Source organism: Lithobates pipiens, unplaced genomic scaffold (genome assembly GCF_037356315.1).
Source record: "Lithobates pipiens isolate NorthernLeopardFrog02 unplaced genomic scaffold, aLitPip1_a1.2 Scaffold_13, whole genome shotgun sequence".
Lineage (NCBI taxonomy): Eukaryota > Metazoa > Chordata > Amphibia > Anura > Ranidae > Lithobates > Lithobates pipiens.
The window spans coordinates 330,005,544-330,149,722 of NW_027507718.1; the positions used below are offsets into that span (position 1 = coordinate 330,005,544).

The following is a 144,179-nucleotide window of genomic DNA, read 5'->3' on the forward strand; positions in this document are numbered from 1 at the left end:
CTGTAGGTCATGTGACATCCAGGAAGCTTTAAATCCCAGAATGCACTGCCTTCCTGAATCACAGAAAGGGGCGTGATAGGGTGTGTTCACCACTCTGGACCACACCTCCCTCATTACTATACTACCTTCCACCCATTTTCTGTACAATCTGTTTGTACAATCTCCTTTAGATCCATATTAGTTATGTAGTACAATCGTTTGTCTGATTTGATACAAATTGAATTGATTGTTCATGTTCAGGTGTGTCCTATTTCATTATTCTGGTAAATCGAAAGGAAATTGTACAGAGCTTGTACAATCAGATTGCATAGTGTATGGCCAGCTTTATACAAGTACAGTGTCAGCTGTCAGGCCCTGTTCACATCCCCATGCAGTGAGAACTTACATTCCTGCATGCATTTTTTTATTTTTTTTCACATGAATGGACTGCCCTACAGGCAACAATCACTCCAAAGAAACTTTTTTTTTAGAGTGGAGTGTGGTGCGCATTTTACTTTGCTTTTTGGTGCATTTGCAGCGCATTTCTGGAACGCAAGGCAAAGCACACATTTTCTGTGCAGTTTGCCATGTGTTTGGAAACATAAAGAGATGAATGAAGCCTCATTGTTTATGTGTAAACAAATCAATTTCACTTTGGCCCCTTTTACACCTAGCATACTGAAAGCGCACATTTTTTTGCTAATTTTTCCTGTGACATGCATAGGGCAGCCAGTTGATTTCAATGAGCTTCCCTACACATGGCAAAGTAGCTCATGAGACATTTTGCATGTGATGCGGATTGCATGTTTTTTTGCTGAGTGCTTTGCTTTGTTTGTCACTCTTTTTTTTACATGGCAAAATGTGGTTTTGCTTACGTGTTTAATGTGCCGCTAACAATTAACAATAAACTACTTCACTTTAAATGTATAAAGGTGGCTATACATTATACAATCTAATTGTACAATCTCCTTTGGATTTACCAAAACAATATAATAGGAAGACACACCAACTATCCAATCAGTCTGTATCAAATCAGGCAGGCCCTTGCACATATATATATATATATATATATATATATATATATACTATTTTTCATTATGTATATCAGGTGTTTATCTATTTGGTAGATCTAAAGGAGATTGTAAAATCAGATTGTATAGTGTATAGTAAGCTTTACAGAGCCCAGGACGCACTTCTCCTGTCTTCAATAATACAGCCATCCACATTGGATTTTATGTAATAGTTCAGCTCCTTTACACTGCCAAATGAAAAATCTATGCAAGATGTGTTTAGTGAGCGGTGAGCACTGATTGATTGAATTGGAAAAATGTGCACTTGAGGAGGTGAATGGCAGTGATCTTCTGGAAGGGGAAGGCAGCTGCAGGGTGCAAACAGGCAAATGCAGAAACACAAGGCGCAGGCAGCCATCTGCCTTAAAAAAAACGAGATACATTCTTCTGGTGTAGAAAATTTGGCCTGTGGTAACACAGTTTGACTGAGAGCAGCTCCAACTTTCTTTAGCAGTGGCACAGATGGCCAATAATAAATCCCTGGGTGCTGACTGCCTGCCCACGGAAATATACAGGAAATACGAGGATACTCTTCTGCCCGTCCTGCTAAAAACCCTGAATGATGCCCTTCAGGATGGTGGCTTGCCCACCTTTCTGAATGAGGCTATCATAGTAATTATCCCAAAGACTGGCAAGGACCCACTACAGACTGGCAAGGACCCCCCTGTGTGAATTGGTAATAGGGTACAAATGTACCCCTACCTTTTCACAAAAAAAGTGTCAAAAATTTAAAAAAAGACAATAGCCGGTTTTTGATAATTCCTTTATTAATGTCTTCTTCTTTCCCCGATTCTTCCTCTATCTTCTTCTGCTTCTTCCTCCGGTCGTCCAGCATCTTCTTCCGGCATCTTCCCTGCTTCGTCCTCCGGACGATCCGCCTCAATGGGAGTCTCCTGCTGTGTGACGCTTCTGTTCTTGTGACAGCTCTTTTGACACGTAAATGGGTGACCCTGCCTCCCTCTGACAAAATGGGGAAAGTCATAGGGAGGTCCCCGTGCATCAGAGGGGGTGGGGTCACCGGGTGGAGCTGTCACAAGAACAGAAGCATCACACAGCGGGAGACTCCCATTGAGGCGGATCGTCCGGAAGACGAAGCGGGGAAGAAGAAGCCGGAGGAAGATGCCGGACGAGAAGACCAGAGGAAGAAGCAGAGGAAGATAAAGGAAGAAGCGGGGGAAGAACAAGATGGAGGAAAACGAATAACACTGAAGGAAGACCAGAAGAAGATGGAAGAAGAAGCAGGGAAAGAAGAAGACATTAATAAAGGAATTGTCAAAAACCGGCTTTTGTCTTTTTTAAAATTTTTGATACTTTTTTTGGGGAAATGGTAGGGGTACATTTGTACCCATTACTAATTCATACAGGGGTGGGATCTGGGGGTCCCCTTGTTAAAAGGGGCTTCCAGATTCCGATAAGCCTCCTGCTCGCAGACCTCCACAACCACCGGGCAAGGGTTGTGGGGATGAGGCCCTTCTCCCCATCAACATGGGGACAAGATGCTTTGGGGGGCTACCACAAAGCACCCTCCCAATGTTGAGGGCATGTGGCCTGGTACGGTTCAGGAGGGGGGGCGCTCTCTCATCCCCCCTCTTTTCCTGCAGCCTGCCAGGTTGAGTGCTCAAATAAGGGTCTGGTATGGATTTTTGGGAGGACCCCCACGCCATTTTTAAAAAAAATTTGGGCACTTTGTTTACATTTTGCCACAGGGTTCCCCTTAATATCCATACAAGACCTGAAGGGCCTGGTATTGAATTTGGGATGACCCCCACACATTTTTAAAAAAAAATTTGGTTTGAGTTTCCCCTGTGGGGGAATCCCATGCTGTTTTTTTTCAATTACTTTTATGTGTATTGCCGGGACCGATAATTCATTATAGCCGCGAGTAATTTTAAATGACTTTTTTTCTTTTAGAAATTTAATTTTGCTCTCAGACTGTTCTAAACACGGGAAACATGAACCACTTTACAGGCATACTATAGGAACACCCCAGCTACGAAAATTTAAAGGAATATTACACTTTTATTGTTTCACTTTAAGCATTATTAAAATCACTGCTCCCGAAAAAACGTTTTTAAAACTTTTTTTTGCATTGATACATGTCCCCTGGGGCAGGACCCGGGTCCCCAAACACTTTTTATGACAATAACTTGCATATTAACCTTTAAAATTAGCACTTTTGATTTCTCCCATAGACTTTTAAAGGGTGTTCCGCAGCTTTTGAATTTGCCGCGAACACCCACAATTGTTTGCTATTCGGAGAATGGGCGAACACCCAATGTTCAAGTCGAACTCATGTTCGACCTGAACATAAAGCCCATCACTATTGCTGAGTAGCAAGAGAAACAGGGATCATTAGGATTGTGGTCCCTCCACACATCTCGCAGGCCTATTTCTGCAAGGAATCAAGCAAATGTGGTGGGGCCCCCCAGCTGGAGATTGCCCCTAGCTCTGGGTGAAAATGTATCCATCTGCTTATTCATAACATTGTTAAAATCACTCAACACCCAAATAGGGATGTTGCAATTAGAGGCTATAAATTGTGGTAGACATTTCAGGCTGTCAAAGGAGAAGGGTGGAGGGATGTAGATATTTGCAACAATACATGTCAACCCTGCTAGTTTGCATAGTAAAAAAATGTGCCGTCCCTGATCATCAATCAGAGAGTGCAGTAACTGAAAGGAGACAGCATGCAATATGAGTATGCTAACACCCCTTGAGTAAGCTGTGTGGGTGGAGCAGAACTGGGTTGGATAGCTGTGGCTTTTAAGTGTGGATATAGAATTAGCTTGTAAGTGTGTTTCCTGTAAGCACACCACAGCAGGTTTGTGGGCTTTCACCGTATAGAAAAATGCCACCCGTTTCACTCTATCACCCAGCCCCCTCACGTTCCATGAAATCAAAGTACACACATTAGACATATAACAACAAACTGGTGAGCAACTTGTAGGGACATTTTCAGGTGCAGAAAGTTGTTAGGGGACTCCCCACATCTCCACTTAGTAGCTGCAAGTAAAAGGGTTGATGCTTACATTAAACAAATTAGTACAGGCAAGTTCAATATATTGTCACTCAAGATGATTGGGTCTGAAACAGAACTGAGTACTATTAAAGAAAAGCAGGACTGTTGTGTATTAAGAAATCACAATGAATGCCGGTGGACCAAGGCCGGTGCTACCACTAGGCAAACTAGGCTAGGGCACACTTCTGCCTAGGGCGCCCAGCCACTGGTGTTCCTACTCTCTTCTCTCTGCAGCAAGCAACTAAGTCCTGGCATCAGCAGGCAGCCGTCACTCTGTTCACACAAAGTGTCAGAGGCGCAGCGACAGCGGAGGACTGTGTCTGTGTTCCAACTCCCGAATGAATGGAAGCAAGCAAACATTCATTGATGAGGGCTGGAAGGCTGCCTTAATCGGCACTGGTAGGCTACATTTGATGGGTGCTGGTGAGGCTTAATTGTATGGGTATTGGAAGGCTGCATTGATGCGCGCTGGTAAGGCTGCTTTTGATGGGCGCTGGTGAGGCTGCATTTGATGGGCGCTGCTGAGGCTGTATTTGATGGGCGCTGGTGAGGTTGCATTTGTTGGGCGCTGGTGGGCTGCATTTGATGGCCGCTTCAATAAAAAGGAGGGGTATATATGGGCAGGACAAAGCGGGTGGAGTCAGGGGTAAAGCCAGTGGGGGGCAAAATTAGGTTTTTGCCTAGGGTGTCAAAAATTCTTGCACCAGCCCTGAGGCCACACAAACTGCAATTACTGCAAAATACTGAATATAGTACTGCATATAGAGCACTGAGTACTATACTAAACACAAGGTAGTAATATTACATTACACTTTATCACACTACACTACTCTAACCAACTCTCTTTCCCTAAAAGCAATGTCTGCTGTTTCTTGCTAAACTCCCAACACACTCACAAAGGGCTGCTGTGTGGGCTGTGGCTTAGGTCAAAACCATCACTAGCCAAAGTTTTTGGCCAATGATGGCTTTGCCAATGCGCATGGGAGGATCAGCTAAGCAATTCCCACTGAATGTCCCGATTTAGGCCAAATTGCTAGCTTTACAATTTCTACCTTTCCAGCTGATGGTTCTGTCTGCTTTTGGGAATTCGTGACCTGTGCTGTATTGCAGTGGCAAGTCATCCCTGCTCTTCACTCAGAAGTGAAAGGCAGTGTTTTGCTGGAACACAGTCAGCAGCAAGGTCCACTTGACCGCAGACGTGGTTCCGAAAGTATGGGCAGAGATAGGGATCATTCACGTCCCAATGGGTAACTCTGCTGGCTGAGTCAAGGCACACTGCTTGAGCTTGTTAAGCTGCCCCTGCATCCTTACAGCTGGCGATGACAGTGTCAGAGCGGTCCCCTCCACCGCTGCCTCCTCATTTAATTCTTCTGGGAGTTCCTGCTCTGTGAGGACAAGCCTAGAGGTGATTAATCCAGTGGAAACTTGTGCCAAGGCTCCGCCATTCAACAATGGCAGCAACCTGCTGTCTGTACTCCAGCAGGAAAAGATGACATCCCTTGCTTGCCACATGTCCGCAGTTTGGTGGTGAAGTGGTTCCTGGATAGATGCCATTGGTTACAAGATCTTTCTAGGCAGGCCTGAAGATTTGGTAAGTATTTTAGGTGGCCGTACTCAGCATGCCTGCCTGATATGTGCTATGTCCACTTATGCCGCGTACACATGATCAGACTATCTGGCGGACTTAGTCTGGCGGACAAACCGCTGGAAAGTCCGCCGGACTTTCCGAACGAGCGGACCTGCCCACACACACCCAGACTTTGCCGCCGGACTTTTGGCGGGAGTCCGCCGTACTTTTGAAATGAACGGACTTGTCCACACACGGAGGAAAGTCCATTTATTTTGAACGCGGCTCCAGGTAGATGGGACTAGCGAAGGAGTTCAATGTCGCTGCCTTCGGCGGCGAGATTGACACGTTGCTGGCCCGTCACCTGGTATGGACTTAACGGGAAGCCCTACGCCGAAAAAACGCCGCGGGGGTTTGGGGCCCCCTTATTACAGGTAATAAGGGGGCGGCCCCAGATACCGGCCCCCCACCCTATGTGAATGAGTATTGGGTACAATGTACCCCTACCCATTCACCTGGTGAAAAAATTTTTAAATAAAACACAACACAAGGTTTCAAAATAATTTATTGCACAGCTTCGTGGGCCTTCTTTCGTCTTGGGGAGTCTTCCCACGGGACTCCTCCGCTATCTTCTGCTAGCTCTTTTACTAGCGGAGGAGCCCGCCTTTCTTTTTTGTCGCCGCCCAGGGGTCTTCTTCCGACTTCGGGGGTCTTGTCCCCCTCTTCGGTTCTTCTTGCCGGGCCTCCGCTTTCTTCCTTTAGCTCTTTTACTAGCGGTGGCCCGGTCTTCTGTCGTCGTCGTTGCCGCCACAGTCGCCGTCGCAACGGTGACAACGAGGACGACAGAAGACCGGGCCACTGCTAGTAAAAGAGCTGGAAGAAGGAGCGGAGGCCCGGCAAGAAGAACCGAAGAGGGGGACAAGACCCCCAAAGTCGGAAGAAGAGGGTCCTTTTCCTGCGGCCTGCCAGGTTGTGTGCTCAGATAAAGGGTCTGATATGGATTTTTAGGGGGAACTCCACATGATTTTTTTTTTTTATTTGGCGTGGAGTTTCTCTTAAAATCCATACCAGACCCTTAGTCTGGTATGGATATTTGGGGGAACCCCGCGTAATTTTTTTTTAATTTGATGTGGGGTTCCCCTTAATATCCATACCAGACCTGAAGGGCCTGGTAATTGAATTTGGGGGAACCCCACGCATTTTTTAAAATTTTTTATAAATGACTTTCAATGACTGTTCTCTGTATTACTGGGAGCCTACAATTCATTATAATGAGAAATAAAAATCTATATAAAAAACCGCGCTAATCAGCACCAGGAGAGGCTTAAGCCAAATCAAAATAAAAAGCTCTGTATGAATCTAAAGTACCTGCATGTAAAAACACTACATAGGCTGCTGCCCCCCGGACGAAAGGAAACCCCTTAGAAGGGTTCCTTTTAAAAGTGAAATTATAAGAATATTATCGGGTTAATTGGCGCTACCTAGAAAACAGGTCTCCATTACAAAAAGGGTCTTATGGAGAATCAATGAATGGGGAGCCAGGGTACGGTCTTTGCAAAAAGCACAGTATTCCCTCTCACCCTACTTATAATGACACTGTATACTGCCAACCCCAGAATCACATAAAGAGCTAAGGACACCAAGAAAAGCCCCAGCTCCGCCCAAAGAAAGATTTGAATCAAACACTAAATGTAATAAATCTGTGGGCCATCATAGAAAAAAGGGGTCCCAAAACATTAATTACTAATGACGGGAATTACCAATCAGACTCATTAAAATAATACTACAAAACAGTAGAAAATCAGGAACTAATGATGTTAGAACAGGCTAGGATCCTTCCCTAAAGAATATCTATTCAAACACACATTTTCAAGTATGTTAAAAATACAGGCCAAAAGATCATATGTGCCAAACTACATATGCAACCTGATGAAATTAAAAGTCAAATCGCCTGAGATGCGACAAATTACATTCAGTGGCAGGCCTATTAGCAACAATGAAGAACCCTTTATCAGTATAAGTGAAAAAAGATATATATGTATATTTAAAGTACCGTGCGCTAATGAGCAAACTGGGGCCACATAAGTGTACCCACCAGTGTGTAGTGCCGAAAGGTGACAGGCCTATTAGCAAACAGTAATGAAAAACCCTTTAACAGTATAAAGTGAAAAAGATATATATATATATATTTAAAATGCCGTGCACTAATGAACAAACTGGGGCCACATAGGTGTACCCACCAGTGTGTAATGCCGAAAAGAATATATATATGTGTATATAACCTCAAACAGTATTAATATTAAATCTGTGTATAGTGAAAACCAAAAGGAAATTGAATGTGTAAACAAATAACTGAAAATGTGAGCTTTTCACACCCCAGAACCCAAAAGGTTAAAAAATATATATGTGTGTGTATGTGTTAGTGCATACAAAAAATGAAAATGCAATAATGCAAAATTTTTTGGCGATAAAGGCTAAAAAACACATGTGCGAAGTGCAATATCACCTAAAATGGAAATAGTGAAATAGATGAAAAAAATGAAAAAATAAAAATAAAAATAAAAATAAAAATAAAAAATAAAATCTGAGGATGAGTAACAAAAACTATATATAAAACATAAGCAAAATGGCAAATATATATATGTGAAAAATAAGTCCCAAAAAAATGAAAGTTCAATGGTATTAGTCCAAGGGATCCTAGAAAAATCCTTATAGTGACTTTTGTGCTTCCTATTCAGTCTTCACTGTGACTTCTGTGCTCCCCCACCAGGAATCCTACTCACCAGAAGTAGATACCCCTACAGGGGTTAAGAGCCTTAAGAATCAATCTCCAGATATCCCGTTCTTGGTTTAGTGATAGATGCCCGAGCCTGTGTCAGCTTGGATTCCTCAAGTCCTCATGGGGAAAAAAATGGAAGCCTCCATAGTGTAATCCGTAAAAAAGGTTTATTGGCACAATAAAAAATATGTATATAAGAGGCAAAAACAGCAAAAAATCAAAAATAAACAACCAAAAAAATATAAAAAGTATACAAAATACCCACAATTCTCATAAAGTGGGCTATTGTATAGAACCACAGTTGATCAGGGGATTAAAATGAGAAACTCCCCCAAAAAATTCCAGATTAACCCCAGAAACTACCATGGGCCATATGTAATAGCATTAAGAACACAAGCGGAAAATGGAAACACTAGTTCATATACCAGGACAAACCTCCCTATAGAGGTGGTAGATCACGGCTGTGTTCCCCCTAGGATAGGGCCCTTTCCGTAGTGTTCAAAAGCGCAAACAAATCCTTCCTTCGGGGGCCGTGTGATAGATACGCGGTTTGCGTTCCACCTGCGTACCAGAACAACAACGGCAACCCGGAAGTGACGTAACGGCGTGGTTCCGTCGGACGCGTTTCGTCATAGACGTCTTCACCGCCGCTGAAGACGTCTATGACGAAACGCGTCCGACGGAACCACGCCGTTACGTCACTTCCGGGTTGCCGTTGTTGTTCTGGTACGCAGGTGGAACGCAAACCGCGTATCTATCACACGGCCCCCGAAGGAAGGATTTGTTTGCGCTTTTGAACACTACGGAAAGGGCCCTATCCTAGGGGGAACACAGCCGTGATCTACCACCTCTATAGGGAGGTTTGTCCTGGTATATGAACTAGTGTTTCCATTTTCCGCTTGTGTTCTTAATGCTATTACATATGGCCCATGGTAGTTTCTGGGGTTAATCTGGAATTTTTTGGGGGAGTTTCTCATTTTAATCCCCTGATCAACTGTGGTTCTATACAATAGCCCACTTTATGAGAATTGTGGGTATTTTGTATACTTTTTATATTTTTTTGGTTGTTTATTTTTGATTTTTTGCTGTTTTTGCCTCTTATATACATATTTTTTATTGTGCCAATAAACCTTTTTTACGGATTACACTATGGAGGCTTCCATTTTTTTCCCCATGAGGACTTGAGGAATCCAAGCTGACACAGGCTCGGGCATCTATCACTAAACCAAGAACGGGATATCTGGAGATTGATTCTTAAGGCTCTTAACCCCTGTAGGGGTATCTACTTCTGGTGAGTAGGATTCCTGGTGGGGGAGCACAGAAGTCACAGTGAAGACTGAATAGGAAGCACAAAAGTCACTATAAGGATTTTTCTAGGATCCCTTGGACTAATACCATTGAACTTTCATTTTTTTGGGACTTATTTTTCACATATATATATTTGCCATTTTGCTTATGTTTTATATATAGTTTTTGTTACTCATCCTCAGATTTTATTTTTTATTTTTATTTTTATTTTTATTTTTATTTTTTCATTTTTTTCATCTATTTCACTATTTCCATTTTAGGTGATATTGCACTTCGCACATGTGTTTTTTAGCCTTTATCGCCAAAAAATTTTGCATTATTGCATTTTCATTTTTTGTATGCACTAACACATACACACACATATATATTTTTTAACCTTTTGGGTTCTGGGGTGTGAAAAGCTCACATTTTCAGTTATTTGTTTACACATTCAATTTCCTTTTGGTTTTCACTATACACAGATTTAATATTAATACTGTTTGAGGTTATATACACATATATATATTCTTTTTGGCATTACACACTGGTGGGTACACCTATGTGGCCCCAGTTTGTTCATTAGTGCACGGCATTTTAAATATATATATATATATCTTTTTCACTTTATACTGTTAAAGGGTTTTTCATTACTGTTTGCTAATAGGCCTGTCACCTTTCGGCACTACACACTGGTGGGTACACTTATGTGGCCCCAGTTTGCTCATTAGCGCACGGTACTTTAAATATACATATATATCTTTTTTCACTTATACTGATAAAGGGTTCTTCATTGTTGCTAATAGGCCTGCCACTGAATGTAATTTGTCGCATCTCAGGCGATTTGACTTTTAATTTCATCAGGTTGCATATGTAGTTTGGCACATATGATCTTTTGGCCTGTATTTTTAACATACTTGAAAATGTGTGTTTGAATAGATATTCTTTAGGGAAGGATCCTAGCCTGTTCTAACATCATTAGTTCCTGATTTTCTACTGTTTTGTAGTATTATTTTAATGAGTCTGATTGGTAATTCCCGTCATTAGTAATTAATGTTTTGGGACCCCTTTTTTCTATGATGGCCCACAGATTTATTACATTTAGTGTTTGATTCAAATCTTTCTTTGGGCGGAGCTGGGGCTTTTCTTGGTGTCCTTAGCTCTTTATGTGATTCTGGGGTTGGCAGTATACAGTGTCATTATAAGTAGGGTGAGAGGGAATACTGTGCTTTTTGCAAAGACCGTACCCTGGCTCCCCATTCATTGATTCTCCATAAGACCCTTTTTGTAATGGAGACCTGTTTTCTAGGTAGCGCCAATTAACCCGATAATATTCTTATAATTTCTACAATTCATTATAGCTGTGAGTGATTTTAAATTACTTTTTTTCCTGCAGAAATGGCACTTTGTGCAGGGACAGTTCTAAGCACGGGAAACATGGTGCCAATTGTGTCGCCGGAGGGGGGGAGGGTTCCAATGAGCGGAAGGTCCACTTTAGGGTGGACCTCCGCTTTAAGCATTATTAAAATCAATGCTCCTGAAAAAAACACTTTTTATGACAAAAACTTAAAATTAGCACTTTAGATTTCTCCCATAGACTTTATATAGGGTGTTCCGCGGCTTTTCAAATTTGCCGCGAACACCCCAAATTGTTCGCTGTTCAGTGAACAGGCGAACAGGCAATGTTTGAGTCGAACATGAGTTTGACTCGAACGTGAAGCTCATCTCTACTCAGGACTATGTCATCCTCAGCCAAAGGGTTCCTCTGCTTCTAGCAATTGGGCTCCCTCATGCTTCAGAACCTGCAAAAGAACTCTAGTATTTTTGGCAGCAATGTTAGGGCTCATTACTGGTCGGCAACCCTCCTTGATCCACACTATAAGGTAAAACTACTGTACCTAAAAATCTCCATCGGCAACACTTTAAACACCTACAGATTACCAATTTAGAGTTACATAGGAGGTCTGGAGCTAAAATTATTGTAATCACTCCGACGTGCATGATGATACCTCACAAGTGTATGGCAATTACCGTTTACATATACATGCTGGCATTACACATGAGTTTGCATTTGTATGAGGGAAGGGGGGTGCTTTACATTTAAAAAAAATATATTTTTATTATTCATTGTATTTAAAACTTTTTTTTTTAAGCTGTCTCTGTATTTTTCTTTTTTTCTCTTTCAATAGATTTTTATTGACTTTTTAACCACTTTCAGACCGGACCATTTTGCTGGTAAATGACCAGAGGTCTTTTTACACTTTGGCACTGCGCTGCTTTAACTGGTAATTGCGCGGTCATGCAATGTTGTACCCAAACAAAATTTGCGTCCTTTTCTTCCCACAAATAGAGCTTTCTTTTGATGGTATTTGATTGCCTCTGCGATTTTTATTTTTTGCGATATAAACGTAAAAAGACCGCAAATTTTGAAAAAAAATGATATTTTCTACTTTTTGTTATTAGAAAAATCCAATAAACTCAATTTTAGTCATACATTTAGGACAAAATGTATTCAGCCACATGTCTTTGGTAAAAAAAAAGTCAATAATTGTATATTTATTGGTTTGCGCAAAAGTTGTCACATCTACAAACTAAGGTACGTTTTCTGGAATTTACGCAGCTTTTAGTTTACGACTGCCTATCTCATTTCTTGAGGTGCTAAAATGACAGGGCAGTACAAAACCCCCCCAAATGACCCCATTTTGGAAAGTAGACCCCCTAAGGAAATTGATAAGAGGCATGTTGAGCCCATTGAATATTTTATTTTTTTGCCTCAAGCGATTGAATAATGACAAAAAAAAAATTTTTTTTTTTTTTTACACAAAGTTGTCACTAAATGATATATTGCTCACACATGCTATGGGCGTATGTGAAATGACACCCCAAAATAAATTCTGCTGCTTCTCCTGAGTACGGGGATACCACATATGTGGGACTTTTTGGGAGCCTAGCCGCGTACAGGGCCCCGAAAACCAAGCACCGCCTTCAGGCTTTCTAAGGGCGTAAATTTTTGATTTCACGCCTCACTACCTATTACAGTTTTGAAGGCCATAAAATGCCAAGATGGCACAAAACCCCCACAAATGACCCCATTTTAGAAAGTAGACACCCCAAGCTATTTGCTGAGAGGCATGTTGAGTCCATGGAATATTTTATATTTTGCCACAAGTTGCGGGAAAATTACAAACTTTTTTTTTTTTTTTTTTTTTTTCACAAAGTTGTCACTAAATGATATATTGCTCATGCATGCCATGGGCATATGTGAAATGACACCCCAAAATAAATTCTGCTGCTTCTCCTGAGTACGGGGATACCACATATGTGGGACTTTTTGGGAGCCTAGCCGCGTACGGGGCCCCGAAAACCAAGCACCGCCTTCAGGCTTTCTAAGGGCGTAATTTTTTGAGTTCACTTCTCACTACCTATTACAGTTTTGAAGGCCATAAAATGCCAAGATGGCACAAAACGCCCACAAATGACCCCATTTTAGAAAGTAGACACCCCAAGCTATTTGCTGAGAGGCATGTTGAGTCCATGGAATATTTTATATTTTGCCACAAGTTGCGGGAAAATTACAAACTTTTTTTTTTTTTCACAAAGTTGTCACTAAATGATATATTGCTCACGCATGCCATGGGCATATGTGAAATGACACCCCAAAATAAATTCTGCTGCTTCTCCTGAGTACGGGGATACCACATATGTGGGACTTTTTGGGAGCCTAGCCGCGTACGGGGCCCCAAAAACCAAGCACCGCCTTCAGGCTTTCTAAGGGCGTTACAGTTTTGAAGGCCATAAAATGCCAAGATGGCACAAACCCCCCCCCCCAAATGACCCCATTTTAGAAAGTAGACACCCCTAAATTTAGGGGTACACTAGTGAGACTAGGTAATAAATGGCGGGTGCCCTGAAACTATAAAAAAATAACTAACCAACCAGCGTCACCTGTAACAGTTATATGGTGATCACTGGTGAAAGGGTTAACTAGGGGGCAATCAGGGGGCTTTATGCGGTAGTATATGGGGGTCCCTGGCGCTATAAAAAGCTGCGGCGAACCTAAATACCTACCTGCCTAACTAGCGTCACCTGTGACACTAATACAGCGATCAGAAAAACGATCGCTTATTAGGCTGGGTTCACACTGGAGCGATGCGGGAACGCCACGAATGCGCGGCGGGTTCCCGCATCGCATGCCTCCCGGCGGCAGTTCACACTGCCCTATGCGAACTGCTGGGAGTGTCAGTGAAATGTTAATGACACCCCCAGATCAGTTCGCATATCGCAGTGCGATCTGCAAACTTGGATCGCATGGTGTGAACACCCATGCGATCCGATTCTGCTGCGGACCAAAAAAAGGGTCCCGTGCGAGTTTGCGGCGGGTGCGGCGGGTGCGACACGAATTCAGCCATACTATCTGTATAGCTGAACTCGAATCGCACAGAGATCGGATGTGATTTGCACTGCAGTGCGGTGCGAATCACATCCGTTCTCATAAACCGCTGCAATGTGAACCCAGCCTTAGTGACACTGGCGACGGGGGGTGATCACGGGGTTAAACCTTTATTGGGGGGGTTAGGGGGGTACCTTAGAACTAAAGGGGGCTAACCCTAACTGCCCTAACAGTTATTAGTCACAAATGACACCTGCCGGGTGATCAGGGGGTTAAACCTTTATTAGGTAATAAATGGCGGGTGCCCTGAAACTATAAAAAAATAACTAACCAACCAGCGTCACCTGTAACAGTTATATGGTGATCACTGGTGAAAGGGTTAACTAGGGGGCAATCAGGGGGCTTTATGCGGTAGTATATGGGGGTCCCTAGCGCTATAAAAAGCTGCGGCGAACCTAAATACCTACCTGCCTAACTAGCGTCACCTGTGACACTAATACGGCGATCAGAAAAATGATCGCTTATTAGGCTGGGTTCACACTGGAGCGATGCGGAAACGCCGCGAATCCGCGGCGGGTTCCCGCATCGCATGCCTCCCGGCGGCAGTTCACACTGCCCTATGCGAACTGCTGGGAGTGTCAGTGAAATGTTACTGACACCCCCAGATCAGTTCGCATATCGCAGTGCGATCTGCAAACTCGGATCGCATGGTGTGAACACCCATGCGATCCGATTCTGCTGCGGGCCAAAAAAAGGGTCCCGTGCGAATTTGCGGCGGGTGCGGCGGGTGTGGCGGGTGCGGCGGGTGCGGCGAATGGCTGAACTCGAATCGCACAGAGATCGGATGTGATTTGCACTGCAGTGCGGTGCGAATCACATTCGTTCTCATAAACCGCTGCAATGTGAACCCAGCCTTAGTGACACTGGCGACGGGGGGTGATCACGGGGTTAAACCTTTATTGGGGGGGTTAGGGGGGTACATTAGAACTAAAGGGGGCTAACCCTAACTGCCCTAACAGTTATTACAGTCACAAATGACACCAATGCAAAAAAAAAAAAAAAAAAAAAAAAAATGACATTGGTGTCACTGTGACTGGGGGGCAGGGGTAATTGGGGGGGTGATCGGGGGGTAAAGGGGGGGTGTGAGTGTGCCTGGCATGTTCTACTGTGTGTGGGATGTGTTGGTGCAACTCACTGATCCGCTCTCCTCCGTGTCGGAACGAAAAATACCGACACGGAGGAGAGAATACATCACTTCCTCTCCTGTGTTTACATTACAGGAGAGGAAGTGATGTCACCGGGGATTTCCATTCGTCGGGAGCGATCGCGAGGGGGTGGCCATGAATGAATGGCCGTCCCCTCGTCCGGGATCGCTCCCGAACGAAAACCGACCGCCGCAGGCACCGGGCGGGGGCCCGATCGGGCCCCCGACCCGCGGGAGGCAAAACACGTACATCTACGTGCTTATGCCTGCCCGTGCCATTCTGATGACGTAGATCGGCGTTAGGCGGTCGGCAAGTGGTTAAGGAATGAATGAACAATCCAGTATAATAACATACGTAGCAAATGTAGCGCACTACTCCCCTGGGAGCTGCTAAATAGTTCATTACAGTATGGCTGGTTTAACCCCCGCTTCTTCCACCCCTGCTGTATTAATCACAGACACAGCTCAACAGTTGAAACAATAACTTTTATTCTTGATGATGCAGTCCATGTTGTGTGTGTGTGATCAGCAAGTGATGTGGGACAGTATAAGTTGCCTCTCTTGTTAAGCTGCACGAGTAGAAAGAACCCTTTCCCTTAACCCCCCTGACGGTATTCCCGAGTCTGGCTCAGGGTGGAAATTTTATACCAAGAGCGGTAACCCAGAGCCAGACTCGGGATTGCATCGCTGGATCCAGGAGGAGGTTTACTTACCTTCTCCCTTGGATCCAGCGTTGTCTCCCCGCTGTACGAGCAAGCCGTGTCTCGCTCGATCTATCACGGAGCCGATCTCCGTTCCCTGCGAGCGTTGCGACGCACGGGGACGGAGATCGGCGCCAAATTCAAAAAGTGAAACACACAGTATACATACAGTATAATGTAATCTTACAGATTACATTGCTGTATGTAAATATTTCACATCCCCTTTGTCCCTAGTGGTCTGTCCAGTGCTCTGCATGCAGTTTTATAATATAAAAACTGTTCTTTATGCCTGGAAACTGGAGATTGTCTACAGCAACCAAACTGTCACTTTACATCAAAAATGGTTTTAGACCAGCTAGAAAACAGCGATAATAAATTGTAATCACTCGCAGAATTGAGCGATAGCGATTTGTGGGGAGATCCGTCATCAAATACTGAAAAGTAATGACAGTGACAATTCTGCAACTGAGCAAATTTCAGTGTTTTTGATTTGATTACATTATTGAATAATTTTTATTATTGTTATATTATTATTTGGTACAATTATTTATAGTTATTTATTATATTATAATTTATGATTTCATTTTTCAAACTTTATCATACCCGGGATGTCTGCTAGACTCTGGTTTGGACAGATTTAAGAGAGTTATTCCTAAGAATTACAGGACTACAATATAAAACGCCAAATTTTCATGCAAAATAATTGTACCGCTTTTAGCACCTAAAATCCAAAATAATCGTACCGCCAGGGAGGTTAATGAACTGGCTCATGTCCCTCTGAATGACATGTGGTACTGGTGAAATTCTGGAGTCCCAGGCCTCGCCTGCCTTCTCACCTACTGCCATTTCTTCCCAGGCCAGCTCAGGAAAGTCCAGGCGACCTCGGTCTACTCAGTCCTGTTAGTAGATACTTCTTGCTTCTTGAATGGTGAACCTTCCAGCTCTGGAGTCTCTGAACCTCCAGGCTTTCCGGCAAAGTTCTGTGACTTTCCAGCGCTGGGGACTGTGCACCCCCAGGCCTTCCAGCCCTGCACATGTGGGTCACATTTTGCAGCCTTTCTGGATTAAATCTCGTCCCATCTCCTCCAGGGCACATGTAACCCCAGTGTATATGTATGAACCCGCCCCTGCCCAAACAAATTAACGATTGGACTAAGGCCATACACACTGCCTATCCCTCAATCCCTGCACCCGCCTCCTTTCCTGAACATTCCTCTGGAGAGGCAAGGGGGGGTTTTCCAGGGTGATGAAAAGGTGGTCACACCCCCCTCTAACCTACAACTCCACCCTAACCCAAACCAAACCTCCAGGCCTGTACAGAAAGAACAGTGAGGCACTGGTAATTTAACCTGCCTTTACCTACTAGCACCCACCTAGAGTTGGTGGGCACTACACAAATATGAAACATCGTATGGTTTCAAGTGACATATAATGGAAAACAGAAGAGGCAGGTACAGTATTCAAAGGTATCATTAACATATCCATCCCTGAGAGTACACAGGCGGCAGGGGTGTGGTACAAAAATACATAAAAAATGCTCATAAATTATAATCAATTATTTACGTATATTTCGTACCAATTGGACCATGTATTCCATGACCATCAAACAAAGGAATTGATTATAAATTTTAGGAGGAGCAAGCCTGAACCAGCACCGCTTTTTATTAAAGGAATGACATAGTATAACATATGCTACATTATTACCCTTTCTCTGGCAGACCCATACCCAGCTCTACTTTTACCTTACCCTTACCTATGAATGGAAACCACACCAAGCTGGAGTAAATGCCAGCCGTAGCAGCCAATTTTTATTAACAACTCAGTAAAATTTACATAACTTTCTAAAACACATTCTTTTAAAACCACCACCCATCAGACATATTATGAATGGATCTTTGAAGGAAAAAAAAAACAATCTTGCCCCATGATCCAAATCGACACTGCGGTACATTTAAAGCGGAGGTCCACCCTAAAGTGGACCTTCCGCTCATCGGAACCCTCCCCCCCTCCGGTGCCACAATCGGCACCTTTCAGGGGGGAGGGGGGTGCAGTTACCTGGATAATCCAGGTAACTGCACCCACTTCTGGGATAGCTCTCTGCGGAAAGGGGCGTAACGTACGCCCCTTTCCGCAAGTGCCCGCCCCTTCCCGCAAGTGCCCCGCTGCCTGCTGGGAAACACACAGATCCCAGAGGCAGCGGGGAGCGTCCTTATTGCGCATTGCGCAGTAGGGAACCGGGAAATGAAGCCGAAAGGCTCCATTTCCTGATTCCCATACCCAAGGTGGCGGCGGCAGGACCCGACAGGCGACCTAGAGATCGGCTTCGGGTGCCGACATCGCGGGCGCGCTGGGCGGGTAAGTGTCACTATTTTAAAAGTCAGCAGCTGCAGTCTTTGTAGCTGCTGGCTTTAAAAAAAAAAAAACGCGGAGTCCCGGTGGACTCCCGCTTTAACTTAAAATTAGGCCTCCAGCTGACATGCTAGCTTGGAGACAACCAAAACACCTGACTGTAGTGGGCCCATTAACCAAAATCCAGCTAAACCAACGTTAGCTGGAATACCACCAACAGGACCCATACCACTGATGAGTCTCGAACACTTCCGTATCTGAGGTTTCTTCCTTCACCCGCAAATACCAACAACCCGCCACTGCCACGACAGCCTTCGTCCTTAATCTGTGGGAAAAACTTCAGATGTTTTAACATTAAAACATTGAACAATACAAACCTTTTAGGCAGAGAGGGTGGGAAGCTCGCTCCTCACAGCTAACACTAAGCTGGGGAGGGACACATGTGCTGCTTATGCAGCTAACTCCTCACCCACTGTATAACAATCCAATCCACTGATCTCTAACAAACAGCTCACTTCTCCATGTTCTCTGCTTAACTCCAATCCACTAATTTCTACCAAACAGTACACCTCCCAATGTGCTCTGCTTAACCCTGTCATGCCCACCCTTTCTTTTATGTAATTTTATTTATCTTAATCTGGGCTTCTCTTGACATAGTATAACATATGCTACATTATTACCCTTTCTCTGGCAGACCCATACCCAGCTCTACTTTTACCTTACCCATGAATGGAGACCACACCAAGATGGAGAAAAATATTGGCCGTAGCAGCCATTTTTTATTAACAACTCAGTAAAATTTACATAACTTTCAAAAACACATTCTTTTGAAACCACCACCCATCAAACATATTGTGCACAAAAAATGCAGCACCTTTGTCCATTATTTTTTATGCAATTGTATCGTTGTTGGTGCTGGCTGCTATATATTTTCTTACAAAAAATTTTTTTGGTAGCGCAATTATCATTTTATTTGGTAAACATATTATGCGTTGGTCTTTGCAGGAAACCCCCCCCCCCCCCTGCCAAGTAGTCCGGGCCATGATATCGGACCAAACTATGATCATCTCCGGGAAAGCCATCCGGAGCCGCAAGAAGCCAAACTTAAAATCTCGCACGATATCCAACATGGACCTCAGCCCCAAGTCATTACCACCCACATGCAGTACTAAAATGTCCAGGGGTCTATCCAGATGTGCAAATCTGTGCACCTCTGGAATGGTCTTGTTCCATAAAATACCGGGTACCCCCAACCACCTAATACAAGCCTCCCTTCTAGAAATACCCAGTTGTCTACCATTGGGCCAAACATCCGCCTTCCTTGCCCCCCAAAATACAAATGAATGGCCCAGGATCCAGACCAGTCTTTGAGTTTCACTTGAAGGAGAAGAAAAAACAACCCACATAACAACAATTGCTCGCCCGAGCAGGTATGTAAAAAAGACCACACAACCTATGACCTCCTTCCCCCAGCTAAACTGTCAACAAGTGGGGCCTCACATACGACTTTAAACGCCGTGACTCCCATCTCCCAATGCGTTTTACAACCCCTATCTAACCGCCTCCGTAGCAGCTCCAATGCGAAACGAGTGGGATGAAAGTTTTAACCCCTCCAACCCCAGTGCTGCTAAACATTTTTTTAAAACAGCAATGAACTGAAATCGAGGTGCCATCCCTGTGTATTAAGAAAGAGCCCGCCACATCCGGACGTACCTCGAGGAAACCTTTTACCAATCCCACTGGGCACAAGGGTGAACCCGGTATTGCAAGCACCTGCACTGTTCTACCCTTGCCCCGCTGATCTGTTTTGGATTTGCACACCAAAATGGATAAACGATCGTCACCACACATGACCTCTGCTGCCCCCAAACCACTTTTTAACTTCTTGGAAGGGCTGACCAGCTCACTGATCTGGAAAGCCCCAAAAAATGCCAAAGAGAATGCCGCTTTAAACAACCCCACCTCGTATGGGAAAGAACATGTGTGTCCTAACTGCCCCAATAACCTACCCAATAGCTCAAAAGAAATGGGGCGCCTTGCATCTCCCCTTAACATGGACCGCTGATATCCCTTCATTGCCTGCCTCACCCAAAAATCTTTCGTAAAGTCTGGGTAACCCTGAAATTTAAACCAAAAAGCCAGCCCCGCCAACTTCTTATCAAGCCCTGATGCTGACACCCCCGCTTCTAAGTTACGTGAAGCAAAGTACAGCACCATTAATCTCAAGTGCTCTTCTTCCCGACCTTTAGAGACTTGCTGCAGCAGTGGCAACCATTTGCGCCATACCCTAGTATACTGACCATGTCGCTGAGCCCACTGACTGTCTTATCCATCCAGATACTCTACCATTGCAACCTTCCATAGCCATTCGGGACAAGGAACCCCCCTTTGCTCCGCCTTTGGTGCCAACTCCTGGAACTTGTCCCACTGAAAGCGAGACAAATTGTCAGCTATGACATTTTACACTCCTGGGAATAAAAACATACAGCTGTAGGCAACCCAAAACTAAGTGTCTGAGTAGCCAGATGACCGGTAGAGATGCAGCCGAAACTTTGTTGATGACCTGTACCACCCCCAGGTTATCCCCATGAAAACACACTTTCAAGTTCCTGAATGATTCCCCCCATAACTCAACAGCCAATACTACTGGAAACATGTTCTTCAACAAACCTTCCTCTTTCCACGAATACGGCCAGGTCCCTGCATTACACTTACCTTGAAAGAAGGCCGCATAACCCACCGATCCAGCTGCATCTGTGTACAGTTCCAGATCAAAATTACTAACCGGCCCAGGCATCCACCGTGGCCTTCCCTTGAAATCATCCAGAAAGACGTGCCAATTACTTAGATCTTCCCTATGCTCCTGTCTCAGGCATACATAATGAGTGGCGCCATAATGCCCGCCGTGCTAGCTGACAGCCTTCTGCAAAACACTCTTCCCATTGGGAGAATGGGACACGCAAAGTTTAACTTACCCAACGGTGACTGCAGAATCCGAAGTTGCACCTTGCGTAATCCCATTATCCCCCGAATTTCAGCCTGAAGCGCCACCAGCTTATCCTCTGGCACTGCACTCCATGACTTCCGAGTCCAACACAATGCCCAAGAAACTCAGCACCGTCGTCGGCCCTTCCGTCTTCTTCTTTAGAGCCAAGGGGATGCTGAAACGAATGGCAACGTGTTCCTGCATAGCTAACAGGACTGCACCCTACAAGGCCAGACCCACACACAGAAAATCATCTAGGTAGTGTATGATAGAATTCATTCCCGCGACGTCTCGGACCACTCACTCCACAAACTAACTGAACTCTTCAAACAGAGCGCAAGAAATAGAGCAGCACATGGGCAAGCAGCGGTCTACATAGAATTCTTCTTTCCAATGACAATCCAGCAACCAAAAATTATCCGGGTGCACAGGAAGCAGTCTGAAAGCCAATTCTATACCGGCTTTGGCCATGTGGGAGCCCTGCCCGTATTTACAAACTCAAAACACAGCTTCATCAAACAAAGTGTATGATACAGCACACATTTCCGGGATAATCGTTAACCGATCCCCCCTTTGGGAAGGAAAGATGGTGAATCAGCTTAAATTTATTCGGCTCCTTTTTTGGCACTACCCTCAGCGGTGAAACCACCAAATCAGGTAATGGCAAACTAGTGAATGGACCACCCATGTGACCCAATACTACCTCCTTCCGTAGTTTCTCCGAAACCACATCTGCATGTTGCAAGGCTGAGCGCAGGTTGCGGGCCACCGGAAGTGTCTCCACCAGAGTAACCGGAATCCTAAGCCCTTCTAAAAACCCCAGGCTCAACAACCGCACAGCCCCCCTATCAGAATACCTATTGAGAAACGGCTGTATCCTTTCCACTTTCACCGGCTTCATCCCTCTTACCAACAGAATCCCCAGCACGACCCTTTCCTTGTTTAAAGCACAGGGGCAACGGATGAGCTCCACCACATCCTGAGCATTAGTGCTTGTACTTGCAAGACCCCCCCAAATTTGCAGGAGCCCTCTTTATATTGCCAGTACAACCCTTTCTTTTTGTGCCCGATTGTCCGGGGTTGGATGAGCCACCTGCCCCTCCAGGAAAAAACTGATTCATTGTCCTCACCAACATCATCAGTTGAACCCACAGGCTGATATCCTTATGATCCCACCGTAATGTTGGGCGTATCGCCCTCCCCTGCCGGAACTGTTCATCATACCGCAGCCACGCCGTTCCTCCGTAGACTCTATGTGCCTCCCCCATGTCATCTAAATAACAGAACAGAGCAGAACATTGTTCCGGGTTCTTTTCTCCAATTACGCTAGCCATTATGGTGAAAGCCTGAAGCCATTTCTGGAAAGTCAGCGGAATAAGCCTGAATCTCCTCTTCTCCTCATCCTCCTTCTTGTGATCCTCCAGGCTTCACCCTGTCTAAATTGAATTTCTCCAGTGGCAGTAATGCGAATATCTCCATGTACTCACATTTCCAGATCTTGTCACGCACCTCTGGTTTCTAGTGTGCGCCCAAAGGCCCCCCAAAACACACTTAAACCTCACACTTGGCAACATCCGCCAGCCTGACCAAATCTTGTTTTTTAGATGCCTCCCCGTCCGTGCCCTCCGCTTCTGTCTTGGGAGCCTCCTCATGCCCTACCTCCTCTGTTACCCCCGCTGCAGGTGATGCCGCTGTTGCAGTAGGTGTGGGTGCAACCCCAGTAACGGTATTCCCCAGTCCCGCCTCCCTCCCACCCCTGGGAGCCACGATGCTGATGCCGGCAACGCTAACCCACTCTGCCCCAGCTCAAACCTTTTTACCAAATCCTGTAATCCCGCCATAAAACCCTGCAAACCCAGGTCTGCCGCGGCGTGGTCGTGGACTGAGGCGACCAGAAGGGGGGAACAACGGAACTGCCCACTGAGGGGTAAACTGACTACCAGAACCGTTACCGCTACCTGCCCCTAACCCCCCCACCCCCCCAATGGACAATGAAGAAAAAACTGACGTACCAGGCTGCCTAGGAAGGGTCCCACCATCAAACATTCCTGTCTCCGTTGGCACCTCCTCATCTGACAATGACAGCTCACCCTCGGATCGATCGACCACCATATCTTCCACTCCAGCTGACAGCCCTATGGGGGATTCGTCCCCAGTTGCCAAGGATCCACGCTGTTCTTTGCCCTGCCTCAGTGTGCTGGATCTGCCCCTCACTTTCCTGGTCACTTTACCCGAGCCTCTGCCACCTCCACCGCTCTGTTGGCCTGGGTCCTGGCTCTCTTCTGGCTCCTTCCTCTGTCCCTCTCCATTATTGAAGCCACCTTCTGCTGGTGGAAAAGGCCCGGGGCCACAGCTGAACGCATGCCTTGCTGAAGCCCCACCCCTGCTGCATGGTCACCAGGGGAGGAGTCTGCCTGTCCCGACTCCCTCCGCATGTCTGGCCTAGTGGGGGCTCCCCGCCTGCCAGAGTCCCCACTAGCCAAGCTCCGGCCATGGTGGGGATTCCTCCCAGGACCCCCAGCCATTCGCACAGGGGAGCGCTTCACCGGGGCCCTGAAGGGGCCCTTGGGGGACTCCCTAAATGCTGCTGAACTCTGGGGGGAGTGGGGGAGTCTGGGGAGAGGTGCTTCGGCAGGGCCGTGACCGCCAAGCTCCCGCGGACTCCCTCCCCGTTGTGCCGATCCCCAGGGATCCCTCTCCTAACACCACAGCCAGCTTCTCGTGAAAGCCATCCTTCCCCCTTGTTTCTGCTTTGGCTCTTAGACTTTCTAACAGGGCCTCTACCTGCGCCATGCTGTGGATCTGGTCTTGCAAGCTCACTGCTCACAGTTAACACTGAGCTGGGAGGGACACACGTGCTGCTTATGCAGCTAACTCCTCCCCCACTGTATAACACCCAATCCACTGATTTCTAACAAACAGCTCACTTCTCCATGTGCTCTGCTTAACCCCAATCCACTAATCTCTACCAAACAGTACACCTCCTAATGTACTCTGCTTAACCCTGCCATGCCCGCCCTTCATTTTATGTAATTTTATTTATTTTACTCCGGGCTTCTTTTGTGTGTGGCGTGTCAAATGTCAAAGCCATTATTAAAAAATTACAGGAACGTTTATATTTCCTGAGACTCCTTAGGAAGAGTGGTTTGGAAAAGAAGGTACTAGAGACCTTCTACCATTCCACCATTGAGAGTATACTAACCTATTGTATTTTAGTTTGGTATCCTAGTTGTACACAGGTAGATAAAAATGCTTTAAAGAGAGTGGTTTACAGCACAGGAAATTGTAGAGTGTGAACTTGTTTCTCTTGATGAAATCTATAAGATTCGCTGTCTTTGTAGAGCAGAAAAAAATAATGAAAGATCAGACCCATCCTGGCTGTCATTTATTTTATTTTTGAGTTATTGCCATCCAAGAGACGTTTTAGGGTGATAAAAGCCAGGACAATTCGATTTAAGCAGAGTTTTTTCCTAGGGCTATTAAAACTTTTAGGGCCGGTTCACACTGCAGGCGCGGCGAGGCGTCTCCGACTTGCCTCGCCGCGACCTGCGGCGACCTCAGCGGCGACTTGCAGAGGACTTCTGTATAGAAGTCAATGCAAGTCGCCCCCGAAGTCGCCCAGAAGTAGTACAGGAACCTTTTTTCTGAGTCGGAGCGACTCGAGTCGCTCCTCTCAGAACGGTTCCATTGTACAGAACGGGGGCGACTTGCGGGAGCGAGGCGAGGCGAGTCGTGTCGCCTCGCATCGCCCGCTGTGTGAACCGGCCCTTAAAGGAGGAATGAAATGAATGTGGCCATTCAGATTTATGTTACCATTTGTTGTTATGCTTTTAAATGGGAATTTTAATAGTGGTAAATTAACTGTATATTACAAATGTGTAGTTGATTGTAGTGTATGAATAATGTGTGGAGTAGAAATATAATTTTATTGTGAATCAGTTTTTTACAATGACAATAAACCTTATCTACATCTATCGACTTGTTCACTGAGATATTGGGCTTTATTAGTAGTAACCAGAGGCTCATACGTGTGGTGGGTTTGTGTAGCTGCAATATCATCTATCAATGTTGGAGTGTTAGCTTTCCAGAATCTAGTCAGTGAGAGTCTGACTGCAAGTAAAATGTAAGTAATGACCTTGCAGTTAATAGGTTAAGTCAGGATCTAGTGGAATATGAATCCCTGAGATAGTAGTTAACAATGAAAAAACGTCTGTCCAAAATTTGTTTATGTAGGGACAGTCCCAAAGTATATGTTTCAGCGTTCCCACAAGGTCACGCCCCCTCCAGCATTTTGGAGAGGTGTTGCCTTTGTATTTTGCTAGTACTGAAGGTGTAAGGTACCACACTTGCAATATTTTTTGAGTAATTTCCCAAAGGTTTGCCCTTAACCCCTTCCCGCCGAGCGTACGCAGATTTGCGTAATCGGCTTCGGGGGGTTATAACGGGATGATGCCCGCACCTGCAGGCTTCATCCCAGTACCGTTTTTTTACAGTGGGCGATTGGCTATCCAGCCATAACAACCGAAGCGGCTAAAAGCCGCTCGGCTGTTATGCTGGAGGAGCGGGAGGGGACATGCCCCCCTCCCGCCGCCTCCCGCCGCCTCCCACCGCTGTTACCGGTGCTCCCACTCAATCGGGAGCACCGATTCAAGCTCCGATGCCTCCGGCTGCTGGGGAGGAACTGGAGCAAAGCCGTAATCGGCTTTGTTCCAGTATCCTAATAGTAAACACGGAAGCGACGTCATGACATCACTTCCCGTTTACTCGGTTGCCAATGGCCAATTTAAAAAATATATACAGTATTCAAAAAAATCAATTTATTCATTTTAAAATAAATAAAATAAATTAAAAAAAATAAAACATTTTAACGCGCCCGCTGTCCCCGTGAGCTCGCGAAGCAAAGAAAACGCATACGGAAGTCGCGCCCGCATATGTAAACGGTGTTCAAATCACACATGTGAGGTATCGCCGCGATCGTCACAGTGAGAGCAATAATTCTAGCACTAGACCTCCTCTTTAACGCTAACCTGGTAACCGTAAAAAAAAAATTTAAGCGTCGCCTATTGAGATTTTTAGGTACCGTACTTTGTCGTCAATCCATGAGTGCGTGCAATTATAAAGTGTTGCATGTTTGGTATCTATTTACTTGGCGTAACATTATCTTTCACATTATGCAAAAAAATTGGGCTAATTTTACTGTTTCATTTTTTTTAATTCATGAAAGTGTCCCTTTTCCCAAAAAGTTGCGTTTAAAACACCGCTGCGCAAATATTGTGTGACATAAAATATTGCAACAATCGACGTTTTATTCTCTAGAGTCTCTGCTAAAAAATATATATATATATATAATGTTTGGGGGTTCCAATTGATTTTCTAGCAAAAAATATGGATTTTAACTTGTAAACACTCATGACCATTGTGTTGGTGAGTAGTTAGATCTTATATCCTGTTCTCATTTGGTTAACGGAGGGGATGTGTATTTTTCTTTTTTTTATCAGCTTTATTGCCTTCACAAGGGATGAACAACATCCCTTGTGACAACATGGGCGGTGACAGGCCCTCTTTATGGAGAGATCTGGGGTCTATTAGTCTCCAAATCTTTCCTCTGGCCTCCAAGGCAGCTGATCATACACAGATCAGTCTGATTGGCTGCTTTGGCTAACGGCCAGGTAGTCAAAGAGCCAAAAACAGTAGTGTTGCTAACATTTTGGCACCACAAACACCCAAGAGCCAATTTCTTTTTGCAGCTGTGTGACAGTTGCAGATATGGGCAATGTTTGTTAAAGCAGGATCCATTCTGTGCAGAAATTTTTCTATTGGGCTTCCGTGTTTGGGCACCACCAACTCCCAAAACCGATTTTTCTGATGCTTTGTGGTGGTAGCACAAAATATACTGTAATTACTTTACTCTATGTAATAATATTTATGTTGGGTTAGGGTGCTTTGTCCCTATTAATACTCGAAACCTAATTTGCAAAGCTTCTTTTATGGACATAAAAGTTCCATCTTTAAGCTGGGTGAATACTGCCTTCATTTTTTGGTTGAATTGCTGTTCATCATCATTAAAAATGGACAACAAATTATGTTTTTAATGCTGCTCCTCGGATGTGAAATTTGAAATGCACAGTCTTCAATATATTGTGGCCTAACAGTGATTTTTTACATAAAAACTATCTGGTCTTACTCTTTATCTCTGAAATTCTGGCCTATAAAATGTGCTTTAAAATATGTGCAGAGAATTCCTTAAAACATTTGTCACATGGAACATAAAATGTAATTTTTGGATTTCTACAGCCTGCATTCAGTTTCCCTATCATTATTGATTCAGCTGAGAATTATTTACTGACTGAACTATAACATCTACCTGTGTCCTAAATTACCTTCTTGTAAAAAAGAAGCATTGAAATCAATCTGTGAAATAATTATATAAGGTTCCCTCCCTTCTAGATTGTAAGCTCTAACGAGCAGGGCCCTCTGATCCCTCCTGTATTGATTTGTATTGTAAGTGTACTGTCTGCCCTCATATTGTAAAGCGCAAACTGTTGGCGCTATATAAATCCTGAATAATAATAATAATAATGTGTCCTAAAAAATACATGAATTATTTGCTGGCTAAAATAAGTTGACTCTCTGCCTAGGCTCAAAAAGGATTAGATTATATTCTAAAAATGTGTACAATTTCCTTTATCAGTGTGTATCTAAGTACAATTTCCTTCACAATTTCAAGCTAAAATGAGCTGACTCTCTGGGGGTCATTTATTATAGCACAAATATGCAATCGCACGGTACATGATAATAGAGCAATAATAAGCCAATTAAGACTTCAACTAGGTGGACATGCAAATGGAAAATCGTGCTATTGCCAGCAAACATGCCTGTCAAATCAGCATATGAGGGAATAGTTGATGGGGCTCGAACTTGCACAATCAAAAGTCCTCATTGAAGGCTTGTATGCAAGTTATTTGCTATAAAAAGTGTATAGGGAACTGGGTCTGCCCTGGGGGATATGTATCAATGCAAAAAAAAAGTTTTTAAAACAATAGTTTTTAAAGGAGCAGTGATTTTAAAGTTAATTTAAACTTGCTGGCGGCTGTAATATATTGAGTATGGGATATCGTACCCCTACCCATTCGCCAAAAAAGTAGTGTAATGTGACAGAAGTCCTATATTAAAATGTCTTATTATTCCCCCCTCTTCTTCCTCCGGAAGAAGGAGAAGACCAGAGGAATAAGCAGGGAAGGAGAAGCCAGAGGAAGACCAGAGAAATAAGGAGGAAGAAGCATGGTAGGAAGAAGAAATTTTTCATAAAAGACTTGGCTATTGTCTTTTGTCACATTACACTTCTTTTACACTACACTATGATGTGCCCCCATACTCATTCACATAGGAGGGGGTGGGATATTGGGATTCCAGATTCTGATAAGCCCCCTCACCTGCCAAAGTTGTCGGGAAGAGGCCCTTGTCTCCATCAACATTGGGGTGAGGGGGACCGCAGGTCGTTTTGTGTCTTGATTTTTGAATTCCACACCATAATATTATTGAATACTTATATATCATTGCATGCATTTGAAGAGTTACAATTGTGGAATCTGGGTAAAAAAAAAGTGCAGCTCTAATGTGCTGTCTTTACGATGAACTAAGACAGAGTATTTAAACACAGTGCATATTATAAATTAACACCTTGAAAGAATGTAGCGTATACAAAAATAAATGTACACTATATCAAAAATTGAATGAAACATTGAAAAAAATGAGAAAACCTGATAATCAATATAGGTATTGAGTAAACGTGACTCGAAAGTGTAAAAAACAGTAAGACATAAGTAAAGCAAAAGTCCAAAAAGTAAAATAATTCAAAGCCCATGAGTGAATGAACACAGTAACATGGTGACTTGAAATATAAATTTGTGTAGACAAGATTTGTCAGTAGATGATCCACCACCAATAAGTATGAGGCTTTCCAGAGGGATTGAACTCAAACAGGCCTACGGCTAATAAGTCAATCAAGCTTGTGGTGTAATACACCAAGGGGGAATCGGCTAACACATACGTGACCTCCGGTTGAGGATATATGCTCCTGTGGTTCTTCACAGCAATGCTTGCAATGAATAACCCTCAGAAAGGTGATGCCGTGGGCCGGATAATGATAATGATCTTTCCCGTGTAGTGTTATTTAAAGGAAGAAAAGGAGAGAGGCCACATAGTGTAATTCCATCTCAGTAAAAAGGTATTTATTATATAAAAAAAGGAACACTCACATTTGTGAAGATAAAAAAGCGTTTGTTATAACATATGGATTGTGACGCAGTGGCATCAGCAGAGCCTGTCCTGGTGCGTTTCGTCTAATAACACAGCATCTGTTTTAATTTTAAAATTGTGGAATCAATCAAACTGATGTGCATTGGCTAATTATGCTACTGAGTACAATACAAAGTTTCACTAGGTGATACCATCGGTGGGATTCAAACCCATGGCTTGAACCTTTGAAGGTAACACTACAGAGCTGAGCACACTCATACATAGAAAATAAAATTACTAATGTTTGATTCTTTTCATTCTATACAATAATGTTTTGCATTTGAGGCATTAATAGTATGTTAACAACCATGCTTATGTGGCATTGGCTATTAGGCATTTGCCTATTGTCACGCCAATGTCCCTCGCCAATTTTTAAAAAAATTTGGCATTGAGTTCCCCTAAAATCCATACCAGAGCCAAAGGGCCTGGTATGGATTTTGAGTGGAACCCAATGCCTTTTTTTTATAAACAATAGTTTTTGGGGTATTTATTTCTTAATTTGGTGCTTAGAGAGAATTCACATTTAGTTGACATATTTCATTGCTTACCTAGTCCACAAAATAATTAGTAGAGCCCTGAATTTAAGCTTTGGCGCAGGGTTTTTTTTTTGGGGGGGGGGGGGTTTCTTACCCCTTCCCCATTATACTTTCTACTCAAGTACTTGCACAAAGAAAAACTTTTGTATGCAGCTAGATTTAATATAGATTTGAAGGGGTATGAATTGTTTGCATTTCGAGTCTGCAAAAATCAAACTTAAAGCAAAAAAAAATCAACTTTTTTTTCAACATTAGTATAAACATTTGGTACATTAGTGTACTTGGCCAAAAAAAAAAAAAAAAAACGGCATGGAAATGATGCTCCAGTATTTGACAATGTAGTTAGAAGGGCCATGTTTAAAAGAGCTTACAATCTGCAGGGGTAAGACACTAAAAATTAGACACCTTAAACAAATCACATTAGAAAAGCAGGGATACAAATCAAGCTAATAACAAGCATGACTAACCTTTTTTGTGATCAGAAGCCCTCCCCCCAAACCTTAAAAAAGTTACATGGCAGAATTATCATATGCAAACAGACAAAATGATTTCAAAAGCCAAGGCAGCTCATAAACTACATTGACACACACAGCAGGAATGAGATAGCAGGAACTTTCCTTTTCATCTCAAGCATTACATAGCAGTTGTAAGTCTAACATGTGAGCTTTAGAAGCAATCATCAAACAACAGCCTTAGGGGGGTGTGGGTCAGGAATTATGCACATCCCCAAACCCTCCCCTTAAACCCACAAAAAAATATCTATTTGTAACCAAATATACACACTGCAAAGAAATATTCAGGCCTGTTCTTAGGCCAAGCACACACCCCAAAAGCTGGCCTTTACATAATCTAACTAAGCTTAATAGCACAACCACCTAGACTCGAGCTGAACACCCCCCGGTTCGGTTTGCACCAGAACTTTCGAACGGACCGAAAATTCATGCAAACTTTAGAACCCCAATTGAAGTCTATGGGACTTGAACGTTCAAAATAAAAAGTGCTAATTTTAATGGCTAATATACAAGATATTGTCCTAAAAAGGGTTTGGGCACCTGGCTCCTGCCCCAGGGGACATGGGTCAATGCCTAAAATGTTTTTAAAAACTGCAGTTTTTTCGGGAGCACTGATTTTAATGACGTTAAAGTGAAAAAAAAAGTGAAATATTCCTTTAAATATCGTGCCTGGGGGGTGTCTATAATATGCCTTTGAAGTGGCACATGTTTCTTGTGTTTAGAACAGTCCCTGCACAAAATGACATTTAACGGAAAAAAAGTAATTTAAAACTGCTTGCAGTTTTAATGTAATATCTGGTTCCGGCAATACGGATGAAAATCATTGAGAAAAATGGCATAGTAGCCCCCCCCCCCCCCCCCGCCCATTACCAGCCCCTTTGGGTCTTGTTCGGATATTAAGGGGAACCCGCTACCCATATTAAAAAAAGGAAAGGCGTGGGGCCCCCAGGCCCTATATACGCAGAACAGGAGTATACAGGCGGTGCAAACAAGACAGGGACTGTGTAGGTTTGTTATGTTAAGTAGACTCTGCTTGTAATTTTGAACTGGTACATTTTTAAAGTGTAGCTCCAGTCAAAAAATCTATTTTTAAGCTTTTAGGAAAACATAGGGAAGGGTTATAAGCCCTGTATAATTTGTTTTGCCGTCCGTCTTTTTTCCTCTCACTTCCTGTTGTCTCCTTCCGTTTGCAAGTAGGAGACTTTTGTAAGTTGGATGTTTGAAAGTAGGGGCCTGCCCTATATGCTCTACAGAAATGGGGGCCTAAGGTGTTGGTGTTGCCACAACAATGTAAGCCCTCAAAGTGACTCTTGCTGGAGCGCCCTGCTGTGAACGATTATATCAAGAATTGTAATTACATGCCATTGTTGAACAGTGGTAGAAAAATTGGGCCTTTGGTGGTTGTGGTGCTGGTGCCACAACACTAAGGCCTTCCAGACATGGTAATGACCTGCAGGGAGATGGGAAAACCAGAAATTTGGTAGTGTATATTGTGCTGGAGGCACAAAACACCCAGTAACTCCTGAAGATGCCTTTATTATAGAACACCAGCAAAAAAGGGTAGATACAGGTGTATATTGTGCTGTGCTGGAGGCACACAACACCCACTAACTCCTGCAGATGCCTTTATTATATAACACCAGCAATAAAGGGTAGATACAGGTGTATATTGTTCTGTGCTGGGGGCACACAACATGCACTAACTACTACAGATGCCTGTATGAGAGAACACCAGCAATAAAGGGTAGATACCGGTGTATACTGTGCTGTGCTGGAGGCACACAACACCCACTAACTCCTGCAGATGGCTTTATTAGAGAACACCAGCAATAAAGGGTAGATACAGGTGTATACTGTGCTGTGCTGGAGGCACACAACACCCACTAACTCCTGCAGATGCCTTTATTATAGAAAACCAGCAATAAAGGGTAGATTTAGGTGTATACTGTGCTGTGCTGGGGGCACACAACACCCACTAACTCCTGCAGATGCCTTTATTATAGAACACCAGCAATAAAGGGTAGATACCGGTGTATACTGTGCTGTGCTGGAGGCACACAACACCAACTAACTCCTGCAGATGGCTCAATTAGAGAACAGCAATATAGGTAGCTACAGGTGTATACTGTGCTGGAGGCACACAACGCCCACTAACTCCTGCAGATGGCTCAATTAGAGAACAGCAATATAGGTAGCTACAGGTGTATACTGCGCTGGTGGCACACAACACCAACTAACTCCTGCAGATGGCTCAATTAGAAAAGAGCAATATAGGTAGCCACAGGTGTATACTGCGCTGGAGGCACACAACACCAACTAACTCCTGCAGATGGCTCAATTAGAGAACAGCAATAAAGGGTAGATACAGGTGTATTCTGCGGTGAAGGCACACAGACAATATCCAGTCACCCACTAACTCCTACAGATGGCAGATGGCTCAATTAGAGAACAGCAATAAAGGGTAGATACAGGTGTATTCTGCGGTGAAGGCACACAGACAACACCCAGTCACCCACTAACTCCTGCAGATGGCAGATGGCTCAATTAGAGAACAGCAATAAAGGGTAGATACAGGTGTATTCTGCGGTGAAGGCACACAGACAACACCCAGTCACCCACTAACTCCTGCAGATGGCAGATGGCTCAATTAGAGAACAGCAATAAAGGGTAGATACAGGTGTATTCTGCGGTGAAGGCACATAAACAACACCCACTAACTCCTGCAGACGCCGGAACACTACACAAGGCCGCCACACTGGTGGCCTTATATAATGTGGGGTGTTTACTACACAGCCTGAGCTATAATTGGCCACAGGCGTCCTGGCTGTGTCCAATCATGGCTCTCCTCGCTGCCGGCGCGGTGATTGGCCAAGCATGCGGGGTCACAGTGCATGCTTGGCCAATCATGAGCCAGCAATGCACTGCGATGGCACAGTGCATTGTGGGTCGTGAGCGCTACGCGAATTTGGCACAAACTGCCCACAGAGTTCTGGCTTCACTGAACGGGCGAACAGCTGGGGGTTCGAGTCGAACATGCGTTCAACTCGAACACCAAGCTCATCCCTACACCCAGTAAAGAACTCACCCATCAGTGTAATTGATTCAGTCTCATGTATGCCTCAAGTGCTCACACCAGTTCATTAGGAATACTCACTCTTTACAAATGAAAAAATGCCTCAGCATTGATATCTGTGCGGGGTAAAGCTCTAAATAACACATGTCCAAGGCTCTGCCCATGATCAGTGTATCCAAAAATCTCCAAATCAAACTTGTACATTGTTGGGTATGTGGAGGGTCCAAACAAGGAAATGAAAACTTTGTAAGGGGTGCTTCACACAAATTGGTGACAAATCGTTTTCGTCATTCATCATAAGCATACAGCATTAAAATATGCGTGCAGCATCACACCAGACTTAGACATCCATATCTGGGCCAAAATACCCTAGTTCTAGATTTTGTGCAAACCCACACTTGCTTGATTTATAATGTGTATTATAAGCAGCAATTATAAGCAGCATTTATTGGGGTTTCATTATGTGAAACCCATCACAAATGTTAGCACTGTTGAAAAAGAAATTCTAACACCTCAACATACAAACCTCTAGCCAGGTAGCAGGATTGGGATTCTAACTCAGTGCTGCTAGCAGTGTTAGCCTGTGAGACACTGTGCTGCCACATATTTTTAGGCTGCATCTCTGTGGTGTAAAACAGTCCTAAGTCCCAGGGGTGCAGGAAGTTAATCAATGCAGATGTACTGTGTAAGGCCAGAGAGCCAGTGAACAACCTGTTTTTGGCATATGCCATCTGTTTTGAAGGCTGGTTATGGCTGATTACTGTCAGCAAGCTAAATAGCTGTCATTTTGTGGGTTTTGACTTGGTAAGAGGCTGCAATTAGTGGTGGTGGGGAAATGTTAGGGCTGATTTGAATCCTTGTCCATGAAAAACATATGACATGATTTGCAGTGGTGGTGGAACCCTCCTAGACATAAATACTATATTTAGACCTAATTTATGTAAGGCGCTGAGTCAGGTTTAACAACATAGGAGAACAGACAACTTCACTACATGAAGTGGCATGTTTGGGATTCAAATCCAGACCCTTAGTGCTGCTAGGCAGAAGTGCTGACCTATGAACCACTGTGCTACCACATGTGGAGCCCTCCTCTGCATAAATACACATATACTACATTTCTTTGGACATATAGGTGGTGGAATTACATTAGTCAGAAGTTATTCCTATTATTTATTCTATGATATTTGCTGGTTCTTGGTGTGTGAGTGTAGAATAGTGATGTTACCCTCTGATTTTTGAGAATTTTTTTTATGTTGGTACACATATACATTTTTTGGGCTTAAATTAGGATCATTTGGAAATAATAAAAAAACACAAAACATTGTGACTCATTTTAAATTTGCATCATCGAATGGTATTATTTGTGCTTTGTAAAGACACTTGTGTGGGTTTGGGTAAAGATTTTTGTGAGATGGACAGCAACAAGTGAAAATGACAGAGAAAATTATATATTTTACCAAAACATCAAAACATTCCACATTCTAGCATTCTTATGCCGCATACACATGCCCAGACTTTCTGGCAGAAAAGGACAGATGGAATCATTTCATCGGATATTCCAATCGTGTGTGGGCTTCATCTGACTTTTTTTTCAAAAATTCTGACGGACCTAGAAATAAAACATGTTTTAAATCTTTCCGATGGAATCAAAAACCGTTCCTCTGTATGCTATTCCGACAGACCAAATACGACGCAAGGGCAGCTATTGGCTACTGGCTATTGAACTTCCTTTTTCTAGTCCCATCGTATGTGTTGTATATCACCGTGTTCTAAACGAACGGACTTTGGTGTGATCGTGTGTAGGCAAATCCGTTGGAAAAACTAGTCGTGTGTACATGGCACGAGAAACAAAATAGATGTTGATGAAGCAACATTGTTGCAAGGATAATTTCTTTGAGAGAAAGATACATAAATCTGAACATGAAAGTATTTATTTAGTGACATTACAATCATACCATTAGAATCAATGGCTGAAACTTGCTTTTGGCTACATAACTCTAATTTTCACTCCAAAAAAAGCTTTTTAACCCAGCGCTAATTTTGGTATTTATTATAGCTACCTGTAAAAAGGGTATGGGAGTTAAAATAAGAGTAGTTTGCATGTCTGAGCATGCTCAGTTGTGCTGGCACCTAGTTGTAAAGAGATGGGGAATTTATCTCTTCTCAGACTTTTTAAGATAGTTCAGTGTAGAAATCACTTTTTCATACGCTTTAAAAGCAGAATATCTTTAAACAATATACCACATATTTTAGTACCATTTAGGCGATAATATCATGCTCTAAACATTATTTCCATGTGCAGTTCTCCAGGTTTGGGCGCTATCTGTTGTCTGGGAGCTACGGTAAATTTGGATTTGGGAGTATTTGTTCGCCAGGGCTATTGTGGACTTATATGCCTGTTTTTCACTTCTATCTTAACCCTTCCTTGCCAGTAAAGTGTTTTATTATTGCACTTAGAAGCATCTTCTTCCCTGCTTTGCTTTTCCTATAGAATGTGATTCCCTCTTCTGAAGTGCTGCTGTGGTGCATTATTCACATTTCAAGAGTCAGTCATGTATTGTTTGTTAAAGTCTCCTTGCTATCCAGATCACCCTATTGTCCACACACCTTAGGAAATAAAAAGCACATTCTGCCAGGCTGCATGCTCGGACAAGGGCCTGGCATGAAATTTGGGTGGGACCCCTTGCCATTTAAAAAAAACATGTTGGCTTGAGGGTTCCCCTCAAAATCAATACCAGACCCAAAGGGCCTGGTATGGATTGGGGGACACCACTCTATTTTTCTAAGATTTTTTTAACCTACATACCGAATTACAATCTGGTTCTGTGTTATACCCCCAAAGGAGCTGCTTGGTAATTTGGGTTCTCAGTTCTGCACCCAGACTCCAATAACAACCCGGTGGCACACCTAGTTGAATGAAAGTTACTGCAAGCACTTAGAAGAACACAAGCATAAATACCTTTAACTTGGCAGTGAATTAGTACCAGGAAATAGACATTTAGTGGTAAATTAACTAAATGTATTAGTATGGGCTAGAGTGAATGGTGGTTTGTTCAGACACAGTCTACTAGAGGGTATAATCACTATTCCAATGTAAATTAGAATAGAGCTCTGTACCACTAGACTGGAATGAACACACAAATCAGTAATAAACAGTGAATGTAAGCATTAACTGCAATGTTAATAATAATACCATAACTAGTCTAGAGTTTACTCTGGGAGAATGTCTAGGATATAGTGCAATGCCTCCTGAGAGGTACCTCTTAGCTTGAAGTGGTATTAAAGCTTTGTTTTTTTTTGTTTTTAATACCAAACATATCATACTTACCGTTACCTGCTCTGTGCAGTGGTTTTGCAAAGAACAGCTCCAATTCTCTTCGTTACTGGTCCCCTACTGGCGCTCCTGGCCCCTCTCCTTTGAGCAGTGCCTCCAGAGAAAGACGCTTTCACTGGGGGCACTGCTATGCACTTGCTCCCAAGCCACTGCTCTGTGTCCATATAGAGACACATAGAGCCATGTCTAGGCCCTGCCCAACCGCTGTCTTCTTTATTATCTCACTGGCTGTGATTGCCAGCAGTCGGAGCCAATGCTGCTATCTCAGCCAATGAGGAGGGAGAGTCTATCATAAACATCTCAGGATCGGAGGGGGCTCAGATAAGGATTGGGGGACTGGAGGCACTGCACACAAAAGTTTTTTTACCTTCAGCCTTTAGAACCACTTTAAGCAAGTTTACGGTGTAGCAGCTGTAAAGGGGCAGTCCTAAGTCCTAACCCTTCAGTCAGCAGCATTGGGGCCCAATAGTACCGATGATGCCCATGAGAATGGTTCCAGTTAAGCCTGCAGGCAGCAATATGGTTGTATGGTAAGTTATGGCAGCAGATAGTAAATTACCACTGCAGCTATTCACCAGTTCTATTGATATTACAGCTCACCATCCGGCAACACACAGCAATTAGTCCACTTTCTGCTCTGAACCAAGATGACTCTGGCTGTCAGCACCCCCAAACTTAGCACTCTGGATACCGCTCAGGCCACCAATATGCAGCAATGATGGCACACATTAGACAGTGGTGTGCCCTCTCTGGTCTCCCTCATGGCAAGAGGAAGCTGTGTAATGTACAATTTGAAAAAAATGCAGTTCTTTGCTGCCTCCTGGCAATCACCCTCTGGGAAATGCAGTTCAAAAGCTCCCTCCTTTGCATTACAGTTCCCATGGTGCAGTGCTACCTAACTCAGCCTATTGAATTCATCCTGCTCAGCAGTAGAGATGGCCTTGCTGTTTGCCCGGCAGTCGGTTTGCGGCGAACTTTGCTTGTTCGCGATTCGCTAAACCAGCAGACTTCTGGCACAGTTCACGGCAGACATATTCGTTGTGAAGGACTTTGACCCATGACACATCCATCATGGGGTACAGGACAGCCAATTGAGACATTTCAGCACATGGACATACCCCCTACCTTTTAAATAGACCTAATCTGGCGGCCATTTTACATTCTGTCTTTTGTCAGTGTAGGGAAAGGACGCTGTGTGGAGCAGGGACAGTCAGTCTGTTACTATTAGGTCCACAAAAGTCCTTTTAAGGACTGGTATAGGTGTACAGTATTCTTTTCTCAGTGTAGGGACAGTTTGGTGTTTGGAGCAGGGACAGTCTGCAATTCACTAGCTACTAGCTAGCTACTATTAGGTCCACAAAGGTCCTTTTAAGGACTGGTATAGGTGTACTGTATATAGGGTTGTAATACATGTATAAAATACTTTCTTTCAAATATAGAAAGCATATTATAGGGCACTGCAGTGCTGCTGACCGATTCTGCAGCTGTCGTTTCTCAGTGTAGGGACAGTTTGGTGTTTGGAGCAGGGACAGTCTGCAATTCACTAGCTACTATTAGGTCCACAAAGGTCCTTTTAAGGACTTGTATAGGTGTACAGTATATAGGGTTGTAATCCATGTATAAAATACTTTCTTTCAAACATAGAAAGCATATTAAAGTGCACTGCAGTGCTGATGACCGATTCTGCAGCTGTCATTTCTCAGTGTGGGGACAGTTTGGTGTTTGGAGCAGGGACAGTCTGCAATTCGCTAGCTACTAGCTAGCTACTATTAGGTCCACAAAGGTCCTTTTAAGGACTGGTATATGTGTACAGTATATAGGGTTGTAATACACATAAAATATACTTTCTTTCAAATATAGAAAGCATATTAAAGTGCACTGCAGTGCTGCTGACCGATTCTGCAGCTGTCGTTTCTCAGTGTAGGGACAGTTTGGTGTTTGGAGCAGGGACAGCCTGCAATTCATTAGCTACTAGCTAGCTACTATTAGGTCCACAAAGGTCCTTTTAAGGACTGGTATAGGTGTACTATTTGGTGTGCAGTATATAGGGGTGTAATACATGTATAAAATACTTTCAAATATAGAAAGCATAGTATAGTGCATTTCCACTGTGCAGCATTGTGAATGCTGAGCTGTTCTGCAGCGATACTACAAAGAGTGACAAACGCAATTAGAAAAAAGTATTATAACTGGTGTGATAGACCAGTGGCCCCCCAAAATGACAGATTGAAGCGGGGTGTTATATACCTTCTTCCACATATACTGCACTTCTCTAGAGACTTTTGTCACAGGGTCATTTAAAAAATGTCAGGCAGAGGAAGAGGCAGGCCCTTCCGCAGGGGTGGTAGGGGTAGGGAAGGAGCAACAGGCTTGAGCGAAAGTGGGAAATTGCAGAAGTGCTCTCTATCTCGGTGCTGGTGTCAGTGCTCTCTATCACGGTGCTGGTGTCAGTGCTCTCTATCACGGTGCTGGTGTGGTGTCAGTGCTCTCTATCTCAGTGCTGGTGTTAGTGCTCTCTATCACGGTGCTGGTGTCAGTGCTCTATATCTCGGTGCTGGTGTGGTGTCAGTGCTCTATCACGGTGCTGGTGTCAGTGATCTCTATCTCGGTGCTGGTGTGGTGTCAGTGCTCTCTATCACAGTGCTGGTGTCAGTGCTCTCTATCATGGTGCTGGTGTCAGTGCTCTCTATCTCGGTGCTGGTGTCAGTGCTCAGTCTCTATCGTGGTGCTGGTGTCAGTGTTCTATCTCAGTGCTGGTGTCAGTGAGGGAGATAGCAGCGGAAGAAGCCAATCAGCAGGCAGTGCCAGCACCATGGCTGAGGATCACCTCTGGACCACTGCAGTGGAGCCCTGCATAGGTGGGGGTAAGGGCCGGGCAGAGGGAGGGGTCAGGGGCTCAAGCACAGGTTGGCACACTGGGACACTGGCACAGGACTGCGCTGCCCTGACTGTGGCATTGATCATCTCCTGCACCCCCTTCATAGCCTGGCCTGACCTTGCCTCTCCTCCATGGCCTACATGCGCTCCTGAATTGACAAAATTTCACAGATAAAAAAAAGAATTCTTGTCGTTGTCGATCTCAGATTCACTTAATACTTCTGGTATGCCAGTGTCCATGTTGTGGGACATGGACACTATGTGCACAGCTAGTAAGTATTTTGTGTCCGAAAATATGACCTGGAGGTTTTTAAGGTTCGCCTGCCATTAAAGTGAATGGGGTCCGCCACAAACCTTGCGGTTCGCGAACATTTGGGCACCTTCGCGGATCATGTTCGCGAAACGTCCCGTCAGAAGTTCGTCCATCACTATTCAGCAGCATCCTCTAGCTGAAATAGTTATTAACCAGTTCAGCACCATAAGGCAGCAGCTACAGAGAGCAGCTGCAGCCAGTGTTTCTTTCACTCTTTTCTTAGCCAAACACATGGTTCCACTAGTAACCATGTATGCCTTAGCCTAAAGCTTGCTTTACAGATCTGGTCCTGCCCAATTATAAAGGGTTACTGGAATTAGATCAAAATCAGCATTCCTTCTGTCATCTCTGCCCATAGATACACAAGATGTGTATCATGCTATATAAAACTATATCACAGGATAAAATTTACACCCCCTCCACTAAGCATTTGGCTTTCTGAGAATAATGTTCCCTCCTCTCCACCCCCCCCCCCCCAACACTGTGCAAATACTGCTTTTTTCCCTTTTTTATATAAAAAAAGTTACAGTCCCCCCATGCATGTCACTCACCTAGGCAAATGACATGCACTATACTACACAGGGCCGGCCCTACAATGGGTCCCAGTGGATCCATGGGACCCAGGTGGCACTTTAAGAGGGGCGGCAATAAGGGCACACTGCCTGGGGACCAGAGGCTCCCTCCCTCTAGTATACATCTCCGCACTAGCAAGGAACCAGAGGCTCCCTCCCGCTGTGGAGCAGGCGTGGCTGGGAGGCGGAGCAGGGCAAGAGGTGGAGGAACTCTTCCAGTCCCCGAACAGTACAGGCTTCAGTAGAAGGAGTACCCGCCGCCACTGCAGTGCTGCATGTTGCATCACTGAGCCTGGATTGGAGCGTAGTTGGTTGATGGCGGTAAAGAGGAAGGGGGGTGCTTTCGTGGTGCTGCACAATTAATATACCTGTGAGCTGAGCTGATGTTTTTGGGCATGCCACTTTGCTGGAGGAGGCATCTCTTTTTGCTGGAGGAGGCATCCCTCTTTGCTTGAGGGGGGATGTCTTTTTTTTTTTTTTTTTAGGTTTTAGACAAACCAACAAACAGAGAAACACAAACAACAAAATACAAAAAAAAACAGCAATAGTGTCAGATGGTCTGGTCGTACAGAGAATATATAACTTTAGGCAGTATACTCAAACATAGGAAATTACACAGACATCAGTGCAAAAGATTCAACATAGACATAATGGTATAAAGTGCAAATATGCCACCAAGTCAGGGCAAAAGCGTGTAACCAATTATTAGAAATCTTTGGGGCACAGCACATCAATGGACAACTGAGGGTGGTATAATCAGCACTGGGATAGGGTTAGCGGGCTAGCCAACCATCTACCCCAAATTTTGTGAAAGGTTTTGTTCCCTTTTCGGAGTTGAAAAGTCAATTTATAAATTGGGATAGAGTCATTAATACGTTTTATCCAGAAGGATTTCAGAGGGGTCCTTGCAATCTTCCAGGACATTAGAATCGTTTTTTTGGCATAAAAATGGAGTATGTGGAGCAGTCTCTTGGCATGGGACGATATGGGTAAATCACCAAAGACGCCTAAAAGGCAATTCTTGGGGTGGAGTACAGTTGGGAGACCCAACGCAAGTGAGGTGAAAGCACCCACTTCTTTGCAGAAATCCGGGACCATTGGGCACGCCCAAAAGCAATGTATAAAGTCAGCCTCCTGGCCACAGCCATGAAAAAACAGGCAGCTGAGGGCAAGAGACCCATTTTGTGCAGCCTGACCGGGGGTGCAGTGGGTCTGATGGAAGATCTTAATCTGAATGATGTGGTCCCTGGAGGCAATAACAGAGATTTTATATGTATCACTGAATTCTGACCAGTCTTCGTCCATCAAAGACATGTCCAGAGATGTCCTTTTCGCTTGTGCCTTAAGAAACCTGGGGTTGAAGTCAGACATTAAGGCTGCATAGTAGGTGGAAACGAATTTAGTGGGGTCTGGGTGTCTGTGTAGCTTTTCCAATGGGGGCAAGTCAGTGGGGTCAGCCAGGGAGCCAAACTGTGCGTGGATCGCATGCCTGAGCTGGTAGCAGTAGAAGAGGTACGATCTTGGTAAGTCAAAGCCTAAGGCCGCGTACACACGGGCGGACTGTTCGCCCAACCTTGTCCGCTGAACAGTGTTTGGGCGGACAGTCCGCTCGTGTGTGGGCTTTCAGCGGACAGTTTCAGCGGACAGTTGGACGGACAAAGTCTTTCGGAAATTCCGAAAAACTGTCCGCTGAAACTGTGTTTGAGCGAACAGTCCGCCCGTGTGTGGGCTTGTCCGCTGTACTTTCGAAATGAGCGGACTGTTCCCGCTCGGAAAGTCTGCCCATTTCGAGTGCGTGTACAGGTAGGCGGGGCCCGCGAAGGAGACGCCGCGGGCTCCGCCGCCTGGAATGGGCTTAAAGGGGAACCCCAACGCCGAAAAAAATCGGCGTGGGGGTTCCCCCAAGTCCACACCAGACCCTTGTCCGAGCACGCTACCCGGCCGGCCAGGAAAGGGGGGCGAGCGAGCGCGCCCCCCCTCCTGAGCCGTACCAGGCCGCGTGCCCTCAACATGGGGGGTGCCTTGGGGAAGGGGGGGCCGCGCGGCCCCCCCACCCCAAAGCACCTTGTCCCCATGTTGATGAGGACAAGGGCCTCTTCCCGACAACCCTGGCCGTTGGTTGTCGGGGTCTGCGGGCGGGGGGCTTATCGGAATCCGGGAGCCCCCTTTAAGAAGGGGGCCCCCGGATACCGGCCCCCCACCCTATGTGAATGAGTATGGGGTACAATGTACCCCTACCCATTCACCTGTGAACTAAAGTACAATAAAAAACACAACACAGAGAAAAAATATTTTATTGCACAGCTCCGGGGGTCTTCTCGCCGGACTCCTCCGCTATGTGTGTGTAGCTCTTTTGCTAGCGGAGGAGTCCGGCTTTCTTCCTCCCCGCCGCCGGCCTCTTCTCCCGACTTCGGGGGTCTTGTCCCCCTCTTCGGTTCTTCTGCCGGGCCACCGCGCCTGGTCCGGTGGCCCGGTCTTCTGTCGCCGTCTTCCGTTCTTCTGTCGCCGCCTTCGGTTCTTCTGCCGGGCCACCGCGCCTTCTTGTAGCTCTTTTACAGGCGGTGGCCCGGTCTTCTGTCGCCGCTGTCGTCGCCGCCGCCGCCGCCGCCGCCTTCCGTTCTTGTTCTTCTTCTTGTTGTTCTTCTTCTTCTCCTGGAGATGTTGACTCGACGATCTCTCCGGCCGGAATGCCAGGGACACGCTCCGCTGCCACTTATATAGTGACAATGGGGCGGTGTCACATGGTATATGTCACATGGGTTGGTCACATGGGTTGATGTCACATGGGGACTATGACATCGTAAGGGGGCGGGGTCACCATGTGACCAACCCATGTGACATATACCATGTGACACCGCCCCATTGTCACTATATAAGTGACCGCACAGCGCGGCTCTGGCATTCCGGCCGGAGAGATCGTCGAGTCAACATCTCCAGGAGAAGAAGAAGAAGAAGAACAAGAAGAAGAACAAGAACGGAAGGCGGCGGCGGCGGCGACGACAGCGGCGACAGAAGACCGGGCCACCGCCTGTAAAAGAGCTACAAGAAGGCGCGGTGGCCCGGCAGAAGAACCGAAGGCGGCGACAGAAGAACGGAAGACGGCGACAGAAGACCGGGCCACCGGACCAGGCGCGGTGGCCCGGCAGAAGAACCGAAGAGGGGGACAAGACCCCCGAAGTCGGGAGAAGAGGCCGGCGGCGGGGAGGAAGAAAGCCGGACTCCTCCGCTAGCAAAAGAGCTACACACACATAGCGGAGGAGTCCGGCGAGAAGACCCCCGAAGACCCCCGGAGCTGTGCAATAAAATATTTTTTCTCTGTGTTGTGTTTTTTTATTGTACTTTAGTTCACAGGTGAATGGGTAGAGGTACATTGTACCCCATACTCATTCACATAGGGTGGGGGGCCGGTATCCGGGGGCCCCCTTCTTAAAGGGGGCTCCCGGATTCCGATAAGCCCCCCGCCCGCAGACCCCGACAACCAACGGCCAGGGTTGTCGGGAAGAGGCCCTTGTCCTCATCAACATGGGGACAAGGTGCTTTGGGGTGGGGGGGCCGCGCGGCCCCCCCTTCCCCAAGGCACCCCCCATGTTGAGGGCACGCGGCCTGGTACGGCTCAGGAGGGGGGGCGCGCTCGCTCGCCCCCCTTTCCTGGCCGGCCGGGTAGCGTGCTCGGACAAGGGTCTGGTGTGGACTTGGGGGGAACCCCCACGCCGATTTTTTTCGGCGTTGGGGTTCCCCTTTAAGCCCATTCCAGGCGGCGGAGCCCGCGACGTCTCCTTCGCGGGCCCCGCCTACCTGTACACGCGCTCGAAATGGGCGGATTTGCCTCCGCCTTACGTGGGCGAGTCCGTTCATTTCAAAAGTTGAGCGAACTGTTTGCCCAACCTTGTTCGTCAAACAGTCCGCTCGTGTGTGGGCAAGTCCGCTCATGCAAATTTTGAGCGGACTGTTTGATGAAACTGTTTGCCGAACAAGGTTGGGCGAACAGTCCGCCCGTGTGTACGCGGCCTAAGCGTAGCTGGTAGAAGGTTTTAAAACCCTGAGCATTGTACAAGTGGCATAGATATTTAACCCCCTTGGAGTACCATCGAATGGGGTCCGGGAGGGAAAACAATTCCTAAAGATTAAGGTTGAACCACAGGGGGTTGTTTGGAGACTTTAGCCAAGTATTTTTGGTTATCTTTGTGATAATATAGCGGAATAATGAAAGAGAGGTGTTAAGCATAGAGGTACTGGGGCGGTAAGGGACTTGGCCTCTATAAATGATATTATGCAAAGGTTTCCAGGGAAGATGCGATGGCCCCTTCTGTGGAGGTGCAGGCATTGCATAGGGCTGGGCACAACCAATCGTGAATGTGCACCAGCTGAGAAGCCGGATAATACAGGAAAAGATTTGGAAACACCAGGCCTGCCAGGTGTGCTGGCAGCCGCAGTGTCTCAAGTGCCACTTTGGGGAACCACCCTTCCACAGGAAAGTTGTGCATATTGTGTCTATTCGTTTAAAAGTGGATTTCGGTATTCAGCATGGAGAGTTAGCAAGGATGTATAGAAGTCTCGGTAAGTATATCATTTTGAGTACATTGGCCCTTTCCATAAGGTCTAGTGGCAGTCCATCCACTGCCTGGTCTGTTTCTGAAGGCGGGCCAGGAGGGGATCCAAGTTATTAGTGGTATATAGGGATAGGGGGAGGGGGAATGTTTCTTTGCTGGACTGGGCATTTCTCTTTGCAGGATTGGGCTGTCTCTTTACAATAGGGGGATGTCTCTGCTTTATAGAAATGTCTCTTTGCTGAATTTATGGAAATGTCTTTTTGCTGAATATATGGGGATGTCTCTTGCTAAATATATTGGGATGTCTCTGCTGGATTGGGCTGTCTGTTTACTATTTGGGGATGTCTCTTCGCTTTATGAAAATGTCTCTTTGCTGGATGGGCACATTTTTTTGTGATGCTACACCATATACTATACCCTGCTGTGCCTCCTGGGATATGCATGTCACATATCCCAGGAGGCATAGTCCTTCATTGACAAAAAAGGAGTGGGGCAGGCCTATTCGCATTACATCAGAGGCCTGATGAACCCGGAAAGAACCATCAGCCCCCAATGCCGTCACCCACAAATATGGCAGCACGTGACCCGGGTGGAGGCTGCTGAGATCCACTGGGTGGGTGAGTATCTTAATTGTGGCATATCCCACAATAAAATAAGCAGGGATTTTAAAAAAAGGGTGGGGAAGTGAAGATTCACTTTAATGAAATTAGATCTAAGGAGGAACTTCTGCTCATGGCAACTACATATGTGCAAGAACAGTTCTCGAAACGTGGTTTTATTGGTTAGATTTTACTTTCTCTGCAGAATATCACTTATTTTTAAATGATTCATAGCTGTTCAGATTGTCATTCTGAGTTCAATATCCACTATCAGGTTATTTGTCCTGAGTACAATTTTCAAGGGTCTACTTGGTAGTAGTTTGCAAATTTGCATTTGATAAGTATGTTATTATCATCTCCATTATATTATGATGAAAAATAAAAGCAGGGTTATATATGTGTGTAAAACAAAAATATCATACTGAAATATCATGCGATAAAAAATTTTTTTTTCCAAATGAGTCACATCTCTTGTGTAAAAAATAGATGGCATGATGCATGGCAGGATGTGCCACATACGAACAGAAAATGGTTACAATTTCAGAGAAGTGGCTAATCACCACAATGCTAGATTTTTTCATTATTCATATTAAAGAGGTATTTGTGTGTGTGCTTGAGGATATACTGTGAGGCCATACAATGTAGATACTGAGATTTTTGCCCAATGCATCTGTTTCGCAAGATATATCAAGAATAAAGGATATAAAAATTATCAGAAACAACCCAGTCATCAGATTTAAAGAGTACAATACATTACAAAAAAGGTACATACTGTATACAAGTCTCAGCAGCAGCTCCTAATTACCATGTTCATGATTAAGGAAATTATGTTCAAGGGAAATGCATGAAAGTATCTAGGTGTAGCACTAACCCCTGAAGAAGCTGCTGGTTAGATTTGGGCTTACCGTTACCTTCTGTTCTCATCGTTGTACGTCTAGGGGTGTCCCATGTTAATGGCCCGGTAACTTGAGAGACCGACAACAGATCCTCTTGAATGGATTTTATTTGTAAAACGTAGACAATGAACAGTCTCTTAAATTGGGATGAGAGGGTTGGGTGGATCTTTGGCTATAGCCTTCCTGGGGACTGGTCAGGAGGACCAGGACCATGAAGTCAGTACATCATTCTGGACTGGAACCCCGAACCATGTGACGTCCGCATCTTAAGTACCCTCTCCCAGAAAGCACAGTGAGTGCGCCAGGCTCCGAGAGAAAGTAACTTAAACAACTAACCAGATCATAGTTTCAATGCCTGCCAGAAGAGACAGTGCCCCCTGTGGCCAGGCTGAACGTCTCACAGTCCAGTCAGACTGATGCTGAAGTCTAATTTAGATAATTGCACTCAAACGAAACTGCAGTTTAGGTCATTTTAACTTTTGAAAAAAATGCATAGCACGTGCTCTGCAGGAGCCACCGCTGCATAGGCATGACTGAGTAGTTTATTAAGCAAACCATGTTCTGCCTTTGAGGCCCAAAGTTGAAAAAATGGGGTTAAGATGTGTCAGAATAGTAAATGACTAGGTTTGATGTGACAATGGCTGATCTATAATTCCTAGCATCCTCCCTGAATGCATTGGTGGTCCCTAGAATCCTTTAGTTAGCAATAAGTATTTCAGACTTGATTGACTACTAATCACAGGGCTAGTACAATAGTTCACATCACAAGGCTCTAACATGTATTTTTTTTCTAATTTGACTATGTGTGATAATCTTGCCTTCCAGATGATTACTTCTGCACACTTTAATTATGCCAGCCATTTTAGGATATTTCATGCTTGTACACTGGTACTCAGACTGACTAAAGGTAATCACCAGACAGGTGGCATCAGTGCCAGAAGGCAAGACAGAAAAGAAATTGAGAAGAATAGACAAAAGGTCAATGCCAGCTGTAACCAGAGTCCAATGTCAAAGCCAGAACAAGCTACACACACATAGTCAACAATCCCAGCTAAGGTCAGGACAGCAACTGACTTCAATCCAAAATGCAAACCACCACACCCACAAGCTATCAAACTTGATAATGTATAACAAATTGGCCTTAAATAGACAGATGGGCTATTTAATACGCATGATGGTGCTTGCAGGCGCATAGGCTTTCTTTGCCATGCTCATGCAGGTTGACAGAAGGCTATGTCAATAAATAAAATCTTATATCAGACTTGTAGACTCTAAAAGGAAGTCTTCAATGCAGGAAGACACAGCTGGTATTTAAACAGCTACAGTATAAAATAAGTGCATTTGGGAATTCTGGGAGGAGGGAGCTAAACTGAATAAATACAGGGGGAAACACTGTTTGTGTTAAAGAGTTACAAACTATGCTTTAGCTGCAATACTCCTTCAAAATGACGTCCTAATTGACTGCACTGAATTTGACAGCTCTTTTGGGAAACCACCTTTACGTTTTCTTATGATACAACTGACACATCTGGTTGGCTCACAGAAGGTTTTATACGAGATAAGAGAAACGTTTTTCTAGTTTCTGCTAGGAACATCAGTAAGAAAGATATTGTCTGAAATGTTTCCACAGTTGGAAAGCCCCACCCATAGTATTTTACTTTTATGACATTTGCTTTTTTGTTTTTAACCCCAAAAAAATTGTAATTGTGTTTTTTTTAAAAGATGCCTCTAAATACCCTTTTCCAGTGATCTTCAGACTGGTTACGTGACTTCCAGCCACTCTGCTACTATGATCAAGGACTACAGCAATCTCCCACTGACGTCGGGCAGGAGTCACGTGACAGCTGTGACACCTCCCACTGTAGCCTTGGTTTGTAGTAGCAGAGCCTGAAGATCACTGGAAAAGGGCATTTTAAAGCATCTTTGTAAAAGAAAGCTTGAAGAGTCAGTTATTGCCAGATAAAGGAGTGGGGCTGCCAGGATATTTTTAAAGCTTTTTTATTACGAATAACGGTAGGAGAGGACGGAGACAGAGACACAGACACAGGAGCTGACAGACAGAAAGGGAGGGGGTGAGGAGGACAGAAGAGAGCTGCGGATGATGGAGGGGCATAAGCTGACCACGGTGCTAAGGGCTCAGCAGCCATGATTATAATGGTCAGCTTATAGAGGGGGACGCAAGAAGTGGTAGGATCAGCCATGTTTTTTACAGTTTAGAGAGGAGCAGATTAGACAGTACAAGCACGGTTCTTTTTAATCTGCTATAAGGGAACAGTTTCTCTCTTTTTTTTTTTTTTACAGTTACAAACATTTTAAACCATATTGAAAATCTGTGGAATGACTTGAAGACTTCAGTCCACAAACAGTCACCATCAAATTTAAATGAACTTAAGCAGTGCTGCAAAGAAGAGTGGGCAAATATTGCAAAGTCTAGATGTGCAAAGCTAGTAGAGACATATCTCAACAGACTAAAGGCTGTAATTAAAGGAAAAGGTGGTTCAACAAAGTACTGCCATAATGGGAGTGATCCTTTTTCCAACTCAATGAAGCTATTTTTTTTTGTTTTGTTTTCTGACACTTTGGAGTTATATCTTTCACTTTGATGTTATAAGTTGAGTAAATACAGCAGGATAAAACAAAAACTGTGTCTTTATTTCTGGCTGCAAACCAACAAAATGTGATTATTTTAGGTGGGGGGTGATTCTTTTCTATATCCACTCTTAATCCACTTAAATTTTCTGTAAATGCAAGTGGGCAACACTATGCTTTTGCAGATAGCTGAAATTTGGGTAGAAGTCACGTTATGACTTGTTTTGCTTTGTGTAAGAAAAATAAATAAAAATATAGTATTTGCCCAGTTTGTTATACAGGCAAGGTCTCATTTGTTTAAATGATATATCTTTGAGTTGCATTTGACATACTTTTAAATTCCAGTAGTTTATATATTTAAACTCACACTGTCTATGTCTGCTATTTTCTTTTTGTTTATTTTATGCTTTTTTGGTTCTCATGTTCAGACTCTGCCATTATGACATTTCAGTAAATAAATCATCGTCTGCATCTTTCTTATGATACTGGCTTCTACTCTGCACACCCAGTTCTGTGGTTGCTCACATAGCTCCTTACAATTGGCTAGCAGCTCTCAGCACTATGTATGTAAAAATGAGCTTTAGGTTTGAAAAACACTCAGTATTTTCCTGTCATCAGTTGGTAAAGGAAGTGGCTTTACTCTTTTTATTTTTTTTGAACATACAAAGATGATTCTCCAGTACAGGGTGTGTCAGACTAAACATGTTCTACTTTTTATCTCAGGTAAGCACTCATATTTTTTGTAATTTAAAAAATGTATACTGACAGTTGGCAGTCCCAAGATAGTATAGTAATGTTTATTCCTGGACCAATATTATTATCATCACAACCATCACCACCACTATTGTTGTGACTACTTACTTAGTAGGGTTACTATTTGTTTTTGATAGCTGATAATCAGGCTGATTTACTAAAGCTGCTGAAAATCTAGAGCCAATAAACTGTGTGCATATTTTCTTAAAATGATTGATGAGGATTCAAATTATTCAATCATGTAAAATGCTAATTTTATGTTTGCTTTCTCCAGCTGACCATGATTGGGTATTCAAAATGTGCAGGAACTTTTTATATGAATGGATAACTGACGTAAATAGTCACACACTTTATTGAGTGAAGATTCTCAACTCATTTAGTAAATCAGCTTTTTTGTCTTTGATATGTGAAAGCTTTGTATTGAACTGGATACAAATACACTTTGGGGGTTACTTATGAATGGAAAATCCACTTTGCACTGAAAGTGCACTTGGCAGTGCAGTCGCTGTAGATCCGAGGGGGAAATGCAAGGAAAATAAAAAACAGCATTTTAGCTTGTACATGATTGGATGAAAAAATCATCAGAGCTTCCCCTCATTTCAGATCTACCCCTTAGATTTAGAGCGACTGCACTTTCAAGTGCACTTCCAGTGCAAAGTGGATTTGCCTTTTTGTAAATAACCCCCATAGTTTGTTTTTATGATCTTACTTTAACATGCAGTTAAAGTAACGATAACGCCTCAATATTACAATATAAATTAAAGATGCATGCCACACTTTTGCAGGTATTTATTTGTAAAAAAAATTGAAAACCATCTGTTATTTTCCTTTTACTTCACAATTATGTACAACTTTGTGTTGGTCTATCACATAAAATCCCAATAAAATACATTTACAGTTTTGGTTGTAACATCACAAAATGTGGAAATTTTCAAGGGGTGTGAATACTTTTTCAGGGCACTGTAGGTGTATTTACATGGGACAGCTAAGTGACATTGATGACGGCTTCAACTAGAATGTGCTCCCTCCATTTCTGGCTCTTCTCTTGTGACACAAGGCCCCACACAAGAAGATGGTCAATGGTCATAGTTAAGCCATCCGAATCTCAGTAAATCCCTGATAAATTGTCCAAAGTTCAACCCTATTGGCACTGCCCAACTCAACAAATTTCAGTTGAAAAATTAAAGGAACCGGGTGGAAAACTGTCAGCCGAACAGTGACTGTATCCAATCAGATGTACAGTAGTAATTGTTTGTGTTTTCAGACTGCCATTGGAGCTTTGGCTGTTTGATTACAACAGTTGGCAGTAGAAAATGAAATGTGTATGGCTTGCCATAATCTGGATGATGTTAGGGATGAATACAGTTAGTAACTGGCACTCCAAAAAAACATCTTCTCTTTTCTAAGGTGTATTGGTGTCAACTACCTGCCATGCAGCAAATTTTGAACTTAAAGTAGTTGTAAACCCAACAACCACTTTATCCTACAGGTAAAATTGCATTAAGGCTTACCTGTAGATGCAATAAATATCTCCCAAACCTAAAAGGTTTAGGAGATATTTGCAGAAATAGTCTACAGTGAATGCGCCGTAAACATCGGGCGCACTGGGCGTGCCGTTTCTAACGGCACCAGCATGCATGCGCGGGAGTGACGTCATTCCGGGATAAATGGTGGCTTCGGAGGAGGCGAGCGAGGGCCGATGCGGGGGCTACGATCTCAGGTAAGTAATTCATAAAGAGCTACCCTGTTTCCCCGAAAATAAGACCTAGAGTGATTTCGGTGATGGCTGCAATATAAGCCCTACCCCCAAATAAGCGCTAGTTAAAGTCCTTGTAGGTCTTATTTTCGGGGTAGGGCTTATTTTTTGGGAAACAGGGTAGGGCTTATTTGGGGGGTAGGGCTTATATTGTAGGGCTTATATTGCAGCCATCACTGACAATCATGCTAGGTCTTATTTTTGGGGAAACAGGGTAGTATGCTATGCATACTAGCTCATTATGCCTTTGTCTTTTAGGGTGTATTTTTTTTAAGAGGCTTTACTTCCACTTAAAGATTTTTTTTTGTTTAACAATTAAAAAAAAATGTTCTAATGTCTGTCCCTAAAATTCCCCTATCTTGCTATGTTAGTAATATAGTTGCTCACAGGTGATTCACTGGATATAAAAAGTCTACACACCCCTGTTAAAATGGCAGGTTTCTGTGACAAAAAAAGAGACAAATATAAGTCATTTCAGAACATTTTCCAACTTTAATGTGATCTATGAACTGTATAACTCAATTGAAAAACAAACTGAAATCTTTTACGGGGGGAAGTAAAACTAAACAACAAAAATAAAGTTGCATAAGTGTGTACACTCTCTTATAACTGGGGATGTAACTATGTTCAGAATGAAGCAATCAACTAAAAGACCACTAATGTTCATTTAGCAAGATAAATATTCATGTTGGAATAGATAGATAATAACTTAATAAATAAGATAACTATATGTATCTTTTGAATGCCCAGCCAGGATTTTTTGCTTGTATATGATTGGATAATTAAAGTGAAGACAGTGTTTCCTTATTTGCTATGCTAAGTGAACATTCACTTCTTCTCAATGTGAAAATAACTTTGCAAAGTGAACAGTCGTTATTCCTTTAGTAAAAAAAATCCTGATATATTAATGGTTTTAAAATATGCTATTGATATGTGTGCACAAAGAAATACACTCACCGGCCACTTTATTAAGTACACCCGTTCAATTGTTTGGTAAGACAATTTGCTAATCAGCCAATCACATGGCAGCAACTCAATGCATATAGGCATCTAAACGTGGTGAAGATGACTTGCTGAAGTTCAAACCGAGCATCACAATGGGGAAGAAAAGGGATTTTATTGACTTTGAAGGTGACATGATTGTTTGTGCCAGATGGGCCGGTCTGAGTATTTCAAGAACTGCTGATCTACTGGAATTTAATGCACAACCATCTCTAGGGTGAAAATATTCAGTGAGCGGAAATTGTTGTACAAAAATACCTTGTTGATGTAAGAAGTCAGAGGAGACTAGGCAGACTGGTATGAGATCATAGAAAGGCAACAGTAACTCTAATAACCACTCGTTATAACTAAGGTATGCAGATTGCCATCTATGAAGGTACAACACATCAAACCTTGAAGCAGATGAACCAGAGCAGAAGAAGAGCACACTGGGTGCCACTCCTGTCAGATAAGAACAGGAAACTGAGGCTACAATTTGCAGGGGCTCACCAAAATTGGACAATAGAAGACTAGAAAAATGATGAGTCTCGATTTCAGCTGTGACATTTAGATGGTAGAGTCATCATTTGGTGTAAACATCATAAAAGCATGGATCCATCCTGCCTTGTAGAAATGGTTCAGGCTGGTGGTAGTGGTGTAATGGCGTGGGGGATATTTTCTTGGCGCACCTTGGGCCCCTTAGTACCAATTGAGCATTGTTTAACCACTTGCTTACTGGGCACTTAAACCCCCCTCCTGCCCAGACCAATTTTCAGCTTTCAGCGCTGATGCAGTTTGAGTGACAATTGCACGGCCATGCTACACTGTACCCAAATGAAATTTTTATCATTTTTTTCCCCACAAATAGAGCTTTCTTTTGGTGGTATTTAATTACAGCTCGGAGTTTTGTTTTTTGCTAAACAAACAAAAAAAGATGCAAAAAAAAAAAAAAAAATCATGTTTAACCACTTCAATACAGGGCACTTCCCCTTCCTTCCCAGCCCAATTTTCAGCTTTCATCGCTCTAGCGCTTTCAGTGACAATTGCGCGGTCATGCTACACTGTACCCAAATGACATTTTTATCATTTTGTTCGCACAAATAGAGCTTTATTTTGGTGGTATTTATTCACGACTCCGTTTTTTTTTTTTTGCGATATAAGCGCAAAAAAAGCGGAAATTTGGAAAAAAAACAATATTTTCTTTTTTCTATTTTAAAAGAAATCCAATAAAAATCTAATTTTGTCATAAATTTAAGCCAAAATTTATTCTGCTACATGTTTTTGGTAAAAAAAATTCTGTTAAGTGTATAATAATTGGTTTGTGTGATCACGGACATATGTACGCAAATGATCATGTACATATGTGTGCAGGTGATCACGGACATATGTGTGCAGATAATCATTGGGACATGTGATTTTAGTGGGACATATGTGGGGGACATGTTTTTATTATTAGGGACATGTGTTTTTATTATTTGGGGACATGTATGTTTTGGGGACATGTGTGTTTTGGGGACATATGTGGGGACTGTGTTTATACTGTGTGGTGTGTTGTGTGTTTACACTAGACTGGTGCCTAGCAACCAGCTGTTTGTTTACATCACATGACGGCCGTGATTGGACATGGCCGTCATGGGATCAGGAGGGCCAATCACAGAGCCCTCCTGCCGATCTGAGATGCGCCGTGTCCGGGTGACACGAGCACATTGGGATCGCGCTGCTGCGCGGGCACGCGCGATCCCGCTCCTTCTGAAGGACGTTCCTGAACGTCCTATCAGAAGTAAACGGCTCCCACCTGGCCGTATATGTTCATTGTCCGGGTGGGAAGTGGTTAAAGGCTTGTTATAAAATTTTGCAAACAGGTCCTTTTTCTCCTTCATTGAAATGTGCTGATGAGGCGGCACTGGTGGGCACTGATAGGCTGTACTGGTGGGCACTGATAGGCACAGTTAAGGTGGCACCGATAGGCACAGATAAGGCGGCACTGATGGGCACAGATAAGATGGCACGGATGGGTGGCACAGATGGGTGGCACGGATGGGCACGGATAGGTACCACTGATAGATGGGACTGGTGGGCACTGATAGGTGGCACTGATGGGGGGCACTGATGGGCACTGGTAGATGACACTGATGGGCACGGATATGTGGCATATGAGGTGCAGCACTGTTGTTGAGGCAGATTGTGGGCACTGATAGGTGGCACTGTGGGCACTGATAGGTGGCACTGTGGCCACTGATGGGTGGCACTATGGGCACTGATGGGTGGCACTATGGGCACTGATGGGTGGCACTATGGGCACTAAGGGGTGGTACTGATGGGTGGCACTTTTACTATATGTATGTTGCACTGGCAGGGGGCAGGTGCACACTGATGACTTGGCTGTGATCGGGACTGAAGTCCCTCTCATGGCCGCCGGTGATCAGATTTTTTTTTCTCCTCAGCACGAGGAAGAAAATAGTTGATTACCGGCTCTGTTGTGATCACGTGATCAGCTGTCATTGGCTGACAGCTGATCACGTGGTAAGGGGTCGGGATCGACCCCTTGCTTCGATCCGTGATCAGGCGAGTCTCATAGACTCGTTGATTACAGAGCGTGCCGCGCGCGCCCCTCAGGGGGCACGCAGGCCGCTCTTGCACGGGACGACGTCAATAGACGTTGTTCCAGCAAAGCAGGTCCACGCTGTAGCCGTCATTTGGCTATAGCGCGGATCTTAAGCGGTAAAACACCACGGCCTACCTGAATATTGTTGCTGATGATGTCTATCCCTTTATGACAACTACTCATCTTCTGATGGCTACTTCCAGCAGGATAATACACCATGTCACAAAGCTCATATCGTCTCAAACTGGTTTCTTGAACATGACAATGAGTTCACTACTCCAATGGCCTCCGCAGTCACCAGATCTCATCCAATAGAGCACCTTTGGGATGTGGTGGAACAAGAGATTTGCATCATGGATGTGTAACCGACAAATCTACAGCAACTGTGGATGCTATCATGTCAATATGGACCAAAATCTCTGAGGAATGTTTCCAAAACTTTGTTGAATCTATGCCATGAAAAATGAAGGCAGTTCTGAAATAAAATTGGGGTCTAACCTGGTGCTAGCAAGGTGTACCTAATAAAATGGCCGATGAATGCATATATTAAGACTTAGCACCAACAAAATATTTCACATACATATAGGTATGACCAGACTGTTCATTTAGCATGCTTATGAAAAGTAGTAATATAAGTGTAAGAAATCAACAGACCTCGTCTAGTGTCAGAATGAGTGCTGGCATGTTGAGTAACAGCCCATATTTGTTTATATGAGTAAACTTGTTATAAATTCATGGAACTAGCATCATTGTACTGTGCTGTAGCTGAATGTGGTCGGTGAGCACTGGGGTTGAGCCCAGAGATTGATAACAGGCTTTTTCTGAGTCACACATTCACATATGGTTGTTCTCAGAAACACTCAGACACACACAGTGCAGATTTTGACATGCTAAATCAATAATAGGGAAAAGATCAGCTGCAGAGAGACCACGGGCAATACTGGTGACTAGTCCTTTTTGTCCACAACCTGTCTTTTTTGATTGCAGCTTCCAGAGTTCAGGTCTTCTCTAGTGGAACTGGCCTACAAAAATGAAGATTTGCTGTTATAGTGAACATTTATAAATGTTAGTTGTGTTTAGGCATTACCCTGAACCTAGGCATATATGCAAGTGTGCTTTACACTGATGGGCATACAGCCACAAATCTAGGGCATTATTGTTAGGCTCAGGATATTCAATGTGACATTTTGTGATGTCACCACTGTACTACTCACTGTTCTTGTTTTAAGAGGCTCTGGCTTGAGTAAGCATAGTCCTGCCTCTACAAAGTTGGCTACCTCCACCCAGAAACACTGATGTGCTGATTTTGGCACGGTAAAGGGCAAAAGATCACCAGCAAAACTAGTGACTAGCCCTTTCCTTGCCTTTTTTTAGGCACAGCTTCCAGAGTTATTTTTTTATTTTTAAAACAGGTACTTTACATATACAATGCCTTGAAAAAGTATTCATGCCCCTTGACATTTTCCACATTTTGTCATGTTAAAACTGAAAACGTAGATGTATTTTATTGGGATTTTAAGTGATAGACCAACACAGAGTGGCACATAATTGTGAAGTGGACGGAAAATGAAGGAAGGAAAATGATACATTTTTTACAAATAAATATCTGAAAAGCGTGGCATGCATTTGTATTCAGCCCCTAACTAAAATCTAGTGGAACCAATTGCCTTCAGAAGTCACCTAACTAGTAAATAGAGTCCATCTGTGAAGCCCTCAGAGGTTTGTTAGATAACCTTAGTGAACAAACAGCACCATGAAGGCCAAGGAAAACACCAGACAGATCACGGATAAAGTTGTGGAGAAGTTTACAGCAGGGTTAAGTTATAAAAAAATATCCCGGGGGGCGTGTCCGGAAGCCGAGCTGGAAGGACGCTGTGAGTGAGAGCTCTCCTCCAGCCCAGCACTACATCGGCGTATATCGGGGGTTCTCCGCCGCTGTCCATGGGGAGATCACGGGCCACCAGGTCCTCTTCCGCCCGGGGGTCGTCCCAACCGCCCCCGGGCTCCTCGGCCTCTCTGAAGGCCTTCTTTATTCAGCCGGGAGGATCGCCGAGCGGGGGCCGCAAGATGGCGCCGGCCGACCCAGCCACGCTGCGGAGGGGTCCGGCCTCGCCTCCTCCCCCGCTGCACCCGAGGGACCTCTTCGTGGAGCACCATACGGCCCCACTCCGGGACGTGACCAGCCCGCACTACACCGCTGACCCCCCCCGCGGATCCCGGAGCACCCAGGCCGAGCAGGGGGACAGGCCGCGATCCGGCGTAGGCCGCGACCTCAAGATGGCGTCGGGGACGCAGCATGGGCGCTCTCCTCCACTGCCTGCGAGCAGCCGATCGGACCCCCAGGATGGCCGCTGGTCCCCACAGGAGCCGCCGCACGCTGGAGGAAAGCCAGGGGTGAGTGATGGTTCCCCCTCTCCCACCCCATCTTCTGCTGTGCTGGGACTGCGAGCTGCAGCCCCACTGACCCCCCCTTCCTCTACTCAGTGCTCTGAGGCCTTCCCCCGCTTGCTGCGGACGGCCTCGGACCCGGCCATAGTGGGGTCTATCTCTTCCTATCTGCTGGGGGCCACGGAGGACCCCTCCCGTCCCGCTGGAGCCGCAGCACCCCCCCTGGCTGAAGGGGGGGCCCCACCTATGCAGCAGCCACCCGTTTCCCCCAAGGCCCAAAGACTGCCTCGATCCAGGGACGCCAGCCTGCCCCGACCCCGAGTAGCCAGTCACCCTACCTATGCTCAGGTGGTCCGTCCTCACTCCCCACTTCCGCTAGAAGTCCGTCAGGACCCCTTATCCGGATCTCCCCATGCCACGTCCTGGTCGGACCATCTGGATCCCCCACCGTCCTGGCCCCCATCTTTGGCAGCAAGGCCGCGACAGGGAGGTTCCCCTCGTCGCCCGTCACCACCCCTTTCCCCGCCGAGGCATCACGACGGTGATTATCCCCCCTGGCATGCCTATTTGACAGCCATCCCCACAAAAGAAGACTTTAAACAACTTGTAGCAGATGTGAAGGCTACCTGTCGCTCTGAAATCCAGTCACTGCACGCCGGCCTCAAACACCTAGCGGAACGGGTCGAGATGGCTGAGGAGGAGATCCAGGAGACAAAGCTGGCTGTCCATCGCACCCAGGTGGAGAACTCAGATCACCGGCTCCTACTACGTGATATGCAGCGCCATGTGGAAGATCTCGACAACCGGGGTCGGCGGAACAACATCCGCGTCCGCGGCCTCCCCGAAGCCGAGGGCCCTGAGGATCTGCAGGCCTCCTTGCAAGCTCTCTTTAACGGGATGTTGGGGGAAGACCCAGCCAAACCCATAGAAATGGACAGGGCCCACCGCGCACTCCGACCCAAAGGTCCTGCCTCCAAGCCGAGGGATGTCATTTGCCGGATCCATTCTTTCCCCCTCAAGGAAGACATCATGCGTAAATCCCGCTCCATCCGCAACCTTATGTTCGACAATGCTCCGATCCAGATCTACCCGGATGTCTCCTGGATAACCCTTCAAAAACGGCGGTTGCTGATGCCCCTTCTTCGAGCCTTGCAGGACCAGGACATACCTTACCGTTGGGGATTCCCCTTCTGTCTTACGGCCAGAAACCAGGGGAAATCTGCATCCCTCCGATTCCCGGAGGACCTGGCCCCCTTTTGTGACACCCTGGGCCTGCCAGTCCCCACGTTACCCGACTGGGACCTAATTGCCTCCCCGCCACCTCCGCCGGTGATCTGGCAGAAAGTTCCCTCCACCAAGCGGCACAGAGGACCGGAGCCGGCTCGCAACTCACCTTTACATCAGTGACTTGGACGGGCCCAGTCCAGTGGTCGTCTCCCCTTGGCAGCTTTAGCTTCCCCCCCGTATTAGGGGGGTTCCCTTTTTTTTTTTTTGTTTTTTTTTTTTTTTTTTTCTCTCTCCTCCCCCCGATTGCCGAAGCTACACCTGATTTTTCTATCCCTGGGCTGATTCCGGTTGAGTTCCAGGACGGTTTCTGCCCCCCCCCCCCCCCGTGGTTTTTGCTCTAGTTGGTTCCTTTTGTGGTGTGGACTGTTGGTGCCTCCCTGACCCGGGTTCTTTTTTCCTGGATTTTTTGGTCAGGGAGTCGATAAGGAACTGTACAGATCCGGTGTCCCTATAGGACCCCCGGACCTGTTGTTTGATAATGTTCTCTTTTTTTTTGTATTCTGTTACTGTTTTTCTTCTTTCTCTTCTTTCTAGGCTTTCTCCCCCCCTGGTCTTACCTATGACGCTCTGCCAGCGGTTCTCCCGGTCGCCGCCTCTCCTCCAGTGGTCGCCGCTCCTTCCGAGGCATCCAGGCCTCCATCTCAGTAAGCTAAGTATGCCCTGTACCCCACCCTTACTTGATCATGGCTAAGATTTTGTCCCTTAATGTACACGGCCTGAACTCCAACAAAAAACGCCACCTAGCGCTTAGGGAGTTCCGGCAGGCAGGGGCGGATATAGTGCTGGTCCAAGAAACACATTTTGACCGGGGTGACTCCTTTACATTTGCCTCCAGATATTTCCCTCAGGTCTATCAGGCTTTTAACCCACGGAAGAGGGCAGGAGTCGCAATTCTTTTTCGACAGGGTACCCCCTTTACTTGCACTTCCGTATACCTGGACCCACGAGGCCACTACATCATTCTCCGCGGTCTATGGCGCACACAGGCCCTGACCCTCTGCGTCATCTATGCCCCTAATGTCCGTCAACACCAATTTCTGTCCAGGGTGCTTTCCCGCCTGTTCAAGACACCCCCCGGACTTCTGGTGATAGGGGGGGACTTCAACCTTGCTCAATCCGCACTCCGTGACCGCCTGGCTGTAGACCTTCGGGCACCCCAGGCCAGGACCTCCAGAGACTCTAGGCTGTTCCGCCAGATCACCAGAAGGCGGGGACTGTTTGACGCCTGGCGTGCTTTGCACCCACAGGACCGCCAATACACTTTTTACTCGGCCCCCCACAGCACACACTCGCGTATCGATTATTTTTTTGTCAACAACGCGACGCTTAGGGCGGCTCGCTCTGCACATATACTTCCCATCACCTGGTCTGACCACGCCCCCATAACTCTGACCCTAGACTTGGACCTCCCCCTCCGTAAGCCCAGTACCTGGAGGCTGAACAATTATCTCCTGCAGCATGTCCCAGCAAAGGCGGAGCTGGAGGTTTCGCTCCGGCACTACTTTGTAGAGAACGCTACGCCAGACATCTCCCTCACTACCCTCTGGGCTGCCCACAAGGCGGTCATCCGGGGGCGTTGTATTGCCCTGTCCTCGGCCTTGAAGCGAGACGCACGGGCCGCTGGGTTACTGGCCGAGAAACGACTCGCGACCTTAGAGGCCCGTCTTGCGGCATCCCCCTCCCTATCCACTCTTAAGCAAATTGTCCAGGCCAGGCAGACGCTTCGGGACCTGGTGTTGGGGTCGGTAGAGAAAGCACTGGTCCGCCTACGTCAACTCTACTACGACAAGGGAAACAAAGCACAGTCACTGTTGGCTCGGAAGTTGGCAGACCGCACAGTGGCCTCCACTCCGGCCCAAGTTAAAAATAGGGGGGGAGACCTTTTGACCCACCCCCAAGCGATAGTGGACGCGTTCGCGGACTTCTACACGGACTTGTACAATAGGCCTGACATCCCCCACAACCCCCCGACCCCGGGCCTGTCTGCCCGTATTGCCCAGTATTTGGAAGACATTGTGCTACCCCGACTGCGGGACGCGGACCTCCAGGAGTTGAACGCCTCTATTACTGAGGAAGAGCTCCTCGAGACTGTGAAGGCTCTCCCAGCCCATAAGTCCCCGGGACCGGACGGGTTCCCCTACGAGTATTACAAGACGTTCTTACCCCTCCTGAGCCCGCATCTAACCAAACTGTTCAACTCCTTTCTCCGCCAAACCCCGGTCCCGTCCGACATGCTGGGCTCATTTATTTCCCTCATTCCTAAGCCTGACAAAGACCCGACTTCTTGCGCTAGCTACCGGCCTATAGCTCTGCTGAATGCTGACCTTAAAATTTTCACGAAGCTCCTTGCCAACCGCTTAAATACGATCCTCCCTTCCCTAATACATAAGGACCAGGTGGGCTTTGTCCCCCTGCGACAGGCGGGGGACAACACGAGGAAGGTCATTGACCTCATTGACGTGGCGAACAGGGGTGACATGGCGTCTTTGGTCTTAAGCTTGGATGCCGAGAAGGCGTTCGACCGCCTCAGTTGGCCCTTCATGGAGGCCACGCTGCACCGTATGGGCTTTCGGGGCCCGTTTCTGCGCGCGGTACAACACCTCTACACTACACCTTCCTCACAAGTTAGGACCCCCTTCGCCACATCCTCCACCTTCTCCATTGCTAATGGCACTCGCCAGGGATGTCCGCTTTCTCCTCTTCTTTTTGCCTTGTGCGTGGAGCCTCTGGCGGCTGCCATTAGAAGTAATCCTGATATCCGTGGGATCCCGGTCAGGGGTAGAGAATTCAAGATTTCGCTTTTCGCGGATGATATTATCCTCACCCTGACTCAGCCTAGGATCTCACTACCCAATCTCCACTCAGAGCTGGACCGCTATGGAGGGCTCTCGGGCTACAAAATTAACTCTTCCAAATCGGTGGCCCTCCCTCTAAACATGGTCACGGCTGAGACGACCCATTTGCGCTCCGCGTTCCCATACAAATGGGAAAGCTCCTCCCTTAAATATTTGGGGGTCCTCCTTACACCGTCATTCCGTACCCTGTACCAAGCCAATTTCCCTCCCCTCTTTCGGACGATTAGGGATCTGATCCGTAAATGGAAGACCCACCACATCTCTCTCCTGGGACGGATTACGTCCATTAAGATGGTGGTCCTCCCCAAACTTCTTTACTTGTTTCAGACACTGCCAATCCCGGTTCCATATGCTCAGTTACGCGCACTCCAGAGGGACTTGCTGAAATTTGTTTGGAACTACAGGAGACATCGGGTCCCGAGTTCTGTTATGACAGCCGCACGTTCAGACGGCGGCCTGGCGTTTCCTGATTTGGTTCGTTATTACCAGGCCACTCAGCTGCGGGCCATAGCATCCTGGTTCCCACAGAGATCGTTTAATAGGTGGTCGGAGATCGAAAGAATCTGGTTGGCCCCGGTACATCCGAACAGTTTCCTCTGGGGTGCGAGTGTTGAGATGGACTCGGGTCGGCTTCTAGGGCCGATGGCTCACCTCCGTCTGCTCTGGCGGAAGCTCTCCCGCGAGCACAGTCTCCATTCGGAGTTCTCCCCACTGACGTCCTTCCTGTATAATCCGCTCCTGCCGGCTGGCCTGACCCATCAGATGTCCTGGCCCTGGGCTTCGCGCGATCTGTTCCACTTAGGGCACCTGGTAGATCCCAGAACAAGACAGCTTTTGTCCTTCTCGGAGCTCCAGGACAAGTACGACCTACCCAAAGAATTGTTCTACAGCTATTTACAAATTCGACATTTTGTGCAGTCTAAAGCCCCTCGCCTGCGTCTCTCCCCGCCCTCCCCTTTCGAACAGATAATTCTGGAAGGCAGACATCGCAGAGGCCTGATCTCGGACATATATCGCATTGTTAACACATATAATTTCCTAACGAAGGGTAAACATTCCTATATGAGACGCTGGGAGAGGGAGTTGGGTGAGGAGCTCTCCCTCGAGACTTGGCAGGGGGTGTGGGGCCAGGCAGCCAAGTCCTCTATGTGCACATTGTACAAGGAGAACTCCTACAAAATTATTTATTTCTGGTATCAGACCCCGGATATCCTCCACAAAATATACCCCTCCACCTCGGACCGCTGCTGGAGATGCCTGAAGGAGCGGGGCTCCCTGTTCCACATTTACTGGGCCTGTTCCTTGATCGCCCCGTACTGGCTAATGGTCCGCAGGCTGCTCCAGCGCTTGTTTGACGTCCCAGTACCCCACTCCCCTAAATTGTTTTTATTAGGCCTGTCCCAGCCCACACTGGCCAGGCCTAGTCGGAAGCTCCTCAGGCACGTCCTAACAGCGGCCCGTTGCTTGATAGCCTTAAACTGGAAATGCCCGGTGCCCCCGTCAAGGGAGGCTTTATACACCAGGATCAAAGATGTTGAGCTAATGGAGAAGATGACAGCCAGACTGAGGGATAAGCTGGAGGAGCATGACCTGGTCTGGGGGAGATGGCGGCTGCTGGAGGATTGATGGCGAACCGGTTTGGATGTGGTGATGTAGACCGCTGGCGCTCTAGCTCCTTTTCTTTTTCCGTTTCTTCTTCCTTGTCTCACTCTCTTCTTCTTTTCTCCGTCTCTTTTTTTCTTTTTTTTTGTGTATGTTGTTGATGGTCTTTGTCCTGTTTCCCGTGTGGCATACGAGCTGAGCAGTAGACCCTGGGCGGCTTCGTGGTTTATTGTGCGGCCGCTTGACTTTCTGTGTCTCTCGTCCCGCTCTGCACCCCCTGGTCGAACCGCCTGTTTTTGCTATACCGCCCTATACCAAGTTACTATATGCTGTATCCCTGTAATGGGCCCTCCAGATTTTGGGAGCCTTGCTGTTTTTGCTGTATGCCTGCACTGATATCTCTGTTTTACGACCATGAAAAATAAAAATTGTTATTTGAAAAAAAAAAAAATATCCCAAGCTTTGAACATCTCATAGAGAACTGTTCAATCCATCATCAAAAAATGGAAAGAGTATGACACAACTGCAAACCTACCAAGACATGGCCGTCCACCTAAACTGACAGGCCGGGCAAGGAGAGCAGTAATTAGAGAAGCAGCCAAGAGGCCCATGGTAACTCTGGAGGAGCTGCAGAGATCCACAGCTCAGGTGGAAGAATCTGTCCACAAGACAACTATTAGTCGTACACTCCATAAATCTGTCCTTTATCAAAGAGTGGCAAGAAGAAAGCCATTGTTGAAATAAAGCCAGTAGAAGTCCCGTTTGCAGTTTGAGAGAAGCCATATTGGGGGGAGGGGGGGCAGCAAACATGTGGAAGAAGGTGCTCTGGTCAGATGAGACCAAAATTTAACATTTTGGCCTAAAAGCAAAACACTGTGTGGCGGAAAACTAACACTGACCATCAACCTGAACACACCATCCCAAACGTGAAATATGGTGGTGGTAGCATCATGTTGTGGGGATGCTTTTTTTCAGCAGGGACAGGGAAGCTGGTCAGAGTTGATGGGAAGATGGATGGAGCCAAATACAGGGCAATCTTAGGGCAATCTTAGAAGAATATAAACAAAAAAATGTGTAGCGCTAAGGCATATGATAACCATGTGCAATAATAAGTAAAATTCCTTAAATGAACAATAGTGTACAGTGTACAAATTAAAGTCCAGTGGCCAGTGAAAAACTGGTAGGTGAGAGTCTGCATGGAAGATTTAAATCCAGATGGAAATCGGCAATAATGTCTCAAAAGAGATGGCTGCATGGGAATGCAATACTCGTGACACGGAGAACATCGATACTTAAAACACTCAATAAGGTACTCTTACCAGCAGTGGTGGACACACATACCATATGGCAGTGGGTCAAATGCGCATAAATTGCTCTCTTTAGGTATGATGGCGAATCCTGGTCACAGGGATACACCTTGGGACTGTGGGTTCGCGGCCAAAGATGGTCTTTAGGCTCATCCAAAACCTCGAGATCCAACTCAGTGTTCACCGATGATGAAATGGGATAAAAATAGGGAAAAAAAGTGCTCCATATAGTGCAAATCAGCCAATAATGTTTTATTGGAAAAATTTCTCACAGTCAAGGAGACATAAAAGGAACACAATAGTGTAATAAAATAATGGCATAAAAAACATTTAAAAAGGCAGTGTGGGAGTCTCAAATAGCCAGCCCTAAGCGTTTTTGACTCAAACGGTCTTCAGGGGCAAAAAAAAGAAAACCTGTTAGAGTCTGCAAAAGACTTGAGACTGGGGCTGAGGTTCACCTTCCAGCAGGACGACCACCCTAAACATACAGCCAGAGCTACAATGGAATGGTTTAGATCAAAGCATAGTCATGTGTAAGACTGGCCCAGTCAACAATTGAGAATCTGTGGCAAGACTTGAAAATTGCTGTTCACAGATGCTCTCCATCCAAACTGACAGAGCAAAGAAGAATGGACAAAATTCACTCTCTAGATGTGCAAAGCTGGTAATGCCAAAAAAGACTTGCAGCTGTAATTACAATAAAATACATTTACATTTTTGGTTGTAACATGACAAAATGTGGAAAATTTCAAGGGGTATGAATACTTTTTCAAGGCACTGTATGTTGTATATTGACATCAGTCCCTGCCCTCAAGGAGCTTACAATCTAAGGCCCCTTACTCACATTCATACATATACTAGGACAAATTTAGACAGGAGACAATTAATCTACCAGCATGTCTTTTTGGAGTGTGGGAGAAACCAGAGTACCCGGAGGAAACCTATGCAGGTACAGGGAGAACATGCAAACTCCAGGCAGGTAGTGCCATGGTTGGAATTCAAATCAGCGACCATTGTATTGCTAGACGGAAGTGTTAATCACTGTACTGCCCACAGTTCAGGTCAATTAAACCTGAGTGCTATCACCTACTGTATATAATATAATCAACAACATATTGTTTATGACATTAACTTAATAATATACTGATTCCTTAGTAATGACATTACTTCTTAAATAAAATATTTATAATTTGGAACATATCCATGGATTGAATAGGGTTTGTTGATATCTTTGACATTCTATACTCTTTTATTTGCAGAGAGTTTATAAAACTGAAAAAACTCTTATTGTAAGAACAATGATCAAAGTTTCTTAACTTTCTGAAGTTCGATTCTCTCTGTTTCAATTATAGGGCTATTTTTAGGAGTTTCACAAATCTTGCTGGTGGATGGTTCTGTTACAGGTTCCTCAACACGCGCTGACCTAAAGAGTACAACCATAACAGTCACAAATAGTACATCTATATATGACTTTCAGAGTCAGAATACATCTACAGAAAAACCTATAGGTAAGCTGTATAGATTAAAATATTTCTTGAGGAAAATGTGGCTTTGATTTTGCAAAAATATTATTGTAAATTCTTACACTTTTAGCTATTCATCCATGTATACAGTATGTTGGTATTACATAATTCATATCTTCCAATTTTAGAACTTGAGAAAGAGGGACACCCCAGGGAGATAAAGGGCTGTGGTGCATGCAACACTCCTTGACAAAAAGTGGACATGGTTGCCGAATATTGGTGATGGCTTTGCATACTCTGTTAAGCCACAGTCCTTGTGCTCACAAAATACTCCTTAATTACAGTGGCACTAACGAGAGTCTTACATACATGAATAAACCTCAGTACAAAGGATATTTCTTTTAAACTGAAACTTTTTCACCACACATGCCTTTCTGTGCACAGACTATAGACAGACAGCTAACGCTTTGATCCTACCTTTAAGAAGATCTTCATTAAATAGTGGGGGGCTACAGAACAACCATTAAAGCTGACTCCTCCCATCTAATAAGCCTGACTATCTAAATACATTACAGTACTTACCTGCATCCTTCTAGCCTAATTTCCCTAGTCTCAGAGATCTTTGTCTCCTGCTGGTTGGAAACCCGTGCTGTCATTTAAAAAATAAAAATATTCCAATACTGCACATGTGCAAGATGAGGTGCATGACATAATTTGTCGGCCATATGATTGTAATGTTGCACAGCACATGCGTGAGAATAGGCAAATGTTGCAATGTTCCTCATCTTGCACAGTATGAGATTGCACTAGTCTGAAAAAAAAATGTTATTCCACAGTTAGGACTAGAGATCTCTTTGGAAGACACAGCCTTCCTAGGGGGCATCTTTCTGGCCCTGACTGTTTCACCAATGCATAAGGGAAGTGGGAGCCCAGTAAAGGAAGCAAAAATATATATTTTTCTATCACTATAGGATGATTTCACAATGCTGTATTCTGACGTGAAGGGGGTAAAGGTCAATTTTAACTGTTGAGACAAAAAAACACCGTGGTCATGTGTATGTAATGTGTAATGACAGCTTACAGAGTGCAGCAGTCAGAAGTATAAAACATAAATCGCAGCATAAAAAAATGCAGCACTCGAATGGACCCCACGTTCGTTACGAACGTTAGAACCCCATTGAAGTCTATGGGACTCGAACGTTCGAAATGGAAAGTGCTAATTTTAACGGCTAATATGCAAGATACTGTCCTAAAAAGGGTTTGGGGACCTGGCTCCTGCCCCAGGGGACATGGGTCAATGCCTAAAATGTTTTTAAGAATGGCCGTTTTGGCGGGAGCACTGATTTTAATGACGATTAAAGTGAAAAAAATAAGTGAAATATTCCTTTAAATATGGTGCCTGGGGGGTGTCTGTAGTATGCCTGTGAAGTGCCACGTGTTTCCCGTGTTTAGAACAGTCCCTGCACAAAATGACATTAAACGGAAATAACACCATTTAAAACTGCTTGCGGTTTTAATGTTATATCTGGTTCCTGCAATATGGTTGAAAATCATTGAGAAAAATGGCATGGGTAGCCCTCCCTGCCCATTACCAGCCTATTTGGGTCTTGTACGCATATTAAGGGGAACCCCGTACCCATATTAAAAAAAGGAAATGCGTGTGGCTCCCAGGGCCTATATACTCAGAACAGCAGTATACAGGCGGTGCAAACAAGACAGGGACTGTGTAGGTTTGTTGTGTTAAGTTAAATCTGTTTGTAATTTTCAACTGGTACATTTTTAAAGTGTAGCTCCAGTCAAAAAAACTATTTTTAAGCTTTTTGGAAAACATAGGGAAGGGTTATCACCCCTGTATAATTTGTTTTGTCATCCTTCTTTTTTCATCTCACTTGCTGTTGTCTCCTTCCGTTTGCAAGTAGGAGATGTTTGTAAATTGGATGTTTGAAAGTAGGGGCCTGCCCTATATGCTCTGCAGAAATGGCGGAACAAGGTGTTGGTTTTGCCACAACATTGTAAGCCCTCAAAGTGACTCTTGGTGGGTGCTGGAGTGCCCTGCTGTGAACGATTATATCAAGAATTGTAATTACATGCCATTGTTGAACAGTGGTAGAAAAATTGACCTTTGGTGGTTGTGGTGCTGGTGCCACAACACTATAAGTCCTCACCGTTACTCTGGGTGGGCACAGAAAGGGGCCCTCCTGTGAAATATTATATCAAGAATTGTAATTACATGTCCCTGTTAAACAGGGGCAGAAAAATTGGGCCTTAGGCACTGGTGCCATCACACTGCAACCTCTGCCATATACTCTAGTTTTATTGCAGGAATTAGCCCTGCTGCAAAGCATTGCATCAAAAATTGTACTTAAACGCCCCTGTTAAACAGGGGCAGAAAAATTGGGCCTTAGGCACTGGTGCTGGTGCCATCACACTGCAACCTCTGCCATATACTCTAGTTTTATTGCAGGAATTAGCCCTGCTGCAAAGCATTGCATCAAAAATTTTAATTAAACGCCCCTGTTAAACAGGGGCAGAAAAATTGGGCCTTAGGCACTGGTGCTGGTGCCACCACACTCCAACCTCTGCCATATACTCTAGTTTTATTGCAGGAATTAGCCCTGCTGCAAAGCATTGCATCAAAAATTGTACTTAAATGCCCCTGTTAAACAGGGGCAGAAAAATTGGGCCTTAGGCACTGGTGCTGGTGCCACCACACTCCAACCTCTGCCATATACTCTAGTTTTATTGCAGGAATTAGCCCTGCTGCAAAGCATTGCATCAAAAATTGTACTTAAACGCCCCTGTTAAACAGGAGCAGAAAAATTGGGCCTTAGGCACTGGTGCTGGTGCCACCACACTCCAACCTCTGCCATATACTCTAGTTTTATTGCAGGAATTAGCCCTGCTGCAAAGCATTGCATCAAAAATTGTAATTAAACGCCCCTGTTAAACAGGGGCAGAAAAATTGGGCCTTAGGCACTGGTGCTGGTGCCACCACACTCCAACCTCTGCCATATACTCTAGTTTTATTGCAGGAATTAGCCCTGCTGCAAAGCATTGCATCAAAAATTGTAATTAAACGCCCCTGTTAAAGAGGGGCAGAAAAATTGGGCCTTAGGCACTGGTGCTGGTGCCACCACACTCCAACCTCTGCCATATACTCTAGTTTTATTGCAGGAATTAGCCCTGCTGCAAAGCATTGCATCAAAAATTGTAATTAAACGCCCCTGTTAAACAGGGGCAGAAAAATTGGGCTGCTGGCATCACCCAGAACCAAAAATGTTCTTCCAACATATCAGCGGAGGAGGAAGAGGATAGACAATCAACATAACAGGACAGTCACTCAGCATCAGCATAGGCAGTCTTGAAGGGATGTGGTATTTCAAAAAAAATTATTCGGTTACATCAGCTTCAGGTGCTTGGTAGCTGTGGGTGATCCAAGACTGATTCATCTTGATGAAGGTCAGTCGATCAACTGATTTGGTGGACAGGCGCACCCTGTGATCGGTAACAAAGCCACCAGCAGCACTGAAGGTGCGTTCCGAAAGAACGCTGGATGCAGGACAGGCCAGTAGCTCAATTGCATACTGTGCAAGCTCTGGCCAGTGATCCATCCTCAAGACCCAGTAAGCCAGAGGATTTTCAGTGGGAAAAGTGTCCAAGTCTGACCTTGCCCCTAGGTATTCCTGCACCATGTAACTTAGACGCTGGCGATGGGTGCTGGAACCAATCATACCTTGGGGCTGCGGACTAAAAAATTGTCTGAAAGCATCAGTCAGACGGCCACCTTCTCCACCGCTCCTTCTGACTGATGCCTCAGCAACACGTTGTCCAGGACCAGGAGTTTGTGACCTCCCAGTCTCTGGGAACGCGTTGCACAGAGCTTTCTGCAAGGCCTCCCGGAGATGTCTCATCCTCTGCTCCCTCTGCGATGGCAAGATAAGGTCGGCAACCTTACCCTTGTACCGTGGATCAAGGAGAGTGGCCAGCCAGTAATGGTCCCTCTCCTTGATCCGAAGAATACGAGGATCCTTCCGCAGGCTTTGCAGGATCAGGGAGGCCATGCAGCGTAGGTTAGCTGAGGCATTCGGTCCGGAGTCCTCTGGGTCACTAAGGACAACATGATCCGCAGCTACCTCCTCCCAGCCACGTACAAGTCCACGTGTTTCTTGGGACTGTAAATCATCCCTATAAGACTGCTGCTGCTGATGTTGAGTGCCAGCCTCCACCTCCATGCTGACACAATCATCCTCCTCCTCCTCTTCCTCCTCCTCACCCTCTTCCTGTGTGATGGGTGGCACAGCAGGAACACTGTCTGGATAAAGGGGGCCTTGAGAGGCAAGGAAGTCCTCCTCTTCCTGCCTCTGTTCTGCCTCAAGTGCCCTGTCCATTATTCCACGCAGCGTATGCTCCAAGAGGTGGACAAGAGGTACAGTGTCACTGATGCATGCACTGTCACTGCTCACCATCCTTGTGGCCTCCTCAAACGGTGACAGGACAGTGCATGCATCCCTGATCATGCCCCACTGGCGTGGTGAGAAAAAACCAAGCTCCCCTGACCCTGTCCTGGTGCCGTAGTCGCACAGGTACTCATTGATGGCCCTCTGCTGCGTGTGCAGCCGCTGCAGCATGGCCAATGTTGAGTTCCATCTGGTGGGCATGTCACATATAAGGCGGTTCTTGGGCAGGTTCAACTCCTTTTGGAGCTCAGCCAGCCGAGCACAGGCATTAAATGATCGGCGGAAATGCACACAGACTTTCCTGGCCTGCTTCAGGACATCATGTAAGCCGGGGTACCTGCCCAAGAACCGCTGCACCACCAGGTTAAGGACGTGAGCTACACAGGGCACATGGGTCAGTTGTCCCTGTCGGAGGGCGGAGAGGAGGTTGGTGCCATTGTCGCAAACCACCATTCCTGGCTTAAGCTGGCGTGGCATCAACCACCTCTCGGCCTGCCCCTGCAGAGCTGACAAAACATCCGCCCCAGTGTGGCTCCTGTCCCCCAAACAAACCAGCGCAAGCACGGCATGGCATCGCTTTGCCTGCGTACTTGCGTAGCCCCTGGAACGCCTACGGAGCACCGCTGGTTCTGAGGACAGAGCACTGGAAGAGGCCATGGAGGAAGAAGAAGAGGAGGGGGTGGAGGAGAGAGGTGTGTCACAACCAATAGTAGCATTTTGGAGGTGTGGTGGCGGAACAACCTCCAACACTACTGCACCTTGTCCTGCATCCTTCCCAGCAGCCAGAAGAGTGACCCAATGGGCCGTGAAAGACAGGTAACGTCCCTGTCCATGCCTGCTGGACCATGAGTCAGCGGTAATATGCACCTTACCGCTGACCACCCTGTCCAGCGAGGCAAGGACATCGCCTTCCGTGAGAAAAAGTGGCGTTTGGGGACCTGCCACTGAGGAACCGCACATTGTACAAACTCACGGAAGGGGGCCGAGTCTACCAACTGAAAAGGCAGCAGTTGAAGTGCTAGCAATTTAGCCAAGCTAGCATTCAACCGCTGGGCATGTGGATGGCTGGGAGTAAACTTCTTCCGCCGGTCCAGCAGCTGGGGCAGGGACATTTGCCTGCTATAATCGGATGTGGATGTACCACTAGCAGAGTTCCCGGAAGCATTTGGCTGTGACACACCTAATTCTACACCTTCATTCCTCTCAGAGCAGGTTTCAGAGAGGACTGACGGTCTAGTGGGGTTGGAGATGCCAGCTGATGAGGAGCAAGGAGAGGTCCGCTTTGTTCTTTGGTGTGGGTCTTTGAGGTACGCTTGCCAACGAGCTGCATGGCAGGTCAACATATGTCTGGTCAAGCATGTGGTGCCCAAGCGGCTGATGTTTTGGCCACGTGAGATACGCTTGAGGCATATGTTGCAAATAGCAGCGGTGAGATCTGATGCACTCGTCTCAAAAAAGGCCCACACCAAAGAACTTTTAGAATAACGCGCAGAGGAAGCGCTCTGCGCAGGCGGAGCTCTGCGGTGTGATTCAGTCGGTGTGCTGCCCCTAAGCTGGCCCCCGGAGGGCATCCTGCCTCGTTGGACATGTGTCTCCTCCTCCTCCTCCTCCCTCCTTCCAGGCACCCACGTGGAGTCAGTGCCCTCATCATCCCCTCCCTCTTCATCGCTCTTCCCCTCTTCATCGCTCTTCCCCTCTTCAGCTTGTGGAACATGACTGCCAGATTGCTGTCCTTCTTGAGCATCCCCTCTCTCTGCGCTCACGCTACTGCCTTCCTCTAGCTGAGTGTCATCATCAGAGCCCACCAAACGCTGGGCATCCTCCTGGAGCATGTACCCAACACTGTGCTCAAAGAGTTCAGGAGACTCCTCAGGAGGACGTGGTGGGTCTAGGGAAGGAGTCACTGATGATGACATTGAGAGGAGGGAAGACGATGCGTTGGCAGCTGCTTTGCTACTACCCTGAGACTGGGTGAGAGAGGATGAGGAGGATGAAGAGGGCTTGGTCATCCACTCTACCAAGTCGTTGGCATGTTGCGGTTCAACATGTCCAGCTGCAGAAAAGAAGGACAAGCATGTCCCATGGCCACGTGCTGATGACAATGCACCGCGTCCACGACCAGCACTGTTGTCTCTAGACACAGAGCCTGCTTGCCCTCTTTTATCGGCTCGCGCCTGTCTGCCTCTCCTTGCTGGCCTTCCAGACATGGTAATGGCCTGAAGGGAGTTGGGTAAAACAGTAGTTGGGTAGTTTATATTGTGCTGGAGGCACACAACACCCACTAACTCCTGCAGATGCCTTTTTTATAGAACAGCAGAGATAAACGGGTATATACAGATGTATACTGTGCTGTGCTGGAAGCACACACAACTTCCAATAACTCCTGCAGATGGCAATTGGGCTCAAATAGAGAACAGCTATATAGGTGGATTATAGCGGTATGTACTGGGTACAGAGCACGCAGACAGCACGCACTATCTCCTGACACTACTGACTGCAAGCTCTATTATTAAAGATGGACCACTAGCTATATAGGTGAGGTGAATATCACGGTGTATACTGCGGTCAGGGCACGCAGACAATAACCAGAAAACAGCAGAGTTAAAGGGGTATATACAGATGTATACTGTGCTGTGCTGGAAGCACACACAACTTCCAATAACTCCTGCAGATGACAATTGGGCCCAAATAGAGAACAGCTATGTAGGTGGATTATAGCGGTATGTACTGGGTACAGAGCACGCAGACAGCACGCACTATCTCCTGACACTACTGACTGCAAGCTCTATTATTAAAGATGGACCACTAGCTATATAGGTGAGGTGAATATCACGGTGTATACTGCGGTCAGGGCACGCAGACAATAACCAGAAAACAGCAGAGTTAAAGGGGTATATACAGATGTATACTGTGCTGTGCTGGAAGCACACACAACTTCCAATAACTCCTGCAGATGGCAATTGGGCTCAAATAGAGAACAGCTATGTAGGTGGATTATAGCGGTATGTACTGGGTACAGAGCACGCAGACAGCACGCACTATCTCCTAACACTACTGACTGCAAGCTCTATTATTAAAGCTAGATCACTAGCTATATAGGTGAGGTGAATATAGTGGTGTATACTGCGTTCAGGGCACAGACAATAACCACTACACAAGAGCAAGATAGGAAATCAGCCAAAAACGATCGGTGTGTAACTGTGTTGAAGGTACACAGAACACCCACTGCTTCAGACGCCAACACACTGCACAAGGCCGCCTCAAAGGCGGCCTTATATAGTGTGGGGCGTGCACTACACAGCCTGAGCTATAAGTGGCCACAGGCAGGATGCCTGTGGCCAATCATGGCTCTCCTCGCTGCTGGCGATGCGATTGGCCAAGCATGCGGGGTCACAGTGCATGCTTGGCCAATCACGAGCCAGCAATGCACTGCGCCATCGCAGTGCATTGTGGGCCGTGCGCGCCACACGAATTTTGACGCGAACGGACCAAGAGTTCGGATTTCGCCGAACGGACGAACAGCCAATGTTCGAGTCGAACATACGTTCGACTCGAACACGAAGCTCATCCCTACTCAGGAGTATGTAATGTACAACATACAGAATGCAGAGATTGCATGGATGTAGGAGTGTACCATCCATCACAGTACAAGACACAGAGTGAAAAGGTTAGGAGTACCATGTAACATTGTGCCACCTGCTGGTCAGTGGAGGCGCAAAGGTCCTAGAGTCAGTGGGAGGAAAAAGTGACTGTGGTTAGTAGTGAAAGAATTCCCCTTTCTCAACGTCAGTTGAAGCAAGAATGCCACTTTAGTTTTTAGTTATTTTTTCATTTTATGTGTTTCTGTGCAGCCCTGCACAGCTGTATGACTCTTTGTTGAATAGTAGATGTAAGAATCTTTTTAAATAAAATCTAATTTAAAAAAAAGAATCAGCCCTTCCAGCATCTGCATCAGTAGCAGGAAGAATTCCCCTCCCGTGGAACTGTTGATCTGTGAGAAGAAATTGCCCCTTACCCCTTTACAGGCATTGGTGATGGTTGGATTAACCCCACTCCCTCCACTTAACACTCATTGAGGACCCATAAATTGATGGTGCTATATAAATACCTGTAATAAAAAAAAAAAGTAATTAACACTTGGACATTGTGGAAATGCATGTTATGTGCATTGGTGTATTTAGTATCATTGATTGTGAATAGTGCACGAATGTAGCTTTCCAATCCAGCTTAATGCTTGTCTTATTTTTGGTCTTCTGTGGTGTGCTGTCAGCCTCAGCACAATGCACAAGAACAAGTAAAAATGAAAGGCACTATAATGCATATTCAAGAACCTCTTAAAGGGCACTGAAAGTGCATTCAGTTTGAGGTGCAGCAGTGTGAACAGGTCCTGTAAAGCAAAAACAGGAAAATCAAATATGTACATATGTGATATATATCTCCTCACTAGGCTTCCAGCAGGGTTGGTTGTCCAAATTGATAACCTGTTTACCTGCTCTCATGGAGAACAATGCAGTTGCTATAGGCTGGTGTGCAAAAAAATCAGACTGTTCACTTTTGCAATATCGCACCCCCTGTACACCAGGTTAGCACATGACTGATCAGAAGCAAAGGAACTGTAGATTAGCAGCAGAGGTAATGGGACATAGACTGGAAGCATTGAGCAGAGATCTGTAGAGTGGTGGACATTTATGGGAGAACAGTTTAGGCAGTATATGATGAGTGGACAGACCAAGAGACCTGGGGGTGGTTCCAGGAGACAGCCCAGGCCCGTGGAATGCCACAGTTCTGTTGAAATCCCAGGACAGTCCCATGGAATCCTGGAGGGTTGAGAAGTATGCATAATAGGTCCACGTGAATTGCAAAATGATGCTTACCTAATCAACCCATTGTGTACCTGCGGGGCACTGATTTTTTTTCCTGTGTATCTTCCATATCATGTCCACACGCTGTCTGTTTTATAAGTGTATAAATACATTCAACCCTTTTGCTGCCACCGACATACATCAGATGCAGCCACTGGTTGTGTGTGTATATTTTAGAGCAGAGTTGTCACTCTCAAGTAAGCTGTGCAGGGCCGTCTTTAAGGCAGGGCAAAAGGGGCAGCTGCCCTGGGCCCTGTCATTGTTGTGGGGCCCAAAGCAGCTGCCTCATACTTGCCAACTATCCCAGTTTACATTCCCTTGTCCCTTGAGGTTTTAGTCCTGTGCTGTGTCCTGATAGCTGCTGCCCAGCTCTGACCTATTGTTGTGTACAGATGACTCACCTACAGACCTGTGTTTACATGTAAATAACCGGCATTCATATGTAAATAGCAGTGGCATGCATATGTAATTAGCTGAGGCCAATGGCATTGATATGTTAATAATGCAGCATTCATATGTATATCATGCCCCCCTGCAGTGAGGAGATGATGTGCTGTAACCTATAGCAACCAGTGAACAGTATTATTGTACAGTAATCTCTAGCAGCCAATCAACAAGCAGAAATCATGTGCTGTAACCTCTAGCAACTAATCAGTGAGCCTTAAGGAGTGCTGTAACCTCTAGCAACCAGTCAGTAAGCAGTAATAATATGCTGTAACCTCTGGCAACTAATCTCAATCGCTGCCTGATCTGATACAGTAAACTGATTTTAAGTCTAGCTGCTATTTATTGTATGTCTCAGAGAAGGTGGAGAGTGAAATTGCATGGGGGGAGGGGGGCCCTAAGAAAATTTTTGCCCAGGGCCCAATCAATATTAAAGACGGCCCTGAAGCTGTGTCTACTTGCACTACAGTAGGATGAGAAGATGTTGCAGGGGGCATGTCTGTCAGCATTGTCACCACTGATTCACAAAGCTGTAGCTTGTCAATCAGCACCTGGCTAAACCTAGAACTGCCCACTGCTTCCTGAATTTACAGTACCACCTCTGATTCTGAAATGATCTCACTTTGCACTGCAGTGTCTTGGACAAGGAGCGTGAGAAGCACAAATAAAGGGGGATTTGGCTCAATCAGGGAAGGTAAATTAGTTTTTTTGGCTTGTGAGTGGATTTGGGACTTGTTTAGACTGTCATAAAGGAACTTTTAGTTCTGAATTAAAATTCATATTTTTTTGGGGGTCTCCTTTATTAAAGAAGACTATTAGTTCAGTAGTAACTGACATACAAGATAGTACGGGCCCATGTGCTGGGGAACCATTTTGCTATGTTGATGCCTGCCCATATGCTTGTAGGCAGGTGACTATTAGCGTATACGGTACCTTGCTTCTGCTGTAATATGGTTTAGTATGAATTGTGTAACATTGTTTTGGGCCAGCAGGGGTTAGGTAGGGGTTAAGGCTGTTGACTCCCAGGAGTTCATGGGCAGTTTGAGTTAAGATATGTTAACATGTTTTAAGATACTGTTATATGTGACTGCAAACTGCATCAACTTCAGTAAAGTTTTAGTTTATGCAAAGAGAATGCCCAGTCTGAAATTCCTGGGAAAAGGGATGCATGAAAGGTGTACAAAAGAACGGGGCTTGAAATGGGGGATGAAGTGGAGTTCAGGAATGAACACTAACAAGGGTTATCAAGTTGCAAAGTCTGATGGGTAAAAGGCTATTTTGCCATAGACATGACTAACCAGAGGAGCGTCTGGTGCTATAGCTGCCAGCCAATGGAAGATCAGTGTGACTTGGCAGGGATGACCGTGTGCTCTGGTAGTGAGGGAGTTTCTTAACGTAATCCACTCCCTTGCAACCGGGACTGTTATCACAGCACGGAGCAACTATGGATCTAGCCTGTATGTCACAGGAAAGAGGAAGAGAGGAGGATCCTCAGGAGTACAGAAGCTTAGAGTTATGTAGAAAATTAGTTACTGGATGCTAGTGAGAAGTCTTGAGTGGTCAACCGGTTTGAGGGGACCAGATGGCTGTGCTAGAGTAGCGAGATACAGGCTCTGCAGTATTCCCTCAGAAGTGCTGCACCTGACAGAAGAAGCCTAATGCCCTGTACACATGGTCGGAAATTTTGACGGAAAAGGTCCGATCGGATTATGTTGTTGGAAAATCTGATCGTGTGTGGGCTCTATCGGACTTTTTCCGTCAGAAATTCAGACGGAAAAAATTTGAGAGCAGGATCCCAAATTTTCAAACAAAAAAATCTGATCGGATTGTAGAGAATGTAGAGAATTCAATCGGAAAAAGTGCCACGCATGCTCAGATCAAATTACGAGACCAAAGCTATTGGCTACTAGCCTGAACGTAGTTCCGTTCGTAACGAATGAACGTCATCACGTTACGAACGATCGGATTTTCCCACAACTTTGTCGGACCGTGTGTATGCAACACCAGTTTCGGACAAAATCCGTCGGAAAAAATCTGACGGATTTGGTGATCAGAATGTCCAACCGTGTGTACGGGGGCTAAGTACATTTAGGAAAAGGTGAATTGTTGTGAAGTGCAATTTTACACAGAGAGTTAACTGTGCCAGTAGCTTTTGCTCGCTTCTAAGGAGGAGAACCAAATTCATGCTGTTTTCACTTGACCACGATCTCTACCCGCTTAGGAAGGCATTAGCAAGCACAGATTCTTTTTTCAGGAGCAGTGATTTTAATGATGCTTAAAGTGAAATGATAAAAATGAAAGATTCCTTTAAATATAGTTCCGGGGGGGGGTCCCATTAGTCTGCCTGTAAAGTGGCACATCTGTATCATGGATAGAACATACTTCAACAAAGAATTTATGAAATTACATTTAAATTGCCGGAAATACAATACCATTGTCGACAATAGAAAATAGAAAAATGTTTAAAAAAAAACGGCGAGACATGCTTTCAAAACTCAATTTGAGAATTCTCAAATGGCTTTCTATACTTTGACTCTGGAGGATTTACTCAGAGAGTAATCTATGGTTAAACCTTTGTCTAACATATATAAAGAATTACTACTCAACATACACAGGGGACTGAAAACTCTTAAGGCCAAGTGGGTGAGGGACTTCCCTGCACTGGATACAGAAGACTGGGAAGAAATGTGGAAGTGTTCTTTCTCCCAACTGGTTTCCGCTAAAGACAGACTCATTCAGTTCAATATTATGCATAGATTTTACTTCGCACAAGTGCGTTTACACAAAATATACCCATCTATTCCAGCTTCCTGCTGGTGGTGTGCTTGACCCTAAGCAGACTTTACTCATGTATTCTGGAACTGTCCCCGGATAAAAAAAAATTGGAATGAGGTAACCACATTTATTTTTACCGTCACTACCATTCAAATCCCATTGACAGTGGATTTGTGTCTGCTAGGACTTGTCAACCCTCTGGCTCCTCACCGAGCAGCAAAACCCCTGTTTGGGTTATTACTAGGGTTGCGCAGATACCGATACTAGTATCAGTATGGACGACAATACCGAGCATTTGCACGAGTAATTGTACAAATGCTCCCGATGCCTAGTCTGATACCTGGGAGCAGGGATGAGCTTTATGTTCGAGACGAACTGATGTTCGACTCGAACATTGGCTGTTCGCCGAACACCGAACAATTTTGGGTGTTCGTGGCAAATTTGAAAGCTGTGAAACACCCTTTAAAAGTCTATGGGGGAAATCAACAGTGATAATTTTAAAGGCTTATATGTATGGTATTGTCATAAAAATTGTTTGGGGACCCGGGTCCTGCCCCAGGGGACATGTATCAATGCAACAAAAATGTTTAAAAACTGGCGTTTTTTCGGGAGTAGTGATTTTAATAATGCTTAAAGTGAAACGGTTTGCTTATATCAGATGACTGACCAGATCAATCAGCTAACAGGTGAACACAGACAGCGAAAAAGCAACAGCCAACACCCGGGTGCTGGAATGAGGAACAGGGGCACTAAGTGATCATGACCTCTAGTCGGTAATTTGATTTGTAAATAACCACAGCTACCAACGTGGTTTTTTACCATTAAGCTCCACTAGGTGGATATTGTTTTCTGGGTGTATGAGTTTCGGGAGAATGTGTATCTCATCATTCAATGAGTTAAAGGCTAAGTTCATCTTTTTTTTTCTAAAATCCAGCTCCCCTATGTACAAATATACCAGTAATGTACCTCTGTTGCACAAAAATAAAAGTTTTCTTTGGTTTTGAAGACCAGCCCTTACCTCCATCCATGGCTGTAGTTTGCAGATCCCTCCAGAAACTTCCTGATAGACAGAGGACAGACACACAGGACGGACCAGCCAGTATGACCCAGTAAAGAGTTTACCAGCTGTCCTCATTAGCACACCTTCACACATCAACTAAGTTTTCACAGCACCCCTGGCATTCCTCCATGTGTGAATTTGCCTGACTTCCCCAGCGTCCCTTCCGATTGGCTCAGGGTGCATGCTAAATTCCCTGGGGCCACATGCAGCCTACAGGACATCCCTGATGTAGTGCAAGTGCCTGCCTGAATGGATACAGAATGATTGGATAGATGGTGTTTCCTCCCATTATAGAGTTTTGTTAAATCTAAAGGAGATTGTAAAGAGAATCAGATTTTATAGTGTATGGCCATTTTTCCACATGAAAAAACAGGTGACAAATGCAGTAACAAATTTACAATAATGTCCCATGAGCTACCTTGCCAGGAGGAGCGCAGCCCGTTGAAAATGACTGGCTGCCCTATGTGTGACACTGGAAAAACGAGACAAAAAACCTGCGCTTCCACTACTCTAGAATGTGAATGGGGCCTGAAAGTGAAATTGGTGTGTTTACAGAAGAACAATGAGGCTCCATTCACATCTGTGTGTTTCCAAATGCATGGCAAACTGAAGAGATAAATGTGCACTTTGCCATGCATTTCATAAATGCTGCAAATGTACATCATGTTTGTGTGGTCATCACATGTTAAAGGCTTCCCAAGTGCGGCAAACACACCGAAAACTAACGTAATAGTTCTGGAGCTTCTCTGGGGCTTGTTGTTGTTCGTAGGGCTGTCTATTCAAGTGAATGGGTTGCCCTATGCATGACGAGTGATAACACTCCAAAACACACAAAACAAATACATGTGGGAATGTGAGTTTTTGTTAGGTGGAGATGTGAATGAGGCCTCATGACTGAGTGTCTACGTCCACTCCCTCCTATGTACTTGTATAAAGATGCCATACACTATGCAACCTGATTGTAGAATCTCTGTACAATTTCCTTTAGATTTACCAGAACTATGGAATAGAGGACACACCTGAACATTCCATTCAATTTGTAGCAAATCAGGCAGTCTCTTGTACTACATAGCTGATGAGAGATCTAAAGGAGATTGTTCAATCAGATTGTATAAGAAGTGGGTGGAAGGTGGTATTGTAATGAGGGAGGTGTGGTCCAGAGTGGTGAACACACCTTATCACTCCATCTTCTGTGATGCAACAAGGAAGTGATGGCTTCTGGGAGATGACCTAACAGGAAGTGAATGCTGATACAGGCTACAGGAAGTGATGTGATCTTAAAATCCATACAAAGATACAACAAGACTGACAAGATTCTAAATATCGTGTGAATGAGGTAAGTGGGAGAAAAGCACATTGGGAGGGCTGGGTCAGAGACTCCCTCTTACTGATTTGAGGAGATGGTCAGAGTCCACGAGGCAGAAGCAAGAGATTAGACCTAAGGAAGATGTGCTGCCTCCCAGGTCGGTCCACCGCAAGATTTCAGTCATCCACAAGCCAGTTGGGACATCCAGCCGGAAAGAGGGGGATCCCATGTGCACATCCAGATGCCTCTGCATTGACGGTGGGAGGCATTCCGGTGTGAGGTGACCAATCGGGTCACTAGAAGAGACTGCCTGTTGAAGGACATTCGTTTGGGCCTTGACAGCAAAATTGGGTGAGAGGGCTTTTCCCCATTTGCAGAAAACAAGAACACTGCACACAGATACAGTTGAATGGACACTGCATACAGACATTATTTCTGTTAGTCACCTTGCTGATACTTGTAGTGCCCCAGGACATCAGGCTATTCAGATAAAGAGACAGTGTATATAGACACCATTGTCCTTTCACTTTTCTGAGGAAGATCTTGCATTCTTTACTTGATAATCCGGGCCAGTTGTGTTGTTTGGCCCTGCTATTCAGGAATTTAAGTGCACCAATGAGAGCGGCTAGCTGAGGATACAAAGCCTCATCCTTCTTCAAGGGGGCTGAAATTACTAGTGCCATATAGGCCCACACACACATACTCAGGGCTCTGTATATGTAGTGGGTGTGTGGGGACAGTTTATCTGGGAAGTTAAGCTATTAAATAGTGAATTGAATACCGTTTTTGTAGTTGGGCCTGTGGTGTCAGGAGACAGAAGCGAGAGGTCTGACATAAATAGGGTCAGTCTTCTCCTCTCCACCTGCCTGGACTCATGAAGCCAAATTTGAGTAAGGGCACGTTCACACTGAGCAGTGCTGGGTGTCGGCACTTAAACGTCGTCTTTGCGGCACTTTTCGGTCACTATCGGGCACTTTAACCCCCGCTAATGACCGAAAAAGAGTTAAAAGCCCCGGCAAAGCACTTTAGCGCATTGAAGCTTTAGTTTCATAGTTTCATAGTTAGTTAGGTTGAATAAAGACACCAGTCCATCCTGAGTGAGTATCTACAATTGTCCCTTTCCCTGTACATTGCTACACCCACATCGGTCCCTATCCTCAAGGAGCCCACAATCCAAGGTCCCCATTCATATACTAGGGCCAATTTTGGACAGAAGCCAATTAACCTACCTGCATGTCTTTGGATTGTGGGAGGAAACCGGAGTACCCGGAGGAAACCCACACAGGCACAGGTAGAACATGCAAACTCCAGGCAGGTAGTGTCGTGGTTGGGATTTGAACCAGCGACCTTCTTACTGCTAGGTCTAACCACTACACCACTGTGCTGCCCACACAGCGGTCTCCTACAGTGCCTCAAAGATGCTGCTTGCAGAATTTTTTTTGAGTAACTTTCACATTGGAGTGAAAGGAGAGGCACTTTGCAGGTGCTATTTTTAGCGCCATGGCGTCTCTAAAGCTGCTCAGTGGGAAAGGGGTCTAAAAGTAAGCAATCCAATACAAAGTGTCATATTGTGATTTATTTGCTATTTAAGGGTGCCTTTGCTCCTGGGGACATTCTCAGGTTTGGAATCCCCTGAAAGCAGCCTGAATATAGTATTGAGCTATATTTCTCTTAATCCCAGTTATTGCTACTGTCTGTTACCTTTTCACAGAAATATTAGTAATTAGTAATATAAGTAAAGACAATTTCTGTGTTTTATCATAATGTGTGTGTGTTTCTCATTGGTCATTGCACACTATTGCCAGGTGTGCCAGAGGGGGCTGAGACTGTTAATGGGGTTGAGAGGCAGAGTAACAGACTGAACAAACTTAAGCAGCTCCTGCGGGGCGTAGCGCTACATTTGTGTTCTAATCATAGTGTTTTTTTGTTCTCTTTTAGTTTTGTTCTTATGTTGTGTGCGAGCCTGGGTATGCCCATTAGGCTCTGTTTTGTACCTTACCTTGAAAAACGGATTTAAAAACAATAAAAAATAAATATAAAAAAAAACAAAGTGATTTTAAGGGGAACCCCACACCAAAATCTTAAAAAATAACAGCGTGAATTCCATACCAGACCCTTATTGGATCATGCTGCCTGGCAGGTCAGCAAAGGGGGGGGCGAGCGACATACCCTCAACATGTGGGGGTGCTTTGGGGGGGCTTTTGACGTCACCAACCCAGCATTAACCGGTCGGTGAAGTCACAAGGGGGGTGGTGCCTTCAGATGACACCCTGCCCCTTAGTTGACGGCAGAGAATTTTTTTTTCTTTTTTTGGGTTAGGGATAGCGGCATGATTGATGATAAATCTACATTGTTTTTTTTTTTAATATTTTAATAAAGGGATTGTCAAAAACTGTCTCTGTGTTTTTATTACTTTATGACACTTTATTTTCTAGATTCCAATAAGCCCCCAACCCTCAGATCTCCGCAACCACTGCCCAGGGTTGTCAGGAAGAGGCCCTTGGCCCCATCGACATGGGGACAAGGTGCTTGGGGTGGGGGGGCAGATGTCCATGTTGAGAGCATCTGGCCTTGTATGGTTCGGGGGGGGGGGTGCTCACTCGGATAAGGATCTGGTTAGGATTTTGGGGGGGGCCCCACGCAATTTTTAAAAAAAGTGTTGATGTGTGGTTTCCCTTAAAATTTCGTACCAGACTTGAAAGGGGGGCCCCCACACTGTTTTTTTTTTTTACTTTTTTATTGCTGGCAATTGTTTTCTTTTTTATTCAGCTGTCAGCGGGGAAGCCCATTGACAGCTTTAACAACCAGCTATTCACAATCAGGGCTTAGAATGCACTGTTCAGTTATTGCAGGGCGTTCAGCGGGCAAAACACCTGTCGAAATTCTGGTGTTCGCCGAACGAGCGAACAGGTGATGTTCGGTCTGAACTTTTGCTTGGCCCAAACCATTCGCCCAACTCTATTTACAAATATCTACATGACTTTTACATTCAGAATAATTGGGTCACATATGATTTAGAGTAGAATAAAATGATTGACTTATTTTTTGCACACCATAGAAATAAAAAGTAATGAAAAATAATTACCTTATTTCTTACATTACTCAACACAGACCAAGCAACATCTGAAACTACAAGTGGATCTGTGCTTCCAGTTTTTCACACAGTTAGTGAAGCACCTGACAATAGTAAGTTTGTAATTTATACATTTATATAATAACATTGACTTACCCTGTTTTTTTCCCTTAAAAAACGCCAATTAGAATTGTCATTAAAATTGCTAATATAGTGCTAATCACTGTTTTTTTAATAATTTAAAATGGACTGACATTTATTTTGACCTGTGCATTGTGCATCGTTATTTTAATGAAAGTTGCTGCTTTAAAAATACTGCAAATCAAGTTTGAAACAACATCAACATGTTAAAGTTTATCTGAGATTATCAGGTTTGAGTTTACTTTAATGGCAGATGTTAGCAACTGCAGGCTTCTTTATTTTGGGGAAATAGCTTTTTACAGCAAAGAGTAAATTGAAGTAATGCAATTCTAATTACTTAAAAAATGCAATTTCATATGGGAATAGCATTTTAGATTTTCCTTTATTTATATAATTTCTATAATCTTTCTAATGTTGAATATTTTTAATTTAATTAAAAAATAAATATATACATGAAATCAAAAACATTTTTAACATTGAAAAAAATATCCTTACAAATGGGTATAAAGAATGATTCTACGCTCTTAGGCCCCTTTTATATGGGCATTATCCATGCAGTCAAGTTTTTGATAATAAAAACCGATTCAGATTAGGCTACTTTCACACTGAGGCGCTTTACAGGTGCTACAGCGCTAAAGATAGCACCTGCATAGTGCCCGTAAAGAGCCTTTCCGCTTTCACACGGGAGTGGTGCGCTTGCAGGATGGTAAAAAAACTCCTGCAAGCAGCATCTTTGCAGCACCGTAGGAATGGTGTATACACCGTTCTTAAAGCTCCCCTGCCCATTGAAATCAAAGGGGCAGCGGCACCATACCACCAAAGTGCAGTTTTAACCCTTTTTCGGCCGCTAGCAGGGGTTAAAACCACCCCGCTAGCGGCCGAAAAGCGCCACTAAAACAACGGTAAAGTGGCACTAAAAATAGCGCCGCTTTACTGTTGACGCCCACCCACCCACTCCAGTGTGAAAGTAGCCTTACATCAGTTTGCACATCTGTCTTCAGTTCAATTCAGTTCAGTTTACATCAGTTTTCACTTCAGTTCCATTCAGTTTACATCAATCTACATCGGTTTTTGCATCTGTTTATATTAGTCCTTGCAAAAACAATCAGTGGTGATAATTGTATAAACAAAAAAAGTTGACATAAATGGAACGGAAGACAACGGAAGGAATCCGTTTTCATCCGTTAACATCTGTTCCGTTTTAATGGATCTGGACATTGGCTATTCTGTTTAAAAAATCGTAACTGAATGGACATGGATGTAAATGGATCATTATCTGGCGCTGACTCCTAACAACTGATACAAAAAACAACTATTTGTATGTTTACATCCGTTTAGGTCCACTTCTGTTTTTTAAACAGAACAAAAATATAGACTTGTTCTGTTTAAAAAAATGGAAACGAAAACAGACACTGATGTAAAAGGATGATGCCCATAGGAATTCATTGTTGTCCATTTGTCATCCATCAAAGGATGGCTATAAAACGTACAGATGGAATGTGAAAGGTGCCTTAGCCTAATCTACAACCCCTTGTCCTGTACATCTGACCTCTCAAGTGCCCTGTACATCCGCCCTCCATCCTCCCTGTCCCCTCTAAGCTGCAGGTAGGCATTGATGACAATGGTGAGGCTGCTGCATTGAAGGCAATGGTGAGGCTGCATTGATGTGGACTGATGAGGCTGCAGATGGTCATTGATCAGGCTGCATTGATGGCAATGGTAAGGTTGGAGATGGGCACTGACCCTTATTTTGCTTCAAAGTTCCTTATTTAAAATGTACGTTTTTTTCCTGAAACTTCCCTCTTAAAATTAATGTGCGTGTTATACGCCTGTGTGTGTTATACGCCGATAAATACAGTAATTATTTGTTGCAGGCCTACAACACTAAGCTGCTGCTAACTAGTGGCATCATTGTCAGCCTGCCATATGTGCTGCTTCTGTTGGCCATTGGGGAGGCTATAAGGTCTGTAGGAGGTATGCGCAGATCTCATAATTGGCCTAGCAGCCTACTGAAGGAGCAAACACTGCAGACTGATAACGCTGCTGCTGTTGGTGAGGCAGTGGCTTAGTACTGTCAACCTGAAACAGGAAGTGCTGATACTGGCAGGATCTACAGGTAAGACATTTTCCAACAGATTTGACTTGATGCCATACATACTAAAAATTGATTTAGTGTTGACACATATTCAGTAATGTATTATAGGATTTAGAGCTACATTAATTTGTGCCTTTTATTTCTGCTTGGAATTCAGCTTAGGGCTCATTCATTGTTTTGGGAAAGAACTAGTTAAATTATAGCAGCTCTTTAGCGCTACATCAAAATTGGACAGCAGTAGGTGCATGGATCTGAATGCATGGTGTCTACTTTCAGATCCCTGCACCCACTCTTACCCTCATTCTCATGTCAAACTTTGACACGCAATTGTGTCTGTGCAGCCACTGCATGTGCATCCACCTCGAAGGGCTGCCTACTGGCAGCTTTAGGGCAAACAAACATGAATCTGCCAGTGACTTTTCACATAGGGCAGGACTAATATACTCATCTGAATGAGCTCTAAAAGTTGAGAAGTGGGAACACAAACAATTACATATTTTTATATCTCATCACAACTTTCAACAGGTGAACCAATAACACAGCCTGAATTTTCCACTTCGCCTGCAGATACCAAAGCACCTGACAATGGTAAGTGCACAGTTTACAAATGTAAATCACAGTAGCATTAAACTGCAATACTGTCTTGCAATAGTATACTATAATACTATATATATATATATTTTTTTTTTTTTTTTTAATAGGCATTGCAGAAACGACTTCAGATGAACTCTTCACCACCAACTCAACAACAGCTACAAAAGACACAACAACTCCTCTAGGACGTACGTGAAATACTTGGTTCATACTGTAAGGGCTCATTTACACTTGCTACCAGGGGAATAAAAAAAAAAGCCAGTGATCCGCAGTTTTACTGTACCCCTAAACCAAAGACAGCAGCTGTAGGGGGTTCTACACATGCCATGGCTGCAACAAAAATTCTACACTTTGTCACATTCAGTAGGCAGTAGCCCTACTGAATGTGAAACATTCACGTGAATTTCAGCAAGGGGCAGCAAGGGCTTCTGCAAGTGTAAACTTACAATAACTGCTTTGCACATAATGTCAAGCCTGCCTTCTTTTATCATAGTCTGATCCTTCCAACTCCATCAGAATCAAGACAGTTTGTGGATCTTCTTGCCATTAACAGATTTGGCTTTTAGGGTGCATTCATATATAGTGTACACTGGCGGGCAAAGCAAAATCTATTGTATGCTCCATAGAAAAATATTGTAAACATGAGGCTGGTAACCATATATAACTGTATACCCAACACCTTTATAATTTCTTTCTCACGCTGTTTTGTTTTTCATTCTATTCTGTTTAGAACATTCAGAAACTACAGGTAAGCCTTACTCTCTCATTCTAATTTAATTTACTTTGGTCATGTTGTTTGATGTGACAGAGATGCAAGGACCCAGCACTCCCTATTCACATGGCACACTTCTGTACCAGAAGTCATGAATGAGTAGTGCAGGAGTGAACAGGGGATGCTAGTTCCCTACATCTCTAGGTGGCTGCCATGAAAATCCCATGTACAACGTATTGGGCCAGCGTTTCTCAACCTTTCTTTAGTCATGTCATCCTTTAACAGCATGCAAAATCATGAGGCAATCCTAATAATACCAGGGAGACCAAATAAAGACAACCCACCAAAGCACCTTCACCAGAGGACCAACAGCAGTGTAACCAGTAGAAATACTTTATTGAGATCACTTATCAAAAAACAGTATGTAACCAAAAGACATACAAAGCACACAGTCACATGGGTGACACGCATTGACATACAGTCAGGTCCATAAATATTAGGACATCGACACAATTCTAATCTTTTTGGCTCTATACACCACCAATGGATTTGAAATGAAACGAACAAGATGTGCTTTAACTGCAGACTTTCAGCTTTAATTTGAGGGTATTTACATCCAAATCAGGTGAACTTTTATCTGCTCATTGTAAATGGGATAATGAGGGAATAACACACACCTGGCCATGGAACAGCTGAGCAGCCAATTGTCCCATTACTTTTGGTCCCTTAAAAAGTGGGAGGCACATATACAAACTGTTGTAATTCCTACACCGTTCACCTGATTTGGATGTAAATACCCTCAAATTAAAGCTGAACGTCTGCAGTTAAAGCAAATCTTGTTCATTTCAAATCCATTGTGGTGGTGTATAGAGCCAAAAAGATTAGAATTGTGTTGATGTCCCAATATTTATGGACCTGACTGTAAACAGTGTCAAAGAGCTGCAGTCTTTGTCCATACAGGCGGAGCATTGAATGCCACCCTGCCTACCACATACTGCATGGCGGATCTACCTTGTCCAAGCCAAAGCATGTAATAACTGAATTTGCTAGATAATGGCAGCACTAAGAGGGACAGCAAGATCTTAAACAAAGTGAGAACGGATAAACGTGACAGGACATACAGCATCGGAGTGGTGAAAGCCTCTGACCAAATCCTGAGTCCAAGCTTTAGGACTTCCATATGTTATCCTAGAGAGCCGGTTTGCTGGGTTGGATGGATTGTTGGCTGCTGAACCATGCATTGATGGTTAGTTATGCTTCACACTTTTGGAACTGCCTGATACACTTTCTAATCTCCTAGTACTATCCTCTCTGCCGACACTGTCTCTCCATATGGATTAACTGACCCGGCTGGCTGATATGGCCACTGGTTCCACTAATCACTTTATTGCTAGAATCAATGAATAATTGCTGCAACTATACAGACTTCTGTCAAATCAATACGGTCCATCTATCGGACACCAAGACTGATATATATTTATATTACTGACATTTTGTGGCATAGCAATTAGGTGGCTCCACCTCAAGAGTCAACTACAGCCAGGGACTATTATTAGATTTGGGCATGATACAAGCCTATTAGTGGGCCTACTTAGGTGGCTTTGAATGATAATGCTCAGTATTGCTGATTTGAACACTTCTCTATTAGTAAGGCACCAATGTAGATTAGGTGCTTGCTGATTCCCATGCTTGATTCACTCATTTCCAGATAGCTTGACTTAGCACCACTGTGAAATCTGGTGATATAACCACTATGTGCATTTAAGCTGATTCCAGGCATACCTTGTGGTTGGCTATGTCCTGGATTGCCTGCTCTAACATTTCTGTTTAGCGCTAACCTTATGCTGAATATGCACGAATCACATCATGATTGTATATAATGGTGGCCTCTAGTGGTTTTAAGGTGACAACATTGCCAATCCTTGATTTTAACAGTGACTGTTTTTTATGCCTTTTGGCTAAATGTTTTTTTGATAAGTGATCTCATTAAAGTATTTCTACTGCTTACACTGCTGTTGGTCCCTTGGTGAAGCTGCTTTGGTGGGCTGTCTTTCTTTGAACTCCCTAGTGTTATTAGGATTGTGTCTTTAGCCTAAGAGGAACCCCTCTAATTTATAAAGTGAGTCAGTGACCAATTGTTTTTGGACTGCTAATTGAGATCTCCCTAGATGGGAATATATACCCTCATCTTATTCCTTTGTCATTTGAAAATCATGGGACGCCCTAGTCCTGGACTGTATTTATTGGGCTGAATGACAACTGCAGAGTGTCATTTGCACAGAATGATAAGTCCCTCTTTCACATCAGACTCATCTTCCCCCATCACTCCAGAGTCCCTCCATCATTATAGCTTCCTTCTATCACATCAGAGTCATGACCATCACATTAGAGTCTAGACATGTGCAATTTGTTGAATTTAGCCAAATTTGTTAATTCGAAAATATCTGAATTTCTGAATTTTTTTGAATATTTCGGAAATTTGAAAATTCAAAATTTTGAAAATTCCGAATTCGAAAATTCAAAAATCGGAAAATTCTAAACTCAGAAATTTCAGAAATCGGAATTCAATAATTTGGAAATTCGAAAATTTGGAAATTCAGACATTCGGAAATGTGAAAATGGGAAAATCTGGAAATTTGGAAATTTGGGAATCCAAAAATAAGACAAAAAATATGAATCTTCAAAAGAACGAAAATCAGAAAATAAGAAGAAAAAACTGAAGATTCAAAAACTCGAAAATCTGAAATAATAACTAACTAATAATAGCTTAACTATTTCTAACTATTAAATAATAGGTATTGGTATTTCCTTTCAAATTTAGCTGTTAGTGAAAGTAACGAATACAAATTTATCCGTTTATTCACTTGATAATGAATGCCATATCTAAATGGAACGTAACACATTAATAATAATAAATAACAATGGTAATAATAATAAAAACCTATTATTATTTATTATTATTTAGTTTTGTTTCATTTGTTTAGATTTGGCATTCTTTATTTCAGATAATTCGTAACTTCAGATAAATTTGTATTTGTTACATTCACTAACAGCCAAATTTGAAAGGAAATTTCAATACCTATTTGGAATTTTCTAATTTGCGAATTTGCGAATTCCAAATTTATGAATTTTGAAATTTTCGAATTTCCAAATTTTCAAATTTACGAATTTATGAATTTACAAATTTATGAATTTACAAATTTATGTATTTTCAAATGTATGATTTACAAGTGTTTGAATTTACGAATTTACGAATTTTCAAATTTCAGAATTTACGAATTCTGAAATTTCACATTTTCAAATTTACGAATTTACAAATTTACGAATTTACAAATGTACGAATTTTCTAATTTTCACATTTTGAATTTTCGAATTTCCTGAAAAAAACTAAAAGCGAATGAAATGAAAACAAACAAATTTTTCGCCAGTGCATATGTCTGTTAAAGTCCTCACTTTCATATTAGAGGCCCCTTTCACATGAGTTTCCTCAACACATCAGAGTCCCTCCCTTAACATTACAGTTCTTCCTTCACATTAGACCCCCTTCCTTTTACATCAAAATCAGCCTCCATCACACCAGAGTCAGATCTTCACAACAGAGTGCTCAGTCCCACTTTCACACATTTTGAAGAGGATGGAAGTCCTGCTTCTGTACAGACCTATTCCATCTCCTGTGTCATGATGCTGGAGAGGGCGAGAGATGGAACAGGTCTGGGCAGATGCAGGACTTCCATTCATTTCTGAATGCCTGCTCTGGATCAATGTTATCCATTTTCATGATGTGGGTGAGCCATCCCCCAGCAACATATCAACGATTAATGCTGTGCATCTTGGTTGGTCCCCTGCAACATACAAATGAATGATACAGTGCGGCAGATAGGGGCAGAGAACTGTGCATCGATACTGACTCTCCACTTCCTGATACTAACATCACTGATCCTGGGGCCTCCAGCATCCTTCCCAAAACCTAGAGTTAGAGAACATCAACTGCCAGGTACACAGAATTTAGAAACCGGTGCTGCGGTGCCTACACCAGCATCCACCACCCCAGCAAACCTTTTCACCTCACACAAGTGATATGACCACAGTTACCAATGGATACAGGAAATGAACCTCACTCTGTAACTACGTGCTTGCTCTCTCTCTGTCTCTCAGGGGCCCCTCTACATCTCTCCTGTGACTCCCAGGCTAGATCCCTAGGTACTCTATGCCACAGGTCTGGTTCCAAAATGCACGGAGCTGGCTGCTAGTGAAGGGGACAAGCACAACACCCCTTCACTACCAGAGTAGACATTACCTAACACCAGGTCAACCATTCCCTTGCTGGTTGGCTGTATTAAGCTATGATACATGTATGATTGTCCCTAGAAAGTCCCTGCTGAACCTGCTGAATTTCAATCCATCCATGGGCAGTTTTACAAAGTTAGCATTTTACCATTTATCAGTTTATTAGATCCACCTATCAGGATGGCTTTTAGAAAGCTAAGCCCTGATCCCCTACCAAAATAGCCACTACCACACAGAGACACAGCGTGGAATAAAGCATTGTAAGCTGGTCCCAGGGATATATATATATATATATATATATATATATAGATATATATAGATATAGATATAGATATATCTATATACAGTATCGCCCATAAGTGAGTATACCCCTCACATTTTTGTAAATTTTTTTTATCTTTTCATGTGACAACACTGATGAAATTACACTTTGCTACAATGTAAAATAATGAGCAGCTTGTATAACAGTGTAAATTTGCTGTCCCCTCTAAATAACTCAACACACAACCATTAATGTCTAAACCCCTGGCAACAAAAGTGAGTACACCCATAAGTGAAAATGTCCAAATTGGGCCCAATTAACCATTTTCTCTACCCAGTGTCATGTGACTAGTTAGTGTTACAAGGCTCAGGTGTGAATGGGGAGCAGGTGTGTTAAATTTGGTGTTATCGGTCTCAATCTCTCATACTGGTCACTGGAAGTTCAACATGGCACCTTATGGCAAAGAACTCTCTGAGGATCTGAAAAAAAGAATTGTTGCACTACATTAAGATATACTAGGCTATAAGAAGTTTGCCAAGACAGAGCTACAGCATGATGGCCAAGACCATACAGCGGTTTAACTGGACAGATTCCACTCAGAACAGGTCTCAACATGGTTAACCAAAGATGATGAGCGCACGTGCTCAGCATCAAATCCAGAGGTTGTCTTTGGGAAATAGACATATGAGTGCATTTCTGCAGAGGTTGAAAGGGTGGGGGGAAGTCAGTCTGCCACTGCTCAGACCATACGCCGCACACTTCACCAAATTGGTCTGCATGGCTGTCTTCCCAGAAGGAAGCCTCTTCTAAGGTCGATGCAAAAGAAAGCCTGCAAACAGTTTGCTGAAGACAAGCAGACTAAGGATAATAGATTACTGGAACCATGTCTTGTGGTCTGATGTGACTAAGATAAACTTATTTGGTTCAGATGGTGTCAAGCGTGTGTGGTGGCAACCAGGTGGGGAGTACAAAGACAAGTGTGTCTTGCCTACAGTAAAGCATGGCGGTGGGAGTGCCATGGTCTGAGGCTGCATGAGTGCTTCTGGCACTGGGGGAGCTGCAGTTCGGGAACAATGAATGCCAACATGTACTGTGACATATAGAAGCAGAGCATGATCTACTCCCTTTGGAGACTGGGCCACAGGACAGTATTCCAACATGATAACTACTCCAAACACACTTCCAAGATGACCATTGCCTTGCTAAAGAAGCTGAGGGTAAAGGTGATGGGCTGGCTAAGCATGTCTCCAGACCTAAACCCTATTGAGCATTTGTGGGGCATCTTGAGGAGGAGCGCAAGGTCTCTAACATCCACCAGCTCAGTGATGTCGTCCTGGAGGAGTGGAAGAGAACTCCAGTGACAACCTGTGAAGCTCTGATGAACTCCATGCCCAAGAGGGATAAGGCAGTGCTGGAAAATAATTTTGGCCACACAATTATCGACACTTTTCACGTAGGGGTGTACTCACTTTTGTTGCCAGGGGTTTTGATATTAATGGCTGTGTTGAGTTATTTTGAGGGGACAGCAAATTGACACTGTTATACAAGCTGTACACTCACTACTTTACATAGTAGCAAAGTGTCATTTCGTTAGTGTTGTCACATGAAAAGTTATAAAGAAATATTTACAAAAATGTGAGGGGTGTACTCACTTTTGTGAGATAGTATAGATAGATATATCTACACTATCTCACAAAAGTGAGTACACCCCTCACATTTTTGTAAATATTTTATTATATCTTTTCATGTGACAACACGGACACTTTGCTACAATGTAAAGTAGTGAATGTACAGCTTGTATAACAGTGTAAATTTGTTGTCCCCTCAAAATAACTCAACACACAGCCATTAATGTCTAAACCGCTGGTAGCGAAGGTGAGTACACCCATAAGTGAAAATGCCCAACCTGGGCTTAATTAGCCATTTTGCCTCCCTGGTGTCATATGACTCGTTCGTTTTACAAGGTCTCAGGTGTGAATGAGGAGCAGGTGTGTTAAATTTGGTTTTATCGTTCTCACGCTCTCTTACTTGTCACTGGAAGTTCAATATGGCACCTCATGGCAAAGAACTCTCTAAGGATCTGAAAAAAAGAATTGTTGCTCTACATAACGATGGCCTAGGCTATAAGAACATTGCAAAGACCCTGAAACTGAGCTGCAGCACAGTGGCCAAGACCGTACAGAGGTTTAACAGGACAAGTTTCACTCAGAACAGGCCTTGCCATGGTCGACCAAAGAAGTTGAGTGCATATCCAGAGGTTGTCTTTGGGAAATAGACATATGAGTGATGCCGGCATTGCTGCAGAGGTTGAAGGGGTGGGGGATCAGCCTGTCTGTGCTCAGACCAAACAGCGCACACTGCATCAAATTGGTTTGCATGGCTGTCGTCCCAGAAAGAAGCCTCTTCTAAAGATGATGCACAAGAAAGCCTGCAAACAGTTTGCTGAAGACAAGCAGATTAAGGACATTGATTACTGAAACCATGTCCTGTGGTCCCAAGCGTGTGTGGCGGCAACCAGATGAGCAGTACAAAGACAAGTGTGCCTTGGCTACAGTCAAGTATGGTGGTGGGAGTGTCATGGTCTGGGGCTGCATGAGTGCTGCCACCACTGGGGAGTTACATTTCATTGAGGGAACCATGAATGTCAACATGTACTATGACATACTGAAGAAGCACATGATCCCCTCCCTTCAGAGATTGGGCCACAGGGCAGTATTCCAACATGATAACAACCCCAAACACACCTCCAAGATGATCACTGCCTTGTTAAAGAAGCTGAGGGTAAAGGCGATGGACTGGCCAGGCATGTCTCCAGACCTTAACCGTATTGAGCATCTGTGGAACATCCTCAAATGGAAGGTGTGCTCTAACATCCATCAGCTCCATGATGTCGTCATGGAGGAGTGGAAGAGGACTCCAGTGGCAACCTGTGAAACTGCAGTGAATTCCATTCCCAAGAGAGTTAAGGCAATAATGGTGGCCACATAAAATATTGACACTTTGTGCCCAATTTGGACATTTTCACTTAGGGGCGTACTCACTTTTGTTGCCAGCAGTTACTGTAGATACTGTATGTGTGTATATATATTGGTCTTCTTTAACATGTCAGATTTCAATTGTGGTACTCCAGTTTGGGAAGTCAATTGTTCTTACTAAGGATTGGAAAACATGTTAGTACTAGAAGAGAAGCAGATGATTGTCTTCCATTTATATCAATGATACTTTTACTAAATACATTTATTTTTTCCTCAAGGTGTTCTCATTGGCTGTCTGGTGGGTTTGTTCTTTATTATCATCATCAGCTGCTTAGCATACCATATAAGAAATAAGAGAGTAAGTATTTAATATTCTGAAATAATAATCACAGCCTGTCATACACACATTGCTAGCATAGTTCCAGTATTAGCAACCCCCAAAAAGGGTATCTATGTATGGTCTCCAAGCCAGCTAAAACTGTCACTTCAGGTAGCTGTTTCTGCAGTCTTGATGCTTCATGACCATCAAACTACCCAAACTTTCACATAGCATATTAAAAATATTTATGATGTACATTGTGCTTTTGCTCACTTTTCATAGCTTCTAAGCTAAGTTGAAGTATCGGAATATCTACATCACTTCATTTAAGTGTATGTATTGCCAAACCTTTTTTCTTTATTTAGGATAGAGTATAGAATTATTTAAATCCTTGCTTTTATTTTTTTGCTGTGTACTATTGGGGAAATTTATTTTCACTTTCTGTCCCAAAAACACAACAAAGAGTAATCTCTTTGCCAGACATCTTTCAACTGAAAAATTGTTGTCCAAAGAGTGGTTGCATTCAATGAGATGCCGCCATTGCTTGGGTATTCTGACAGGTTGCAGCCACCAAAAACAACAGGAGGTTCTCAATTTGCACTGTATAGCATTGATGGGGGAATCAGATTATTTTTGTTCAGCCCGCAAATTGAACGAAAATAATCAATGTATATACCGTGCATTAGACAGTTGTCCATGGAACCAGTGTAACCATTGGAAGATTTCCTCTTACCTTTTGACCTGTGGGCAACTCTACAATGTTTGATTTCCCCTTACATTCTTTCTTGGTGCCAGAGGCCACCAATATAAATAGAGAAGTGAACTTCTCCAAAGGGGACACAGACAGTAATAAATGTTTAGCAGAAGGTCTAACCCTTCCCCATCTAAGTAAATATTAAATATAATAATGGGGGTTAGAGTGTTATTAGAGTTAAACTTTTGTTTTTTGTTTTTTTTTGGGGGGGGGGTGATTTACTAAAGTGGAGAGTGCAAAATCTGGTGCAGCTGTGCATGGTAGCCAATCAGCTTCTGATTTCCGTTTGTTCAGTTAAGCTTTGACAAAAAAACCTGGAAGCTGATTTCTATGCAGAGCTGCACCAAATTTTGCACTCTTCAGTTTTAGTAAATCAACCCCCTTTGTTTCTTCACACACTAACATTACAGAGAAGTAAGAGGTATCATGCAAACCTTTGTTTTCACCTTACCTTCTAATGTAGCCCCAGGTCTATAGAGTCCATATGGCAGCACCTCCAGGTGCACCTCCTTATATCTTTGGATTCTCTACAGTGTTCTGTAGGATCTCTCAAGCCCGGGGTACTCAATTATGCAAGTACTGACTACCGCATAATGATTGAGCTCTGGACTCTGTACCACCTACCCCCCCCCCCCCCCCCTGCACCTAACTATTCATCAATTAGGTATCCCATCACATTTTTTGTTTTTGTCCAATGGAATACAAGCTGTGTTTTATAGTTTCAGAGTTGTATGAGTTTTTGGTAAACTGATGATTATTTGCAAAACAATTGGAGGACCTGAGACCACATTACAAGGTGAGGTTGATTTTATAACAAGGGACAATCCCTCCATCTAGAATTTTTACTATTTAAGCAGCCATCTTATGTATCTTTTTGATAAAATTTTACCTACACGGCTCATGACTTCCACACTAAGGGGCTCTTTGTGTGTCCTCTCTTCTTATATATTTGGGCCCTATTAGGAATACTTCACTCCAGAAGACATGGATATTTCGTCCTTCACATAGGTCAAAACAAAAATCTAAAGATATACTGTATTTTAACTTTTTTAACCAAATTGTACATTTGTGTTAAAACTGCATAGTGAAGGCTGGTTCTTATACCCAGCAAACTAAAACTCAGGTGTCCTACTGCTTAAATAATTGTACCTTCATATGCAATAAAAGGAAATCAACTTTCTGAATCCACGTTATTAAAAGTGATTGTAAAGGCTAATTAAAAAAATAAATAAAAATAACAAACATTTTATACTTACCTCCTATGTGCAGTGGTTTTGCACAGGGCAGCTCGGATCCTCCTCTTCTTGGGTCTCTCTTCACTGCTCCTGGCCCCTCCCATCTGTCGAGTGCCCCCCACAGAAAGCAACTTGCAATTGGGGCATCCAAGCAGAGCTGCAGCTCTGTGTGTCCATTCAGACACAGAGCTGCCGTTCAACCCCGCCTCCTCTCTCTCCCAATTGGCTAACTGACTTTGATTGACAGCTGTGGGGGCTAATGGTGCCACTGCTGTGTCTCAGCCAATCAGGAGGGAGAGTCAGGGACAGCGAAGAGACTCGTGGACATCGCTGGACAGAGATAGGGCTCAGGTAAGTATTAGGGGGTGCTGGGGAGGCTGCTGCACACTGAAGGCTTTGTATCTTAATGCATAGAATGTATTAAGATAAAAAACCTTCTGCCTTTAGAACTCTTTTAATCATAATGCAGTTTGCCAAACTTCTGGCCTCTGCACAAATGTGGGATTAAGTCATAAAGATCCATTAAAAAGTATTAAAATGTGTTCTATTTAAATTCCATATTTTTTTATTTTGTTTTGTTTTTAGAAAATGAGTTATTCTTTGAACTACAACAAACATCCCGAAGATTCAGGGATTCCACTAAACAATATGAAAGCATAGGTAGGTTAATGTTTACGATTATATTTATGCACCATGAATTGAAATGCCTACTAAACAAATTAGGAATAATATATATTTGATTTCATGGGCTCCATCGCTAATTATGAAATTGTGCCATTTGTTAAGTTATGTCATTATCACAATGGCTGCAGTGACATCATATCACATATCATAGCACAGAGTTTCTGTATACAGGGGAGCTTTAAACAACTCCTAAGGGACTTGTTATGTCAAATCTCTTCTTGCATTGACAATGTATGGCCCCATGTGCCCACAATGGAGGCCAGCCTGTAATTTGACAGTGAAGGAGCAGCTGAATGATGTGCTCATCCATTTGGCTCATTTTGGCAGCATAATCCTTGACAGAAGTACTTGTGCAAGTAGGACACATCATTTGCTCCATGTGCTGCTCCAGCCTGTCAAGTGCTGTTGTAGAGTGAAATCAGATCACATGCAAGTTTTAAACTAGTTTAATTATATACATATCAAATCTTTGCAGGAGAGGAGTGCTGAGTGTATGGAGTCAGGTAGTATGTGCTAGAGAGGAGTGCAGAGTGTATTGGGTGGGTAGTATGTGCAGGAGAGGAGTGTGGAATGTATAGGGTGGGTCGTATGTGCAGGAGAGGAGTGCAGAGTGTATGGGGTGGGTAGTATATGCAGGAGAGGAGTGCGGAGTGTATGGGGTGGGTAGTATGTGCAAGACAGGAGTGTGGAGTGTATTGGGTGTGTAGTATGTGAAGGAGAGGAGTGCGGAGTGTATGGGGTGGGGTAGTACGTGCAAGAGAGGAGTGTGGAGTGTATTGGGTGTGGTAGTGTGTGCAGGAGAGGAGTGTGAAGTTTATTGGGTGGGTAGTATGTGCAGGAGAGGAGTGCAGAGTGTATGGCGGCGGGTAGTATGTACAGGAGAGGTGTTCGCTCCACATGCCTCTGCTCATCTTTGCACTCCAGCCCCACTTGAACATCTCCTCTTTGCATGTATGCACTCCAAACTGTAATCCCTTCTTTGTTACCTCTGGGCACCACCCCTCCCCCCCATCTGCTCACCTTTTGCAGTGCAGCTTGATGGCAGGCTCAGTGACAGTGGCAAGCAGGGCGTGTTTACATCCCCAATGTTTGCAGCATTAATCAGAGGTGATGGTGGACCAGGGCTCAGGGAAGTTTGATATAACTATGAATGCATCCACCATTTACATACCAATGTCGCCTACCGCTTGTGATTTACATATCAGTGCTGCCTGCTGCCTGCTGCCCTCAATTTACATATCAATACAGCCTGTGATTTACATATCAGCCTCATATTTACATGAGTCTACCTTAAGGTACATAGCCCCTATGTTAATCTGGCCCTAACCGTCACTGAAAAAGAGCCACTTGTGAATAAAATCTTTGCTACCTTGCATAGCCACAGCCATTGAAATCTTCAGCATCTGACAATTCAGGGTGTGTCAGACAACTATGACACCCTGCTTGATTCATTCTTTAACTTTGAAGGGAGACACTAGTAATATAGTGCCTGGCAGATAAAACCGGGTGTCCTTCAAAAGCAATGAGGTATCTAAACATTGGATTTTTCCAATGGATTTTTCATCCCCTAGGTCATTGTTTTCATAAGTGGCAATAGGAGTGTTGGTGTAAACGGACATATATGCACATGGGACACAGGTATTCATGTATATGAACCTGTTGAGGGGAAGAACGTTAATTTAGTATTTAACCTCTTCATTCCCCCTCCTGGGAGTCCTTTAGCTGTGGATTAAAGCTGAGACGTGGGACAGAGTTCCCAAACACGTGATCTGTAATTGGCTATCACAGTGGTCACATGATGGGGAGCCTAGTTTCCTGTCACAAACAGACACTGGGAGCTGTCTGTAACAGCTCAGCCACTGTACCGAGAGCATGAAGTACAAATATCTCAGTAGATATGTGTGTTTTTGTTACATGGTTGGTAAAAGCTTAAAGGATTTGCTGTATTGTGGCAAATCTTTATCTGTTAACCAGTTCTAGTTTGTTCATTGGTTTTGGTATAAAGGCTTGTTCTTTCCTCCATGCATGGGATTAAGGATAAGCACATTTATGGATTTTGTAGCCAACCGACAAAATTTTTTTCAAACATATACAGAAATAGACATGCACACATCCCACTGTCCAATCATGTATGTCCAATCAAGATTAGTTAGCCAAAGGTCTGTCTCATGACAAACATGGGAATCATAATGTGATACAACTTATTCAGCCTGTTAAAGTCATATAAGTAGAAGATAAGCATTTAAAAAGTAATTTAGGTGTTCTAATAAAACTTTTGTTACTCTTTTTGTTTCCTTTAGCTTGCTATATACCTGCTTTATGAACTGTTCATCCAGCAAAAGATACGTTCTCACAAATGGAACAGCCTGATGATTTCCCATTCCTACTTATGTTTGTAAATGACTATTATCTTAAGAAATAAATGTCTAGAGAAATACAATGAAATTAATTAGCATCAGAAACCTTTAATAGCATAGCTGTGTTAAAAGTATAAGAACAAAATCATTATTCTTATAATTCTATTTATAGAAAAATGTACAAAGTTGGTTATTTGTACTATATTAATGAAATGAAATAAGTAACACTATTTCCAGGGTTCCTAACCTTATCTGATTTAAATATGATTTGGTAATGTTAAAGCTTAAAGGGTAAGTTCACCTTTTAAAAAAATAATAAATGCACGTTTTTTGCAGGTAAAAAAATGTACATATACTATTTCTTTTTGTAGAAGTCTAGGAAGCAGTACACCCATGATCAGCAGATGCAATGCAGGACTCCGATAGACTGTCAGTATAAGGTGTCTGCTCTTACCTCATATGGGCAGGCAGTAACACAATGACAGGAAGAAATAATTACTGTATTTATCAGCATATAACACACACTTTTTTCCCCTTAAAATCAGGGGAAAATCTTGGGTGCATGTTATACGCCAATCCCCCGCCGTTTCTCTGCTTCTCTGCCGTTCTCGTCGGCTATTTTCGGCTATTTTTGGCCGCACTCGGACAATAGCCGAGAGCGGCCGAGGGCGGCCGAAAATAGCCAAAAATAGCCGAAAGCCGCCGAGAACGGCCGAGAGCAACCGAGCGCCACTGAGATACACAGGACATCTTCTCTGTATCTCGGCGGTGCCATTTTTAAATGGCAAACCGTCAAAGACACTGTGACAAGGCTGCAAATGACTGACAAGGCGAAATGGAAGGCTGCAAATGACTGACAAGGCTGCAGTGCAAGGCTGCAAATGACTGACAAGGCTGCAGTGCAAGGCTGCAAATGACTGACAAGGCTGCAGTGCAAGGCTGCAAATGACTGATAAGGATGCAATGCAAGGCGGCAAATGACTGACAAGGCTGCAAATGACTGGCAAGTCTACAATGCAAGGCTGCCAATGACACTGACAAGGCTGCAAATGACTGGCAAGGCTACAATGCAACAATGCAAGGCTGCAAATGACACTGACAAGGCTGCATTAATGGGAATTTAAATGTACGTTTTTTTTCCTTATACTTCCCCCTAAAAGTTTTTTTCTTTAAAATTCCCTCCTAAACTTGGGGTGCGTGTTATACGCCGGTAAATACGGTAACTACCTGGAACGCTTGAGAGCACCCTGGTAGTTCATTGAGAACTATAAGCTGTCACCCGCAAAGGCATCCGTCACCCGCAAAGGCACCCATAAACACTCTTTTCAAATAGTGGCAGTGGGTGCAGGGAGAAGATCCCCAGCCTGTTGTCATGAGGTGATCAGGAAGTGGCTGCAGGAGTGGGAACATGTTACATGTTCCACCCTAAAAATGGGTGGAACATGTAACATGTTCCCAAAGGTGAACTTATGTTTTAAGGTGAACATTTTTTTGTAATCTGCACCAGTACATATTTTGAGTAAAATGTGTCCCTTGTGTTGGTGACTGCTCTGTTCATTGACATATTCATTCCTCTGCCACCCCCTGATGCCCCCAACTGTGATCTTCTGCTGCTGTGGGGTTAATACGAGCCACTGAACCTGTCACAGGCATTCATCAAATGCCAACTGTACCCGCCCATTCCCCATCACCTGCACCACTGATAAAAAGCTGTATTCTAATTCTAATAACAACTTACAAAGCCATCCCCAATATGCCCCCTCCCCCCTGCTATATCACTAACCTAGTCTCAAAACACCAACCCACTCATTCCCTTCGTTCCTCCCAAGACCTCCTGCTCTCTGGTTCCCTCATCACCTCCTCCGAAGCTCACCTCCAGGACTTTTCCCAAGCCTCTCCCATCCTCTGGAACTCCTTACCCCAATCTGTCCGACTATCTCCTACTCTGCTTGCTTTTAGACACTCCCTGAAAACCCTCCTCTTCAGAGAAGCCTATCCAGCCCCCACCTAGAAACTGTACTACATCAGATCATCCCCCACAGCTATTATCTTTGGTATCACTTGACCCTCCCTCCTAGATTGTAAGCTCTAATGAGCAAGGCCCTCTGATTCTTCCTGTATTGAATTGTATTGTAACTGTACTGTCTGCCCTCATGTTGTAAAGCACTGCGCAAACTGTTGGCGCTATATAAATCCTGTATAGTAATAATAATACTATCACTTCCCACAATGAAAACTTATTTATGAAAGGACTGGAGGAGGTGTAACTTTCATTCATATGCTTGTCCCCCATTTATAGAGTGCTTTACATTGGCTGGGTTCACACATGTTGTCTTATGTAAATCAATTCCTTGATGATGTCTTTCACCTAATGGCCAGCTATAAAGATGAGTGGTGACTGGGGGAGAGGAGACATAGCAAATGCTTCTTCCTCCCTGCAACAGACTGCTATTATTCTCCCACAATGCACCTCTCAGCTCAGTCACTAGCCTGGAGCTCAGTGAATCCTTTTTTAGGGGCAATTTTGTCAGTGTTTTTTTACCCAAGATTCACAAAGCTTTGACCTAAGATTCAAACATTTAACTGGTTGAAACACATTTATAGAAATGTGTATATCTTGGGTGAAAGATGTGGTAATCTTGGGTAGAAACATTGATAACTAAATCCCTTCATGATAAAATGTGCATTTTGTTTTTATTATACTGTATATCAGAATAAATGTCTAAATTACTGATAGTTTTGCATTTGCGTGTGGTTTTCTCTGCATTGTGTTAACATGTATATAGACTCTAACAATGCACTTTGCTTATTTTACTTATATACCATCGAGAGCATTTTGCAATATTTCTTTGATAAGTACAAACATACCTGTTGATCTTGCCAGACATCTAGAGAGTCCCGGAGCAGAAGGAGAGAAAAGAATTAGCGCAGGGACGGAATTACAGGTGTGGACAGCACAGTCATGCTATTGGGAAAGAAAAATGTGTCCCCTTTAAGAAAAGGGGAGTGGCCGGAGCAGGGGAGGCACTTGGGTTAGGAAGCTAGGAGGAAGGAGGGGGAGTGACATCAGCAGTGAGCGGCGGTGGAGAAGATTCCCACCCACCCTCCCGAGTATGGTTCATTATAGCAGGGGCGGTAAGGACAGCCCGTGGCAGTGGTTGGGTCTTTGGAGGAGGAGAATATGGAGTTATATGCATATATAACATGGTTGGTACCCATCTGTGGTATGGGGTTAACATGGTTGGTACCCATCTGTGGTATGGGGTTAACATGGTTGGTACCCATCTGTGGATGGGGTTAACATAGTTGGTACCCATCTGTGGATGGAGTTAACATGGTTGGTACCCATCTGTGGATGGGGTTAACATGGTTGGTACCCATCTTGAAGTATGGGGTTAACATGGTTGGTACCCATTTGTGGTATGGGATTAACATGGTGGTACCCATCTGTGGATGGGGTTATCAGGTACCTTCCGGTTAATGAGGGGTTAACCTGGAAGGGGTAAAAGGTAGGTCACTGCGAAAGTTGAGTACTGTCTCCGGGTCCGGGGGGCTTGCGACTGGAGGCCTAAAGTTAAAAGAAGTTTGTCGCAGTGACCAGTGATGTGTGTTACCCTCGAATACCCCAAGAGGACATAAGTTGGGTTAAGATTTATTTAAAATGTTATTTGTTTAATTTTAAAGTAATTGTTAATAAAAGGCCGTCAAGGCCATTTACTCCAAAAATCTTGTCATGTCATTTGTGAGGGGGTTTGGAGTGGTTGGATATTATGTATAACGGGTGGCTTAACCGACTGTGGGTTAGGTCCTTCACATGTCATGTGAGCTGGTAACATTAATATCCTCTCTGCTCTATGGATAAAAGCCTGTGCTGATTGTTATCAGTTAGAAATGTTCTCAGTTGTCACCTTTCCTCCGTGTTATGGAGAGGAGGTAAGGGGAGAGTTCCAAAGTCCTGTTCTAGGGTGAAAGTTCTACCCCTCTATAAATACAATACAGTACAGTGAGTGAACATTGTCACCCTAAGACAGGAACTGTGTCCTTGGCAGGATCACCAGGTGAACGAAAAGCATAAAAAAACATGAAAAGAGAAAACAAATGCAGTCACCACATCTAAAGATTAGTAAGCTTCAGCATATTACATTTTGTTATTGGGTTTGGATATGCATTAAAGTAGAAATTTGGAGATTGACCTCTAGAGGTTTGGTGGCTAATCCACTACAACTCACCTTAGTGCTTTAGTTAAAGTGGAACTAAACTCTTTTAATCAGCATTAACTCATTTAACCTTTATACTGCTATGCTTGAGCTAAGGGCTAATGGATTTCAGACAGTAAACGCTACATGAATCATCTGTCCTTACTCATGACGGATAGAAGTGCTAGGGGGTGTTCATCAAAGTGATTTCTCAACAAAATAAAGCATGAAGACATAGATGCATGGGTGAGTTTTCCATGAGTATTAAAAATTAATAAATAGCGTTTTCAGTTTGTAATGCTCAGATACAGTTTAGTTCTGCTTTAATTAAAACCATTGAATAGACCAACTCGCATAACTGCATTGTGAGACGGTACAGTGACAAAGAATCAATGTTGCACTGGTTATAAAGCTTTTGTATTTAATGTAAACAATATGGCTGTCCTCTTGTTCACATATAATTAAAAACTGTAAGGAAAACCAGGCTTTAAAATATTAACACACCTTTTTTCAAGACTCTGACCTCTATTACATATTTACTGTGTGCAAAAGAAATCATTGAAAATACTGTACATTTCCTTTAATAATGCAAATGTTATTAGTTAGAATATATGTTTGCTCGGCCTGTAAAGAGATCGTAGTTTATGTTTGGGGGGGGGGGGGTTCACCAGCTGACTTCTTGCCACATTTATAAGGAATCAAGCCACTGGCTGGCACGGGAAATGGATAGGAATCAACTTGTAGGGGCTCAGAAGAAAACCAAGAGCCCATGGGCGTCTGCAGAACTTTTTTCAGGGGGGGGCATCATTTTAAAGTCACCCAAGCTCTGCCCCTTTTTGACAATGTCATGGGAGGGACTTAGCCATTATCACATAAAGCGCAGACGTGCAAAGGTTTGAGAAACCTGATGCAGAAGGTTAATAGAAGGATCAAGCTGCCATTGTCTGATTAACTACTTCTAATTTTCACTGGAAAGATATATGTGTTATATAAGACATAATTCATCTTTACTTTGTATTGGAAGTTACTCAGCGTACCATGCCCATATAAATAGCCTAGAGAATGTACATCTTTTTATATTGCAATACATGTTGTGGGTGGCCATGTTTTGATCTTGATGAAAACAGCTATACTGTACCAGCATTGGAGCCAGTGTACTGTATAACCGGTTCCCAACCAGCGCACGTCGATGTACGTCGGCAGAATGGCACGGGCAGGCAAATGGGCGTACCTGTACGTCCCTTTAAATTTGCCACCCTGCCATCGCGAGCGCGCTGCTGGTGCCGGTCGGGACCCCCGTGACTCTGGTCATGGATCCCGCGTACTCAATCGCCGCGAGCATACCCGCGATCGTCTCACGGGGCGACTGAATGGTGAGATACTGTTGTAAACAGCATCTACCCATTCTGCCTAGCAACTAGTGATGCTGATCTCTGCTCCATGTGATTGGAGCAGAGATCAGTGTTCACTAAATGAAAGCCCTGCCCCCAACAGTTAGTAACACACCCCTAGGAACACTTAACCCCTACACTGCCACCCACTGGTTAACCCCTTCACTGCCAGTGTCATTTACACAGGAATCATTGCATTTATATAGCAGTGATTGCTGTATAAATGACAATGGTCCCAAAAATGTGTCAAAAATGTTCGATGTGTCCGCCATAATGTTGCAGTCACAATAAAAATCGCTGATCACTGCCATTACTAGTAAAAAAAAATTATTAATAAAAATGCCATAAAACTATCCCCTATTTTGTAAACGCTATAACTTTTGCGCAAACCAATCAATAATCGCTTATTGCGATTTTTTTTTAACAAAAATATGTAGAAGAATATGTATCGGCCTAAACTGAGGGAAAAAAAGGTATTTTTTTTTATATATTTTTGGGGGATATTTATTATAACAAAAAGTAAAAAATAATGTGTTTTTTTCAAAATTGTCGCTCTATTTTTGTTTATAGCGCAAAAAATAGAAACCGCAGGGGTGATCAAATACCACCAAAAGAAAGCTCTATTTGTGAGAAAAAAGGACGTCAATTTTGTTTGGGAACCACGTCGCATGACCGCGCAATTGGCAGTAAAAGCGACGCAGTGCCGAATCGCAAAATGTGGTCTGGTCTTTGACTAGCAAAATGGTCCGGGGCTGAAGTGGATAAACCCATGGAGCATCGAGCTCATAACCTGGAAACCTGGCTGGTGAAGGGTTAATAGATCCCTGTGCTGGGAGCAAACAGTGGCTGATGGAAGAGGAACGGCGCCTTCTAAGTGCAGTAAAACGGTAAATTTTAATAACATTTTTTTAAAAATCAATACACTCATAAAAGTGGTTCATAGATCGGCATTGTAATTATTTCAACATCCGCTAGTCGCCGTCAGAAAGGAGAGGCCATCAGCTGTAAATCCGGCAGAGGAATAGATGATGTGGATGGTCCCAGGCCCGGAAACACCGCTGGAAACATCGTATCCAGCGGGGTTTCCAGGCCTGGGACCATCCACATCAGCTATTCCTCTGCCGGATTTACAGCTGATGGCCTCTCCTCTCTGACGGCGACTAGCGGATGTTGAAATAATTACAATGCCCATCTATGAACCACTTTTGTGTGTGTATTGATTTAAAAAAATTTTTAATTAAAATGTACCGCTTTACTGCACTTAGAAGGCGCCGTTCCTTTTCCATTTGTCTTTTTTAGAGCACTTTTTACATTTCTACTCGGAACTGGCAGCCCCCTATGGACAGTTTCTTTTTAATTCTTTTTAATTATTTTAACAATTTTTATTATTTTTCCTTATACTTCATGGACATTACTGACTGTAACAGCTCATTGTGGTCATTAATACTATTTATACTATTTATACTCTGTTCATTCCCATTCAACACTATATTAGTTTGTTTACTAGTCATATTCAGAGTGTGCCGTATTATATTTTGTTTTCTAAGCAAACAATGGTTGACCTTATGCAAAGCTTAAGTGAGCTGAGATAACAAGTGGAAAGATAAGACTATCAGAGTTGGGAAATGCATATGCAGTCACTCACTTAAGAATCTGTGTAAACACTAGATGTGTGTAATGCCGCGTACACACGGGCGGACTGTATGGCGTACTTAGTCCGTCGAAACACATTTCAGCGGACAGTCCGCTCGTGTGTGGGCTTCAGCGGACTTTTTCAGCGTGCAGTCCGGCGTACTAAGAATTTCGGATTTTTCTAAATTCTGTCCGTCGTACTTTGGTTTCAGCGGACAATCCACTCGTCAGTATGCTAGTTCGACGGACTAAGAATGGCGCATGCCCAGAAAGGATTTACACGGCGGAAGAGGGCTTTGCTGTGTATTGGACTTTCTATTTCTAGTCCCGTCGTACGTGCTGTACACGTCATCGCGCAAGCTTTCGTCGGACTGTTTGGGTATCCGTGTGTGGTCAAGTCCGTTCAGTGGAAAGTATGACGGACTGTCCGTCGGATTGTATGACGGACTAAGTACGCCATACAGTCCGCTCGTGTGTACGCGGCATTAGAAGTCATCTCCAGCTCACCAGACCCGCACCTTGTTCTTCTTCTATTGCGGCCTACGGCCACTACGCATTTCCTCTACATGTGTACATTCTGCTTCTCCCGGACACCTTCACTTACTCTCCTGATGCCACCCTGTTTCAAAAAGACCGCGTTTCATTTCCATCATCCAGCGGCAGGAGACGTGCCTCAAAGGCTGGCCTCACTCCCTTCCATTATTCCTGCCCAATCGCTGCCTTTCTCCTTACAGAAGGCTCTGTTACATAGCAGTGAGTGCCCAATAGTGAAGCTGCCCCAGGGATCACGGCAGGGTGGAGGAGAGATCTGTGCTGTGCCCACAAGGATGTTTTTTTATACAGACAATGTTCCTGCCTGGCCAAGCAGCCTAATTTAGAGGGGGACACACAGTAGGGCAAGGAATAAACCTGGCCATCACCACTCCACTTGTGGGTGGTGCTGGCTGGATCTACATCTCCACGACTCTTTGTACACAGTAGGGAAGGGACTGGAGGCGGAGCCAGGCAGCCGAGCGAGTGAGTCTGAGTCAGATCATGTCAGAGAGCAGCAGCAGTTGGCAGACTCAGAAAAAAGTCTGTGGCGGACTGCTCGGTTCACGTACACCCACTTCTTGTGCAGACACCATGCTGATTCCGGGGGGGGGGGCACTTGACCCCCCTTTCCCCCACCTGCAGATGCCCATGTAAGAGCCTGAAATGCAAGAAATTACAATTACCATTGTACTAGTGTCTACTAACCTTTATAGCTCCATATTAAACTTAGTAAAGTAAAATTTCAATAAGATACAGAACTCTTAGCCCTTGTACACACGGTCGGACATTCCGACAACAATATCCGTCGGATTTTGTCTGACGGATTTTGTCCGAAACTTGTGTTGCATACACACGGTCGGACAAAGTTGTCGGAAAATCTGATCATTCAGAACGTGATGACGTTATTTCGTTACGACGGGACTACGTTCAGGCTAGTAGCCAATAGCTTTGGTCTAGGAATTTGATCTGAGCATGCGTGGCACTTTGTCCGATTGGAATTCTCTACACATGATCGGACAAAGTCCGATCGGATCATGTTGTCGGAAAGTTTTATAGCCACGCTCTCAAACTTGGTCGGTTGGATATTCGAATATCCGAAGGAAACAGTCTGACACGGTCCTATCAGACATTGTCCATTGGAATATCCGACCATGTGTACAAGGGCTTAGAGATCTCTCTTACAATAATATGAATGATAAAAAGCCAGCCATTCTTCTTCTGACACAATATCATATTTGCCATTATTTGGAGTTAAATCCTGTCATAGCCATATAAGAATTATACAACATATTAATTTCACAAAAAGTCGATTAGACAGTTATACAGCTGCAAAGGTTCATTAGAATTACATTCTGCATGTTGCCCTTGCCTGTGCTCCTTCACGACCCTTTCCCCCATCACAGTTGCCATTGAAAGTAATGATGTCTCATACTGAGTGGAGCAGTGGCATCCCTCCCTTGACATGTGGCAGTGTCAGGGCCTAGTGATTGGTTGCTAGACCCAAGATATGTCACAAGGCAGGAGGTCACATGGCCCCCCATATCTTTAAATGATGGGTAGTGTCAACAGCTTGTTGTCAATGAGTCATATGCCTCCATTCAGGCATCTATGTAGAAGTAAATCAGGAATTAAGAGATTCATTACAAAATAGAATTTCATAGGGAGATCCTGGGAGTATTTGCAAGGTGAATGATAAGAAGTTCCCTCCATGCTTTAAAACAAGCATGCATAGAGAAAGTAGAGAAGGTAAAGGGGTGTCTGTGGAGTTGAAATGTAGCCAATCGTTTAGTTTGAGGCCTGGCATTAGTGTGCATTTAATGTCCCCCCAGAGTGTGTTGGGAGGGGGCTAAAGCCAATCTTTCAACTGTGCCAAAATAGTGGTATAGTAGTAATCATGGAAGTCACTATACCTGAACCCCCAACTGATTTATGTTTTATGAATCTGCTATGTGCACAGCGTGTTTTTTTTCCCTTGCCCTATGAATCGGCAAAGAGTTTTGAAGAGATTTAGTAAGAATGTGGAAAGGGGATAGGAAGGGTTCTGAAAAGGTATAGTATTTGTGGGGGGATTAACATTAAAGGCAGCAAGTTTTCCTGACCATGAGAATTCATACTTAGATAGTTGGAGTAGCAAAAAGGTAGATGATTCACTTTAAATAAGATTTGGTTAATATAATTAAAATAAAATAAGTAAGAAATATCTGATGCAGCCCAAACAAAGGGAAACATTTTGCAGCAGATTCCTAATCATGCCAATTAAGAGATGATTTTGTGTCATTGATTTTGTAGTAAGGGACATTACTAAACCACTTTAGGAGGCCTGTACCTCAGACAGGGAAGTAGATGGGTTAGTTAGCATAATGTAAGTATAACGTCATCTGCAAAAAGATTGCTTTTGTGTTCCTCAACACTAATTTTAAAACCCAGAGATGGAAGTTTTCCTTCTAATGTGCTCCACAAGTGGTTCCATTAGTAGTAATCTACACTTTTTATGTAAAAAAAATTACCAATAGCCCTGACTACTTACATTAAACTGGGGTCATGTTACAGGCCAGGTTGTATTTTTTTTCTGGTCTTGTAGTGTGGGAAAGTCCTTCCTATGGTGCTCAGGTTGTCTCCTGGCGATGTGAATGTAGTGGGTCTCATCAGCAACAATGATGAAACACTCTACAGACAGGAAGTGGAACAACTGGTTAAATGGTGAAGTACAAACAACCTGTTCCTTAATGTAAGCAAAACAAAGGAGGTTGTGATGGATTTCAGGAGAAATTCTGTTGATCACTCCCCACTGACCATCGACAGTTTGACTGTGGAGAGAGTAAGCAGTATTAAATTCCTGAGAGTGCACATCTCTGGGGATCTTACCTGGACAACCAACATCACGTCACTAACCAAGAAGGCACAACAGCACCTATATTTTCTCCGCCGCCTTAAAAAAATCTCCCCCCCACCCATCCTTGCTACATTTTATAGGGGAACCATTGAAAGCATGCTGACCAGCTGCATCATTGTCTGGTATCGGAACTGCAGTTCCTCTGACTGCAAGACCCTGCAGCGGCTAGTGAAGACGAATGAAAAGATGATTGGTGTCTCTTTCCCCTCCATCCTGGACATTTTCCATACACGATTCTTCAGAAAAGCTACCAGTATCATGAGGGATCTTACTCATCCCTCCCACAGTCTCCTTCAGCTCTTGCCATCAGGTAGAAGGTACCGGTGTATCAGAACCAGGACTGTCAGACTGTTCCACAGTTTTTTCCTCCAGGCTGTGAGATCCTTCAAACCCAATCCTCTTTGAAACCTTTTCTATTCCTATATATTGTGATCAGGAACATCTCATGTCCCCTCCTTTTTACTCTTGAATATGCATTAGACACTTTTATAAACACTTGCTGCCTCAAAGACTTTTGGAAACATATAGTATATGTACAGTTATGTAGTTACCAGATGTGTATCCCTCACTGAGTTTTTATCCTTTGTACATCTAGTTATAATTATGTTTAATTTGTATGTAGCACCGTGGCCCTGTGAGATACAATATTTTGTACTACTGTATGTTCTTACGTGTAGTGGAATGACAGTAAAGCTTGACTTGACTAGACTTGACTTGCTGCCCATTGACTGACAAAACTGTCCATCACAGAGTCCTCTCAGAATTCTCAAAGGGTCCTCACAGGATCCTTTGGCCTTAAAGGGGTGGCCTCATGAAGTCACAGCATGGTCGGCTGCATGGAGAACAATTTAGGTATTACATCACCTAAGTATAAACAAGCTGCAATGCTTTCCTTGTTTTGGGGGGTGGTTGAAGACCATTGTTTGGAAACTCTAGTCCTTGAAATATAGCAGGAATTTACATGGGGCATTTTTGAAATACCAGGCTATTCTGTTGGCTTTATAATATATCAGGACAGAACTAATTAAAGACCTTGAAATTGTATAAGCGAGATACCTTCATCTTGACAGATTAAAGGAAGAGTCTAAAGTATTTTAATGGCCCCAGTAGTACCTGCAGACCTCCAATGAAATAGCAGAAAATTTAGGATGGCTATATAGGTCTCCATATTTTATGAGAGTAATTTGGATCAACAATCCACCTGTTAAAGTAGTAAATACTGTATGTAACACAAAGTGCAAGAGTTGATTTATATTTTTTGGTAGAGAAAATCATATTTTATTTTTTTTGTTCTTCCAATATACACTATATTACCAAAAGTATTGGCATGCCTACCTTTACACACACATGCACTTTAATGGCATCCCAGTCTTAGTCCATAGGGTTCAATATTGAGTTGGCCCACCCTTTGCAGCTATAACAGCTTCAACTCTTCTGAGAAGGCTGTCCACAATGTTTAGTAGTGTGTCTATGGGAATGTTTGACATTTCTTCCAGAAGCGCATTTGTGAGGTCAGGCACTGATGTGGATGAGAATTCCTGGCTCACAGTCTCCACTCTAATTCATCCCAAAGGTGTTCTATCGAGTAGAGGTCAGGACTCTGTACAGGCCAGTCAAGTTCCTCCACCCCAAATTTGCTCATGCATGTCTTTATGGACCTTGCTTTGTGCACTGATCCAAATCATTTGGTGGAGGGGGGATTATGGTGTGGGGTTGTTTTTCAGGGGTTGGGCTATGCCCCTTAGTTCCAGTGCAGCACTACCCTCGTGAGGGCCGGTGATAGAATCTGTACCCCACTGGTTGCCCCGACTTTGCAAATCCTCCGACACCTCTGACACCCTGGGTTCAGTCTCATTTTTACTGACTGTCACCAAGAAACTGCCAAGAAACTTACACAAACCAGTGAAACAGTTCAAGTTTATTTACTGTAGTAAAAGGGACACAAAAAAATGCATAACATAACATTGTAGATCATAAAGGTATTTTATCTAAACAATATAACACTATTTCTGACTTGCTATCTGGTAATTTAGAACCTTTCAGTAGTAAAGAGAAATAAAAAAGTAGACGGTATGACCCGAGTTCAGTTAGACCTTGATTCTGTCACAGTAACCTATGTGAACAGGTTGGCAGAAGGGTAGGGAACTGACACTCTACTTCTTATGTCAGGTTCACTCCCTTCTGTTTCCTCAACCCACGGGACACTACATCAACACAATGGGACAACACTATTCAAACTATTGTGTTTAAAGGGGCTGGCTCCTTTAAATAGAGTTCTGTAAAAAATAAGTCCAGCCCCCTTGTTCTAAAAAAACAACTTTAGCCACTTTAAGCAAATAAGGAGAGGATAAAAAGGGTTTGAATATTACTCCTTGAAATCTTCAGCTAGCGTTGAAGTACTATGAACAGGGTGATCCTTGATGGTATGGTAGAACAAACTTAGGTGATCTGTGGTTTATCCTTGTTTTACTTCAAACTCTTCCTATGTGGCTTAATATTAGTGTATCCAATAAGATTACAGATGGTAGAAACACGAACAGGCACAGATGTCTGCATACAGTGTTCAGTGAAGAGAATAAACTGACTGCAGTAGTACCACAAGTACCAGGAAGTAAGTCTAAGTAAGTGATGTCTGTATGCAGTATCTTAAAGAACTACATGGGCAAATGCCCGCTCACCACCGGCATCACAGAGTTTGCTGATAACGGTGCAGATGATAAGGATGTCTTCTTTAGGAACTCCCTCTGGATCCTGGCTCTGGGAAACGGCATCTGACCTCCGTCACATTTGAAGTGCAGGTGTCGCTAGAAGACCTGGAACAGCCTCCGGTCCGTTGGAGATGGGAAGCGATGCTGTCCACAGGTGTCCCTCTGGATACAGCGGTGAAGCTACCTTTTGTACAGGCCACTATTCAGCAATGGCTCTCACTGACACAGAGCCCCTGCTAGCAGATCCAAACTGGTGTCCCAAGAGAGCGATCTAGGCCACATCCACCCTTTTTACATCCTCTCCCAGCTTTCTGTTCCCCTCTTCTGAGCAATCTGGTAGTTCAGATCAGTCCTGCTGGAAATGAAACCTCAGCATTCTGAACTACACATCCCATGATGCTTTGCTCTGCTCTAAGTTTTTTCTCAAAGGAAATTACACATGGAGTCCAAGCCAACACTAGAGGGAGACAGCTCCACATTAGCTGTTATAGCTGCAAAGGGGGAGCCAACTTAATAGTGAACCCTACGGACAAAAACTGGTATACCATTAAAGTTCATGTGCGTGTAAAGGCAGGTGTCCCAATACTTTAGTAATATAGTGTAAGTGTTGGAGAGCAGACTTCTGTGTGTAAAATTGTCTCCTTTAAAATTAAGTAATTTTTTTGCTTGTTGTTTGCAGGTTAGTTTAAATAAAAATAAGTTGCTGTTAATGCTACCAAACAATTCTCAATATAAACATAGAAAATAAAAGTTTCTTTATTTAGGTGTGGATGCTTTGACCTACATTTATGAAAAATGTTAGTAACTTTTGCACATAATATAACTTTTAGTTTTGATTTTACTAGTCCTCTAAAGTAGCTAAAATGGTGGTAACAATGTGTATAATGGTTGTATATTATGCTTAGATAAGATTACCATAATCTCAAGGCCTTTTAGTGCAGTTTTGTGTTCCGTTGTATGGGGCACACAGGCATTAGGCACCTGTTGCTACACAACATTCAGCCTTGGGAATAGTTTTAATGAGAATCGTTTGAACTAATCCATTACAAGAGGTGTGCAGTAAAGTCTAATTTCCTGTGAACAGCTGCATTTAACTACTTAACACCCGCTGTAGAGATGCTATGAAGCAGCTGTGTTCAGTTAGTCTACAATTTTCCTCAAGTTTGGATTGTTTCAAACAAATCTAGACGAAATAAGCAATGTAAAGAAAGTGCCAATTGAGAGCAATGTTTTCAGTCCATGCTAATGCCATGTACAGCATTTACAATACACACCTAGGCATTGCATTAAAATTCTTTAGTACAGATAGTTTTACATTCTCTATAGTTTACTAAATATACAGCACACAATATTTTTGTATTAACATTAGCTAAAGATTTTCTTGGTTTTCAGTGGACACAAATGGAACCAGCTGTTCTTAGAACCAGACCACATCTCTCCCAAGAACCCCAACTCTACCCACCGCCTTGACCACAACACACTGAGGTGGGTATTAGGTCATGTCACGGACAGAAGAAAATGACTGCTTAACATGCTTAGCACAAGGCCAAGTTAGACAAACCACAGCAAACAAAATGTAGGAAAGAGGAGCGATGCTAAAGTCTTCTATTTATACCAATGCATAATAGACTTCAATTCCAATCATAATTAGATCTACAAAAAACAGAATCACGAGTATGAGTGGATTTATTTTGATTACTTTTGGTCAATTTCTTTTACAGTCAAATTGAAAATGAAACCTTCTTAAAAGTTTGTTTGTTTTGAATGAATTTGTGAGACAGGAGAAATAACTGGTAGTTTTTTATTTAGACTTTTTCGGATGTATCGAAAAGACTGTAGTTTTCATCACAATTCAAATGAGCAAAAACCAGTAAAAACATATTTAGCGCCATTAAGACAATGTACTAGATATGAATACATCAATAATTCAGCTACATGGCATACTGACTGAGAAATAAATACTGGTATGTTATGGTAATCAAATGAATAAGGCGCGCTGAGAGAAGTCGTTGTCCACCATACCCCGTAGAACAGCAAATAGGCAGCCCCAAACTCGGGATCCAGGACCACCGCAATTCCAGGAAGTGGATGTAAATGTTTGCTGGTGTTGGATGTGTGCATACTCTGTGCATGCGCACACATTACCACGACTGAGTCCCGAATCAGTGAACTAAGATTGGGAAAGTACCTGTTTAAAGTGGAAGTAAACCCATGGATTTAAACAGTTAAAAAAAAAGGCATGCCGGGAATGCTAACTGCACATTGGCTGTGCTCTCAGCCAAACTATCAAACCATCCAATGGCTGGTGTCATAACGAATCACATGTGCAGCACCATAGCAGTTGAAGATTAAACGGAGGCAAAGATGGCAGCTTCCTTGGCTGAAAACGATAGGGGAGTTTACTTCCACTTTAAGGCTATGTGAACAGTAGTGGCTACATATCAATCGATGTTTACCTTGTACATTCCCACATCCTAACACATGTGCCTATTTTGTGGTTGTCGCCCAGCACCAGTGTCCCTAGTTGTCACCTCTTTTTGGAGGGGGTTGTCTTGCGGTCACGATCTTCTTGGCATAGAAATATTGAAGCTCCTGAAGAAGCGACAGTTCAGGTCACGAAAAACATGTAGAGCTACCATTTCCTTTTTAATCTATGAGGACTGTGGGAACAACCAAGAGGAATACATACATCTCAGTGTGGGCATTTTCTCAGTATTGCTCCACAGGAAGTATATGACTCAAGTATATTCTCTAGGACAAACCACTGTGTTCCATACCCTTTTATAAACAATGTGTTGTATATGTATGAATTTTATGTGAACTATTAAAATGTGTTATTATTTTTATACATGCCTACAGTCCGTTATTCTCAAATTTCAGCATTCATAGATTATGTAGGATGTGGAACTTTTATACCAAAGGTGTTTGATTGCCACCTGAGGGCAATGCAATCAATTACATTTCAATAAAATGAATAAGACAAGCTCACCTTGTTTAAAAAGTATTTTCTGTTTCTCCCTTTCTTGTGTCCCACCCTTCACCATATCTTCTACACTCAGATGCACTCAGATTTAGAAGGAAGACTTTCTGTCTCCGATCCACTTTGTTTTTTAATAGTGGAGGTATGTACATTATATTATAATTGTACCGTATATATAAATAACACTGGTTAAAAAGAATGAAAAAAGGTAAAAAAAAAAAAGAACACAGTTACAATATATACCTGTACACATTTAGGGTACAAATAATAAATATTCATCAACAGCTTTCTCTATGTATATTAGAATATGGTTTTGGTGACATATTAGGAATTTCAGTGACATTATTTAATTTTAGATTTAGAAGCGATATAGGTTTTAAATATTCTTTAGGCTCCATGCACACTGAAGCTCAAAAAAGCTTTTTCTGGACGCCAGATTGCTAGCAGAAAACACTGGTTGAAAAACGTGCTTTTAACAGCGTTTTGTACTAGCGTTTATGAGTGTTTTTAGCGTTTATGGGCGTTTTTAATAAAAATACACAGAGGACACTCCAAAAATCCCACAGTGCATTCCAAACTCCCACAATGCATTTAAAAAATAGAACGCTGAATGCTAATTAATGCATGTTTATGAGTGTTTATCGTCGTTTGTCGTTTTTTGACGTTGAAAAGGGGCACGTTGAACGCAAATTTCTGGCGTTCAGAAAAAAGCCCATAAACTCCACTGCTTATTAAAGCTAAAAAAACTTCCATGTGTGCATGGACACATAGGCTAACATAGAGTGGAGTTTATGGGCTTTTAAAAAAAATGCCCAAACTCCAATAAACTGCAGTTTATGAGCTCCAGTGTGCATGGAGCCTTAAGCCGCGTACACACATACTTAGTCCCTCATACAATCCGACGGACAGTCCGTCACACTTTCGAATGAACGGACTTGACCACACACGGATGCACAAACAGTCCGTCGAAAGCTTGCGCGATGACGTGTACAGCACGTACGACGGGACTAGAAATAGGAAGTCCAATACACAGCAATGCAACCTTCCGCCGTGTAAATCCTTTCTGAGCATGCGCCATTCTTAGTCCGTCGAACTAGCCTACTCACGAGTGGATTGTCCGCTGAAACCAAAGTATGACGGACAGTATTACGGAAATTCCGAAAGTACGCCAGACTGCACGCTGAAAAAGTCCGCTGAAGCCCACACACGAGCGGACTGTCCGCTGAAATGTGTTTCGGCGGACTAAGTAGGCCATACAATCCGCCCGTGTGTACGCGGCTTTACAGTTTTGCACATTTTAGTATTTGCCATTCTGCATAAATCCACAATTTTAAACCCATATATATATATATATATATATATATATATATATATATATATATATATATATATATATATATATATATGTTATTTATTATCTTGATGCAGTGTAATTTGCACCAACATTTTGACATATACTAAACTAGGAATAAAAAAAGTGAATTTTTTTTATTTTTTATTCTATAAGTTCTTTGCTTTTGGAAAATGTATAGTGTAGGAGATCTTAAACTGGAGTTTTGTCGCAAACAATAAATAACAAATTTGTGAGCCCCTGGGCCTTTAAGGAAGGGTGGGCTCCCTCCAGGCATGTCTGCTCTCAATCTATCCATTATTATATACACTATATTACCAAAAGTATTGGGATGCATGCCTTTACACACACATGAAATTTAATGGCATCCCAGTCTTAGTCCGTAGGGTTCAATATTGAGTTGGTCCACCCTTTGCAGCTATACCAGCTTCAACTCTTCTGGGAAGGCCCCAATATTTTTGGTAATATAGTGTATGTGTTCCTACTATGGAGGCTCTCAAAATTTATAGAGTTAGGACTGTAGATAATACTGGGGTGCCGGGATGTGGCCTCTGCAGTTTATGCATATATTTGCAAACATATGCAAACGAAACCCCTGTTTTCAATGTTCTGACGGACTTTACGAATGAACGGACTTGGCCACACACAATCACACCAAAGTCCGACGGATTCGAACGTGATGACGTACGACTGGACTAGAATAAGGAAGTTCATAGCCAGTAGCCAATAGCTGCCCTCGCGTCGGTTTTTGTCCATCGGACTAGCATACACACGAGCGGTCTTCTCAGTAGGAACTGGGTCCGGCGGAGTTCTGTCGGAAAAATTTGAAACATGTTCCATTTCTAAAGTCTGTCAGACTTTTGCAAATCAAAAGTCCGCTGCAGCCCACACACGATCGAATGGTCTGCTGGAATCATTCCGTCGGACTTTTGATGTTGAAAAGTCCGGTCGTGTGTACGCGGCATTAGATGGGACAATTAGGTTTGTTGAAGTGTGACTGGTGAGTTGAACTGGGAATTTTTCTTAAGCCGTGTACACACGACGGGACTTTACGGCAGAAAAGGTCAGACGGAATAATTTTATTGGATGTTCCGATCGTGTGTGGGCTTCATCTGACTTAAAAAAAAATAAAAATTATGATGGACCTAGATATAGAACATGTTTTAAATCTTTCCGACGGAATCAATTCCTATCTGTAAAACCGTTCATCCGTATGCTATTCCGACAGACCAAAAACGAAGCAAGGGCAGGTATTGGCTACTGGCTATTGAACTTCCTTTTCAAGTCCTGTCATTCATCATCGTATTCTAAACAAATGGACTTTGGTGTGATCGTGTGTAGGCAAGTCCGTTTCAGTGGAACTCCGTCGGAAAGACCGCCAGAGTTTATTCTGACGGAAAAAACGGTAGTGTGTACGCGGCATTAGTTGTTGCAATGCTGCGTACACACGACCGGACATTCCGACAAAAAAATCCTTAGGATTTTTTCCCACGGATGTTGGCTCAAACTCTTCTTGCATACACACGGTCACACAATGTTGTCGGAAAGTCTGAATGTCAACAACGCGGTGATGTACGACGAGCCGAGAAAATTGAAGTTCAATAGCCAGTGCAGCTCTTCTGCTTGATTCCGAGCATGCGTAGAACTTTGTGCATCGGAATTATGTACACATGATTGGAATTTCCGGCAGCGGATTTTGTTGTCGGAAAATTTGAGATCCAGATCTCAAATTTTGTGTGTCAGAAATTCCAATGGAAAATGTCCGATGGAGCTTACACACGGTCAGAATTTCTGACAAAAAGCTCCCATCGAACATTTTTCGGTGGAAAATCCGACCGTGTGTACGCGGCAAAATACCTACACTCATTTCTATAGAACAGAGGTATATACATATCCACACCTCCCAACATTTTGAGATGGGAATGAGGGACACCTACTAGCAAATGTAAATAGTCATAGGACACACCCCTGTCACACCCCATTAAAGGAGAATTAACCCCAAAAAAACTTAATTAAGTCCTTTTTTACCACTACTATTCCTTTATACAGGCTTTTAAAATGTACAAATGCAGCAATTTAGAAATTGGATGAAAGGTTTAGAACTGGAAAACACTCTATAGATCAGACCAAAATGAGGGACAAATGAGGAGGAATGAGGGACAGAGGGACATTGCTCCAAATCAGGGACAGTTCCTCAAAATCAGGGAAAATTGGGATGTATGCATATCTACAAGATTTATTTGAACCCTTATAATGTGTAAAGCTGACTGGGTGTCAACAAAACAGAAGTTATAAAGCTCTAAATGGAAACTGATTATAAGATTAACATAAATGCTGACATAACTGTCCACTCCTACAAAATTAAGTAGCGTGGATGTCATGCTGATCCTCTTGCTTCAAAGAGAATGCGTGCAGATAAGAATTTCCAACTTTTCATTGATTTCCTTGACCTTAATACTAGTTCCAGGTCATCAACATAAAATTATTGAAGCTAATAAGTCAGCATAGCAGCCACGAAACTGCCATTTTAAAGAAAAGGGTCAGCAATGGCAGCCCCATGATGGTTTAAAACATTACATGTGTGCTTAAAGCATTAGCTTTATATGACAGTTTCAAGTATTACATTACAGGTGTGATATGAAATGTCAACACTAGGGGTCAGTAGTGTAAAACATATCTTATGCTACAATTGGAAGCAGTTAAACAGATTGGTCTATAACCTAACAAACCTTTCTCGGAATTTGTGTGCAAATGACATTTAGCATTACTTCTTTTCTATTCATTATTATGGCAAATGCATTTATATATTTACGTAATAAAACAGATAGCAGTTCCAGAGAAACATAACTTACTCAGGCCACTATATCCAAAATTATTTTATGAAACTTAGATTTATCTTGTGAAGGTGTTTTCCTTATTTATTTTTATTTTTTGCATACTACATTTTCTTAAAGTGTAATATACATTTGATGAAAATTAGCTAAATTTGAATATTAGAAAAATGCTGTGAAATACAATGAGAAAAAAAAAAACACATCTTCTACCCACACTTTAGTAGTGAATATTTTTTAGAACTGGTGCAAATATAGCTAGGTCACAAATTGTGTTCCCGACACCAACTGATTTGATTATAACTAATTTTCCTAGGCAATTATAGAATATATCTGATTGTTATAAAGAGCATACTGGTGAAAGAAGCTGAGCTGCTGAGAATAAACAATGAATCCGGGGATACTGACTATTGTGGCATCTGTAAAGTGGGTAACGTCACAGTAGATCACAGTAAAGTGTCTTGAGACTTTGCACAGTGGTAGTTTAGTTATAAAGATTAGTCAAACTGTATATTAGGGATCCAGGTTGTTTATTATCATTTAGAACTTGGGAACATAATTTTTCCACTCAACAAGCTCGTGCTTTTCAGCGCAGTTCATATGAGCTCCCGATAGGAAACTATGCATAGTGCCTACTTATTTCATGCAATCATCATAGAACAGTAGAGGAACAAGTGAAAAATATAAACCCTCCAGTTTGATAACAATTCACTTTCTTTAACAAAAGGACATACCGTATTGATCGGCGTATAACACACACTTTTTTCCCCTTAAAATCAGGGGAAAATCGTGGGTGCATGTTATACGCCGATCCCCGCCTATCTCTGCTGATTGTGAGCGGAGAGGAGCTAGCGGCACCAATATACACATAGCCGAGTGTACTCGGCTAGGCTCAGCTCCGCTCACAGTCACGCCCAGTCCCGCCATTGGATCTGTGTTATTTCCATCATAAGGGCGGGACTGAGCGGGACTGCTAGAGGGGTCTAGAGGAGCAGAGCCTAGCCGAGTACACTCGGCTATGTGTATGTTGGCGGCGCTCGTTTCTCTCCGCTCACAGTCAGCGGAGATCGGCGCCAATTTTAAATAGCCTGCAATGAGGCTGGGCAATGCTGCAATGACACAAGGCTGCAAAGACACAAGGCTGCATAGACACTGGGCAAGGCTGCAATAATGGACAGGGCTGCAGATGGACACTGATAAGGCTGCATTGATGGGCATGTAAATGGAAGTTTTTTTCCTTAAACTTCTCCTCCTAAAAGTTTTTTTCCTTACAATTCCCTCCTAAACTTGGGGTGTGTGTTATATACCAGTGCATCTTATATGGCGATAAATACGGTACTTTCCTCATTAATAAGTATGCTTGGCTCAGCTCGATGGACAGGCTGGCAGCTAAAGTTCATATCACCGTTGACAGAAAGGAGAAACTATCAGGGAGATAAGATAAGACACTATCCTTGTAATTTGAAATATTTTGTGTCTCCCTGGCAGCAGAGTTTGTACTGTCACCTCTCCTGCTTTCTTTTCTCCCTCCATAATCTGTCCTTCCTCAGTACATTAAGCCTCATTCCTGTTGTTCCCCCCAAGCAGCAGTAAATCTTTAGGCTGTCAGCTGATTAGCTGCTAATGGCTCACTGAATATCACCTCAGTGCTGAGAATACAGGACAACTGAGGCATGACTGTCCTAAATCTATCAATTATTATATATGTGCTCCCACTATGGAAGCTCTCAAAATTGATAGAGTTAGGACTGCAGATAATACTGGGGTGCCATGATGTGGCCTCTGCAATTTATGCATATATTTGCAAATGTGTGCAAACTAAACCCCTGTTTTTAATGTGAACTGTTAGACAGGACAATTAGGTTTGTTGGAGGGTGACTGGTGAGTTGAGCTGGGATTTTTGTCTTAGTTGTTGTAAGACCTACAATCATATCTATAGAAGAGAGGTATATATATATATATATATACAAGATTTATTTGAACACTAATAATGTGTAAAGCTGACTGCGTGTCAACAAAATAGAAGCTATAAAGCTCTAAATGGAAAATGAAAATCACGGAATATCACTGAATATCACCTCAGTGCAGAGAATACAGGACAACTGAGGTAAAGCAGGGAGAGACAGTGCCCTGCTTGATTTTAAACAGTATACAATAGGCACTTATCTTGAATGGTTTATATAGCTATACCTGCAAAAGAGACCAGCATGAAGTAATCTATGAGTACTTACTTTTCTGAATAAAGTTCCACTTTCCAGTTTAGTATCAATTGCATCTTATATTCAGTAAAATCCATGATAGACAACAGGTTGACAAAAACTGAGATTGTTTTTATTATGTGACATGTCTCTTACCATATGTACAGTGCATTGTAATGCCACGTACACACGATTTGTGTTTTTTTTTCTAGTGATCTCCAGGATAATACATTTTTTTCTGTTTGTTTTCTAATGATCTCTATAATAATTTTTATTATTTTTTTTCTAGTGATCTCCAGAATAATATATATATATATATATATATATATATATATATATATATATATATATATATATATATATATATCATATAAATATATATATCATATAAATATATAGTATAAATCGTTCCTTAATCCTTCATCCTATGAGATATACTATATTGACAGCGCTAGATACATTATTAATTTCCAAAAAATAAAAAAGATGACAGTTCACAATCTTCAAGGAATCCACCACAATTTTAAAGTCCCAAAATGTGGTTATGAACTAAACACTTAAGTATTCAAAAGGTAAGGGAAAGAAAGTCCGTCTCCAAGCCATCCACCAGAAACACCAGTGCAAACCAGCTTCACGATCGGTGACACCCCTTATGGTAATACACTTACCAGAATTCAAAGGGTTACAGACACATCTAAAAAATTACTGGTTCCTCGAATTCCTCATAAAGATGCTTCCAATTAAACCAATACCCACAGGGTTGCCAGCACATCTAATAGTTAATGGCTCCTTGAGTTCCTTAAAACTATGTTTCCGGTTTAACAGTACTCCACTAGTTCACTAGTATCCATAGGCTGGTGTTATGTCTCCAGAGGCCTTATCTGGTATTCTCAGGTCCTGGAGAATGAGCCATTAACTATTAGATGTGCTGGCAACCCTGTGGGTATTGGTTTAATTGGAAGCATCTTTATGAGGAATTCGAGGAACCAGTAATTTTTTAGATGTGTTTAGTTCATAACCACGTTTTGGGACTTTAAAATTGTGGTGGATTCCTTGAAGATTGTGAACTGTCATCTTTTCTATTTTTTGGAAATTAATAATGTATCTAGCACTGTCAATATAGTATATCTCATAGGATGAAGGATTAAGGAACGATTTATACTATATATTTATATGGTTTATGATTTAATTTATGATAGCAGCTTATAATTGGATTAGAATTTGACAACTCTCTTTGAGCGCTGGGAGCACTATATATATATATATATATTTATTTTTATTTTTTCTCGTGATCTCCAGAATATTTTTTTTTTGTATTTTTTAACCTCAAAGATACAACTATGTTGGTGTCCCTTGTTAATTTGACATTGTATTTTTGAAATGTACCTGCCTACTTTTTTTTTTATAAAACGCATAAGCAAGTATTTGTCAAAACAATTTTTTTTAATTGAATAGGGAGCAAGGTCATAATAAAATAAAGAGGAAGGCAACGATGGAGAAACAGTTGGAATTGGTGAAGTCTTTGTACCCCAGGGCAGACATCAATCATTTGACTGTCAAAGTTGGTAACCTGAGGAGTCCATTATATTTGGAGTACAATGCGATCTAGGACTCTGATAGATTGGGAGCAGCAGCAGATGACATATATGTCCCGAGGCTGTGGTCTTCCAACAGCCTGCGTTTTTTGCCAGACCACACCAAACCCAGGCCATCATTCTCAACACTTCCTTACAGACTTCCTTCCATGCTGCTGTGGGGGTGGGGGGGGGGGGGGGTGGCTGTGTTGTTGGTGGAGGTGAGGGAGGAGCATGGTCCAACTCACAGAGGTGTGTTTGACAGGTGAGTTCCACCCCTCGTCCCCTTGTTTAGGGCCTGTAGAATTATCTCCTTGCATATAGTGCGCTGGGCCTCCTCCATTTGTTTTAATGTATTGGCTGTGATGCCTCCAAACACCTCCTGGGCTGTGCTAATTGCCACAGTAGCATGTCAAACGAAAGCAACCGTGGCCTCCTCCAGGTTCCTTGCCTTCTTGGTCCTTTTGGTAGGAGGCGGAGGGGAGGAACCTGTGATTCGGTCAGGCTGCTTGCCACGGCCTCCTCCTGGCTGAGGCTTTCCTGTGTATGAAAATGGTACATAGTTTTAGGTTTTTGGTCATCAATCACACACAATTTTTAACTCATGACTGTTGCAAATTGAATGTTAACAATCAGAAAAAAAACTATCATTCTGACCCCAGTATTTTTCATTCTTATCCCAATCATTTTTGGCTACTACTGTCTATTGATATGTAAACCACTTTGTTAAATCAGACATTTATGTTAAATAACATCTAGTTAACATCATTCCAATGTTTGACAAGAAATATGTTCAACAATGCTATCCCTGGATCAAGCTGGGATCCTACACATCTTCTTCCTGGGTGGAAGGCCCAGGTTGGACCTCAGGAGCCTCAGCTGATGTTGATGGATGTGTTGAGCGCTATGGCCTGGGTTCCGTCTGGTCCGACAAAAAACGCAGAAAATCTTCCAATGGGGATACCATTTCCAGTGACCAGGGCTATCTCTCACGTTGGAAGGATTTTCTCTCACTTCCTGTTGTGGCTATGGTACAGAATATGAAGGGAAGTCTTCCCAAAGTGACACAGATGGGGCCCAGATCAGACGTTTGAGCTCTCAAGATAAGTACCTCCTAAACCGGCTATAGGTGCTTGAGGAACTCTCTAATGGAGCACAGTAGGGTTTGGCCAGTTGCTTCTCACCAACTCCTGTGCACGGGTACTATTCAGAAAATGCTTTGTATTTTCACAATGACAGCAAAGCATTCTCTGATTAATTGAGGTAGAATAGGTAGGGAGCTTGTGATCTGTGACAGAGGCTCACCAAGTAAAATAGTAACAGATTCCAAGAAATAACTATGAAAATTCACTTGGGGCATCAGTGTCAGAATTTTCCTACACCCACCCTGTCATTTTCAGCAGCATCCTTTCCAAGACAGCTGTTTCTTCTGCAGATGCTGGAGTAGAATTGTGCACCAAAGCACATATTTATTTCCACTATAGATACCATTACATTTTGGGAAAGGCAGAGGTATCAGAAGGCAAGCAGGTTCTGCAGGACAAAGCAGTGGCTGGGCCGTACCATTCAAAAGGACATGTTTTTTCTATTTGAAAGTGGCCATGCAGTACAGCCAAGGCATGTGGTGTACCTCCTTCACATGCTCTGGTTGAGTTGCTGACAGAGCTTTCCTCTTTTTCCTCTTCTAAGATTCTGAGCACCCAGTTATCTGGCTGTGTGTATGTTTGAGTTTATGTTACTACCATGATACTGCTCTACGGATTATATAGAAAAAATTAAAAACATTTTTTATGTGTATATGCACACTTTTATACTTTAGGGGGTTGTAGCTGCCTCTACAGTTTACTTCTACCTATGGGTAGAATAAAGGATGAAAAAGAAAGGAAAGTAGAAATGGCGCTGCCCTCTAATTTGCTAAAGAGAAAATTGTGCTAGGAAAAATGATACTATCATAATATTATGTCATTAAAATTGATTTACGAGGTTCAACCTCCAAAACTGAATTGAAATTAAAATGAAAAATGTAATTTTTTTCCCCAAGTACTTGAAACCAAAGTACTGTGTTAGACCCTCTGTCAGGTGTTGGTGAAATATGTTGTATATGACCCAAAGAAATATAACAAAATGAAAATATGAATAAACCCACTTATTTCTCCTATATGAAAGTGCTTTTTTATTTGCAAGTGTGTGCCATGTGTGGAAAAAAAATATTTGTGTGTTAGACCCTCTGTACTAGGTTTAAAAATGCCGAACAAAATATATATTTATGTTTAGAAAACCCACTTGTGAAAAGACTACCACTAGTGAAGGGAACCTGTTTAATTGGGTGTTATTAAATTATTAAAAAATGTTAATAAATATGTATAGTGATTGAATTATAAACCTAAAAAATAGCCCTAGTTTTATTTAGCCAATATAAAAATGATATCCAATTTGATCTCTGTAAATTTGAAACTGTAGTGGTAGAATTATAGATTTATCTCATTCAAAAATAAGCCATTAATGGCTACTGCAACCAGTTTTCTATCAAGACACATACAATTTCATCAATGCCAAAAGACCTAGATACACTACATCTACCTTCTTCTAACCAAATTACAGCTCATCTCTTCATAAAATGTTAAAAGGTTGTTCTGGAGAGAACGGCTGTTCATAAATCCATGTTGGTTACTTCTAATTGGCAAACACATGGGCAAATTCTTGGCTATGGCTCTGTATCATTCCTTCCCATAGTCTACTACTGATGTTAGGCTGACTGGCCTGTAGTTTCTAGGTATATATTTTGGCCCTTATTTGATTATTTTTTTCCATGTTTGCATTTCATCAATCTGTTGGTAACATTTCAGTTCGTAAGCTGTCCTTAAAAATTAGGAACAATGGCCTGGCTACAACATGGCTCAGTTAATTGAGAACTCTCGTGTAAGCAATCTGGCCATGGTGATTTGTTCACATTAGGTTTTCTAGTCTTTTTGAACACTGGTTTCTGTAAGCCACAAGGCTACACTTAATACAATGTCATTAACATTACTGTCTTTTTTATCATACCCCACCATTTCTCCCTGTCACTTGTGATCAACCTGTCCTGATCATCTTTTATGGAGACAATATGTTTTGACTTAACCTATTTACTAATAATATATTTGAATTTTTTTATTTTTTATTACTGTCCTCAGCCATGTGTGTCTTGTAATCTATTTTTGCTGCCATGATCATGCTCTTGCATTTCTTATTGCATACTTTGTTGTAGGGTTGCACTGATACCGATACTAGTATGGCCCTTGTCACCCGTGATGGCCGTGTCTCCGTCAGTCTGTACACTGCGACGCTCATCTTGGTACCTCAGTAAGCCTGCAGTCACAAGGTGGCAGCGGACATCTTGTTACACCCAGCCCATATAGTTCACTAATTATGTGGGCTGGGTGTAACAAGATGGCCACTGCTGCATTCTGACTAGGCTTACTGAGACTGAGTGCAGGGTGTATCAAGATGAGCTCTTGTATAGTTACTCTCTTTATATTGTTGATTGAATTTTTTAATGCCAGGCTGCCAGCAATTATCAGTGCCACTGCCTACCAGTGCTGCAAATCATTGTCCATCAGTCAGTGCCACCTATCAGTGCTGCAAATCAGTGCCCATCAGTAAGTGCCACATATCGGTGCCACCTATCATTGCCCATAAGTGCCACCTATCAGTGCTGCAAATCAGTGTCCATCAGTAAGTGCCACATATAGGTGCTACCTATCAGTGCCGCCTATCGGTGTCCATCAGTCAGTGCCACCTATCAGTGCCCATCAGCAAGTGCCACCTATCAGTGCCAGCCATCAGTACCTGTATTGTATTGTGTATCTGTATTGTGCTTTGAAAACTGTCACTTGACATTAAAAAAAAGTATCGGTAATCTGTATTGGCGAGTACTTGAAAAAAAAGTATCGGTACTTGTACTCGGTCTTAAAAAAGTGGTATCGGTGTAATCCTACTTTGTAGTTATGCTGATGGTGACCCTTCAGTCTTATATTTTTTTTAAAGGACAGTTTTTTTCTCATTAATACACCTTTTACATTATTATTATGTTATGTTAAGATTTTACTTTTGTTCTTTTATATTTGTTGCGCAGTGGAATACACTGATGAATGCCATTGTTTAATGTGTCCTTAAAGCACTCTTACATTTCTTCAGTGTTCTTTGTTGCATACATTTCATCACATTTAGTATCAGTATTATTTAACTTAGTAAAGTTGGCTCCTTTGAGTTTATCATTCTAAAGCCCCATACACACTATCAAATTTTCTGTTGATTTTGTGTCTTCAGATTTACCAAAACCATGTAGTGCAAGGGCCTGCCTGATTGCATACAAATTGAAACTCCTAAGGTTTGACCTCGTATTATATGGTTTTGGTAAATCTGAAGGAAAAAATCATCAGAAAATCTGATAGTGTGTATGGGGCTTTATCCTAACCTCATATCTCCATTTCTGTAAGCGAAGCTCAGTTGGAACCAGGACTCTATATGTTCATGCTAATATTGATGAGCAAAGGCTCAATACAGAAAGGACATTAGCACGCATTCGCAAATATTAGCGTGTGCCCAAGAAAAATTGGGCATATGCGCATGCACACACTGGTGTCAAACTGTTTATTTAAGCTGAACGGTGGCAAGAACAGATTGCTGAGTGATCTTCAGCTAGTTCCTGTTTACCTGTGCCTTGGCCTGCTATATCTGCCTACCTGTGCTTGACCCGGCTTGCCCTAGACCAATCTCTGGATTCCCGCTTGCCTATTGTGACCTTGGCTTGTACTCTGAAACAGCTCTTGTCTTGTGTTCCTGTACCTTCACTGCCCAGCTGTTGATGACCTCTTGGCGAGTGTCCCGACTACGCTACTGGCTACTGATCAAGCTTCACTGTGTTCCAGTCCCTGGTTCCTACCCGGTGATTTATGGTCATCTGTTCCATGCAAACCTCAGCTGGCGTTGCCTGTTATACCAGCCCACATGCCACTCTGTGTCCTCACACCTCCTGTCAACACTACCAGGGGTGTTGGATAAGAGGTGCAAGAGAAGCCCCCTCAACAGCTCGATCTACACCAGGTACATGACACTTTCCTATATTCTATGGTAAAGGTATTTACTCTGTTATTGCTGTTACCTAAATTACCCCTTACTTCCACATCTGCAGTCAGCTCTGTGTTATTTGAAATTAGTAGGTTCAGCTGACCATTGTTTCTAATTGGAGCTTCCACCATTTGGTGATTTGCCCTGCATTATGCCAAAAATTGACTAATTCACAATACACAAAGGGTGAAACACAATCAATCCCAGTGCAGTAAATCCAGTATATTCAAAACAGAGGGTTATCACACATTCAATATTGTGAATCCTTGTATAGAATGTGTCCAATATTTTTCCTCTTCTAAATGTCCTCACCACTATTGGGAACATGGATACCACAACCTCAGTTCTGCAACAGTTTGGCTCAATGTGATATATGCAGCACTCTTATCAATGTGACTAAGAAGATAAAAAAGTGCAAGAAATGTTCTTTTTAGAAAATATATTTTCTGCTGGTGCAAAGCAGTGTCCCAGTGAATGTAATAGGATATGATCCCACCACCTTACTACTTATGAGCTCACTTTTGCACTTTTCCCCCATATATTACATAGGTCTCATGCACTTAATCTTCAGATCAGTTATCATTGGATTATATGTAGTTCTCCCTGACTGTAATCTGGAGCTAAGTGATGGCATGTATAGGATCCTTTAACCACTTGCTTACTGGGCACTTAAACCCCCCTCAGTCCCAGACCAATTTTCAGCTTTCAGCGCTAATGCACTTTGAATGACAATTGTGCGGGCATACAACACTGTACCCAAATGAAATTTTTATAATTTTTTTCCCACAAATAGAGCTTTCTTTTGGTGGTATTTAATCACAGCTGGGAGTTTTATTTTTTGCTAAACAAACAAAAAAAGATGCAAAAAAAAAAAAATCATGTTTAATAGTTTGTTATAAAATTTTGCAAACAGGTCATTTTTCTCCTTCATTGAAGTGCGCTGATGAGGCGGGACTGATAGGCTGCACTGGTGGGCACTGATAGGCTGCACTGGTGGGCACTGATAGGCTGCACTGGTGGGCACTGATAGGCTGCACTGGTGGGCACTGATAGGCATAGTTAAGGCGGCACTAATAGGCACAGATAAGGCGGCACGGATGGGCACAGATAAGGTGGCACTGATGGGCAAAGATGGACACAGATAAGATGGCACGGATGGGTGGCACAGATGGGTGGCATGGATGGGTGGCACTAAGGGGCACTGATAGGTACCACTGATAGATGGGACTGCTGGGCACTGATAGGTGGCACTGATAGGTGGCTCTGATAGGTGGCACTGCTGGGCACTGATGGGAGGCAATGCTGGGCACTGATGGGTGGCACTGTTGGGCACGGATATGTGGCACTGGGGTGCAGCACCTTTGTTTAGGCAGACTGTGGGCACTGCTGGGTGGCACTGCTGGGTGGCACTGTGGGCACTGCTGGGTGGCACTATGGGCACTGCTGGGTGGCACTATGGGCACTGCTGGGTGGCACTGACAGGGGGGACACATTATTTATTTAGGCAGACAAAGCAGGGGGCAGGTGGGCACTGGCAGGGGGCAGGTGGGCACTGGCAGGGCTGGCCGTGATCGGCTTTTTTTTTTTCTCCTCGCGCTGTCAGCGCGAGGAGGAATAATAGCCGATTGCCGGCTCCGTTATATCACATGATCAGCTGTCATTGGCTGACAGCTGATCACGTGATAAGGGGTCGGGATCGACCCCTTGCACGGATCGGTGATCAGGCGAGTCTCGTAGACTCGCCGATCACAGAGCGCAGGCCGCTTGTGTACGGGACTACGTCAATAGACGTAGTCCCGGAAAAGGAGATCCGCGCTGTAGCCGTCATTCGGCTATAGCGCGGGTCTCAAGTGGTTAAGGAATCATATTCTTCCCTCATATACAGGTGCCACTCCAAAGAAAGAGAAATTGCCAATAGTGTAGTAAAGTTCAGCGCTTGGCCACTAAATGTGAATGTGGCCTAACAAATATAAATGTAAGTACCCCTGATGATGTCAGACCTTTGACGAAACGATCATCAGGTAGCCACGCTCACACCCATTGTGCATATGCGTTCGCATTATTAACTCATGTTGATGAGTTTTTTTTTACCTTGCTAGCATTTCGTTTGTTTTTTTAAACATTATCTTTATTCTCTTTTGACTAGGTGGAGTAATTTTAAGCGCTTGATTATTCGGTTTAAGTAAATCCTGTTGAAACTATATCACACGATTTGGCGCATTTTGTTTTTCTATGGTGATACGTCATTTGGAGGCGTGCTGAGAGTATCCGAGCGGATCTGAAGATCACGTGACATCCGAACGATTGGGACGTTCTCCGGCATCCTGTATCGAGATGTTTATGTGATTCATGATCGAATCTGTGCAGTTTGACCTTCCCTAACAGGGGGTCACTGAGGATCTGGTAAGCCTCCATCTATGAGTGGTGTTTAGAGGTGAAGGGTCCACGTGGTCAAGTACTATTTTTGAATAAACAAGTTTAGCTACTTTTGCTTTATATTCACATGGGACATTATTTATATTATTTTGTTGCATCAATTTATATATGGTTATTTGGATTCACAGTTTGCTTTTGATTTCATTGGACACTTGAGTTTCAGAAGCATTTTTTAACAAGATTTTTTCATAATATTTGTGTATTTGATCTCACAGTTCTTTTGTTTTACATTTATATTTGTTAGACCACATTCACATTTAGTGGCCAAGCGCTGCACTTTATATCTTTTTTGATTTATTTGTGCCCAGTATCAGCTGCTGATTTTTTTATTTGTTTTTAATAAGCGCAGATTTTTCTACTTTTTCAGTGTAGTAAAGTTAAAAACTAACAATACTTTAATAGAGAATAAATTACACGCAACTTGATAAAAATCAAATGCAGCATGTCTCAGAATAGCATGTAGTATGCCATAGGCTGTGTTTCTCATCCTCTCCTGATTTTGTTATGGTATACCTGAAGAAGTCATGATAACTATGATGCAATGCATCTTTCAGAGTCGGGTGACCTCACTTCTGATATGGAAAGTAAAACTGCATCAGGTTCAACTCCTTTTTAAAGAATATAGCTGTGGATTGTGCTGTATAAGTAGGTGATCATACTGTCAAGATAGATCAAGATCTATGCATAAAGTAGCATTTGAAGCAGAACACGAAAGTAACTGAATTTGTTTTGTTTGTCTTTAATGTATTCCTCAATTTAACTGGTCTATGAAGAGATGCATTAATATTCATATATAACTGACTTTTACAGTCTATCAAACACACAAATTTGTCAATCTTTAACTAAACTTTTTTATTCAATCTGACCCATTCATTGAGCACACTATAGGTAGCTCCACTTTGGTCTTCATAAGCTGTTAAAGAACACACAGTGCGCTAGCATGCCAGACTGACCTTCCCTGCTACAAGAACTTCTAGCTTCTCTTTGGTCTTCATAAGCTGTTGAGGAGCACACAATACACTACCATGCCAGACTGACCCTCCCTGCTACAAGAACTTCTAGCTTCTCTTTGGTCTTCATAAACTGTTGAGAAGCACACAATACACTACCATGCCAGACTGACCCTCCCTGCAACAAGAACTTCTAGCTTCTCTTTGGTCTTCATAAACTGTTGAGTAGCACACAATACACTACCATGCCAGACTGACCCTCCTTGCAACAAGAACTTTTAGCTTCTCTTTGGTCTTCATAAACTGTTGAGGCGCACACAATACACTACCATGCTGGACTGACCCTCCCTGCTACAAGAACTTCTAGCTTCTCTTTGGTCTTCATAAACTGTTGAGGAGCACACAATACACTACCATGCTGGACTGACCCTCCCTGCTACAAGAACTTCTAGCTTCTCTTTGGTCTTCATAAACTGTTGAGGAGCACACAATACACTGCCATGCTGGACTGACCCTCCCTGCTACAAGAACTTCTAGCTTCTCTTTGGTCTTCATAAACTGTTGAGGCGCACACAATACACTACCATGCTGGACTGACCCTCCCTGTCACAAGAACTTGTAGCTTGGCATAATTTAATATCCAATCTAAATCCATAACACACTAGCATTCTACACTATTTCAAATGTCACGCCTATTTCAATTTGGCCATATCTACAAGAGGTACTTGTTCCATTTGTGAAAATACAAAGTTAATTCTCAGCGATTTTCATGGAGTGATATTTCCATCCAAAACATTTATTTAATATGCGAAGTGAAGAGTATTGCGGGAGTTTTGTGCTGTTTACCCAGGCACCATATACAGTGTGGAGCACATAGGAAAATATCTTGTTCTTCTAAAGCTGTTGAAAATTAAAACCTTAGTGATATCTGCATTTAATTTGCCTAAAGGAGAAAGAATGTCAAATACTTGCTTCTTTCCTTCTTTTAAGAAGGGAATAAAGTATAGAAATGTGTTTCTCACATGAGTGCAAGCCCAAGTATGCTTTTTTTGTTTTATTTCCAGTCCAAAAATATGATTAGATCACTGCGCCTTCCAGGTCAGAGGCTCGTATAGCAGGTTATGCAATGCCTCTGTGCCACTGTTCTGTGCAGACCACCATGATTGTAGTTTATATATTCAAACCTGAGTTAGATTGTGGCATAACCACAAACCATTGTATGTTATTAACAGTGAGGTTACAGTAAATGATAGACAAACAAAATCTTCGCACACTAAGTTTGCTTCTCCCAATAGTAAACACATGTTATTAATGAAACATTTCAAACACATTTCACTGCCTGCTAAATAAAATCCTTCAGCATGACTGACAAGGCTGCATTTTCCTAAGTGCACTAAACAAACAATATAAAAGGTTATTTTGGCTTTGGGAGAGAAATACATTCAGATGATAAAAATCAGTGAGCGGTTGCGTCCAAGACTAGTAAATCAATCTCCTCTGGAAAGGGCAGTGTGGTTTTGGTTAAATGTGTGTGTGTGAGTTTGATGACACGGACGAGGACAAATGTCTTGCAATTGTTTTCAATGGTTTGTTTTATATCAGGTTTGTGGTTTTCCTCTATTACTGTAGTGACTTGGCATGTGCAGCGTGCAATGCAAAATGCTGGAGCTGTTTTATGAAAACTAGATCAAAGAAACATTCCTTGTGTCTTTTTACAAGTGCCGGTTACAGGAGGGAAAAAAAATTGACATCTGATTGGTTGAGAGATACATCAGCCATATTTTTGCTTTATTTAAGTTTTCATAAATCAAGCTCTATTTTCTATTACGGATTCTGCCATGGCACAAGTGTTTTCTTAGAAAGCGTTAAATTAATTTACATGGCAATTAGTCTGTCCTGTAAAGCAAAAAGCAATGCCCACAACCACCAATCCTAATTTTTTGCCAATGTTCTGATTGCGATAAACTTACACCTGATTGGTTTCTATAGATAACTGCACTTTTCATATAATCATTGCTCTTTGCATAGCTTTACTAGTGTAACGATATGGACTGTTAACAGAAAGCACCGTACTTTTAAGACATTGTTTGTCCCTTTGGTCATCCATGTAATCAGTGACCTCATGCTTGTGTGTCCAACAAAATGATTTATGGGACATATAGTTCTCCTTCAGACTATTGCTATGCACCCATGTACCCTAAGGCTACACATCCCAGGGATCCTTATGTTGACTTGAAGGTTCTGGGAGTGACCATAAAAGGAGCGAGAAGCCCACATGGAGGTCTCTTCCTCCTGGGCCTGACGCCAGTTGGACCTCTCTCTGTAACGGGAGAGAGAGGTCGCGGCCTACCACGTGGAGCTTTACTTCCACCTGATGCCTAAGTGGCCTAGCTCTGTTATTTTCGGTAAGACATCCTGTCACTGACATCACTTGGATCGCCTGTCCGTCGGTGCAGGTGTGTCGGGCAAGTCACTTCTGAAGACCGAGACAACGAATCTGCTGCCGAGTGCCGCTATGCACGTTCCTGTCCAGAAGACCTTGGATCTATTTGGTCGTGGGTGAGAGGGCAAATTGCTCGACCTTTTATCTATTCACTGCCACCATTACAGAACACTGTGCACAGACATCTTTACCCCAAGAACACTTGACTGCATTGCTTGAACACTGTGCTCAAATGCCTTACATCTTCACTACTAGGAACCTATTGCTTTACCAAATGGATTACAGTTAATAAGCTCCAACTAGCTAGCGAAGAACATCAGATGTGCAACGTGGAACTCTATTGCCATTACTCACAGGAAAGCCTATACATTACCTTTTGTAGACCTACACTTTCATTAGGATAGAATAGGCTGGCTAAATCACATCTATCTCAGAGTGGCAACATAAGTAGTTACCATATTTATCGGCCTATAACACACACTTTCCCCCCCTAAAAATCAGGAGGAAATCGTGTGTGCGTGTTATACGCCAATTCCTGCTGCCTCGGAATGGAAGGAGGGGACAAGCGCCACTGGAATACACAGAGCTGCAATTTCCTATGTACCCAGCACTCAGTCACACACAGTCCTGCCCCTCTGGCCCGGCATTGGACCACTGTTCTGTCTATCATATGAGCCAGGCAGGACTGTGAGTGACTGAGCACCGGGTCCACAGGAGATTGCGGATCTGTGTAAGCCAGCACTGGCGTGACTGCAATGATTGGCAAAGGCTAGGCTGTAGATGGACACTAAGCAGGCTGTAATGATGGGCATGTTAGAGGCTGCACATGGGTACTAAAGAGGCTACAATAATGGGCATGTTAGAAGCTGCAGAAGGGCACTAAACAGGCTGCTATGATGGGCATGTTAGAAGCTGCAGAAAGGCATTAAACAGGCTGCAGTGATGGGCATGTTAGAGGCTGTAGATGAGCATTAAACAGGCTGCAATTATGGGCATATTACAGGCTGCAGATGGGCATGGATCAGGCTGCATTGATGGGCACTGGTGAGGCTGCAGATGGGCACTGATAAGGCTGCATTGGGCACCGACCCTTATTTTGCTTCAAAGTCCTTTATTTAATGTAAATTTTTTCCCGAAAATAAGGTGCGTGTTATACGCCAATAAATACGGTAACTGAAACATTTGAGAGGTGACTTTGAATCTGAATATAGTGTACATACATGTCTATAATATTGTTCATTGCTGAACCATTGTTTGTGTCATTGGGAGGAATTTGTTTGCTGAGTTGGTGCTGTTATCCCGGCTCAGCAGATTTATTACCTCTTTCTGTGAAATAACTTTTCCCTTTTTTGATTCAAGTAAAATATTCAGAACCTAATACTGCTGAGTTGTTTGATTCTTGACACACAGTGTTATGAGGATGTCTGAACCCAGAGTGTGAGGTGAGTTGGAAGGTTCACTTGGTCATGGCTGTGCAGAACAGCAGGTAATTCTCAGTCACCAAGGGGGCCATGCTACACTAGTAATAGTGTTACTGGATGGTATTACAATAACAACACCAAATCCTACCTTACTAGACCTTAAATCACTTATTTGTAGTTTTATGGTGAGGGAGCCCTCCACAAAACATCAAATACTAGAAACCCAAGAAAACTATGGGTGTGGGCTCTACCTATCACCACCTTCCTCCGGGGATAATAGGAAGTAGAAAAATATTGCTATAGCATGTAGAATGTACTGATTACTAAATTCCAAGCATATATCATCTCCCAATTGTTAAAATGTAAAAGTACTCCATGGACAACACGTAAACATACATCGATTAAAATCAACCCGCTGCTTTTACACCACACAATTAACCTCCCCTGGCGGTATTCCCGAGTCTGGCTCGGGGTGAAAAATTATTACCATTAGCGGTAACCACGAGCCAGACTCAGGACCGCATCGCTGGATCCAGGAACAAGTTACTTACCTTGTCCACTGGATCCAGCGATGTCCCCCCACAGTGCGAGCGAGCCATACTCCGCTCGATCTATCACATCGCCGGGCTCCGTTCCCTGCGAGCGTTGCGACGCACGGGGACGGAGAACAGCGCCAAATTCAAAAAGTAAAACACACACATTACATACAGTATAATGTAATCTTACAGATTACATTGCCGTATGTAATTATTTCACATCCCCTTTGTCCCCAGTGGTTTCTCCAGTGCCCTGCATGCAGTTTTATATTATAAAAATTGTTCTTTCTGCCTGGAAACTGGAGATTGTCCATAGCAACCATTTGTTCCTTTTGTGAATACATAAAGCAACGGACAACTTTCAAGTTACCCAATGGTGAGAGTTTCCGATTAAAGCATTTTGCTAATTGTAAAACCAAAGGCGTTGTTTACCTGTTCCAATGTGAGTGCGGGGCTTTCTATATTGGGAAGACCAAACAAAAATTTGGTCAACGTATAAGTAAACATCTGTCCGCCATGAGGATCTGCAACCTCTACCTCCCCTTAGGGAGACATGTTGCAGAGGTTCATGCGCATAGGATGCCTTTTGTAAATTTTACTGTGGTAGATCGGGTACATATACTAATTAGAGGGGGGGATTGGAACAAATCACTCTTGCAACGCGAAATGCGCTGGATTAAACTCTTTGAAGCTACAATCTATCCAGGGCTTAATGAAACAGAGAGTTTTAGGCCATTTTTAGAGGGCTACGTTTCAGGAAAAACTGAAAAATAAGTTGGTTGGTGGACAATTGGGCTCCTCTCCTAGGCGTGATCTCCTGGGATTTACAAATATAATTTTTTTTTTCTCTCTCTTTCCTTCTCTTCCAAATTTAAAAATAATAATAATATATACTTGTATTTTTGTATAGATATTTTTCTCTTTTTTATGTGAACAATACTTGATGCCTTTAATACGTGTTTTTAAGTGAACTTATTTTTTGATAGGATCTGCGGTCACCGCACTCCCGGCACAGGTAAGCCCACCTGTGTGACCTTACTAGGAGGGGGGTTGTTGGGGTTATATTTTACCCTCTTTACCCTTCCTGTTTTCTGGCCACTCACGTGGGCATTGGCTTTACTCCTGGTGGCCACCTTGTGTGGCGATCAGGGGTTCATCCAATTTATTTCTGTGTCGGTGGTTTTAGTTCTTGCCTTTAGTGACACATCACAGGGGACAAATTTAATTGGTGTTCATCTGTGAATTTATAGTCATTTTTGTGGATTAATTTCCATATGCCCATCAAAAAGAGCTGATTGGGATAGGCCCCCTGAAGTGGATTGCAATATATTTAGTGATCTATGATTCATTATTTGATTCCTCCCCTGTTGGATATAATCCGGAAAGATGGATGGTGCCGTCTTTGTTGGTAACGACACCGACATCTGTTCATTTGTTCCCTTCAGAATGTATGTTGAAACTATCTGCGGTTGTTGCATACAGTAATTTCCTAGTGTGGAGAGACTGCTACTTCCGGAAGTTCAAAAAAAAGTGTCACTTCCGGTTCCGGGTGAAAATGACGTAATTTCCGGTTCCGGCGGAAGATGACGCACCGGAAGTGCGACAAATAGCGGCAATAACGCCGCTGTTAGACCAATAATGGATCTTGTACTTGAAGTAATCTCCAAGTGAGACCTCCAATCAAAAAAAAGTATTTTTAATAACGAGGAGGAGCTCTTTAAAGAACCTCCTATCAGAAAGAGCTAGTGGATAGATGGGAGGAGTCACTATTCCCATTGGGAGATTTTTTGGCGCCAATCTACTCAATAGGGGCTATTTAAGGCAGGCGCCAGAAGTCCTATTCAGGTGGGAACTCTCCTCATGTCCTTTGGATTCTCCAGATCTGATGATATCGGTAGGAAAACTGGGAAACATAGACCTAGGAATTTGGAACCTTGATACGGCGGTAAGCTATGATTTAGGAACGCAATGCAATGATAGGGGTTAGACTAAAATATTCCTTGGTTCTCTTTGCCTTAGGTTCCTCAGACAAGACTGGGGCTTATACAATGTAATGTTTCCCCATCTGCTGGGCCACTGGACACATATGTAAAGGAGTTTTTCATTCCCATCCTTTGTTGAGTCTGTTTGACTCCAGGGCTTTGAGTGCAGTGACGTAGTAGCAGACCCTCACCATCTTCACTTATTGGTTCAATCTTCTCCCCTTTGGCCCGTTTTTCCCGTCTTTGGGACGGTCGCCAAAATAAAAGAAAATGCCTTTTATGGCACAAAAAATAAGCATGTGAGTATTCAAGTATTGGGATTTAAATGTATTATGCTATGTTTATAAGTGTATTTTTCGAAATATTTATTGCTTGTTGTGTGTTCACAGATAGTGGCTTCCCTGAAGAAGAAACTATTAATACATACTTTTCGAAACGCGTAGGAAAATAGCCGCTTGCTCTGTTGCATAAAGTTTACGCATGTGGTATTATTTTATGCTATATACATATGTCAGCACAACATTGTTATTTTATGGATTTCTTTGTTATTGTAATGTTTTTTTTTTAATCTGTAATAAAATGTATATTTTTTTATTTACATCTAGTATAATTTTTTCTATATTGCCTTAAAAATCCCAAATAAATTTGAGGTGTCAATCAATTGTATGTCCATAGCAACCAAAACTGTCCCTTTACATCAAAAGTGGTTTTAGACCAGCTAGAAAACAGCGATAATAAATTGGAATCACTCGCAGAATTGAGCGATAGCGATTTGTGGGGAGATCCGTCATCAAATATTGAAAAGCAATGACAGTGACAATTCTGCAACTGAGCAAATTTCTGTGTTTTTGATTTGATTACATTATTGAATAATTTTTTATTATTGTTATATTATTATTTGGTATAATTATTTATAGTTATTTATTATATTATAATTTATGATTTCATTTTTCCAACTTTATCATACCCGGGATGTCTGCTAGACTCTTGTTTGGACAGATTTAAGTCAGTTATTCCTAAGAATTACAGGACTACAATATAAAATGCCAAATTTTAATGCAAAATAATTGTACCGCTTTCAGCACCAAAAATCTGAAATACTCATAACGCCAGGGAGGTTAAACCTATTCAGGTGACCACCAAAGTCACTGCTCCACCCTACGGAAATGAGACTAGTGACTTCCAAAAGACTTGCAGTATTGGAGATGAAACCCTCTTTGTCAATTGAACTATATCATATTGTCCCTTTAATATATGTAGAAATGTTTAGGGTAATGCTGTTGATACACTTTCAATTCATAATGTTGTAAATTCTGTTGATGAGTTATTATAAGTTATTTGAAATGAACATGCATCCGTCATGAAGTATTAGCTGTACAATCTCACATATATCAGGGATCAAACAAATCATGGTCTAGAGGATGTGACTCAAGGGGGTGGGGATTCACAGTGGTTGATTTACTAAAGGCAAATACAGGCATACCCCACTTTTAAGTACACAATGGGGTTTATTTACTAAAGCTGGAAAGTGCAAAATCAGGCTTCTGCATAGAAACCAATGAGTTTCCATATTTTATTAGCATAGCTTATTTGAACAAGCTGGGGTTAAAAGCTGATTGGTTTCTATGCAGAAGTTATCCTGATTTTGCACTTTCCAGCTTTAGTAAATAAACCCCATTATGTACTTAAAAGTGGGGTATGCCTGTAGACTGTGCACTTTGCAAAGTGCAGTTTGACTATGCAAGTGCAGTTGCTCCAGAGCTTAGTAAATGAGGTAAAGCTTCACTTTACAAAGAATACCATATCACATGCAAGGACATTTTAAAAAGACAGCATTTTTGCTTGCATGTGATTGGATGATGGAAATCAGCAGAGCTCCTGCTTATTTACTAAGCTCTGGAGCAACTGCTCTTGCAGTGTGCAAAGTGCACTGTCTATTTGCCTTTAGTAAATCAACCCCACATAGTCCACAAATCATCAAGGATAATTCACACTGTTGGACCCCAGTGAATCCATTAATGCATGGTATGCAGACAAACATTCCTGGTCCAGAGGAGATAAGTAAACATACATTAACGCGTTGTGTTTGATATATCCTTCTATAAATGCATAGACCTTTCTCCCTCACAGGGTGTCTGCGTTGTACCTGTACTTGATTTTAAAGATGTAATTGCTCGATTTTCACAACAATGGATCATCTACTCATCAACAAAAATATCCAGGGTTGTTCAGCACTGAGAGTTCATAGTGTCCCATGGAGTCTCTGCTGTATTCAGACATCCATATATTCCAATAGAGCCAGTGTATAAAGGTTCAGGCTGGGTTCATACTAGAACACGCAGTGGCTCACAGCAGGAGTCCGGTGCGTCTCCATTCACAATTTCAGGTCCATTTTCAGCCCAAATTCTGGGCTGAATTCGGACCTGAAACGGACCAAATCACGGGCAGGGCTGCTTTGCAATTCGCACCAGAGCCCCTGTGGAGATGTGTGAACCAGCTCCATAGAGAGCCGGTCACAATATTCTGCTATGCAAATTGGAATGCGGAAGAAACCTGCATCCAATTTGCATCAGTGTGAACCCAGACTCAAACTCTGATGGCTCAAAAGCTATTAGCCATATACTGTGGATATGCAACAAGGAATCTTTGCCATAGGTACGTTCACTACTTATCACATAGTGTACAGTCCATCTGATCCAGTGCATCAGTCAATCAGTGGGTGGAGGTAGACAGCAGGATAGCCATATGTGACCGTTTTGCCGGTAAACCGGCTGCTTCAGAGACCTCTGGTGTTAGTGTTGGATGCCTGATATATGTAGCATTGTACAGCCAGGGTCTGGACAAGGGGTGGGCAGGAGGGGTGGCTGCCCTTGGCAGTGTGGTTTCATGCTAGGTGGGGGTGCTATAAGGAAACTAGGGGGGCGGTTCATATTGGAAGGGGGTAATTATTATTCTAGGAGGGGAAAATTGGGGGGGGCGCTAAGAGTGTTGATTTAAGGGGATCTGTGTTGGGAAGGGGATGGGGGAAAAAATATTTGTGTTAGGTGGGGGATTTGGGGGGAATTTGAAATGGGAGATGTGTGCCCTAGTAGGGGAAATTTTAGGGGTAGATCATTTCTGCTAGGAGGGGTGAATTATTTTTTTGGAGGGGGAATTTGAGCTGAGAGGATCTGGGGAATGGGGGGCAAAGATTTGTGCTAAGATGGGGGATTTCAGCAGGGGGCGGATTTGTACTGAGAGATTTATGCTTAGGGGGCAAACATGCAGATTATTGCTCAGTGTTTTTGTTGGGAGATATTTGCTGACATGTAATGCTCAGATCTTGGGGGTGGGGGGGGGGGCACAGTTTGGCATGTTTGCCCTTCTTGTCTGGCACTGTGTACAGCTAATACTATATGAAAGATGCATGCTCAAACTTACCTATGACAAAGATCCCTTGTTGCAAATCCACATTATATGACTAATAGCTTTTGAGCCACTGGCGTTTGAACCTTTATACGCTGGCTGTATTGGAATATATGGATGTCTGAATACAGCAGAGACTGCAGGGCACACTATGGACTCTCAGGGGGTTATTTACTAAAGGAAAATACACTTTGCACTGCAAGTGCACTTGGATATAAAGTCGCTGTAGATCCGAGGGGGACATGCAAGGAAAATAAAAAACAGCATTTTAGCTTGTGCATGATTGGATGATAAAATCAGCAGAGCTTCCACTCATTTCAGATCTACCCCTTAGATTTAGAGCAACTGCACTTCCAAGTGCACTTTCAGTGCAAAGTGGGTTTCCCTTTCGTAAATAACCCCCTCAGTATTAAAGCGATTCTGCACTCATAATAATACATTTGCCCATTCTGTTGCTTGTAGACCATACATTTGATAATGCCACATGTTTTTTTTTTTGATTCATCTACCTTTTGTAATCCGTAGTATTTTATTTTCCTCCCCTGCGGCGATGGGCGGTCTCTTGCAGGGATCAGCATCATTTCCTGCTGAAGCCCGCACTGTCTCCTGGGATCTCGTCCCAGTAATCCCAGGAGACATTGCGGCTAATGCACCCGACATCTCGCAAGATTTCGGCTAATACAGCCGACATCTCGCGTGATTTCGGCTATTACAGCCGAGATCTCGCGAGATTTCGGCTGTAA

At 43.4% G+C, this 144,179-nt stretch overlaps 1 protein-coding gene across 2 annotated transcripts; it reads left to right on the forward strand.

Moving 5' to 3' along the window:
• Nucleotides 1–50,080: 50,080 nt before the first annotated feature.
• On the forward strand, nucleotides 50,081–104,592 carry LOC143975034 (uncharacterized). 2 transcript variants are annotated; one of them, XM_077476971.1, is made up of 9 exons: nucleotides 50,081–50,200; nucleotides 66,364–66,519; nucleotides 84,490–84,564; nucleotides 87,213–87,275; nucleotides 87,389–87,469; nucleotides 88,012–88,029; nucleotides 95,796–95,875; nucleotides 98,411–98,485; nucleotides 100,810–104,592. In XM_077476971.1, exons 1-8 carry the CDS (start codon nucleotides 50,146–50,148, stop codon nucleotides 98,483–98,485), a joined length of 603 nt encoding a protein of 200 aa, XP_077333097.1. In that variant the 5' UTR covers nucleotides 50,081–50,145; the 3' UTR covers nucleotides 100,810–104,592. The 2 variants fall into 2 exon arrangements, with proteins under 2 accessions (XP_077333097.1, XP_077333098.1); XM_077476972.1 differs by lacking the exon at nucleotides 88,012–88,029.
• Nucleotides 104,593–144,179: the final 39,587 nt, after the last annotated feature.

What these genes read in the sequence shown, in the direction of transcription:
- LOC143975034 (XM_077476971.1), top strand. Translation starts at nt 50,146, where the DNA reads ATGATTCTCCAGTACAGGGTGTGTCAGACTAAACATGTTCTACTTTTT. An exon ending in ATCTACAGAAAAACCTATAG is followed by an intron (nt 66,520 to 84,489) that starts GTAAGCTGTATA and finishes TACTCAACACAG; the next exon opens with ACCAAGCAACATCTGAAACT. An exon ending in ACCATATAAGAAATAAGAGA is followed by an intron (nt 95,876 to 98,410) that starts GTAAGTATTTAA and finishes TTTTGTTTTTAG; the next exon opens with AAAATGAGTTATTCTTTGAA.